The sequence below is a fragment of the Cydia fagiglandana genome, chromosome 8, assembly GCF_963556715.1.
Source record: "Cydia fagiglandana chromosome 8, ilCydFagi1.1, whole genome shotgun sequence".
NCBI classification, from domain to species: domain Eukaryota; kingdom Metazoa; phylum Arthropoda; class Insecta; order Lepidoptera; family Tortricidae; genus Cydia; species Cydia fagiglandana.
Window position 1 is genome coordinate 19,858,939 of NC_085939.1, and position 141,062 is coordinate 20,000,000.

At 37.4% G+C, this 141,062-nt stretch overlaps 5 protein-coding genes across 5 annotated transcripts; 1 reads left to right on the plus strand and 4 right to left on the minus strand.

Moving 5' to 3' along the window:
- Positions 1 to 23,126: 23,126 nt before the first annotated feature.
- On the minus strand, positions 23,127 to 24,701 carry LOC134666807 (esterase B1-like). Its single transcript, XM_063524105.1, has 2 exons — positions 24,616 to 24,701; positions 23,127 to 24,067 (listed from the first exon to the last, which is right to left on the minus strand). The coding sequence occupies exons 1-2, from the start codon at positions 24,664 to 24,666 to the stop codon at positions 23,192 to 23,194; spliced, it is 927 nt and encodes a 308-aa protein (XP_063380175.1). The 5' UTR covers positions 24,667 to 24,701; the 3' UTR covers positions 23,127 to 23,191.
- A 5,255-nt stretch (positions 24,702 to 29,956) lies between these two features.
- LOC134666966 (juvenile hormone esterase-like) lies at positions 29,957 to 40,793 on the plus strand. Its single transcript, XM_063524276.1, has 4 exons — positions 29,957 to 30,042; positions 30,491 to 30,633; positions 31,006 to 32,258; positions 40,568 to 40,793. Exons 1-4 carry the CDS (start codon positions 29,958 to 29,960, stop codon positions 40,791 to 40,793), a joined length of 1,707 nt encoding a protein of 568 aa, XP_063380346.1. The 5' UTR covers position 29,957.
- Positions 40,794 to 48,213: 7,420 nt separating this feature from the next.
- Positions 48,214 to 53,613, minus strand: LOC134666967 (juvenile hormone esterase-like). Its single transcript, XM_063524277.1, has 3 exons — positions 53,479 to 53,613; positions 51,907 to 53,174; positions 48,214 to 48,403 (listed from the first exon to the last, which is right to left on the minus strand). The coding sequence occupies exons 1-3, from the start codon at positions 53,611 to 53,613 to the stop codon at positions 48,214 to 48,216; spliced, it is 1,593 nt and encodes a 530-aa protein (XP_063380347.1).
- A 2,754-nt stretch (positions 53,614 to 56,367) lies between these two features.
- On the minus strand, positions 56,368 to 74,103 carry LOC134666968 (juvenile hormone esterase-like). Its single transcript, XM_063524279.1, has 4 exons — positions 74,088 to 74,103; positions 62,642 to 62,784; positions 60,589 to 61,853; positions 56,368 to 56,548 (listed from the first exon to the last, which is right to left on the minus strand). Exons 1-4 carry the CDS (start codon positions 74,101 to 74,103, stop codon positions 56,368 to 56,370), a joined length of 1,605 nt encoding a protein of 534 aa, XP_063380349.1.
- Positions 74,104 to 79,630: 5,527 nt separating this feature from the next.
- LOC134666969 (esterase B1-like) lies at positions 79,631 to 106,302 on the minus strand. The gene is made up of 4 exons (XM_063524280.1): positions 105,549 to 106,302; positions 83,610 to 83,752; positions 80,714 to 81,984; positions 79,631 to 79,820 (listed from the first exon to the last, which is right to left on the minus strand). The coding sequence occupies exons 1-4, from the start codon at positions 106,300 to 106,302 to the stop codon at positions 79,631 to 79,633; spliced, it is 2,358 nt and encodes a 785-aa protein (XP_063380350.1).
- Positions 106,303 to 141,062: the final 34,760 nt, after the last annotated feature.

Genomic DNA, 141,062 nt, shown 5'->3' on the forward strand with positions numbered 1-141,062 from the left:
TTTAAGAAGTTTTTAGAAGACAAAGGTATCAGCCATGAGTGTACAGCACCCTACACGGCTCAGCAGAATGGTCGGGCTGAGAGAGAATTAAGGACGATCATGGAGTCTGCTAGATCTATGCTTTATGCTAAAGACATACCTATGAACCTATGGGCAGAAGCTGTACATTGTGCAGTATATATCTTGAATAGGACTTCATCCAGCCAGACACCTAACATCTCTCCCTATGAGCTCTGGTTTGGAGATAAGCCAAATCTGAAACATATCAGAGTATTTGGCTCCGTGGGATATGTACATATACCAAAAGAGAAAAGGAAGAAACTAGACAAGAAGTCTGAGAAGATGTTGTTGGTTGGATATGAGCAAGAGAACTACAGGATGTATGATCAAAATACAAGAAAGATTACAGTATCTAGAGATGTCAAATTTGACGAAGGAGGTGTTCCTGAAAAAAGACAACACTTTGCACAGATAAAATTAAGTGGTGATGAGATAATGACAGATGAGAGAGAAGAGACAGAGAATGATCAAGAACAAGGTGTTTCATCTCCACCACAAAGAGAAAGTCAAGACGAGTTGTCTTCTTATGATAGCGTGCAGAGTTCAAACACTGACTCTGACGACTCATATCAGCCTCCTAAGCGAGTCATCATCAATGAAGAGGAACGAAGCAATATAACACTTCGGTCTCATAAAAGAAATGAGAATAATTTAGAAGTAAATTTTACTGAAGTTGAGATACCAAACACATATCAAGAGGCAATCAGTGATGTAAATAGTCTTGAATGGAAGAAAGCTATTAGAGAAGAGCTTCAGTCTCATGAACATAACAATACATGGACTATAACTGACAGGACTGACAAGAAACCTATTACAAGTAAATGGGTATTTTGTGTAAAGCGAAATAAGGAAGGAGAAATAGAAAGATTTAAGGCTAGACTTTGTGCCCGAGGATTTACACAAGTAAAAGATCTGGATTATAAGGAAACTTTCTCGCCTACAACCCGGTATGACTCCATTAGGTTGCTATTGAGTGTGGCAGCCAAAGAAGACCTAGAGTTACAGCAGTTTGACGTGAAGACTGCTTTCTTGTACGGTGAGCTATCAGAAGAAATCTATATGGAGATACCAGAGGGCATTGAAGTTGAGTCGTCCAAAGTATGTAAGTTAAACAAATCTTTGTATGGCCTTAAGCAGAGTTCTAGATGTTGGAATAAAAAGTTTTGTTCGTTTTTAACTACATATGGATTTAAACCATGCCAGTCAGATAGTTGTGTATTTGTGGGATATTTTAATAATATCAGGGTACTGCTAATGATCTACGTTGACGATGGGCTTTTACTGTCAAAAAGTAAGGATGTTATATCCATGATTTTGGATGATCTAAAAAGTAATTTTGAAATAAGAATAGTAGATTGTAATTGTTTTGTTGGCATGGAGATAAATAAACAGAAAGGATGTGTGTCTATATGTCAAAAACGGTATATAGAGAACTTAATAAATAAATTTAATATGACAGATGCTAAAGGCTGTAATACTCCTGCAGATGTAAACGTACAGTTATCAAGAGACATGAATGATGAAATATGCAGTGAATTTCCATACAGAGAAGCAGTGGGAGCATTATTGTTTTTGTCATCTGTGTCGAGACCTGACATTTCCTATGCAGTTAATCTTGTAAGTAGGTATGTCAGCAATCCTGGTACTATACATGTGAATGCTTTGAAGCGAATTATTCGGTATTTGAAAAGCACCAAAGAAATGTCAATTCGCTATCACAATAACAGTGAACTGGTCGGGTATTCGGACTCTGACTTTGCTGGTGATATAGATACGAGGAGATCAAATACTGGTTATTTATTTTTAATGAATGGTGGTCCTGTTACATGGGCTAGCAGGAAACAGAACACCGTGGCTATGTCAACAACTGAGTCAGAATTTATGGCTGCCAGTGATGCAGCTAAGGAAATTTTGTGGTTGAGACAGTTTTTATTTGATATAAATGAACCACAAGAATCTGTAACACTTAACATAGATAACCAGAGTGCAATTAAATTGATTAACAATCCAGTCTTCCATAAGCGAAGCAAACATATAGATGTGAGATACAATTTTATTAGAGAGAAAGTAGAAGGAAAAATTATTAACATTAAGTATGTGGAAAGTTCATCTCAACTGGCAGATTTCCTTACCAAAGCCCTGCCAGTTGGCAAATTTAATTGCATTCGAGATCAGATTTTATTTTAAGTTCTAATTTGTTTTGTTTTAGTATGCTTTATGTATTGGTAGTGGCTATGGCAGAAGTTAGCCTTATTAATTTAAGTGGGAGTATTGGAGTATAAATTAAAAGCTAATATCTGTCTCTGTAAACGTTGTTTTTAGTTCTATCTAGTTTCCGCCGTGTGGCGCCTCTGACAATGCACTGTTCACGTCGCAATGTTGTAACCGATAATGGGAGTTGAATAAAAACAGTATTAAAAGAATTCTCATAGTTTAATTAATAAAAGCCTGGCCTCAACAATTTTGTTATGTTTAAGGCGTGACAAGCAACGTCAATCACAATGATACGGCGTGGCGTTGGCGTCCATTAAAGATAATGTTTATTTTGTATGAAAAATAGGGAGTCTAAATACTTCATAATTTTTAAAAGTTGTTGAATAAAAGTTTCACCGTTTGAGGAGTACAATCTATCTTTTAATTATTTGCTCGTGTTACAGACCACACCCGGTATACTCAAATATTGTCGTCTAAGTAGTATTTTACATCGTCGCCTAGCCGTAGTATCTGCTTTGTTTGGAGCTAGATACATGATTGTGTAAGTAAGATGTCCCATAATAATTATTTATTTACTACGAGGTACTACTATAATTATCTATTCTAGAAATTCCAAAATAGCTACCACCCGATTCTTACTAGCTACGAAACGATAAAGATTAGATTACGTCAGTGTCAAATGTGACGTTTTTTCAAAAAACCGGGCAAGTGCGAGTCGGACTCGCGCACGAAGGGTTCCGTACCATAAAACAAAAAAAAAAACAAAAAATGCAAAACAAAACGGTCACCCATCCAAGTACTGACCACGTCCGACGTTGCTTAACTTTGGTCAAAAATCACGTTTGCTGTATGGGAGCCCCACTTAAATCTTTATTTTATTCGGTTTTTAGTATTTGTTGTTATAGCGGCAACAGAAATACATCATCTGTGAAAATTTCAACTGTCTAGCTATCACGGTTCGTGAGATACAGCCTGGTGACAGACGGACGGACGGACAGCGAAGTCTTAGTAATAGGGTCCCGTTTTACCCTTTGGGTACGGAACCCTAATAAAAACGTCACTTTTGACACTGACACATGAGACACATCTAATCCATATCGTTACTAGATCTATTAATCGACGTATCTTGAAGTTCGAATCGGGCAGTAAGATACACTGCAACTTTTGTAAACAAGAACCGTGTCGTCACCTTGAAGACGAGACAACTTACATATGCAGAGTGATGTTCTGAATTCATTTAAATTCATGAAGACGTTAACAAAGCAATTAGGTTGACGTCTGGGGGTGTGGGGGATGGGGGGGGTGAGTATTGCAAGAACAATTAGGTACATATACTGAGTTATTTTGGTGCCGTCTGAATGTCAATAATGTTTTACGGTAGACTAAACTTTCCCCATGAGACCAACCACAAAATTTGAAGGCTCGAAGCACATCTAAAGGCCGAGCCAAACCGGCTTGCGTGTGTGTGACGTGCGCGTTAAAATGTTGGAGCCGCACACGCACACGTCACGCAAGCGGTGTGCCATCTCTCATAAGGATCTGTATACTACAACTCCGCACACGCACGTGCAAGTTATGCACACGCAGCCGGTGTGCACGGGCCTTTAGACGTAACGTATGGGCCTATTTTTCAAAATATTCATATTGGCCTCTTGTGAAATCTAGTTCAGTATGACCATTTTAATACATTTTTGATATTCGGGATCAGGAACCCAAAATCACCCAGTACAGGGTTTCGTTTTCTGTATGAATCAAACGATGGCTAAATGGTACCTACTCGTACAGGCCTGTGCCTGTGGTAAGTAGAGTGGGCTAATAGAGAGTACGCCATAGTCTATCTTCTCTTCCCAGAGTGACACAAGCCTACGTCACAATAACATGGCCGCTATATATAGCGCTATCGCATATTATCATATAGCGCTGTCGCATGATGACGTAGGCTTGTGTCAGTCAGGTGACCTAGAAAAGACGAGAAGAGAGTACCAGGAGGAGTATATTATTATACCATGGATACGCTCTCCAGGCGGGTGTTGTGCCTGGGGTCCGAAATCCACTGAGAGTTGTTCAGGAGTTGTTGTATGAATAGTATCTGACATTCGGAACTTCGCAAGTATTTTAGATTATTTCTTTACAATTATTCTTTTTCAAACAAAGGCACCGTGAATAATCAGTTTGAAATTGAAATGTTTTGCTCGAAAATGTAGTGATAGTGATAGTGATAAACAATAGAAAGTATATTCAAATGTCACCCCAATTCAAATTTAACAATTAGTTGCGGTTTTGATACGATTTTAACATTGTACAGGTGCATGTGAAAAGAAATAAAAGTCGTGCGTGAGACGCGCCAATCACCAAGACGATGGTCAAGGTCTTATCAAAACAAGTTCAAAAATCAAATCAAATCAAATCAAATCAAATCATCTCATTTATTCGTGATAAACTATAACATACACAAGTAAATAACAACAAAGAAAGTTAAACATAAAATAAATAAATAGTTTACCACGAAATGGTCCCGCCTCAGCATAAAATGCTAACCCAAAAGTCAGCGCTGATCTTCCGGTGAGACCATTTGTGGGTCACGAACGCAGCTGTACGACACGGCCCCATCATAAAACAGAACGCGACTTGGCGGCGGAGAGTGGATGGGCGGACGGGCAATCAGCGCCATCTGCCGGTGAGATGTCAAGATGACATAAGGCCATGTCGTACAACACGTGCTGTTCAATAACAAGTCCATTCATTTTATTATTATCTTCTAAAACACTAGTATCAGTGCATAACACTAAAGAAAATAATCGTGATTACATGATGAATTAAAAGAAAAGTACAATCTTACAACAAAAAACAAAGAATACTACCTATAGGTGATTAAGGTTTACAAATACTAAAAAAAACGACTGACAATGGAATAAAATAAAGCTTGACTTTTCGTTTTTACGAGTTTTTACATGAAGAAGATGAATTATTACTTAAATATAAATATAACGCACAATAGTGATGCAAGAAGAAATGACAAAGAACAACAGTTTTCAGACGCATTGAGTGAAAGTGAGGATAGGACAGAAAAGACAGGTAACCTATATTACATTATTATTGATTTGCCCACAAGTATATAAAAAAAAAAGTAAAAGTAAAACAATTAACAACCACATAATTATAGGAATAAGAAATTACACTAAAAGAAGCTAGTATCATGTCTTAAAGTCTCCTGTTGCCGCTGGTGTTGTAGTGTACATAGTTTAAGCTTGGCTTTAAAACTTATTATGCTTTGTAGGTTCCTGAGGGGTGGAGGAATGTTGTTCCAGCAGCGGCTTGCCGTGTACCTAAAGCTCCCACGAAAAGCTGCCGAAGCATGTTGAGGTGTCACCAACTGCACACTGCAATTACGCGCCTCAAGTGACCTACGGGTGGACATCCATGATAACTTCTCGAAGAGATACGATGGGGACATGTGTTTTACTACGCCAAATAAAAGATAAGCCGGATGAAGCTTGCGACGGTGTAGCATTTTGAGAATACTGTGCTTATTTAGAAAAGGAGTCACGTGGGCTCTTGGTGGAATGTTGAAGCAGAAACGAGCACAAGCATTTTGTACCCGCTGAATAAGTCGCTTTGTTTTTGCCAGAAGACGTGGACCATAAACCAAATCCATATAGTTTAACTTAGACAGAACAAGTGTTTCAATCAACTGAATGCGCATTGTTTCATTAATGAACGGTCGTATGTTATATAAAAGTTTAAGCCTGTAGAAACAGTTTCTCACAGTTTCCGCAACATGCTTTTCAAATCTGAGTTCACTGTCTACAATTAAGCCTAAATTTCTAGCCTCATACACTCTTTCAATGGGTTCACCCGATAACATTACATCTCTAGCAGGTCCTATGTTGCTCAACTGAATTTTGGTGCCGAATATCAGATATTTTGTCTTAGATGGGGGTCAATTTCACCAAACGAGCAATTTTGTCTAATTTCCATGGAATTTTGAAATACCAACATTACACAAAAAAAAATATGCTGAGAATTTGATAAAAAATATAATAAATATTAATTTTCTTATGGGATAAAAATATTCATAAAACTATAAAAGTTATTTAAATTTAAAATTTTGGTCAGGGCACGGGAATTAGTGTGTCCATGGAAATTAGATTTTACTAGGACGGAAATTAGAACACGGCACGGGAATTGTTTTCTTAACTTATTTTGGTACTTAAAACTATTATTTATGTATATTTTAATCTACAATAATATACTGCAACCATACTGAAGTGGCATCGGACATATTTACCTTCTTTAATTTTAGTTTCGAACGACAAATCTACGAAAGTATGTTACACTAAAAACTACGTATTTGACTAATCCTTTCCTTTATTTTAATGGCAACTAATCTCTCTTTCTTAGTAAAATGTACATATTTCAAAACAATACTTTGAGTAGTTTCGTAAACTTGTCCGCCTCTACATACAAAACTATTCATTAAAAAGTGTCATTATGTATCTGCATGTAGATAGGTACAAGGTGTATGATCTGGTATATGGTCTTATAGGAAATGATACTAAGAAATAAATAGGGGCACAGTGAGAAGAAGTTATTGTATAAGTTAATCTAAAGAAATCGAATATGCTGCCTTCATAAATTAATAACCCAAAAAATTGTTTGAACACATATGAGGTAAGGTGGGGTAAGACTATCACCGGGGTAAGACTATCACTTGTATGGAATCCTCATACTGTTAGTCTTGCCCCGATCAAAATAAACTAAGTTAGTCTTACCCCGCCTTACACATAGGTATACGGGGTGTCCCTGCCCTGCGGGAAATTCTTCAAAGTGTAGGTTGGTTAAGTAATTTCTCAAAAATATCATAATCTTCCTAAAAAAACTTGCTTACAAAATACCCCCTGGCACTGACTAAAATAACCGACTTGGTTTCACATTACATCCCAAAACTTTTTTGCGTTGCGAGATTTGCATCTTTTTACATGAATTGAAATGATCCCATCTCTTTTTGTAGGCTGTCCTTCTTTTCGGGTAAACATACCCATACCATACTGATACTATGTATATACATATCATAATACATCTTTATTCATACTCACATCGTCCATCGTAGTGTACCTTTACTTTCCCTACTAATTGTAAGAACTAAAAGGTAACGTTGTTATCGCATATATTTCTATAGGATTACAAACTTAATTATGCAGTTATCTTTAGAACGTGACTTTATATTGCAGTATTATTAGATTTTTATTGGCTTAAAAAGCTAAAACCTAATTACGTTTCAAATTTGGAACTTGTGGGTATGCTAGAAGTACCTTAAAATAATATTGATTGAGAGTGATTGTGCCAGTGACAAAACTAAGGGATTTTAAAGTGTATTAATTCTTAGACTACATGCTCAAATTAAATGTTATTTAGATAGAATGTTATTGAGACTTGATGGTACGGCCGTGCCACTTTGTTTTGCTCGACTTGGCGGCGGCACTGCCGTGCCCCCAGATCCTTTGTCCTTCTTCAGGCCTCAAACTATCTCCATGCCAAATATGTATTATCAAGATGATATTGTTTCAGCGGCTTAAGCGTGACGAGATAACAGACAGACAGACAGAGATACATTCGCATTTATAATATAGTAAGAATAGGATATATTTAATTTTTCTTGTACCTATTAGATAAGCTAATTTATAACAACTAATCTATTAAACGAGCAATTCTTGTATATATTTCGGGGATCTAGGAAACAGCTCTAACGATTTCGATGAAATTTGATCATAACTATATGGGCGTTTTCTGGGATGAAAAATCGATCTAGCTAGGTGTCTCTGGGAAAACGCGCATTTTTGAGTTTTTAGGTAGGTATATGTTTTCCGAGCAAAGCTCGGTCTCCCAGATATTTAAACTTTATACGGCTTACGCTGTCAGCTGTCAAATTTACAAAATAAAACCATTGTAAATTTGATTCATTTTGTTTCATGTAACCTTAGGTACGGGTATTATAATATGTAATAATTCCAAAAATAGTTTTATGTTTATATAATATTTTAATATTATAGTATGATAAATGAATAAGGTAAGGTGGCGCAAGACTAACAGTACGAGGATCCCATACAAGTGATAGTCTTACCCCAGTGTCGTCTTACCCCACCTTAACTTACGTATTAAAATTGCCCGGGTTATTCGGGTCCACCCTGTAAGTATGTACTATAGTACTTATACTAAAAAACCGTTCATAGATTTTTGTGCATTCTCTGAGATTTCCTTAAATGTAAAATAGAAAGATATACGTCATATTATTATTACATATAATATATATTCAATGCCAATATATATATGTAATAATAATATGACGTAAACATTGCCAATTAACTTACAGTGCCCCCAATTAAAAATTTGTTGACAATAAATGTAATACTTTCTAATTCCCATGCCACTTAATCAGCTGTTTTAGGTAAATATTCTATGGGAATTAGGGCACGGAAATTAGAATTCGTAATAAAAAAATTCGCCAAAAATTTAAATCGTGTTTAACCGAACTGTTATGTTATCGCTTACATAAAGATACATAAAGGGCTCCTAAATATGACAATTGTTTTTGAAAAGCTATGTGGGAAATAAAATTTATAAGGGGCATCGAAATTAGAAAAAAAATGTCGCCCACCCGGATTCCGAAATACTTATGCGATTTGCTCGAACACGCCGCGGCTTGACGTACATCCGCTTGCTTTGAGAATCAGCCGAATACTGCCAGTACAGGTGAGGCGGGACACGAGGCGGTTCAGATACAGACGTCGGCTGTGAGAGCCCTTTGAGTTTTGCCGACGAAATTTTACTCGCGCGCTCGGACAAAATTTAAACTTCGATCACGAGTTATTTACCACAATGAAGTTAATAGTGTATGTGCTCAGTGATAGTAAATATCATCTAGTTTAAGTATTTGACACTAAATTAGTGATACTAATGTAGAATTTTTCGTAGGATTTTTCATTATGCTCAAAAGTAGATTCCGGACAGGGCACGGGAGTAGTAATTTGAGCCTTTAGGTATTTTTAAGTGTACTCTAAAAACCAATTAATCAGTGAATTCATATGGAACCCGGTGTGAAAGTGTGGCGTCTTTATGTAAAAAAAAAATGGTAAGTATTATTTGATGCTAACCCGCGATTTTCATCACGGATGGAAAAAAAATCGTGTTCAGAAATTGACCCATGGGTTGAGCATAAGACTATTGTCTAGTGCCCAAGATGCTATGTTTGCAAGATCTATATTAAGTTTTTGTATAGCACTGTCAATTTCAGATGGTTTACAGGAAATGTATATCTGTATGTCATCTGCATAAATATGATATTTGCAGTGTGTAATATGAGTCCCGATGTCTGCTGTATATAAAATGAACAGGATTGGGCCGAGTATCGATCCCTGTGGTACACCTCTGGAAAGGGCCATTTTACCTGAGACTTTAGCTGATCCATCACTTAAGCTCAGTTTAACATACTGCTGCCGCTCACTGAGATAACTATGAAACCAACGCAGTGCACTGTTATCAAAGCCATAATAACTTAGCTTAGACAGCAGCAGGTCTGTATGAATGCAATCAAATGCCCTAGAAAAATCAAGCAGTACAAGTAGTGTGCACATGCCGTTATCTTGTGACCAAAGTATGTTGTCTGTGACATCTAGCAAGGCCGTCACAGTGCTGCGCCCCTTCCTGAAACCCGACTGTACAGTCAGCAGCAGAAGTCGCTATACACTCCAGGTGCTCAAAGAGAGGTAAACGTTCAAACTGTCAAAAAGTTGTTGTCTGTCATGGTAGCATTTACCTGTGAGCGCTCAACATGTCACAAATATCTTAACAGTCGCTATTCATTAATTTCTACACTTACAACAAATCATTGATACCTTAGCTGTCAAAAAACCACTGGTATCTAAGCGGTCAACGTGTCAAATATATCTGAACAATATGGAAAAATAGACGTTTAAAGCATACATGTATGGTCGTATATTGAATGAATAATAGCTATGCTAATTTCAGGTAAAGCGTTTTGACAATCATCGAAAGCAGTACAGTCTTGTCATCACATACATCTATCTCACGTTTTGCCCTTCAACCATTGACAGGGGCCTGTCAGTCAATTTACTGCAAACTATTTCTTTTCTTGAATAGAATCATCAAAACGAATGAGTGACACATAGCGAAAGCTAACTGAAGCCGAATTTAGAGCCAATTGGGTAGGTAAAGTTTTTTGAAGATAGGCAAATTATATTTTTTCCCGATAGTATTCATTATAGCGATCACGGAAATGCAGCTCTTTTATTTTTATATTATTTTATTGATTAAATATAATTTTTTAAATGATCGATATGACGTTTGTGAGGTGAAATGGCAGATTCGAGTAATTAATTCCTTTGCCGTAGTAAATGGGACGAGATAGAAAAAAAATCGATGTCAACTGTCAGTGTCATTCTTGGAAAATAACTTGCAAATAATTGGAAAATAACGATCGGACGAAACATTTGTGTTTTCTTGTAATTGGATGTCGGTGTGATTTCTAGAATAAGTATTTTTAACGTCCCTAGCACGCTCAACACGGATATTTTGATAATGATAACGATTGCTTTCGACTACTTGGCACTGCTTCTTGGAGAACATTTTCATTAACGCCTTCACCACGACTCTTGGACTGCTACACGAGTCATTTTGGATCTCAGTATCAACACAATAGATGGAGACGATCCCGGAAACGTTCGAATGGAAATAGAATATTACAGAGATGAACTCAAAGTGCGTCGTACCGTCTACAAGACAGTACAGACGTTACTTTCCAAATTCAGCGTAAGGTAAACGCGGCTATCAACGCCCCATCGAAAATCTGCAGGTATTACCGATCTATTCAAGTAAATATATATGTTATTGTTGCCAGAACTATTTCAGCGGTAGGTAGGTAAACTTCCACAAGCGTTTGTTCCTTGGGTATCGGGCAGTTTAACGTTATTTTGGGTGGTAGTTCGAAAAAAAGATAAAATCCACAAATAACGGTGCGGGTCGCGTGGACGGAGCTTATTTAATACTGGCGCTTGTACTTTCAAGTAAGAACGTGACTTTTCTGTTTAAGACATTTATTTAAATACTTGACTACTGTACTATATTTTTTATTACTAAATGTATTCATACAATTGTAATTTTTTTTTTTTACATAACAATTTATCAAAACAAAGACATTTAAAATCATATAATTTAAAATTTAAATAGGACGGTGATAGCGTCACCACTTTCAGTTGTAGCAGCTATCAACGATCCGTAAGTCGGTAACGACCACAACGTAATGTTTAGTTTTTCATTCTTTTATATTATTATAACATACCAACACAAGTATTTTTATGGACCGGTTTAAACTCCAACAATTAGTCTTTTTAAAAATCTATTACCGACATACACGTTATTATCTACTTTTCTTATTTTAGCGTTGTAAAATCAACCACAGTTGATAGTTTTGGAGGACCGATGTTGTGTAGTAACAACATGAATGAAAAACTTTTTATTACTTAAAACTGCGTGTATGTGCTTATATTTTTTTATGTTACATAATTACAAACTGGTTTGTAGTCACAAGGTCAATTAAATAAAAAAAATATTTTTTTTATGAGTCGGTAATGCATTTTAAGTTCGCACTTGCATATTTTATTATCGACTCTTAGGAACGGTAATAGCAACCATTATAAGAAGCTATTACTGATCGTAGATATACTATAAGTAATTTCATTTCATACTTACTTTTGTGAAATGATAGGCACTATTATTATAATTACACACACTCAAACTGACACAGATCAATCTCCCCACACTAAACCAAGCGTTAAAGTTCCTAGAAAATTATGGAAAACGTTCGTTCATATATATTGAAAATGTAATTCTCCTTATAAAAATGTTAGAAATTTTCAGAAGTATCCACTGTGGACACTATGTCACCACACCAGACTATACCTATATGTACAGGTATATATGTCGCACTACTGGGCACATACCTTCTCTTATCACGATCGGAAATAGCTGCTTAAAAATCGTTAATAACTTCAGAGCCATTACTATGGGTCGGTGATAGTAACAATCGACTCAGTAACTTTATAAATTATTTTTTACATCATAATCCTTTATGTAGGTACAGGCAACTTAGTAATTACCTTGTATAAACATAATATTAGCATATAAAAATGGAAAAGTATATTTGAGAGCAACATATATACTTAAAAACTATGATCGATTCTAAAATTGCCTTAAGGGGGGCGTTAATACCTGCATTTACCTTATTTGAGCACACCAAAGTCTTTAACAGCGATTCGGTGCCAAGCTTTGAAGATATATTGGCCAAAATGGTAACTTATACGTTTGTGAGGAGTATATAAACGTGATTGTTGTATTATACATACATAATGATTAAGATTGTAATAGTCTTATAACTAGGTCGTTATTGGCTATTATATATGGGCTCGGCAAGGTGTTCACAATATCTGAACACGCACGCCCTGATAATAGAGGCGTGTTCAGATATTTATGAGCATCCTAGCTGCACCAATATATCTGATGGCGACTGTACTTTAGAAAACTTATAATATAAATCCAAAATAATATAATATAAATCCAGTAAATTTCGTTTCGTTTTATTTTATAAATCCACAAATTATTATCCTTAAGCATTAACATTACAACAGTAGAATCACGCTGTGTGGCGTGCCCTTGAAGAGAGTTGAGAGGTTCAAATATGGTCAATATGGATAAGTATGTCTGTAGGGTAAATGTGCTTCACGTTGGGGCCTGTTTACATATTGATTAGTGTTGATTGCGGGTTTAATACATTTGCCATTATACACAAGTAGCAAGTGTATCAACTCGCAAAAATACTATATTTTTGCTTCCATTGAGGTATACATAGTAAGCACTATTCTCAAATTTTGTGAGGAAATAAAACAAATTCAATTTAGTAAAGCGTATTTAATAGGGGTAAAGTGACGCGAATACAATTAAAAAAACAACGCATATTCTTAGTTTATATTAAATGTAGATGGCTTTTTAGTTTTCACTTGGTCACAGAAATACGCTAAAAACCACTTTCAGAGTAGGTGTTTCTTGCGTTTTGGCTGTCCTTCGTGTGTCCTTCCACAGCATGAGCATGTCGTAAGTCCTGTTGTATTTGTCCCTGGACTTAGCAGGAAGCTAGTTATTCATTATTAAGTTTGCTTCTGCTTTCAAATGAGGCGGTGTGCCGTCTATTCCAGGTCGTTTTCGTCACTTGAACTCATTTTGTTTATTACGAGTATTAAAATAACAAGCGGTAACTTATTGAGTATTGCACAACGAATAAACTTTGCCGCCTTTTATTTGCATATTTTTTAAAATTATATTACCATAGATACTAAGCATACGGTACGCGCATGCGTCAATCCGCGCGCACCGCGCAGCGCCCTTTCGCGGTGCTAAAGCGGTATCCAGACGGGACTGATCAAATCGGCTGATTTGATCAGAAATGAAATTGGCGTCAATCTCCAATTTTAGATTTATGGTGATATTAGAGCCATTTAAATTGAAAAAATGCCCCATAACGAAAATACTAGCCTCACAAATTTGTGTTCTTTTGTCCGCACCTCATTTTATCGGTCATTATCGGCGGTTGAATTCGGCGAGCCAAATTGGCGTTTGCGTCCGTACGTCCCGATTCGATCGGGCAATTTAATCAGATTGGCGAAAAATTGACTAATCGGGATACGCCTTAAGCAACATCGAGTTCACGATAATTTGACATATAATAATAATAGATTTTTAGCATAAGTTGCATTTCATAAAACTTAACCCAAATCATTTGTACATTTTCAAGTCAAAGATAAAGACATGTTGGTTTTAAAATTTTAATAAGTATAGACCATAACATTGTCATGTTCTTGTAACATTGTTAAAATAAGAGAGTCTCCCATTTTCATTTTATTGCATTTTTTATAAAATGTCTTTAGATTCTCGGGATATCTTGGTCCTAATTCGATTGCTCTTTTTTATGGAAATAATTATATCCTTCAGATTCACAGGATGCTCGAGGCTTAGCCGAATAACACTGCAAGGAAGTATGTCATGGCTCAATGGTTCTAATTAGCCATCAGTATAATACCGCCAATGAATGTTTACATCCACCTGAAAATAAGAACAACATTCATAAAATGAGGATAACCACACAAAACTAACAGATGGTTGAAATTGTTAGAAAAAATTAGACCGATTTCTTGTTTACGAACTTAACAGCTCATGGCAATTTAATAATAAAAATCAAAACACAAGTGAAGAAAGTTTTATGTACCTATGTATTTCACGGATACGTACTCCTGTACGGCCATTGCTCCTCTAATTCAACGGCATTGTGCTTATCACTGTTATGATAATAATTTCAAATTTGTAGAATCTGCTCGCAATCTCGTATGAACTCGCTTATTTTTCTTGCAAAACTCTGTCCAAGGGTCAGCGTAGGGGCTGTCGTGTAGGGGTGGGGAAGAAAACGTTGTCCAATAATTTTATTATGCAGTGCCAAGTTATCGAAAGTAAATTCAATCTTTGTCCAAATACGCGCAGATGTCGTGGGGAATCAGAAGTCCGTGGGTCGTGCTGAGGTCGTCTTAAATCTCAATGATAACATTAATAGCAATTCGCAAGGTAACATGAGGCTTGTCCGTTATTTTTCGGGAATGAGAGCTAAGTGACACTGACAGTTGACATCGTTTTTTTTTATCTCGTCCCATTTACTACGTGCAAAGGAATTACTCGGATCTGCCATTCCATCTCACAAACGTCATATCGATCATTTAAAAAATTATATTTAATCAATAAAATGAAATAAAAATAAAAGAGCTGCATTTCCGTGATCGCTATAATAAATACTATCGGAAAAAAATATAATTTGCCTATCTTCAAAAAACTTTACCTACCCAATTGTCAAGGCACGTTGTGGTCTTGTTACTAAGGCGTTTGCTTTTCAAAGCAGAGACCGCGGGTTCAAATCTTAGTCGAACGCACCTAGAGATTACTTCTCTTTTTTTTAGTTTCATTTCTATTATTAATTAATTGTAGTTTTATATTAATTTCGCATAACTTTATATGTTTTTTGAAGATTTGTCACATGACTAAAATAAATTGGAAGTTTCATACATTTTGCTGGTCTGATGTTGAAATTTTCTATGGGAGAGTAAATTTTTTTCCGGGGTTTCGGGGTTGGTCCCATAGTAAAAGTTGCTCAGTATGACCTAAACATTAATGGGTCTCTTTCTTGGCCTTTCGTTCTGATACATACTGTATATAATCTCTGATACCGTATACTCTATCCTCTCTGCTAAGTTGTAAAAACAAAATTCGTCATTCCTATGGTCAACAGTTAGCATATTACGTGGGTATATGTATAGCAGTGATGGTTTAATCGCATAGGTACATCTATAGAAGAGGAGGCATGCACCGTTCTTGCGGATCATGAGTCCAACCAACAAAATAAGGGGTCATCCATTAATTACATCACACGTTTAGGGGGAGGGAGGGGGTCAAGAAAATGTGACATATTGTGACATGGGGGAGGGGGGAGACAAACTTTGTGACGTCACATGATGAAGTTAAACTTCATCAGTAACCGAAAATTTATTTAAATTATTTTATTCACTGTACATTTAAATAACAAGTTTTTAAAACGATAATCGTTTTTATTCGTTTAATATTCTTTCCTAAGCAGTTTTGGGTTATAAAATTACTAATATTTATATCGTCAAAAATATTTTGATAAAATATTAATAATACTTAGGTATTTACTTAATTCGATTTGGCGATTTCGTAGAAAAAATGTGACGTCACACTAGGGGGGGAGGGGTTTGCCAAATGTGACCAAGTGTGACAAGGAGGGGGGGAGGGGTCAAAAAACCTAGAAATTCGTGTGACGTAATTAATGGATGACCCCTAAAGAGAGGAGTCATAGTTGGATATGCTTAACACCTTTACTGCCCGTGCTCCTCACGTGGGGTCACGGCTAGCCTCTATTACAAAGCCATAAGGCTTACATGTCAGATTGGGACAGTGAACGTGTTAAGTTTCAATTCTATTATTTTCTCCTTCGTTCTTTGATCGATTCGGAGCATCGTATTTTACTACTATATAGGATATTTTAGTATAATAAGCGATCTAAATAAATATATGAACATATAATATGCTCTACGGTTTGGAAGAACGGCCGCCTATGATAGTTAAAATAAAAAACCGATCATTCTCGTAGAACCTATGCTTATTTATTGTCTAAGTTTGACACTTGACGATAAAATACTTCTTTAAGAAAGGAGGTGTCAATTCGTAGTTGCTACAGTATTTTTTTAAAAGATTAACAGATAAAATGTTGATGCTTAGTTACCATTGAAATAACAACTGCTTAGCAACTGGTGGTACCCTGGCTGCTGACGTACGTGATTGGCAGTGCGTGTAGGTATTAATGACAGCAGCTTGAATTTGAGTGCTTAGTTACCACTGACTTTGTAACCGTTATTGTCATTGTGATTAAATAAGGGTGTATGTGTTAAAGAAAAACTCGGAAGTTAAGATATATGTGACGAACTGAAAGCCTACGCTAAAATGGCAACTTAGATGTCCTTATTTTTGTGACGAATGAAGTGTATATGTTTTCTTGGACACCTTGCCCGCTCAGGTATATCTGCTGCTGACTGTACATCTGGTAAGATACCGTTACTCTCAATGTAGTTATTTAGTTGTTCACACACAATCTTTTCCAGTATCTTAGACATACATGGTAGAATGCTGATAGGCCTAAGGTCCTTTAATTCGGAGGGGTTAGAGGTTTTAGGAAGTGGGCGCACGATGGCCACCTTCCAACTGTCAGGAGAAGTGGATGTTAAAATAGAGGTGTTTATCACATCAGTCAGTAAGCCTATAGTATAAGGAAAAGTCATAAGCAGCATTTTTAAATTAATTAGGTCATGCCCTTCTGCATTTGATTTGAGTTTGGATACAATTTTTAGCAACTTATCTGAGCTAACTGGTTCAATATGAAATTTCGACTTGTTGTAGCTGTTGAACTCAAAGTAAGTTAATTGAGAAATTGTAACATGTGACGCAATTGGTATGTTTAAAAAATGTTTATTTATTATATCAGGGTCGCTGAAAGTAGATGGCAATTCTAAATTATTTTTAGGCAGAATGGTAGATTTTAGATTTTTCCAAAGAGATTTCGGCTCCTTAATTTTATTATTTATGTTGTAGTTAAAGAAAGCTAGTTTTTCATTGTTTTTATTTATATTTATATTTATTTTATTGTATACATGTACAGTACAGTGATGCATAAGAATACATGGTGTTAATTATATATCTTAGGAATAGTACATGCTACCCTGTGAGGGCATTACAATGACTTATTTCTATACTTATGTTATATTTTGTAACATCTTATATGTAGTACTAAAGATTAATGAATAATGGTATTATACAATTTAATTATATATATTTAAATTTATTCTCATTAATTATAATAGTATTTGTCACATCTAATTAAGTGTCTAGTCAATTTAAATCTTTGTCATTAAGGAATTCGTCTATACTATAGTAGCATTTTTTTATCAGTAGGTCTACAAGCTTTTTCTTGAATACGCTATCTCTAATCTCGGTCGTTATACTGTGGGGTAATTTATTATATATTTTAATGGCTCTTACATGGGGGCTGTTTTGATACATTACCAAATTGCACGTCGGGATAGCTAGTAAATTTTTACATCTCGTATTGCCAGTTACTAGGTTTTTGCGCATTTCATATAGGTGTAAGTGTTTTCTTACAAACATGGTTGTTTCCAATATGTATATACATGGTAGTGTTAGTAATTTAAATTTTGAAAAGAATGGGCGGGAGCTTTCTGGTACTCGTATGTTTGCAAGGATGCGAATACACTTTTTTTGCATTTTGAAGAGGTCGTCGACATCTACGCTGGCTCCCCATAGTGGCACACCGTATCGTAGCCATGAGTAGGCATACGCATAATAAACTTGTATATGGCCTTATTTACTGTTGACTTTAGGTCCTTATAATAAAGTCTTTTACTCTCAGTCCCCGTCTTATGATAATCTGCGGCAGCTTGATCACGTATACGCATCATCAGTTTCACTGTGTCTGTGATCCAAGGATGTGAGGGTCCCTTTATTATAGATGTTTTCATGGGTGCATGCATGTCAAATATATTGACTATATGCCTACTCAGTGCTTCCACCTCGTCATTAACGTTCGGCAGCGCAGACATCTGATCCCACAACACACTACGCAAATCATTGTCAAAAAGAATAGAATTGATGTTATTAATAGGCCTGTGCAATATAGTGTAGGGCTTTGGTTTGTCCCGCTTAATCGCGAACTCGCACATAACAATACAGTGCCCAAGGAGTGACCCTACATGCTCAATATTAATTTTTTTGGCAATTAAATCGGTGCAAACCACATCAATAAGTGTTTGGCTTGTATTTGTAAAGTGCGTTGGCCCTGTCACAATTTGTGCTAAATTAAAACTGGAAAGGAAATGGTTAAACTTTGTTGTTTTAATATCATATGCAGTTAACAAATTAATATTAAAGTCACCCAACAGAATTAAATGTTCATAACTAGTCAATGAGCTAATGGTGTCAGATATTGCGTCTAGGAAAAGGTCAACGTCCTGCCAAGGTGGGCGATACGCAGTGCCAATTACTATTTTTTTCCCTTGTACTGTCATGTGTATCCACATTTGTTCTATCGTCTTGTGTTTGGGGTCCACGGGATGTGGTAAGTTACGAGCTGTGACATTACGCTTTATGTAGAACCCGACCCCCCCACCACGTGAGCGTGGGCCCTGTGGTCGCGGAGTGTGGCGCAGCCTACACCCCGGGAGCACAGGGGCCCGACCCTCATCCCCCCCTCTCAGCCAAGTTTCATTAATTGCTAAAACATCCATATCCAATCGAGTGCAGGTTGCTATGAAGTTATCATGGTTTGTGCCCAACGAACCCGCGTTGAACAAACCGATACGTAGCTGATTTCGACTCATTTTACATAGCGTTTAAAGATAAGGATAAGCGGTCGGCTAAACAGAACCGGTTTTGCATTGCAACCAGATGCGGTGATCGTGAGCGAAATGAATTTGAGGTTAATTATGCAAATGTGTTTTTCGGTGTGTATACAACCACACAAAATAAGTAGGTATTCGAGTAAATATAGTGAAAAGTACAAAAATATTTAATATACTAATAAGTGTAAACATTGTATTCTGATTAAAATAACAAGTGTAATGTGTGTATTGATTGTTTACGTGTATGGTGCGTTTTTCAGTAGTGTAATAAGTGTTAGGCGGCAACAGTAACAGTGGTAGACAGACGTTGGTGGCAGACAAAGGCACTAGCAAGCTACATATCAAACTAATATTGTGGACAAACCTATATTGAGCCAAAAACACGACCTAGGTCTAGTTCAGTGCGAATGCGGTGTCGGGGCGAACTCGTGCCTGCCTGCTGCCGTGCGAAGATCTTTCCGTCCCGGGTCCAGACGTACCTCCAAGAGTGCTGCTGCTTCAGCTCCAAAACCAAAACAAACTGTCATATTAGAATCCACCTGACGTGCAATACTATGTCAAAGTTGTAATCCCTTAAACAACAGATAATACAGGCTTTAAACTGCGGGTTATTTAATACATCATTAATGACGTAATCCTGCTTCAAATACCCCTAAGATAAGATAAGATAAGATAATGATTTATTTGCTTAAACATGGTACATAAGTTGACATAATTGGTATAAGTAGGCAGTATCACATGTTTAGCCAAGGGCAGCATGCAAATATTGATCTTAAAATTAAACTATTTACATTATGTACATTAACAATCAATTATTTACATTCAGTACATCCATTTTCTATTATAAATTAAATTGAATATACATTTTATTACCATTTTACATAATTACACATTAAGTATAAATATTTAATGTCCAAATTCATTAATCAAATTATAATACCTACTTACATCATTCGTCCAAAAATTCATTTATTGTATAAAAACATTTATTTATCAGCCATTTCTTTAATTTTGTCATAAATAATGTGTCTTGCAGTTTACGCAATTCTTCTGGTAACTTATTATATACAGTGATGCTCATGCCGTAACAGTTATTTTTAAATAAAGCAGTTGAGCATGATGGCATTACCAATTTACTCTCGTCTTTTTGTCTAAGTCGCTGATTGCGATTTACTATTGTATATGATGAGAGCTCCTTCCGTACGTAACATGCTAATTCAAAAATGTATAGGCCAGTTAGTGTAAGCAGTCCTAGTTTTTGGAATAAGGGTTTACAGGAGTCCCTGGGTCCGTAGCCACAGACTGCTCTTACACATTTTTTCTGTATAAGAAAAGCTTTAATAAAATCTGTTGAGTTGCCCCATATAAGAATACCATATTTTAAGACTGATGTTACATAGCCGTGATATGCGAGGAGTGCTGTCTTTTCTCCTGCGACCAACCTCACTTGTTTAAGAGCAAAAACAAATTTTCCAAGTTTATCACATACAACTTTTATGTGCGCTTTCCAAGAACAGTGTTGGTCTAATGTAATTCCTAGAAATTTCGTTTCATCTACTCGTTGTATTTCTTCACATTGACATAGTATCTTAAGGTCTACTTTTTGTGTTTTGTAGTTATGAAATTGAATGTAACAGGTTTTCGAGACATTGGTTTTTAAATTATTTTTATTTAACCACATGTCAATAGATTTTATTGTGTCATTTATTTTATCCTCATATGAGTTTGTCTTTTCTTCGTCTGGTATGATAACAGCTATGTCGTCAGCAAAGAGTGACATCGGATAAGATGTCTCTCTAGGAAGATCGTTAATATAGATAAGGAATAAGAGGGGCCCTAGCACACTCCCTTGTGGGACTCCATTTTTATTTTGTCTATATGTTGACCGATAAACTGCAATTTCGTTATTTCCGTTGATTTTATCTAGTTCGACACACTGTACTCTATTGTTTAGGTAACTCTCGATCCATTTTAGAGCATTGCCTCCTACCTACCTACGAGTGTTATTCCCTTAAAATGAAGTGGGCATCACTAACCGGACAGATTTCGAAACTTATCTAAAACCTTACCTATATTTCTATTAACACTAAATAAATACACATATTCAAATTTAATTTCTTAAAGATTTAACACAAAATCGGGAGTTTTGGAGAACGAGAGGAGAGGCCTTTGCCCAGCAGTGGGACATTCAAATAAGCTAACAGTTTTCGAGCTCCCGATATTTCGACGCGTTTTCGGGAGCTCGAAAACGATACAAAAGGTAATCACGGTATAAATCCCGGTCGATATAATTCTAGTTCTTAAATATTTTTTTAAGATTGTAAACAGTAAAAGACCTTGGGCCAAATTCGACATGTACAACTGTCAGATTTCGCATCCACGTCAAATCAACAGTTGATTTTATCGCATACTGAGTGTTGATTCCATCAACGGTGGATAATATCATTTGGTACAACCAAAACTCAACTCTAAACTAAGGGTGATTCGGTTTGGTTTGCTTGTCACCCTAACTGTGGATTGTTAATGTCAAATTTTGACATTGTGTACGTATTCGAGAACTTATGATTTTTCCCACATCAACGGGAGATCAACACGATGCGTCAAACGTCGCTTGTCGAATAGGGGTCCTTAATTTTTAAACAAAAAGATGTGAAATAAAACTACGTATTTTCATTTTCAAAAACTCTTATTGCTCAGCCCATAAATGCTCCTTATGATAACGTCCTATAGGAATGTACAGAAGGGCCAGAAAGCTCATCCGCTCGTGCATCGGTCTTGAACCTAGGCGTAGTTCAGTGTTTATCTCCAAATATGGCAGTTTGTCCTGGGTTACGCGTGGCCATTGGAGAGGAATCAACTTTGAAGGTTTCGGTGTTGGATTTCTGGAAATTAGAAATGGAATTAGTTTTTAGGGTTCCGTACCCAAAGGGTAAAACGGGACCCTATTACTAAGACTTCGCTGTCCGTCCGTCCGTCCGTCCGTCTGTCACCAGGCTGTATCTCACGAACCGTGATAGATAGACAGTTGAAATTTTCACAGATGATGTATTTCTGTTGGCGCTATAACAACAAATACTAAAAACAGAATAAAATAAAGATTTAAATGGGGCTCCCATACAACAAACGTGATTTTTGACCAAAGTTAAGCAACGTCGGGAGTGGTCAGTACTTGGATGGGTGACCGTTTTGTTTTTGCTTTTTTTTTGTTTTTTTTTGCATTATGGTACGGAACCCTTCGTGCGCGAGTCCGACTCACACTTGCCCGGTTTTTCAACCTTTTCCTTTAGCGTTTTTAATTCAAAAGTCAATAAAGAACTTAGGTTAGAGTATTAAATTTTGTGAATGATTTTTTGTCTATTTTTAAAGTTAGGATTTAACTAATAAGGATTCTGACAAATGAGATATGAGTTGTGCATGTTGTATTTACTGACAAAAAATACGCACCCATGTTTAGCAAAATTAGTCGAAAGTTCTGTAATCATATCAACAATAAACATATCTTCATCACGCAACCGCTGCTTCATGTAAGAAATGTCAAATAAATATCCCAGCTCATCTGCGTGGGCAGCGCCACCTTCTGTATATGATATATTATATTTGTCCTTGGAAAAAGACCTTTCACCAGAATACGAAAACATATATAAATACATGTTTTCTATACCACTGTCCAAATATTTTCTAATTGTTCTAAATATCGGATTGTACATTATGAAATCGGAAAATATATTAACTCCCGGTCTCTTATTATCTGCGTTATGAAAATTACTACCATAATAAAACAGTCGCACGATTCGTTTTATTTCATCTGAAAGTTTACTTTCATTTTAAAAATCATAATAAGCTTCTAAAATATCAGACACGAAGTCTATACTTTCGAATTCCTCTTTTTTCATCACAGTGACTCCGTCGTAGCCTTCGTCATTAGTAAAACCAATTAAAACATCGACATCTCTGACATTGTTTATATTAGCTGGATGCTTCGTTATATAGTTATAAACATTCTTAAATTTATTTTCGACACACGGTCCAACAAACACACCAGAGTCCCTTGTTGCAGCAATAAGTTCATGTGGCTCAACTTTGTTCAAAAATGATAAAGCGACAGTAATATCATTTGTTGTATAATTCAATTGCTTTGCTAATTTCAAAGGAGCCTCTGGATCAGGGCGTTTAATTACTCCATTCGTTAATGAAACGCCGCTTTGTAAAATCACTCTGTTATATAGTGGTTCTTTTAGAAAGTTCTGATGCAAATCCAGAGACATTGAACCTGCACTGTTTCCCAGAATAGTGATATTGGATTCGTCTCCGCCAAAATATCGTATATTTTCTTTAATCCAGCGTAGCGCTAGCACTTGATCTTTTAAACCCTGATTCCCTGGTACTTTAGAATTGTTTAGACAAAAAAATCCATAAGGGCCAAGGCGATAGTTGAATGTAATGAAAATTACGTCATGTCTGACCAAGAAGCGTGGTCCATATACGTATCTGCCTGCAAATCCGAATTGGAATTCAACTCCAAATATTTGGATCATCACAGGTAAGGGACTATCAATACTGGCCCTGTCCGGTATATAAACGTTGATGTGAAGGCAGTCAAGTTTCCCAGTAATTGTTTTGTTAAATTCTTCTTCTTGAGGACATATTGCGGTGTCGTCGACTGCTTCAAATATGTCTTCAAATCTAACCGGCATAGGAGTCTGAAATGTTAATACGATTTTGTTGTAATAATTTCTAAAACTTAATGTTATAATCGTGAAATTTTGTAAGTTTAGATAATATTTAAATTATTGTTTCTTTATTCTAAAATTCATTCCATAAGGGGTTGAATAAATTAGTATTAGTAGGTACTTTTTATACAAAAATACACATTGGTACAATACATATGGGTTAAATAAATTAGTACCTAGGTAACTTTTATACAAAATTACGAGTTTCTCTTTAATATTAGACGTGAAAAATAAAACTAGTAAACAATAATAAATTGCATGTGAAATTGTAAAAGTTTTTAAAAATATTTATATGCCTTTTTTACTACCAAACCACCAGAAAAAAATGGAATGTAAAATCTGAAAAAAAGGAAATAAAGAATCGATAATAATAAATTAATTTCATCCAATAAAGGAAATTAAAAAAAGCGGTAGTATCGTACCAGGAATAGAAAAATATTCTTACACTATAAAAATAAATAAGAGAAGAGAAAACTGCACAACACCGACAAGAGATTATCTAGTTATTTAGTACTCACACCAAAAACATTGTCCGGATCAACTCTCGCATATGGTATACCCAGGAACATAGAGTAATTCCCGTCTTGGGCCTGGAGACCTCGAAAACTGCACTATAGGTCTAGGCCATTCAGGGGCCAATAGAGTTTCTGAAAGATAAAGCAGTCATAGAAAATACCAGGTCAGACGTCTCGGCCCGGTCTAGAGTGAGTCATCCTTGTCAAAAATGCTCGTGGCATCTTTCATAACAATTTTCGTATTCGGCCTGACGCCCTATTATTCTCAAAGATTTTTCTAATATCAGTTATAGATAGCTGAAAAGAAATATATTACCTGGTACAAAAGCCTGGGATAATTGTTGTACACTTATTAATAGAAGGTAGAATAATAGCACCTGTTTGGTGGCATAGACTCCATTGTACATCGTGATCTTGTGATTTCTGTTAAATATAATTGATTACTACTTCAAATAAAATTTCGTTAAGTAGGTATATCTATGAATTTAAATCTACATCTGAAATATACAGACCGAAAGCAGTTTACCAATACTTTTTAATATTTAAAATTGGGTGAAATGATAGGTGATAGAATAAATTTTTCGATGAATTATACTTTATTACGGCAGTTGAATAAGAAACTTAAACTCAATTATTATAAATTTTTTTACTACAATATTTTGACAACAATCAGTTCCCTTGTTGGCGAGGCCTCAAAACTACACTAAAATAAAGAAATTGAGGTAAGTATTAAAACATATGTACCCAATTATTTACCATGACGACGGTACGTATAGAAAATAATGATGCATTTTAAAGACGAATTTGTTACTGTTTTGCCGAATAACGTGATTTGAGTAAAATTACCATAACTTTAACGCACGTTATTTATTAAGATTTTTTATACCAAGTCGTTGGCAAACCAGCATACGGCCTGCCTGATGTTAAGCACTAAATAGTCATATCGTAGCCTATGGACGCCTGCAACTAAAGAGGTGTTACATCTGCATTGCCGGTCTTTTAAAAACCTACACTCCCACTCCAACCCCTTACTGTAGACCCTCAGGAAAACCTCGGGAAAACTCATTCCAGACGGGAGGAAATTCTGATGGAGTTGCTTAGTGAAGTCGGGCGTGGCTCACTCCGCGATTTCGTCGCTTTGCTACAGGTAGCTAAAAGTACATCCGTTCGGCCCCAATTTTGGGGTTTGCCATAAGCCGCGCGTGGGGCTGTCGCCACCTAGCGGCCGTATCTGTGCTGATCGTAACAGACGCGTTTTGTTAGGGAGTGAGTCTTCTGTACCTAGTACTATTATTTATTCTGTGGTGAAGCTGAATTCCAGTTGCTTAGTGTGAGCGAGGCCGAAGGCCAAGGTCTGCGTAAAGGATGACTCAAAAAAACCGGCCAAGTGCGAGTTGGACTCGCGTTTCTAGGGTAGGGTAGGGTATAAGACCGACTCAAGCTTGACTGCATATTTCTAATAGATTTTCCTGACATATAGGTAAAGAACTATTTTGTGTATTTTTTTCAATTTTAGACCCAGTATTTTCTGAGATAAATGGGGGTGGTAATTTTTTGGCTATTATCTTAAATAACTTCGAACCTATGTATTTTAAAATTATAAATTGGGTCACTACTTTACATATTATGCATACCAAATTTCAACTTAATTGGTCCAGTAGTTTCCGAGAAAATAGCCTGTGACGGACGGCCAGACAGACAGACGCACGAGTGATCCTATAAGGGTTCCGTTTTTTCCTTTTGAGGTACGGAACCCTAAAAAAGACAAAAAGAAGAAAGAAGAAGGATGATTATTAAAGGAACTGTTTGAATTTATACAACATCAGCAATGTCGCGTCGCATACGGCAGCAGTAAAGCCTGTGCGGTCTGAATCCAAATGCTACCTTTAAACGACATATTGCATTACAAGCGGCTGCCAACTTTGGTGATCAATCTTAACCCTTCACACGCTCACAATATTATATTTTGTCACGTGTCATTCACGTTGATCGATGAAACAAGTCAGATTATGTAGGGAAGGGCTTTGGGACTAAATAAGAAGGAAGACATCCTGTGTAGTTAGTGTTTTTATTAAATTCCGGTAATCTTGGGGCTTTTTTTTAAGTAAAATTCAATTATATGTTGCATATAGCATAGCGTTGCTGTAACACTTGCATTACATTTACATACATACATCACTGGCTCAGTGACCCAAAGAGGATCTTGGCCTCCGACACATGAGAGCGCCATTCTGCCCTATTCTGCGCCACTTCACGCCCCGGCCCACATTTAACTCAACCAAACAATTGAAAACTGTGACCAATGTCATTTCGAACATCGATCGTCCGAGATAGTACTTAAGTTTAGTAGCAAATGTATGAACTCATACTATACTATACACTGACCCCCTTATTCATAAACGATTACTAAAGTTGACAAGCCGATATTAATCGTTTGTCCCTTTCCATCATACCAATACGTCGGAAAGGGAGAAACGATTATTATCGGCTTGTCAACTTTAGTAAACGTTTTTGAATAGTAAGTGGGTCAAAAACAAAACTGTGTTCGCGTCTTTCCTGTAGACATACACAAGAGTTAAGGACTATTAAGGTTAATTTTCTTATTTAACCCTTATCCACGTGAAAAGGTCCTCCTTTTATTTAGAGAACTATGATAAAATCATTACTTACATGCCCACAAGCTGTTAACTATTGCCCACAGGAGATAAAACTAGCGTGTTCGCGCGAACTGTACATTTTTCTCTCCTGTGGGCAATAGTTAACAGCTTGTGGGCATGTAAGTAATGATTTTGTCATCCACGTGAAAAGGTCCTCCTTTTATTTAGAGTAAAAGGAGGACCTTTTCACGTGGATAAGGGTTAAATAAGAAAATTAACTTATATATATTAATTAATAGTCCTTAACTCTTGTGTATGTCTACAGGAAAGACGCGAACACAGTTTTGTTTTTGACCCAAGTAATCAATAGGTACATAAACAGGCTCTAAGAAAAGTGTACACGCTCGTAGTGCCCTTACAAGAAAATATTTAAATTATTGATTATCACCGAAATGGAGTTAATTAGAATGTCGGTGTCTCTGAGAAAGTTACTTGATTCAAGCTCAGGAATGCACCCTTGCAATTAACGGAAATAAAAAAAAACACGGTGTATAAATAAGTTTGTCTTTGTACTTTGATTTCTGTAATATTGTATTTTAACCTGGAAAGATTTTTAAATTTTTATTTTTATTTTTAACGTATGAAAGTAAGGACGCTAAGTAAGAAGAATTTTGTATATTGACCCGTGATTTATCTCTATCCCACGCGGATAATTAATTACATTTCTTACTTTAGGTTATTGTGTACAGCTTGACAAAAAGAGTAGAAATTAAAAAGTGGCAACACTGTAGTGTCGTCCCTTTCAAACCAATTTATATAAGAAAACGGGACGACATTACAGTGTTGCCACTTTTTAATTTCTACTCTTTTATGCCAAGCTGTATACGCGTCTTTAGTTTCATACATAGGAGGGGCCCCTGGTTCCAGTGATCTTCGGTCTGTAACTCTCAGGTTCCTCAATTTATGTGGCTTATCGTCGTTATAACATTAAGCTAAAATTCTAAAGGAGGATGGCCAGATTTGTATGAATACTAAGGTTAAAGCTAGATTAGGTCACATAAAAGGTCTTTGATCCGTTGTTCCTTTTGCAAGTCGCTCGTAAGTTTTTACGATGTTCTATCCGCCGGGTATCCGGTTCGATTCCGGACCCGATCGATTTAAGCCGTCAATGTTTACCTAAGTACCGAAAATGTAAATAAATTATTATACGGTATAAACATATAATAATAAATTATCTAAGATATTCCCGTCACTTTACCATTGATAGTAGGTGCAAACTCTTCATAAAAATCTACTACTCTTATTTCTACTCTGCTTATTTCTCGACCTTCAGCGCTACCGCGGCCTGCTTTGGGGCATTCCTAAATATACCAGCGAAATCACTTCATCAAATTTCCTGTCCAAACTTCCATCAAATATTGACAGACTTATTTATATTTTCTTATGTACTATGTTATATGGTCCATTTTTGTCTGCCTCTAGTTCTGTTTAAACTAGTATTCCATGTTCTGAAATTTAGTTTTTGATGTCGGGCGCGATATTTATTTCACTGGCGATATCATGCCGCTGTATCTAATCTGATCGTATTAGCTTTATTACATTCCCTATTTTGTTTTGTTTTTGTTTATCGTTCTCTGAAACTTGATTGATGATTTTACGTTGATTAGATATAGTTTTAAAAGTACTGTATTCAGAATGAATTATATGTGATTGAATACTATCACAATAAGTGTTATTGAAGTTTTAAATAGATAATAATGAACTAAGAAACTAAATAAGTATGCAACTATGTAATATTATGCAAATTTTTGCTTAAAATAAATTTAGCGTAGCGTAACAGTGACAAAATATCTTTGTAATAATTTCTTCTCATTAAGTATTTACCATGACTGATTGTTGTCTTCAGTTATGGTTAATAATTATATGTCAACTTTTTAAATACTGAGATTTCTTCATTTCAGTTTAGGTACTCGTTGAAGTAAGCAGTTTATCATTTTAGAGTAAAGTTATGAATAATATCATAAGATTAAATTAAGTGCTAAGTGTAATGTAAGTATTTAGATGTCAAAAACCGGACAAGTGCGAGTCGGACTCGCCCACCGAGGGTTCCGTACTTTTTAGTATTTGTTGTTATAGCGGCAACAGAAATACATCATCTGAGAAAATTTCAACTGTCTTGCTATCACTGTTCGTGAGAACACAGCCTGGTGACAGACGGACGGACGGACGGACAGCGGAGTCTTAGTAATAGGGTCCTGTTTTACCCTTTGGGTACGCAACCCTAAAAACGAATCAAGTAATTTACTACACAAGTCAAAAATACAGAAATTAAAATGTCAAAATCAATACAACCTTAAAACTAAGAAATATGTAAGCACTTAATAAAAAAGCAATATAAACTACAAACTTCAAAATTAGGTATCAATAAAGATGCCTATTAAAAGTTTAAATCTTGATATCAAGTGTATGATTAATATTCTGACAAAAAAGAGTAGACATTAGAAAGTGGCAATACTGTAGTGTCGTCCCTTTCAAATCAATCTAGGAAAACGGGATGACACTACAGTATTGGCACTTTTTAATTTCTACTCTTTTTCGTGAGACTACAGGATTCTCAGAGCATTTTTCGTCAAGTTTGTAGGTATCATTAATGTTCATATTTAGTAGTAGGTATTTGTTAATCAGGTATGCAAAAAATCAAGATTTATTAGAAATTTCTATATTATTTTCAGAAGCCTCGCGATCACGATGTTCTCTGGGAATCGGGCCAGTCAGGTATTTGTATTCCTTCTGCTAACTATTGCAGAACAATGGACCCAGTCTTCAGCATCAGGTACACTATTGTCTTTTCTGCCTGTACAATCCTAGAATGTTTCTCACACAGGTTGACTAAAGACTGACTGTTGGTTGTCCAAATTTTAGTTCGATTGATAACGCAACGACGGAACGTTCAAACTATGTATCGGTGTATTGAGCGATGACCCATGCAATGTTTGCTACTGTCAGTAAATATTCACAATTCTTGACGCGTAAAAAACTTGTGGTGGTGCACACATATAGACTAAAAACTTATCTAATATTTTTCTTTTTCAACCTTATAGGCATGATAAAACCATCTACTTTCTGAAAATGCGTCTAATGAAAGTCTTAAAATACTGTCTGAAAATCGTTAACTTATAAAAGACGACGGATTACCCGAAAGTTTTGACCCATTATACTTAGACTAAAATGTTTTGATTGCGAACATCATCACACGAAACTAAAACATATATATTTTGCAGACACTCTACTGGGTCTTGAGTGGTTCAGACCCATAGTGCATACCCCAGTAGGCTGTTTTCGAGGTCTTCGGGCCCAGGACGGGAATTACTCCATGTTTCTGGGTATCCCGTATGCAAAAGTTGATCCGGAAAACGTTTTTGGAGTGAGTATCCACTGAATTTTCTCCATTTATGAAATTCTGGAAATTCTTGTCGGGGCAGATCTCTCGTCTTTTTTGCAAGTTTCTTCAACCCCTGGCATAAAAATATGTTCATATAGTGTAATCTTGATACCCCCCCACTTCATGGGGAGTGGCTATGGAGCCCTTTTGGACACGGGCATTAACTCTCCATGTCCAATTAATTGTTTACTTCAAAAGAAAATAATATTTTACTTACAATACAACCTAACTTCATTCTCTTACAGAATTATTTCCGGTATAGAGTAGCAACCATTTATAAATCAAGACAATACATTTATATACAAGGTACTATGTTGGTACTTCACTACTTACAAAGACATGTTAAAATTTCAGCCTCCTATTCCGCACAGATTTAAAGGGATATTTGATGCAGTCGACGATACTTCAAGGTGTCCACAAATTGAAGAGTTTAACCACACAATTACTGGGACTCTGGACTGCCTTCATCTCAACATATACGTACCGAATAGCGCCAGTATTGATAACCCCTTACCTGTGATGGTCCAAATATTCGGAGGAAAATTCCAATTCGGATTTGCAGGCAGATACCTTTACGGACCACGCTTCTTAGTCAGACATGACGTAATTTTCATTACGTTCAACTATCGCCTTGGCCCTTACGGTTTTATGTGTCTAAACACCTATAAAGTACCAAGGAATCAGGGTTTGAAAGACCAAGTACTAGCACTACGCTGGATTAAAGAAAATATACGGTATTTTGGCGGAGACGACTCTAAAATTACTGTAGCGGGAAACAGTGCTGGCTCAATATCTGTGGATTTCCATGTGCGCTTTCTACAAGAACCATTATTTAATAGAGTGATTTTGCAAAGCGGCGTTATATTAACTAAACAACTATTCAAAGATCCTGATCCAGAAGCTCCTTTGAAATTGGCAAAGCAATTGAATTATACAACGAATGACATTAATGATGCTTTGTCGTTTCTGAACAGGGTAGAGCCACATGCCCTTATTGCTGCTAACAGAGATACTGGTTTAGTTGTTGAACTGTGTGTTGAAAAGCAATTTGATAATGCTGATAACTTTATAACAAAACATCCAAATAATATAAACATTGTAAGAGATGTCGATGTTTTAATTGGTTTTAATAACGATGAAGGCTACGTGGCAGTCACTACGATGAAAAAAGAGAAATTTGAAAGTGAGGACTTCGTGTCTTTGCTTTTGGATAGAGACTTTAAATTCGAAAATGAAAGGAAGCTATATGAAATAAAAAAGATAATCAGGAACTTTTATTACGGTGATGATGTTCCACACGCAGATAATAGGAGACCCAATATGAATTTATATGCTGATTTTTCTTTTTACAGTCCGATATTGAGGACTGTTAGAAAATATTTAGACAGTGGCTTAGACAACATGTATTTATATATGTTTTCATATTCCGGTGAAAGGTGTTTTGTCAAAGATAAAGATAATGTATCATATACAGAAGGTGGCGCTTCCCACGCAGATGAGCTGGGATATTTATATGACATTTCTTACATGAAGGAGCGGTTGCGTGATGAAGATATCCTAATTGTTGACAGGATGACGGAACTTTGGACTAATTTTGTTAAATATGGGTAAGTATTTATTTTGCTTCATTAACGTAAATATAACTTGCCACAGCCATCTCATCAAAGCACTTAGTTCAAAGCCGCACTCCACGCAAATCGGTAATTTAATGTACATTCGAGTAATTTTTGAAATACTTCCGAAAGTCGGGTGGTTCGGAGATAATTATGAGTTAAGTTCGGTATTATCCAAAATTATCAGAGTAAACTTTATATGTGTATGTCAAAGGCAACCTGGGGACCACTTCTTTACGACAGGTACATTTTCCTTTATTAAGTAGTTTTAGGTATTTATTATTTTACATATTGTACACTAACATAGATATAGGTAGTTAAATTATATATTTTGTACTAACACTATGGGATCTATGCCTGAAATAAATAATTTCAATTTCAATTTCAATTTTTTCAATTTTATTCTTACTCCAGTGTATTTGTCTGAAATAGATTTTTCATTTAAACTTTTTTTTATTATTGCTTTGTTACAGAAATCCAACCCCAAAACCTTCAAAGCTGATTCCTCTCCATTGGCCGCGCGTGACCCAGGATAAACTGCCATATTTGGAAATAACCACTGAATTACGTTTAGGTTCAAGCCCTATGCATCAACGAATGAGCTTTCTAGACCTTCTGTACAGAGAATTAGACGTTATCGTTGGTCAATACAATGAAACAGGGAATGTGCAATGAATGTGTAAAAATGTATAATATATCTGGGTTAATTTTATTAATGTTAAAATTCGACGAAATTGTCACAATCGGAACTTTAGGACCATGATGCCTAACCTCTAACTAACTTCCTATAACTCTCGAGGCGAATGATGTTGATGGGCCCTGTGACAGTTCAGTTTTATATAGGCAAAGACAATATATATAGAGTATAGAGGACTATTGCCATATATATACCCCGGCTCGTACCAATGAGTTTTTCGGAACTTATGTACGAAATATCATTTGATATTTACCAGTCGCTTTTCGGTGAAGGAAAACATCGTGAGGAAACCGGACTAATCCCAATAAGGCCTAGTTTACCCTCTGGGTTGGAAGGTCAGATGGCAGTCGCTTTCGTAAAAACTAGTGCCTACGTCGAATCATGGGATTAGTTGTCAAGCGGACCCCAGGCTCTCATGAGCCGTGGCGAAATGCCGGGATAACGCGACGAAGAAGAAGAGAGGACTATTGCCATAGTAATATCTGTAGTCACGGAACATTTATGATTTACGGTAGATGTATGATTATTGGTGCAATAAAGAATATTTACTTACTTACTTACATTTACTGCCATCTATCGAAACACGATTAAAACTTAAAATAAAATTGAAAATGTATAAATTAATCAAAGTATGTATACGGATAAATGATTTTTAATTTTTTTTGTTCCATACTGACCCATGTTCTTTCACTGATATGTGTTAAAATTGTTAAATATCAAATGGTGTCAACGAAATCTAGCCGAGAGTAGGCCAAAGTTATATGGCGCCATCTATTCGAGAATGACTTTTTCTTGATTTCCGAGGCACGTTTTTTTCTTAGACTTTATTTATCTTATACGGAGTTACATATATCTTTGATATAGGTATTGTATGGAGTAGCTGTGAAGTAATTTTTTGTAAGCATTTTTGGAAGTGCAGCATATTAATTAATTAGAGATGTGACTTTTAAGTGATGAAAATTCGGTAATACTATTGTTTCGAAAAAAATTTAAACGGCAAAAAAGTCGCATAAATATAAGATTCTGACAACCTTAGGTATCCAATTGAGTCATGTAAAAAATCTTACATGCACACGTATACGCCAGAAAACATTTATCTAAATATTAGATACCCCAAAAATGCCATACAAAATCACTCAAATTTTCATATAAAACGTATCCGAGGAATGATGAGCCGTGTACTTTTCAGGATAATCCTATAGTGGAGAAAAAAATGTAGGAATAGGGTCTTATATTGTATTTAAAATAAATTATTTTACACAATGCATGAAAAAAAGCACCAGATTATTATTAGAAAAACACAGATACGAGTACAAGTTATTTATAAAACACAAGTTTTATAACTGACTAACGGAGGTTTGTGTCCCCATCGGCATCGGATAACTGACTAACGGAGGTTTGTGTCCCCATCGGCATCGGCATACAATACATATTATAGTCTGGTAAATATTATTATAGTCTATATATTTAGGTATTTAAAAAAGAGCAACCAAATGGCTTCTTAAGCCAGTTGAGGGTAGTTAGATGAAAACATTACATGATCAAATAATGTAGGTTAAAATCAGTTCGTTCAGTGACAGATCCACGTGGTTGGTGGGTTAATCAATAATTCTTGTAACTATACTTCGTTTTTTTTAGCATTAGAAATAAGGTAAACAATCTTGATGTGTCTTTTTATTGAAAAACACGTTTAAAAAATAAGTCTCGGCAAATATGTAACAATTATGTATCTACTACGATCATTTATATTCTTCTGCTTTCATAAGTAATAATTACTGATTTTTAAAAAGCGTATTTCAATTAAAAGACATGTCAAGATCGCTTACCTTCTTGCAAGTTTTTTCTAATGCTAAAAAAAACGAACTATATAGGTACTTACCTGAAATAGTTATTTGTTTTACAAGGGCGCAAATTGTTGTTTAACCGCTCGTGCTAATATTGAAACCCGAGCAAGCGAAAGATTCCAAAATTGAACCACGAGCGTAGTGAGTGGTTCGAAAAATGGAATCTTGAGCGTTGCGAGGGTTTCAAAGCACGAGGGTTAAACAAAATTTGCCCCCGAGTGAAACACAAAATTTTTCACCACACCAACCCGAAGCAGATATTAAATGTAAAATATCAAACAAAATCAAATCCAAATGAATGTTATTAAATACTTATCATCCTAAATCATCATTGAAAAGTCAATTCTACCAGCAAACTTAGGAAAACAACTCAAAATTTGCATTTGATTACTTTGCCTCACATGTGAATAAAATACAACTTTGCTATCAGTTTTTGAAGTGCAAAGTAAGCCTTTCCGAGCTGGTGTGGTGAAAATGTACAAGTAATTTGTTTACTTTTATTTATTTAAGTACCTAAAGATACAGAATATAGTGTTATATGTGTTATAAAGTTTATAAGAATTTTGAGTATGCCTCAGTATTAAGTCAACATAATAACGACGCCACAACGAATCTACGTGCTTTTCATAGCCTTATCGTGCATTCATAAGATACTTAAGTGTCCAATGGCCACGACTAACAATAAAAACCGTCCAAGAGTATTCAGACCATAGTCTTCGAGCATTCAGTCTAGTACCGTAGTGAACAGTCCGTCACCATAGGAAGACGTATAAGGGACACTATGAACAGAGCAAGGAGTATCTACCCTGAGGTCCTTAGTGCGGTATTTCTATATTATCTACTAATTGCACAGCAGTGGTCCCAGGCTTTAACAGGTATTTTTTTTTTCTGCTTAACCGCAGACATTCCAAATCATTTATATCAAACAAGAACCTTGGTTATACAATCCGAAATAATTTCTGCCAAAGCTGATACTTAGAAGGCTTTTCTCGTGTGCGGTCAATGATTTGACTGAATACTAAATACTAAAGTTTGCGATTTTCACAGAACTTCCAATAGGCCCTGAGTTGCCTAGGCCTATAGTACATACTCCAGTAGGCAGTTTTCGAGGGCTTCTTGCTCAGGACGGGAATTACTCTATGTTCCTTGGTATTCCGTATGCGAGGGTTGATCCGAAAAACGTTTTTGGTGTGAGTATTGAAATTTCTCAATAAATAAATATTAAGAGAATGTCGTTAGGATGCATTTCGTCAACAGTATTTTCTTCTTAATACACATGATCCCCTCCATTTCTCATGTTACGAAACTACTTTCAATTTTTTCATTATTCTAAATTTAAATTGTTATCGATCGATTCCTTTGCTGTCCTTCCATCGTAACTTCAAAGGACTATCATAAAACTAACCTAACCTAACTATATTCTAAAATCTCTTAAACTGTGGTCATAATAACTTGAGAATATCCTGATTTAGTTTTATATAAACTATAGGTAATGGAGCAAAAACACCCACTGGAGACGAAAGTAGGCACGCACATTATACGGTACTTTTGGTGTTCATGTATATAAAAATAAAGATATATTATCATGATTTGACGTACCATCGATTGTTTCCAGTCTTGTTCTTAATCTATATATATAAATGCAAGTGTCCTGACTGACTGACTAACTGACTGACTGATTTATCAACGCAGAGCCGAAACTACAAAAGCCAGAAAGTTGAAATTTGCACAACAGATTGCATTTATAAAGTGTACAAGAGATAAGAAGCGATTTTGAGAAATTTAATCCCTAAGGGGGTTAAAAAGGGGATGAAAGTTTGTATGGGGTTAGAGTTTTCTTTTAAGCTAGGAATTTGAAACTTTTATTTGAAACGATTACAAAAAATTCATCCCCTAAGGTGGTGAAAAAGGGGTTGAAAGTTTGTATGCAAATCAAAATTTTTTTCGAGTGGTGGACTTGAATCTTTGTATTTAAGGATATTAGTAGAAGACAAGAAAAGTTATTTCAGCGTTTTGTAAAATTCATCCCCTAACAGGGTTAAAAAGGGGTTGAAAATTTTAATCCATTACAAATGCTTTGAAACTTCGTAGAAAGGCATAAGAGCCGATTACAAAAAAAGTGATTGCAACGTTTTTGGAAATTCAACCCCTAAGGGGGTTAAAAAGGGGATGAAAATTCGTCTTCGGGTGCTAATTTTATTTTAAGCTAGGGTCTTGAAACTTTGTAAAAAAGTATCAAATACAAATACAAGAAAACTAATTTCAGCGTTTTAGAAAATTCATCCCTCAAGGTGGTGAAAAAGGGGTTGAAAGTTAGTATGGATATCAAAAAATTTTTCCAGCGCGGGACTTGAATCTTTGTATTTAAAGATATTATTAGAAGACAATAAAAGTAATTTCAGCGTTTTGTAAAATTCATCCCCTAACAGGGTTAAAAAGGGGATGAAAGTTTGTATGGGGTTAAAGTTTTCTTTTGAGCTACGAATTTGAAACTTCGTTAAAAGATATATTATTAAAATAAAAGAAAACTGATTTCAGCGTTTTTGAAAATTCAACCCCTAAGGTGGTGCAAAAGGGGTTGAAAGTTTGTATGGATATCAAACATTTTTTCGAGTGTGGGACTTGAATCTTTGTATTTAGGGATATTATTAGAAGTCAGGAAAAGTAATTTCAGCGTTTTGTAAAATTCATCGTAACAGGGTTAAAAAGGGGTCGAAAGTTTGAATCCATTACAAATGCTTTGAAAATTCTTAGAAAGGCATAATAGCCGATTACAAAAAAAAGTAATTGCAACGTTCTTGGAAATTCAACCCCTAAGGGGGTTAAAAAGGGGATGGAAGTTCGTCTTCAGGTGCAAATTTTATTTGAAGCTAGGAACTTGAAACTTTGTAAAAAGGTCTTTGTAAATTAAAATACAAGAAAACTAATTTCAGCGTTTTTGAAAATTCATCCCTATGGTGGTGAAAACGGGGTTGAAAGTTTGTATGGATATCATGCATTTTTTCGAGCGCGGGATTTGAATCTTTGTATTTGGGGATATTATTAGAAGACAATAAAAGTGATTTCAGTGATTTGTAAAATTCATCCCCTAACAGGGTTAATATGGGGTTCAAAGTTTGAATCCATTACAAATGCTTTGAAACTTCTTAGAAAGACATAATAGCCGATTACAAAAAAAAAGTAATTGCAACGTTTTTGGAAATTCAATCCCTAAGGGGGCTAAAAAGGGGATGAAAATTCGTCTTGGGGTGTAAATTTAATTTTAAGCTAGGAACTTCTAACTTTTTGGAAAAAAAGGTAATAAATTAAAAAACATGAAAACTAATTCAAGCATTTTTGAAAATCATGCCCCAAGGTGGTGAGAAAGGGGTTGAAAGTTTGTATGGAGATCAGATATTTTGTGAGTGCGGAATGCGGAACTTGAATCTTTGTATAAGGGCTTGAATCTTTGTATATAACATAGGTACCTATTATGAGAATACAAGAAAAGTAATTTCAGCAACCAACATCAAAATCCACCTAACTTAAAACTTCATACAACTTGCTAAAAAGAAAAGTACTTAATTTCAACATTGCTTGGATATGAAAATTATAGGTAATGTAAAATGTTGAAGATAAGATTCCACGCGGACGAAGTCGCGGGCAACAGCTAGTGTACAATAAACTCTTCCGATAATAAACTTAAAATATATTAGAATGAGCGATTACCAAACGGTTAAAATGTTAAAATTTCAGACTCCTGTACCACACAAATTCGAAGGGATATTTGAAGCAGTCGATGATACCTCAAGATGTCCTCAAATTGTAGAATTTAACGATACATTTACTGGGACACTGGACTGCCTTCACGTCAACATTTATGCACCGAACAGCGCCAGTTTTCGTAATCCCTTGCCCGTTATGATCTATATATATGGAGGCAAATACAGTTATGGATTTGCAGGCAGATACGTCTTCGGACCACGCTTCTTGGTTAGACATGACGTCATTTTTATTAATTTCAACTATCGCGTTGGCCCTTACGGATTCATGTGTCTAAACACTTCTATAGTGCCAGGAAATCAGGGTTTGAAAGATCAAGTACAGGCACTACGCTGGATTAAAGAAAATATAAGATATTTTGGCGGAGACGACTCCAAAATCACTATCATGGGAAACAGTGCAGGTTCAGAGTCTGTGAATTTGCATTACTACTTTTTACAGGAACCACTTTATAATGGAGTGATTATGCAAAGTGGCGTTGTGTTAACTCGTCAATTTGACCAAGATCCAGATGCTCCTTTAAAATTAACAAAGCAATTAAATTTCACAACTAATGATATATACCAGGCTTTATCGTTTCTAAACACAGTAGAGCCACATAAACTTATTGCTGCTACAAGGGACTCTGGTGTAATTGTTGGACTGTGTGTTGAAAAGCAATTCGAGAATGCTAATAACTATATAACAAAACATCCAGCTGATTTAAACACAGTTTCTCGTAGAGATGTCGATGTCTTGATTGGTATTTCTAACGACGAAGGCTATGCGATTGTAAACATGCAATCCAAAGACGAATTTGAACATAAGAACTTCGTATCTAATATGTTAGAAAGTTATTGTGATTTAGAAAATGAAAATGAGCTTTCAGATGAAATAAAAAAACTTGTCCGGTTTTTTTACTATGGCGATGATGTTCAACGTGCAGATAACAGGAGACCGGAATGTAATTTAGTTGCCGATTTTGCTTTTAATAGTCCGACGGTTAGGACCGTTACAAAATATTTGGACATTGGTGTAGAAAATATGTATTTTTACATGTTTTCGTACTCTGGTGAAAGGTCTTATTTCAAGGATAAAGCAAATATATCGTACACCGAAGGTGGCGCTGCCCACGCAGATGAGCTGGGATATTTATTTGACATTTCTTACATGAAGGACCGGTTGCGTGAAGAAGATATGCTTATTGTAGACAGGATGACCGAACTTTGGACAAATTTTGCTAAATATGGGTTCGTATGTTGGTTTCAACAGGTTTTTTATTAATTTAATTTTAGCTCTTTATTCAAGCAGATAACCTAAAATAACTAAAAATGTCAATGAAACTTTTTCATTGAATATTAATAATTTTCTGAATTTACCTTATAAGCTGTTTTTTCTTAAAAAACCGGGCAAGTGCGAGTCGGACTCGCGCACGAAGGGTTCCGTACCATAAAACAAAAAAAAAACAAAAAAAAGCAAAAAAAAAACGGTCACCCATCCAAGTACTGACCCCTCCCGACGTTGCTTAACTTTGATCAAAAATCACGTTTGTTGTATGGGAGCCCTATTTAAATCTTTATTTTATTTTGTTTTTAGTATTTGTTGTTATAGCGGCAACAGAAATACATCATCTGTGAAAATTTCAACTGTCTAGCTATCACGATTCGTGAGATACAGCCTGGTGACAGACGGACGGACGGACGGACGGACAGCGAAGTCTTAGTAATAGGGTCCCGTTTTACCCTTTGGGTACGGAACCCTAAAAAATTAAAAAAGAAAGTTTAAAGTCTTTTACATAACACCGCACAGTTGTTGCTTAAACACCTGACGTCCGTCCCTTTAAATCCTGAACGACTTTGTTAAAAGTAACACTTAATTGAATTGTATTTCCGTGTCCACAGTGTCTTCTTCTTCTTCTACCTAGCGTTATCCCGGCCTTTGCGAGGGTCCGCTTTCCTACTTGCTTGGCACTTTCCATAGTGTATTTATAAGAAAATACATACCTATCTTTTTTTTTCCAGAAATCCAACACCAAAACCAACTAAATTAATTCCTCTTCAATGGCCACGCGTATCCCAGGACAAACTGCCATATTTGGAGATAAACACTGAACTACGCCTAGGCTCAAGACCGATGCACGAGCGGATGAGCTTTCTGGACCTTCTGTACCGGCACATTGAACATTACCAAAGGGATAAGCAAGGAGTAAACTATGAAACAGGAAATTATATTCGCATTTGGTCCTGAATAATTAACAATGTAGTACATCTCGCTTGCTTGCCATTTGACGCGAGTTTAGAGCCGCCATAAAAGAAAAAATCACCAACTGTCAAGATGACACTCCATATTCTGTTTGCGCGCCGACACGCACCTGTCGCATACTGCTAGTAAATTAAGTTTTATCGAGTAATTACTAGTTTTTCCCATGTAGTTATACCCAAAAAGTAGATATGCAGTGAAATGTGTACATGGAAAGTGAAATTTGTAAATATCGCAACGTAAGTATATCAGCATCACATGTACTGCCTTGTACATCTTTACGGATGATTTAATCAGCATTTGTGTTCAGCTGGTAAACAAAAGTACTCAGTAAGGTTCTTTTTCCAAATTCTTGCAACTATAACGTGCTAAAAGTGGTCCCGTGGGGAAACTTGGAGGTCTAATACAATAGTTGTGTACCTAACCTCACTTTACTATAGAGTACCTATACAAAGTTTTTATCAAGTTTTTATACATTCTCGTGTGACTAGTTTGTCTATGTCCGTGGGATTGTTGGTAATAATTGTTGGAGGTGTTGGCTTAAAGATATTCACAACATATTGTGCTTCATTCTATAGAGAAGATAGACATAGGTCCGTGGGACATTGTTTGAAATATTGGCTTGAAAATATCCACATGTCGCGTGGCGGCATTGTGCTTCGTTCGTGGAACGAAGGTCAGATCTTTTTCAACTCACGTTAACTATAATATAAGGCTTATTGCATAGCAAAATATCCACATGTCGCGTGGCGGCATTGTGCTTCGTTCGTGGAACGAAGGTCAGATCTTGTTCAACTCACTTTAACTATAATATAAGGCTTATAGCATAGCAAAATATCCACATGTCGCGTAGCGGCATTGTGCTTCGTTCGTGGAACGAAGGTCAGATCTTTTTCAACTCACTTTAACTATAATATAAGGTTTTTTGCATAGCACTAAGCCCTTCGTCCCTGGGACGAGCAATAGTAACTACTATTCAATAATAAAATGGATTACATGTGAATGATGTGAAGAAATACTTCATCCGTGGGATGATAAATTGTGAATTGCTTTATATACTTAACCTAATAATTTCTTATAATGACATTAGCACTTGAAGTTCAGTGCAAGAATTTTGTCACAGTCATGGACATGATCCTGTTTCATGGACATACTTTAAATAAATCACACAAGCATATTCTAATATAGACAATGATAATTTATCATTTTCTATCTAAGCCCGCTAGTGGCATTAAACAAAATTGTATGCTAATTAAGTATCTACTTACTGGTTACAAATAATAACAATATTCTGGATTCTGTTGGAATAATGTCTCTGTTTATGCTAAGCATTTATAATATATGCTGAACCCTTTTAAGGCTTTAGAATGGCCTACCATTTTTATTATTGCTTTATTAGTCAAAACTTCTGTAACCTGCACTAATACAATAAAATAAATAAGTGACTTGGCAGTGTACATCATACACATATACTAGTGTACAAAAGAATGCTATATTTAACAGCCTTTATAAGGACTAGATCCAATCCACTGCCTTATTGTGAAGGTCATATCCTGGGGTTTATGGCTTATTAATACTGTTTTCACTAACACTTACAAGTTTACTAGCTTGAGCTTGTTTCATAATATCATACTGTGTGAATATGAATAACTTTTTCCCTTTTCAGGCAGTTTGATAAATTGCCATACAAGTTTACTAATAAATTCTAATATCATTAAGATAACCCTTCAAGGGTTACTATTTTATTTTAGCCACCCTCATAAAAATATAATTGAAAATGTCACAATTATAACATGAACAAAATTATAAAATGTCCCCGGATAGCTCAGTCAGTTGAGCAATGGAATTTTAAGTTCTTGAAGCCCAATTGCCTTCGGTGGAAATGATGAAACATGACACATTTACTTCAAAAAAAAAAAAAGTATTAATATATATTGATTTAAGTCAAGAGTTTATTAATACTCTCAAATGTAAGGTAATGAACAGTATGTTGTATAAAATACATAACTAGTAAATTTTATTTATTTTTTGGAACCCTTTTACAAAATGATAGGGTTCAGTTTAGCACAAGTTCATGCCCATTGAAGCAGACTTGAATACATTTGTGATAAGATAGAAGAAATGGTTAGGTTGATAGGTAATATAATATAAGTAGGTAGGTAGGTAATATAAGTAGGTAGGTAGGTTATATAAGTAGGTAGGTAGGTAGATAATTCGGTTCATAGGTAAGTATGCAGGTAATAGTTATATTTAATATTACATTTCCCAACTTTTGAACATTAGTGTCCCCATTACCTTGTTTAATTTGTTTTTTAAAGGGCCAAGAGAAGGCTTTATCTACCAAATCTATAGCGGAATCCATGAGATTTTAAAATAGTAACGGTCTTAGCTAACTTTAAGGCCAAAACATAAAATGAAATAATATTATTACTTAGGTATTTATTTATACTTGTGTTTGAATGTTTGATACCTTTTTGTACTGTAAAATTACTTTGAACGGTTGGGGGGCTAATGGTAATGATAATGGGTCAGGTCCATCGGAGACGATTATCGATAGCAGAGCTGAAATGTAAGAAGGATTGGGTTCCGAAAGTAAAATTATGCTTTATGCCCATTTTATGCCATAATGAGCAATAGATATTTTTCTTTTATCTCTAATGATGTAATTAATCAATTATAATTGTATAATTAATCAGTAGTGAATTGAAACAATTTCACAAGTATAATAAAATTTACAACAGATCATTTTGTTGCATTTATATGATTTTCTTTATACTCTCTGTACGAATATGATCAGTAAAGATTCAACAGAAAGTGGATAGATAGGGACACCTCTCAGCAGTCTTATGACTGTCCAAACTGATTGTTGAAGATATTTTTGGTCACTTAACAGAGCATTCGAGACAAACTGGATCCATAATGAATAACTCATAACTATGTCATTTCCTGTTATTCTTAGTACCTATTTAGAATTCTCGAGGTGGATGCACATGTTGTAAGTGATTTGTGGTTTTTATTATGGGATAGTGCACGAAACGTCACAGACCGATCCACATATGTATGTGTGGTTATAATTTCACACAGTCCTAAATGAATGTTTTACATTATTTGACCTAATTACATGTTGTTTTGGTTCAAATTGCTTATTTTATTAGATTATGTAGTGGTTGAGAAATACTAGAACAAATAATTGAAAGAATGATACCCAACAGGATCATCTTTATATATAAGTACTTAACTCTAGACTTTTATAATAAATAAATAAAATATTCCCTATGCCTATGTCCAGCAGTGGACGTCCTCTGGTTGATATGATGATGATGATGAAATAAAATATTAAAATATAATACAAAGTGAAACTTGTTGTAGCTAAGAAAGCGATTTATTGTGTTTTAAGTGTAGGCTATATATATGGTAATACCCTTTTAGCATAGTTAGAAAGTGACTACTTAGTTAGCTTAGTTAAGTGGTTACACTTAACAACTTTTTTAAATAAGGGTACTTAAATCCCTTCCAACATAAACTATCTAGTGATAAGTCACCATGTAGTAACAAATTTACTATAATAAGTTGAAACAACTCCATACATGTCTCAAGATACTACAACCGGGGAAAGAAGAGTTGTATCCGGATTTTAGAATATGGACATGCAATAAATTACGCTTAATTGCATACATGAGAAGCAATGCGAATCTATTTAATTTTGAGGGTGTATGACACGAATAAAAAACTTGAGATTTTGAAACTAAGATTACAGGCCTAGATACTTCATATTTCAACAAATAGTACAATTCTCTTTATGTTTATTTGGAATAGCAATAAGTACTCTTTAAAGACCTGAGATAGAAATATGGTATTCAGACACATTTGTTTATGAATAAATAAATTAAAGGAAGGAAATGATATACGTATTGATTGGAATAAACGAATACAATATAAGAAAGAAACATAACAAGAAAGTATTAATGTAAATAGTAACCATTCACATGTCTTCTTTCTTTTATGGAGGTTTTATATTTATATAAGTACCATAATATAGGTACATTACTTAGATGCTGCTTAGTACTAAAAGAGGGAGTAATAATATCTCTATATTTTCTTCTATTCTATTTTTACATATTCTAATTATTTTCTTCTATTTTTACATATTGGAATTATCATGTCTCACATTGGTTAAGGTAAAGATCATAAGGGCAGGTCTCACCAGTGAATATAATGTTTTATAACGAAGGGAGGCTCCAGATAATCAGTCTGCTACTTTTGTTAGATATTTATTAGGTTTCTTTACATGTTCAAAATTTTGTACACAAATGTCTGATTCTCTGAGATTTCTTTGTGAATCTCTGATACACAAAGTATTTACTCACCTATTAAAATAGCATGATTAGTTCAGACTCTAATTTCTTTATTGTTGATAATTCTCATGTTATAGGAGGGAGAATTTTTATTTTAACATTGATCTACTTTAAGATTTCTCATGACAACTTATGTTTAGTATACCTTTGCTGATATATACAGATAGGTATCCGTGATAGATATTTAGAATATATATATATACATTATTGCCAAAAATACAAGTGCTTGTTTTTGGGTAGTTTTTTGAGATATTTGGTTTTTACAAATTATTTAATTCCCTTCTCTAAACATCTACATTGTTAATTATTCAGGACCAAATGCGAATATAATGATAGGATTAAACGAACTTACCTGAAGTGAAGTTCAATCCTGATTATATGAAGCATTTGGTCCTGAATAAGGGGTACCCCCACCCTCCTCAAGTAACCATGAATCCATGGTTACTTCCCAATCAGTGTATGTATGCTCTAAACTATATGAAGTGTCATCTTGACAGTTGGTGATTTTTTCTTTTATGGCGGCTCTAAACTCGCGTCAAATGGCAAGCAAGCGAGATGTACTACATTGTTAATTATTCAGGACCAAATGCTTCATATAATCAGGATTGAACTTCACTTCAGGTAAGTTCGTTTAATCCTATCATTAGCTATAAGGAAATAAAAATTGTATGCAGATAACAGCTGTTATTGTACCCAAGCTATGCAATAATAGTACCTACATTACGAAACAAGTGCGATAAATAGGAAATCCGCAATGAGCGGCGATAAATTAAAACACGACCAAATAAAGTGTTTTAAATCGGCACGAGTTGCGAATAACCTTTTCGCACGTGTATTGTACAACGTTTTACAGGTAGGTTCGAGCAACGTTTTACAGTGAGTTTTGGTTGTCACCTAACGATATGGCCCTTTAAATTTTCAGCATAGGCACGTATTATGCTAATTACCGCACTATACTTCGTTTTTTTTAGCATTAGAAAGAACTTGCAAGATTGACATGTCTTTTAATTGAAAAACGCTTTATAAAAATATAAAACTATTACTTATAAAAGCAGAATAATATGAATGATCGTATTAGATTCATAATTGTTTCATATTTGCCGTAACTTATTTTTAAAATGTGTTTTTCAATTAAAAGACACATCAAGAATTCAAGATTGTTTACCTAATTTCTAATGCTAAAAAAAACGAAGTATAGGTTAAAGTAACACCATATGTATTGTACACTGTAAATACTTTAAGAATATAATAATAATAAAGGTTCTTATGTAAACACGAACGAAAATGTTAGCTGGAAAGAGCGGGGTCTCCTGTCATAGGTATATTGTACTTACTAGGAGACTCCATTAACTGTATTGTTAAAAATAAACGTTTACGTAAATAAATAATTTTTCAATTTTCAAAACAAAGAATAGAGAAGAAAGAAAGTGGTGGAGGTATAGATGGTCAAGGAAGTCTTGTCAGTAGAAAAAGGCGCGAAATTCAAATTTTCTATGAGACGCTATCCCTTCGCGCCTACATTTTTCAAAGCCGCATTTTTCTACTGACAAGATCTGCTTGACCAAGTATAGCATCAAAGTTTGTTTTTATAAAATGATTTTATTTGTTCCCTAGTTGTTAGATGTTTAAAGTTTACAGTTAAATAAACCTCGGACAAATAAAATTCGGAAAACTGGCAGCGGTTCAACGGTGTAGATCAAAGTACTAATCCAGAAAAAGTTGTAAAAGTTATAAAATACTGAAAATAAGCAATAGCGAATATTAGGGAAAGCTCTGCGTAGGTGGCACCACTAGCACATACAGTAAACAAACCTCATTGACATCATCAATGACACATCATGCGTCACTAGGTTAATCACATGGCCTACCGTGAAACACGACAATCCAAAGTTTGGTTTCTGCCTCTCTATCACTCTTGCTTATTCGATCGATAGAGAGGCAGATAAAGAAATTTCGATTTTCGCGTTTCGTGGCTGGCCACCTGTAAACAAACCGCCTTGATGCATCAATGTCATAGTGAAAACTTGTCAAAAAACTGTTAAGGCCTAATATGTATAAGTTACTCTATGGTTTACTGAACAAATTAGTGCTGCACTCTGGCGGCAGAAAATTGCAGTAATACTCACTATTTTGAGATTTTTGACCTTGGCGACGTAATGCTTATATCTTTATATCTGGGAGACCGAGCTTTGCTCGGAAAACATATATAAAAAGACAAAAATGCGCGTTTTTCCAGAGATAAGACCTAAGCTAGATCGATTTTTCGCCCCCATTAACCCAAGCAAATTTCATCGAAATCGTTAGAGCCGTTTCCGAGATCCCCGAAATATATGTATTTATGTACGAGAAGTGCTCGTTTAAAGGATTATGATATAATTTGAATATTCCTAAAAATGCCAGGCGTTTTGAGAAAGGAATGTAGGTGCATTAGGTATACAGGGTGATTCAGGAGACGTGAGCAGGACTAACACTGCGTATTTTGTAAATTATAAGCAACTGTTTCGTATCAGTATTAGTGAGATTAACGTTAATTTTCTACTAGTGTTGAAAAAAAAAATATTTACGACATGCATGGTCACCCTAAAATTAGAATACTAAACTACCGATATTCTGTGTCAAATTGAATGTCAATACTGTCATCACGGTCTGGTTACTTTTGAAAACTCGTATCGCACTCAAGTTTGACAGTTTATTTTCTTCGTAATCAAAATTCTGTCATTACGGTTAAATAGGTTTTATGTTTATTAATTAGGTCTTGTAGGGTAACCATGATTGTAGAGAGTTAAATTTGCCCTTAACAAAAAGTTGAAAAATAGGAAAAAGTGTCGTTGTTTCACCTAAATACGCCGGTGATCGATCAATTATCAGTTACTGAGTGTGCAGGATTAGTCCTGCTCATGTCTCATGAATCACCCTGTATAATATGATTATTATTATGTGTGGTTCATTGCATGAACCAGTAATCTTTTTCCATTAGGTATTTTCAAATAAAACAAAGTAAAAAATAGTTTTTGTCTATATATATATTCCCTTATTTCTCATTCCCTGTTTCATTAATCACTCCTTGCTTTCCTTACATAATGTCCAATATTCTTGTACAGAAGGTCCAGAAAGCTCATCCGCTCGTGCATCGGTCTTGAGCCTAGGCGTAGTTCAGTGTTTATCTCCAAATACGGCAGTTTGTCCTGGGATACGAGTGGCCATTGGAGAGGAATCAACTTAGATGGTTTCGGTGTTGGATTTCTGGAACGAATATGTAAATACATTATGGACGGTTCTCTAAATCATTGACTAAAATTATTTTGACAAATGTCGATTCGAAACTTTACTAATTATTTGTATAGGTGTTTTCATTTCGCCGAATGATCAAGGCGTTAACCTCAACACAATATAATTTTTAATAAAAAAAAACCGACTTCCATGGGGGCCGATGAAAGATTACTGTAGATGGTACATTATATAGAAAAGGAGGTAAAACCACCCACTTTTCTACTAGCATTTCGCTTCTGTATAATGGCTCCTCTACAGGATGGGCCAACGCCGGCCACTCCAAGGGACGCAGCCATGCGGTAGAATGAGATAGCAATATCACTTGCTCCCTCTAACGCATAAATGCGTCCCTTGGAGTGGCCGGCGTTGGCCCATCGTGAAGAGGAGCCATGAGGGTCGTAGTTCTAGCCTAACCTAACCCACTCCTCAGATAGCAGTTCGGTTCTGTGCGGATCGCAGTTCGAACCTAATCAAACCCACTTTTCAAGTAGCATTTCGTTTCTGTAAGGCTCGCAGTTCTAACCTAACCTAATCCTTGTTCGGTTCTGTGAGGATCGCAGATCGCAGTTCAAACCTAACCTGACCCACTTAATGGCGCATGCCGTGCGGTGTACGGGGGTTTAAGCGGGAGGGGCTAGTAAGATTGGCATCATCGTACTTTATACCTACATTAATTTTATGGTAGGTAATCATAGTTGTTTATTTAGTTAAGGTATCATAGTGGTTTTCTGGATCAAGGTCCGGGTCCGAGTCCGGGTCCGAGTCCGGGTCCGAGTCCGGGTCCGAGTCCGGGTCCGGGTCCGAGTCCGGGTCCGAGTCCGGGTCCGTGTCCGGGTCCGAGACCGGGTCCGAGTCCGGGTCCGAGTCCGGTTCCGAGTCCGAGTCCGAATCCGGGTCCGAGTCCAGGTCCGGGTCCAAACCGGATCCGGGTCCGAACCGGATCCGGGTATGAGTCTGAGTCCGGGTCCCAGTCCAAGTCAAAATCGAAATTCGTAATCACCAAACGTGTACCATGCGTCATTGAAGAGTTCTGTTCTGGTCATCATCAGCAGTTCCACTTCATCAAATGTCACTTTTTTGGATGTATATGCTTGATTTGTTGATAAAAACCCAAAAATCACTATATGTATGCAATGCAACAGTTTTTAATGAAAATGCTTGATTTTCTAATGTAAATACAAAAATCTCTATACGCATGCCTTTAAGATTTGAGGAGTTCCCTTGATTCCTCATGGATCCCATCATCAGAACTCGAGCTTGACAAAAATGTGGCTTAAAAACTTAACTTGCTTAACAAACATAACGACGAGGACAAATCGCCAACCGTGAACTATGCGTCGTTGAAGAGTTCTGTTCTGATCATCATCAGCAGTTCCACTTCATCAAATGCAACAGTTTTTAATGAAAATGCTTGATTTTCTGATGTAAATACAAAAATCTCTATACGCATGCCTTTAAGATTTGAGGAGTTCCCTTGATTCCTCATGGATCCCATCATCAGATCTCGAGCTTGACAAAAATGTGGCTTAAAAACTTAACTTGCTTAACAAACAACGAAGAGGACAAATCGCCAACCGTGAACTATGCGTCGTTGAAGAGTTCCGTTCTGATCATCATCAGCAGTTCCACTTCATCAAATGTCACTTTTTTGGGTGTATATGCTTGATTTGTTGATAAAAACCCAAAAATCACTATATATATGCCTTTAAGATTTGAGGAGTTCCCTCGATTCCTCATGGATCCCATCATCAGAACTGGGTTTTGACAAAAACGGGACCAATCTGTATGCATATACATTCAATTAAAAAAAGAATTTTCAAAATCGATCTAGTAATGACGGAGATATGGAGTAACAAACATAAAAAAAAATAAAAAAAAAACATACAACCGAATTGATAACCTCCTTCTTTGAGATTTGGAAGTCAGTTAAAAAGATGACTCTGCTAGACCAGGCCGTGACGGGCTGAGGCGTCCGACATGTCATTTTCTATGACGGCTGATCGGTGATCACGTGGTGCTTTCCGTAGAATATGACGCACCGGAACCTCCGGCCCAGCTCCGGCCCGGTTTAGCGTGAGTCATCCTAAATTCGTATAATTTCTCCACATAACTGTAGTAGTACCAGTTAGCCACTATATTTATTTTATCCATGGACAAGAACGTAGTTTTTTTTTTAATTTAATATCATACAATGCAAAAATGTAGGTATAAACAGCATCACTCTAAACTAGGGTTGCCATACGTCCCGGTACGCCGGGACATGTCCTGGTTTGAAGCATGACATCCCGGTGTCCCGGCCCATAAGCAAATTGTCCCGGTTTATAAATCATAGTTATTTAGTAGGGGGCATTGAGACAGACAGACGGCCGAACGGTCAACAAAATGATCCTATTTGGGCTCCGTTTTTTTCCTTTTGAAGTACGAAATCCTAAAAATCTGCCTACTATTATCTCGAAAAAATTTGGCGCTCGCTTCGCTCGCGTTTTCATTTAGGTACCTACATTATTTGTGACAGTCAACTTGAAATTTGGTACACATATATTATGTCAATCTATAACCCGAAGACGGACATGTAACGTACATAAAATGAATTTTAAACATAGGGGGCACTTATTGGGGGGTAAATGAGACACTTAATAAACAAAGTTTTGCAAACTATATGGTGTTATATATCAAGTGATAGAGCTGTGGGAATCTCAAATATATTTTATTAATAATTTTAAGATTAATAGTTTAGAAGTAATTTAAGTAAATAGACAAAAAATTACCACTTCCCCTCTTTATCTCCGAAACTACTAAAATTAAAAAAATAAAACTAAATAGATCCTTACCTATAGATGACAGAAAAACCTATTAGAAATATGCAGTCCAGCGTGCGTCGGACTTATTACTTAGTTTTTTTAACATTTCACTCACGTTTCACATCAAAATATACATTGTTGAAAATTGTGTAATGTACGGAACCCTTGGAAGGCGAGTCCGACTCGCACTTGGCCGGTTTTCGTTAAATGTCCCGGTCTGAGCCCTCACACTTATGGCAACCCTACTCTAAACTGACTACTGTAGTCAGTTTAGAGTGACTGACTACTGTAGTCAGTTTAGAGTGATGCTGTGTGTGTAACACGTAATTTCAAATGCTTTTACGAATGTTAAAAGAAAAAAGTAAATAGTACATTTTTTCGGAAATAAAATCTTTACGTGATACCTATGATACATAGTGCCTGAAAAAAGTAGGCCATTGATAACAAGATCACCCTATATACCAAACAAACCTTTTATTATAAGGTTTATGGGATAGTTCTGAATCACATCCGAATTGTAAAAAATCCAGAACTCTCATAATATCATCATTATCAAGCTATTTTATCACGAGTACATTTACAACCAATATTCATTTTACTTATATTATAGATTATTTTCTCGAACGAAGTGCTAACATTTAAATTATGAAAATATCTTCGAAGGAAAATACGTACCCATATTTTACAAAATTAGTCCAAAGTTCAGTCATCCTGTCTACGATAAGCATATCTTCATCACTCACCCGTTCTTTCATGTAAGATATGTCAAATAAATAACCCAGCTCATCTGCGTGAGCGGCGCCACCTTCTGTATATGGCAATTTCTTTACATCCTTGAAATAATTCCTTTCACCGGCAAATGAAAACATATAGAAGTACGTGTTGTTCACGCCACTTTCCAAATATTTTCCAACAGTTCTGAATATCGGACTGTGAAAAACAAAATCGGCATATGCATTAATTTCTGTTCTCCTATTATCTGAATGTTGAACATCATCCCCATAATAATACAACCGGACAATCTTTTGTATTTCATCTAAAAGATTAATTTCATTTTTGAAATCAAAAAAAGTTTCTATTATCGCAGACACGAAGTCCGTACTTTCAAATATATCTTTTTCTATTATGGTTACTAACCCAAAGCCTTCGTCGTTAGTAATACCAATTAAGACGTCGGCATCTATACGAGTAACTGTTTTCAAATCAGCTGGATATTTCGTTATATAGTTAAACGCATTCTCGAATTGCTTTTCAACACACGGACCAAATAATACACCAGAATCCCTTGTTGCTGCAATAAGTTCATGTGGCCTTACTTTATTCAGAAAAGATAAAGCTTCGTTATTATCATTAGTTTTATAATTTAATTGCCTCGCTAATTTTATAGGAGCATGTGGATCAGGATCAGGAGCTTCGCTAAATGGACGAGTTAACGAAACGCCGCTTTGCATAATCACTCTATTATAAAGTGGTTCCTGTAAAAAGTACTGATGCAAATCCACAGACTCTCCACCTGAACTGTTTCCCGCTATAGTTATTTTGGAGTCGTCTCCACCAAAATGTCGTATATATTCTTTAATCCAGCGTAGTGCAAGTACTTGATCTTTCAAACCCTGATTCCCTGGCACTATGGAAATGTCTAGACACATAAATCCATACGGGCCAAGGCGATAGTTGAAAGTAATGAAAATAACGTCATGTCTGACCAAGAAGCGTGGTCCATAGACGTATCTGCCTGCAAGTCCAAATTGGTATCTTCCCCCAAATATGTAGATCATAACAGGCAAGGGATTGTGAATACTGGCACTGTTTGGTACGTAAATGTTAACGTGAAGGCAGTCCAATGTTCCAGTAATTGTGTGGTTAAATTCTTCAACTTGTGGACACCTTGAGGTATCATCGACGGCGTCAAATATTCCTTCAAATTTGTGTGGAACAGGAAGCTGAAATTTTGAATATTTCATTTTGGTAATCTTCCTTGATATTATATATTATATAATTTGCAGATGCAGAGGTTGTTGTATGCTGACAACTAGGAGAAAAAACAATGCATTTTACCTACGTGAAATAACGATAAATAGAATTATATTGTTACACTTGCGTACTAAAAGTGTCGTAAACCACTTTTTTCAATACTACAACTATAGTTCACAAATGTATACCGAGGAAATTATTATTTTCTCCGGTATTCCGGTACATAAACAAGTTTCTTTGAATATTTATTAATTGAGAAATTTCCGTACTCACACCAAAAACATTGTCCGGATCGACTCTCGCATACGGGATACCCAAGAACATAGAGTAATTCCCGTCCTGGGCCTGGAGGCCTCGGAAACTGCCTACTGGAGTATGCACTATAGGTCTGGACAACTCACGGACCATTGTGAGTTCTGTAAAAATCAAAAACTTTAGTCACAACAGAAACGCTTTACAGTATGTCTTCAATCAAATCATTAACCGTACGACTGCGAATGCTCGTATTAGCTTGGGCAAAATTGCTTTCACTTGTATAACCATGGTTTTTGCTTGATATAAATGAAATGAGATGACTAAATACAGTTATTCTCCTTTACATCCGCATTTCTCAATCGTAAGTGAGTAGGTTTGATAATAATTAAAGCTGGACCAGCCATTGAAAATTTGAACTTAGAATTGTTCGCGCAAGAATAAGACAAGCAGTTGAATTATTTTTCCAATGTCTGTTGCTGCTGTTACAAGTGATTGGACAGATGAAAAATACCGGTTACTGAAGCTTGGGACAATTGCTGTGCAAGTAGCAAATAGTATAAAAATATTGGCCCGTTAACTGGAACGCCAGGGAATATATTCTTTGCTCTGATCATATTGTCTTATTTGGTGACGGACTCACAACTAGGGTTCGAGACTGAGCATGGTCTGAAATGCTCTTGGACGGTTTTTATAGTCCGTCGTGACTCGTAACGAGCATTTTATAGGAAGCACTTAAGAGATCTGAAATGAAAATGCACGAATGACGCAAAACACGGCTGTCGTATAATAACTCTTAATAATGTATGTCTTACTTTAATCTTAGTTTTAAACGTTCTTAATTCTACTTTTGTGTGTTTATTTAAATTTCTATTATTGTACTAACTTGTGTCTATTTTACCATTTTATTCAATGCTATGTGCCTAATTATTCCTTATAAATTATATTCCCTTTTTCCCTAATTATGTAAACATTTGTAATAGATTAATGTGATTGGTTCAATAAATAAATACTGACTCTGCACGTAACACCCACTCCTTCTGAGCCTCCGAAGTTCGCTTCGGCTCAGACCTTACCTACCTACCTACATTGCCGGCGGACCATGCAGTGTTGTAGGTTTCCCTCCACTCACGTGTTCTGGCAACTTTAGTTACATGTGTCACATGGTGATACCATCATACATACTGCTTTCGAACGCTCTAGGCACTGCATTCAGCCATTGCTGGAGATTCAGTGCACCGAGAGATCCACGCGGAGAAAAGGCATCAGTAGCAACCAGAAAGCTAGTGGTGACATTGAAAATGAGCCAGTACACTCAGACGAGCTTCATGATAGAGTGGTAGTTCGCAGTCGGTCGACAACTTTAGTGCAATCCGTTGTTGCGCCGCCGCCGCGAGCGCCGTCTGTTCGCGAATCAGTTAGGGATCGCGAATCGTTAAATAGGGACCGCGATGATCAGTTAACCGTGCTTTTTGGCGAGCTCGAGGTTCGTAAAGCCGCTCTAGTCGTCGCCAAGGCAGACTCCGATACTGCCAAGTTGAAGCTGCAGATTGCCCAAATTAAGGCGCAGTCTGACGGCGACAGTGTCGTGTCCGAAACCGAGGTACCAACTAAAAGTTGGGGCAAAAAAGCTTCATAACCAGTAAGACTATAGGCTGTGGCGGCGTTGGAACGGGTGCTGTCACTGTCAAAATTATTTGTGCAATGAGTTCGTTGCTAGCTTTTAGCCAGTTCTTATTATCATCGTGACGGTTGAGGACTAACTAGTATTTACATATGTTAATGCATGGATCACGCACATCACGGCAGACAATAAAAAAAAAAGATGTGGATTAACAGTAACGTTAAAATAGTTATTTGTTTTACAAGGGGGCAAAGTTGTTGTTTAACGGCGGTGCTAATATTGATACCCGAGCAAGCGAAAGATTCCAAAATTGAATTGATTCCAAAAGCGAAAGATTCGAAAAATTAATCTTGAGCGTTGTGAGGGTTTTAAAGCACGATGGTTAAACAAAATTTGCCCCCGAGTGAAATACAAAATTTTTCACCACACCAACCCGAAGCAAATATTAAATGTAAAACATCAAACAAAACAAACCAAATCAAATCTAAATGAATGTTATTAAATATTTATCATCCAAAATCATCATATAAGAGTCAATTCTACCAGCAAACATAAGAAAACAACTCAAAATTTGCATTTGATTACTTTGCCTCACATGTGAATAAAATGCAACTTTGCTATCAGTTTTTGAAGTACAAAGTAAGCTTTTCCGAGCTGGTGTGGTGAAAAATATTTGTTCACCACACAACTTGTTGGTAAAGGCTTTCTTGATTGTTCAAATACTGATGTGAAAGTTTCATTTTATCCATGTGTGGGGCAAAGTAGGTAATCAAATGCATATTTTCAGTTGTTTCTTTGTATTAGCTGATAAAATTGTTTTTTAAATGTTAATATTCAATAACATTCAGTACAAATTGATTTGCTTTGTTTTTGTTTGATATTTTACAGTTAGTATTTTCCTTGTGTTGTGTGACGTTTGTTTATATTATACTTAGCAAGTTCTATAGAATGACCCTTTACTTATTGTTATTCTGATCTCCCATAATGAATCTAATCATAATCTAATCTGCATGATGGCTGGATCTAATAAGGATATTATAACAATCTAACTAGAAGCAATGAAACTAGCTCTTATTTTATGTCCCATTTTCACAAGCTAGCTATAACTAGTTCTATATTGTGATTTCAAATGCTTGCGTCATTCGGATATCAATAAATAATTAAGTACCTATAAAACTATCAGCCTCTTTCAAATCAAACTCTTTAAGGATTTCATTACTTTTAAATAAAACTAAGTAAAATATTGTTTTATTTTTATATTTTCTCGTTGCTAATTTACTGTTTTATTATCTAGTTCTTACGTAATGTCCAATGTGCTTGTACAGAAGGTCCAGAAAGCTCATCCGCTCGTGCATCGGTCTTGAGCCTAGGCGTAGTTCAGTGTTTATCTCCAAATATGGCAGTTTGTCCTGGGTTACGCGTGGCCATTGCAGAGGAAACAACTTAGAAGGTTTCGGTGTTGGATTTCTGAAATAAAGATATGATGAATAGTGTTCTTCTAAATACATGGGGGATACCGATAAGAAATATTCTTTCAACCCATTTTTGCCATTCTTAAATACCCGCGTTTGAATAATGGGGTTGGCCGGTCAAAGTATTAAGCAGATGGCGCCATCATAGCTTGCCCCGTCGATCCCTACAATTGTGTAAAATTTTTGTTTACTTAATGCTTTGGATGCCAGCTCTTTACGCCAAATCTCATAGAAAAAGGGGCACGCTATGATGGCGCCATCTATGCAAACTTTTGACAGGAACCAACCCCATTTTATGAAAATGAATCAGGTCTTTTGAGGGGCATTAAATTGTGTAGGTAAACATATTTCTTTATTTCAATCACATGCTTAAACATACACCTAAGGATAACAAAACGTTTATGCGGTAGGGACAATACAATACATACAATCAGAATTAAATATAGTCCAAAAATTAAAACAAAACAAAAACAATCAAATAAGGTTACGTTAAATCAAGAAACATGACACATAAATTAAATTAAATGCAGTAGAAGAGAGGATGCCAAACTTAATCTTACGCATATACAGTGTGTGGCCCGGAACCGGGGAGAAAAAATTAAATGGGGATTCTTTAAGACATACCAAGTAACTTTCACAGGAATCTAATTTTCAAACGTCCTTAATTTTGGAGAAAACAGCCTACAAAGTTAAAAATCGTAGGTAATGTATTTTCGTGTCACGGTATCGTCGCCTAGTCACTTGGTACGGGGTATGTCTTGGTACGGGGTGTGACATTGACAATACGCGGTTGATTTAAACTTTTTGTAACAAGTTCACTGACAAGTTCAGTCTCTTTAAAACGATTTTGAATTAATAAAAAAATAGTTTAGTCAAAGTTAGTTGTCACGGGATTTATTTTGGTTTCAATGAAATGTTTTAATTTATGAAAACGATTCGCTCTTTGAAAATGGCCCTTTTACCATTCGATTCACGCCAGTATGTGGATATGATATTAACTTATGGTGAAACTCGCGGTAATGCGTTACGTGCCCTTGCGTTATATCGTGAGCGATTTCCAAACAGAAGGCATCCGAGGCATGGTCGCGTGATTACAATGGCAATACAACGCTTACGTGATAATCGTCCTCTAGTTCCTGGACAGCATTACGAGGCCAACCAACCTCAAAATGTTCGCCCACAATTAGAAAGAAGAATTCTTCGATATTTTAGACAGCATCCCACTTCCAGTACAAGAAATGCTGCTCGAATCTTTGGAGTCAATAACCGCACCATTAATAAAGTAATGAGAAGAAGGAAGCAACATCCTTTCAAGTTTTTAAAGGTTCATGGTCTTTTACCAAGAGATTTACCTGTTCGTGCTGCATTTTGTAGATGGTTTCTAAACATGCACCGAGAAAATAACAACTTCTTGAATCATATCATCTGGTCTGATGAGGCCACTTTTACTCGCAATGGAATGTGGAATAGGAAAAATATGCACTATTATTCTACAATCGGAAATAATCCACATGTCATGAGAGAATTGGCTCACCAATATCGTTTCTCCCTTAATGTATGGGCAGGAATCCATAATAATACAATAATTGGACCAATTTTTATTGATGGTGCACTTAACGGCGATAAATTCATGGAGCTCATTGATGGGCCGTTAACAGATTATCTTTTTAATTTACCCGAAGATGTCCGCGATGACACTTGGTTTCAGCTTGACGGTGCACCAGCACATTCTGCCGTAAGGATACGTGAAAAACTTAATAACATTTTCGGAAATAAATGGATGGGAAATTTTGGCCCACACCGATGGCCCCCTAGGTCACCTGACCTAACACCCCTTGATTTTTTCTTGTGGGGTGCAGTTAAGAATTATGTTTACGCAGTAGAGAACGATACAGTAGACATCCTCAGAAACAGAATAATCGAGGCTTTTCACATGTTGCAACACAACGTGGACCTCGGAACCGTTCACAATAATATCATCAGGCGGTATGCTACTTGCGATCAGCGGGACGGTAGACACATTGAAAATGTACGTATTTAGAATTGCTACGTCCTTTCAGCTTTGTATTTGTAATGCCTGTAATTGTTATTTGTAAATAAATAATAAACTATTATTGACTTCTAAAGTGGCTTATTTTATCTTGAGTGCAAAATAAACACTTCAGAAAGTGACAATACCTATTGATTTGGTGATAGAAAGATAATAGCATTAATATTAATACCTTTCAATTAGTCAACGCAACCATAAAATGTCAATGAGACGTTCCGAGCAGCTCCGAATAAGTACGACGCAGAACGAACTAATTCAGTCAAGTTGAGTGTTGTTTGCATTACATTGAACGTACGATTAAGTTTGTTAGAAAAAAAGCGAAAGTTAAATTCTGATTTTAATTAAGTGAGACCATTATAATTTAATTACCGGTGATCTATAGAGCCTCTGTTTTTATTATTATCCCCGGTTCCGGGCCACAGGCTGTATACAAAATATATACAAAGTTACGATTATTTAGTCGTCAATTACAAATTAATATAATAAAAGATTTTTCTAGTGAAGATACCGATTCTATCATAGTGTACGTCAGCATCATGTTTGATGTTAAAAAAGTCAAAATGGCCGACGAGTACGAATCGCACCGCGCGCGAACAGAGGGCCTACCGCGAATCACGTTCTACGTGTTGCCTCCGTGTCACACTTACGAACGAATTTACAAGCGCGACAGAGAGGCAACACGTCGAACGTGGTTCACGGCAGGCCTTCAGAGGCCTTCGTCTACGCAACCCACCCTCACCAGTGTCTTCCGCGATCAGTCGCGCCTGCGGTACAAACAAACCGACACGCTCTAAGACAGTTGGATTGTAGACCTTATTATTGAGCAGTTGGTAGTAGTGCACCGCAAGTAGCAGTTAGCACAGTATCTCGAGTGTATCTAAGCCCACCATCCCTGTCACGAAAAGAGAGGGAAACAGAAAGGGATAATACCCATACTGCCTCTTGTAGAGATATCTCGCTTATTAATAACTTTGATTACTAATAATGAAATGAAGATCCAGTATACTAGTATGATATACTACAATTTTTTCAACTATGTTCAATATGTATTTCGTTACAGTAGACGTTTAATTTCTCCTTGTTTGTAATTTTATGTGCCTCAATTTTGCCGTCTTCAATTTTTAAATGATTTTGGCTGTCCTAATTTTATTTGCTTGTTGGTTAAAAATTAGTTGAATACAAGAATAAAGAAAAAAACCGGGCAAGTGCGAGTCGGACTCGCGCACGAAAGGTTCCGTACCATTATGCAAAAAAAAACGGTCACCCATCCAAGTACTGACCTCGCCTGACGTTGCTTAACTTCGGTTAAAAATCACGTTTGTTGTATGGGAGCCCCACTTAAATCTTTATTTTGTTCTGTTTTTAGTATTTGTTGTTATAGCGGCAACAAAATACATCATCTGTTCTTTGTCTATCACGGTTCGTGATCGTCGGTCGTTCGACGGACGGACGGACAGCAGAGTCTTAGTAATAGGGTCCCGTTTTACCCTTTGGGTACGGAACCCTAAAAATCACATCTAGTACCCAGGCCTTGGATTGGTCCAGAGTCTTCTGCGTCTGTGGCACACGCCTTATACTAAATATACACCTGTACTCGCTGTCCAAACAACTATTTAAAGGAGCAAAACTAGAAACTTGGACTGGAGAATGCACAAGGTAGCGTGCCCATCATATGACAAAATGATAAATTATCCAACCATAATTATGTAATTTTCGAAATTCGAGTTATGGTTTCTGTTTGTGTGTTTCTGTGCAGGTGTGTTACAACACAAAATTTGCTATAGTATGTGGCAAATTTTGCTATGCTATGTTTGCTATTTGTAACCATCCACTTTAAGTATAATATTTTTCTCGTCTCGTTAGTAGCCCATTGTCCGTCCGTCCGATTTTCATTGTTTTGTAAATTAATTATAAAACATTCTACTAGAATGAAGTGTTTAAATTTTAATTAAAATACTCTACAATAAAGCAATAAATGCACTCACCCATATTTAGCAAAATTAGTCCAAAGTTCAGTCATCCTTTCTACAATAAGCATATCTTCATCACGCGTCCGATCTTTCATGTAAGAAATGTCAAATAAATATCCCAACTCATCTGCGTGGGAAGCACCACCTTTTGTATATGATACATTATGTCGGTCCTTGTCAAAAGACCTTTCACCAGAATATGAAAACACGTAGAAATACATGTTTTCTACGCGTACATCACTGTCAAAATATTTACTAACAGTTCTGAATATCGGACTATAATGTATAAAATCAGCATATAAATTCATTACCGGTCTCTTATTATCTGCACGTTGAACATTATCGCCATAATAAAACAATCGGACAATGTTTTTCATTTCATCTGAAAGCTTAGTTTCATTTTTGAAGTCAAAACAAAATCCTAATATCTCAGACACAAAGTCCCTTTTTTCATATTCATCTTTTTCTATTATTGTGATTTTCGAATATGCTTCGTCGTTATTAAAACCAATTAAAAAATCGACATCTTTACGAGTAACTGTATTCAAAGAAGCTGGATGTTTCGTTATATAGTTATCAGCACCCTCAAAATACTTTTCAGCACACGGTCCAAAAATTACACCCGAATCCCTTGTTGCAGCAATAAGTTCATGTGGCTCAATTTTGTTCAGAAATGATAAGGCATAGTTAATATCATTCGTTGTATAATTCAATTGCTTTGCTATTTTCAAAGGAGCAACTGAATCAGGATCGTCTAATACTGTATTTAATGAAACGCCGCTTTGTAAAATCACTCTATTAAAAAGTGGTTCTTGTAGAAAATGCCGATGCAAATCGACAGACGTTGCACCTGCACTGTTTCCCTCTAAAGTGATCTTGGAGTCGTCTCCGCCAAAATATCGTATATATTTTTTTATCCAGCGTAGCGCTTGCACTTGATCTTTTAAACCTTGATTCCCTGGCACTTTAGAAGTGTTTAGACAAAAAAATCCGTATGGACCAAGACGATAGTTGCAAGTAATAAAAATGATGTCATGTCTAACTAAGAAGCGTGGTCCATAAATGTATCTTCCTGCAAATCCAAAATTACCTTTCCCCCCAAAAATGTAGATCATAACAGGCAAGGGATTTTCAATAGTAGCGCTGTTCGGTACGTAAATGTTGACGTGAAGACAATCCAGAGTCCCAGTAATTGTGTTATTAAATTCTTCAATTTGAGGACACCTTGAAGTATCGTCGACTGCTTCATATATCCCTTCAAATTTGTGTGGAATAGAAGGCTGAAATTTTAACATGTCTTTTTGGTAATCATTCTTTATAATATGTATTAATTTATTTTCAGAGGTTGTAAAACTAGCAAAAAAGCGCTGGTAGCCTAGCGGTAAGAGTGTGCGACTTTCATTCCGGAGGTCGCGGGCTCAAACCCCGGCTCGTGTTTTTCGGAACTTATGTACGAAATATCATTTGATATTTGCCAGTCGCTTTTTGGTGAAGGAAAACATCGCAAGGAAACCGGACTAATCCCATTAAGGCCTAGTTTCCCTTCATGGTTGCAAGGTCACATTAGTCACATGGCAGTCGCTTTCATAAAAACTAGTACCTACGACAAATTATGAGATTAGTTGTCAAACGGACCCCAGGCTCCCATGAATCATGCCAAAAATGCCGGGATAACGCGAGGAAGAAGAAGAGCAAAACCAGGAAAAAAAAATATGAATCGTACAACATTACAGCTTGCATACCAAAATTAATTGAAATCGTAATCATTTATTCGAAAGCACAAACAAAAAAAAGAATTTTATACAAAACAGAAAACATAGGAAGGAGAAAGTGCCTCGATGGTCTTATCATGTCATGCCTTGCGACTTCCAGGCGTGATCATCCGATGAAACCAAAATTAGACATTTGTATCAAAGGAAACTGATAAGAACGATCGATAGGAATTTAAGTTACAATAAAGAAAAAAAAAGGAAAAGAAACTGTATCAAGAAGAAAATAGCGAAACCGAAACGTCGAACACCCCCACCCCGATCCAGATTTTCATAAATTGAGAAACTCCAAAACTTACACCAAAAACATTTTCCGGATCAACCCTCGCATACGGTATACCCAGAAACATGGAGTAATTCCCGTCTTGGGCCCAAAGCCCCCGGTAGCTGCCTACTGGAGTATGCACCAATGGTCTGGCTAACTCAGGATCTAATGGATTTTCTGCAAAATACACAAAGTTTACTCACAGCGTCGACATGCTATAATGTATTCCTTCAATCAAATAATTCGATAATGTATTCAGTCAAATAATTGATTAAATCGAGTTCATATAAATTAATTGTTAACAATTACAAACCAAATGAACGTTACTTTTCACTCCACTAAAAATCGTCACTTAAGAAGCAATTTTACCAGTAAATATGATTATTATTAAGCTAATTATAATGCTCGTCAGTTTTTGAAGAATAAAAGCCTTTACCAGATTGTGAGGTAAAACATTATTTTACCTGGTACCGAAGTCTGAGATGACTGCTGGGGAATTATTAGTAGATAGCACATAAATACCAAACTAAAACACGAAATCTCAGAGACCAGAATGAGGTTGTGAATTCTAAAAATAATATTGTTTGTCATGGTAAACTACATCTGCTTTACTATTGCCAAAAAGAAAGCGGAGTTGGCACGGATGCTGTCACTGTCAAATGCCTTAGTGCAATTAATTCGTTGTTAGCTTTTGGCCGATTCTTACAGGTTCTTATCATGGTCGTGACTGTTGAGTTCTAACTAGTACCTACTTATGTGAATGCATGGATCACGCGCATCACGGCAGACGATAAAAAAATAATGATGTGGATTATCACAACGTTACAAAATGTTATTTCATCACACTAGTTGGTAAAGGCTCTCTTGATTGTTCAAAAATTGATGAGAAAGTTGCATTTTATCCACATGTGGAGCAAAGTAATCAAATGCAAATTTTAAGTTGTCTGCTTATGTTGGCTGGTAAAATTTACTTTTCACCACCACCAGCTCGGAAAGGCTTACTGGAAGGGCGAACTTCAAAAACGGATAGCAAAGTTGCACTTTGCTATCAGTAATTCACATGTGAGGCAAAGTTATCAAACGCAAATTTTGGAGTTGTTTGCTGGTAGAATTGACTTTTAAATGATGATTTTGGATGATAAATACCTATTTAATAACATTAATTTGGTTCGATTTTGTTTGGTATTTTACATTTAATGTCTTCGGGACGGTATGGTGAAAAATTTTGTGTTACACTGGGGGCAAATTTTGTTTTACCCTCGTGCTTTCTTCTCACAACGGTCAATATTCCATTTTTAGGGTTCCGTACCCAAAGGGTAAAACGGGACCCTATTACTAAGACTCTGCTGTCCGTCCGTCCGTCCGTCCGTCTGTCACCAGGCTGTATCTCACGAACCGTGATATACAGATCATGTATTTCTGTTGCCGCTATAACAGCAAATACTAATAAAAACTTTTTACAAAAAAAAAAGAAAACCGACTTCAAAAAGGATGAAATAAAATATTATCCTTTTTAAGTCTATGCGTTACCAACTGATATGTTTGAAGTCGGTGCCAAGCCAACTTTTGAAGCATACCATGATTTTGGTGCGATTCGATAAGGATGTACGTTGGATTGCCTTACACGACGACAATGAACGTACATTCTGTAGGTACAGTCGACGTTAGAAATATGTTTACACTTTTCGTCTTATTACAAAGGAGTAAGGAGTAAGGTGCAAAAGTGTAAACATATCTTTGACGTCGACTGTACCTAAGAACACACCTCAGAACACACGATCAAACCTTCTTGGTACAGTCCGTACCATGTTTGTCGGCACGCAAGCGTGGGATTGGGACTGAGTTATTTCCCGTCCCTTATTCAGAGGACTACATTTCAAAATATAAAACAATTCAAGGAATTTACGTTCTTGCCAAATTCCACCTAAAGCGGTTCAGTTGTTTAGCCATGAAAAGGCGACAAAGAGGCAGACAGAATTACTTACACATTTATAATAGTTATTAGTACAGTTCTAATGGGATTTATAGTCATGAAGCTGATTATTTTTGACGGGTATTGTTACTACTTGGCTTGGCACCGACTTCAAACATATCAGTTGGTAACGCATAGACTTAAAAAGGATAATATTTTATTTCATCCTTTTTGAAGTCGGTTTTCTTTTTTTTTGTAAAAAGTTTTTATTTTTCCATTTTTAATTTTAACGCATTGTTAAGAGCGTGACGCATGAATGAAAAACAACATCATGATTAACACTAAATTCGTGTAGTACCTACTTTAATAAATATGTAATCAGGAATTTTCTCGAGTCCGTCTGGGAAATTATAATTCCTGTCACTACATTAAATCCATCCTCCGCCCCGCCACTGACCCAATCCCTCAAGCCCCCCGATCACTCTACCTCACAGCGCATCAACCCCTGATCCATGAAACCCTTGACCCTGAACCAGCAGCCCTTCAACCGCCATTCCCCGACCCCTTAACTCCTAACCCTAACCCCCGATCAGTAGCCTTACCAGCTTACCAAGAGTTTGACATTGATTTATTCGCTAGCGTGTGTGTAACTAACTTTCTTTGCATCTCGCTCGTACTGGCATATTAGTGCGAGCGAGATGCATAAAAAGTAAGTTACGAAGACGTTAGCGTCGCTAACTTAGAGAATATGCCAATGTCAAACTCGTGATAAGGCTACACTTGCATTACATCCAACTGGCGGTTTTCGGAAGCAAATGCTCGAGTTACTTTAGAAAACACCGAAATCACTTTACACGTGCCTTTAAAGACTGAGGAGTTCCCTCAATTCCTCATGGATTCCATCATCAGGCCAGAACCAAAAATAATAGGTACGGAGACACCTTGGAGGCAACTCCTTCCAAACAAAAAAAGAATTACTCAAATCGGATCACAGGTGCCGGAGTAATCGCTAAACATACTACATTTAAAAAATCATCATCATTTTCATCAAAACAATCATCATCATCAGGTCTACTCCATCAAAGTGGTGGTTTTCGGGACAAAATGCTCGAGTTGCTTAAGAAACAACCCAAATCACCATGTATGTGCCTTTAAAAATTGAGGAGTTCCCTCAATTCCTCATGGATTCCATCATCAGACCAGAACCAAAAATAATATGGAGACACCTTGGAGGTAACTCCTACCAAACAAAAAAAGAATTACTCAAATCGGATCACAGGTGCCGAAGTAATCGCTGAACATACTACATTTAAAAAATCATCATCATTTTCATCAAAACAATCATCATCATCAGGTCTACTCCATCAAAGTGGTGGTTTTCGGGAGAAAATGCTCGAGTTGCTTAAGAAAACACCCAAATCACCATGTATATGCCTTTAAAAATTGAGGAGTTCCCTCAATTCCTCATGGATCCCATCATCAGAACAGAACCAAATTAAAATGGGACCAACTCGGAGGTAGCTTCTTTCAAACAAAAAAAGAATTACTTAAATCGGACTACGGATGTCGGAGTAATCGGTGAACGTACATAGAAAAAAAAAAAAATAGCCACAACCGAATACAGAACCTCCTCCTTCTATGAAATGGAAGTCGGTTAAAAACAGAATAAAATAAAGATTTAAGTGGGGCTCCCATACAACAAACGTGATTTTTGACCGAAGTTAAGCAACGTCGGGCGGGGTCAGTACTGGTGACCTTTTTTTTTGCCTTTTTTGCATTATGGTAAGTGCGCGTCCTTTCGTGCGCGAGTCCGACTTGTACTTGCCCTGTTTTTTGACGTGAAACGTAGGTAAACGTCTTTAAAAACCCGTAGAGGGGCTCGGATCAAAAACCGATGTAACGAAAAAGTGTTATGGCGCGGCGGCTTATATCTCCGAAACTATAATACCTACAAACATAGTTTTGATATAGATGTGTAGAAGAAAGTAGCCATTACTCGGAACAGCACGTGCCGCTGACATAAGTGGCGCTGATTCAGCGCTAGACACGACATATTCGGTGCAAAAATTACCCCTATTTTCAGTGTTCATTTAGTAATGACTCATCAGCCCATTAACCGATTTCGGTAAAATTCATGCCATTTGATAGATCTTACTTTATTTTAATGAATTTTAATAATTTTACTCATAAAATAAAGTACGTAGAATTATAATAAGCTGTGAAAAAATAAAAATGTGACAGTTTTTACAGAATTTTTATCATTGCTCTTGTTTGAGGCCACCGTGTGCGAAAAAAGGGCGCAAAACTGACAAAATATACCTGAAATAGTAAGATAAAGCAATACATGCTCATCTCCTCAAATAATGCATTAGCATCTATGGCGGCGCGACGGCGCGAGTTACTTTGATAGAACACATATAACGTATGACGGCTGCTTGACAATCCCGAGTTCCTATCTAGTAAGTATATAGTAATCTTAGTTAGGTACTTTCTGATGTACCTATGCGTAAAAGATATTTTAGAAAAGGTCACTTCTGTGGACAATATTATAAAAGGTGACGACTGCGGTACACATTACATATCCCGTTTTTCTCATTTGAGTCTCAAGTACTGAATAAAATATTCCGCCTGTAAAGGTGCTGCGTAAAAAATTGCTTTTCAATTCCCTTAAATTTGCGATAGCTACAGGAAAGACACGAACGAGTTTGCTATAAAACGTGTATTAAGGATGACTCACGCTAGACCGGGCCGTGCCCGGACCGGGGCGGGCCGGAGCGAGCCGACGCAGGAGCTGTCAGGAGCGCCACCGTGACCGGGCCGTTCCGGGGCCGGGGCGTCAAGGCCACCCGTTTATTACATTAACACTAGTGCTGTCCGAGCAATGTCCGAGCCTCTAGTGTTTACATGTAGGAACTCGAGTCCTTTGAGTCTGAATTTGATGTAGGCACAGCTCGTTTTTACAAGACTCTGCGCTTAAAAAACTTCTCCCGACTTCTGTCCTTTGTAGTCCTTTTTAAGAGCAACTCAAAAGGACTCGAGCCTCCAAATAAAGACTCCGTGAAAAAATTTATAGATTTTTCCTATATAACAGTAACGAAATTAAGCGTTATTTTATGATTTATGTACGTATCTAATCTACAAATTATACATAAAGACAATGCATTTCGATTTTTTTTTTGTAAAAAAACGAGAGTTCTCTGAAAAGTACTCAAGTCTCTACAAGAGACTTTGGTTTAAACTTACTCGAGTTTAAACTTAATTATAAGAGTCAGAAAATTGAGTAGTCTTCAAGCAGAGGATTCAAAGGATTCGAGTCCTACCCAGCCCTACCCGAGCCGACCGGGACGTCCGAGCTGACTGTTCATGACAAATGTCATAATAAATGTCAATCAGATTGAAAACAATGGTTCGATCGGAAGCAAGCGGATATGGAAGGAAATAATATAATCAAAATATTGGCCCTAGCTGCCTTAATGACTGATTAAGAGGCTACTGCATACTCTAGGGCGTACATCCACGTCGACACGTTCGGAAAAATAAGAATAGGTACATACAACATGATGTAAAGAGCTTTATTTACATATGACTCAAGATTCTTTCGAAGCCGTCCACACGGCAGAATTAAACAACGTTTGGTAAAACAAAAACAAGATTTCAGAAACCAATATCCAGCATTCACCGTCTGGCTCTCTGCTTAAGGTAAGATATGGAAATACAGTGCATGTACCTATTAATAAATATGTATAATCATGTGCCGAAGTATATTAAGCTATTAAGAGGAAAGGGAATGACCGGTTCTCCATACAAACATAGTTCCCGTTTTCCTCACTGGATATTGATATTATGGAATATTTAGGTAGTCGTCAGCAAACTGTAGTGGTACCCAATGCATTTAGTTACATTCTACAAATGTAGATTTTTCAGCTTATCTGGTTTTGACATTATTTTCTCCCATCAATGCCACGTTCTTCAGTGTCCATGTGTTCAGTTCAGATACGTTCAATTTCAGGAACCCATGCATGAAAAACGAGTTTAAAAGAGGAGAAATTTCCAATGGCTGCGACAAAGTAACAAAAATTTAAAAAGTATCGGTATAAGATAATTATCTACAAGCTGTTTTCGGCCACAGCGAATACAGTACCACCACTAAGAATGTCGGTGGTGCGTTCTCAATAAAATAAGTAAGTAAATAAAAACTATTAAGCTCGTTACACTAAGATAGAATTGTGTCGGTTACAAAAAATAAACTATCTACTTACTTACTTTCCTCTGGTGAAAAAGAAGCCAAGATGGCAAAAACGGAACCCTTACAGTTTCGTCATGTCCGTCCGTCTGTCTGCCTGTCTGTCTGTCTCTGTCTGTCTGTCCATATGTCACAGCTATTTTACTCAAAAAGTATAAGATAACGATTTGGAAATTAGGTATATTTTGTAAGTCGTGCAGAAGAAGATAACAATATCATTGATTTTAAATATGGTATTTATTCATTAGCTTGCATTGCAATGGCACTTTAGGCTTAGCCTTAAGTACTAAGATTCTAATGCTTAGATCTAATATTAAAAAAAGTCCTTCTTTGGTCCGACTCTTAAATAATATGTTTGGACTCTTTTCTTATGCCTTTTTACATTTTACGACTTTTAAATATTTGACGCTGTCATGTTTTTCGAATAATATAATAAACATGTCAAAAGAAAAAATAGTGATATTAAATTTGTAGAAAGATACTAAATGTATTTGAATATGCAAGAACACGTTGAATGCAGGTAATGTATCGTGTTACCCCGCGCGTCAAGGTATTGGCAAAAATAGGTATGATTATGGTGTAGTGCCGTTTGAATCTGCATAGGAACCCGCTTTCGCCTTTGTAATACCTATATATTAGTATGCATTGATGCTGTGCTCTCCCCCAGGGTGTTTGTCTGTCTGTATTTTAGGATTTCATTAGCTATCCAAAACATCATCATCATCATCATTAACTACTTAAGAGTTATTCTCTTGTCGGTGGAGTATCTTCCAGCTTTTCCTATCTTGCGCCAAAACATACGAACCCAAATTATTTCTGTGTTTTAAGGGTGAAACCCTGGTCGTGTGAAGAGATTTTATTTTCTTTGACAAATACAGCATTTGCATTAACCACACATAGATGAGGTGTTCCACGATTATGTGGCTTTCGAAATGCTTTTGTCTTGTAGGTATGACAACTTCCTGAATTAACTGCGTAAAGCTCGAGAAAATACTACCAATAGGCTAGGCTAGATGATAAGTTTTTTGTAAAGGATCAAATGTCTATATCATATGGGGCCATGCAGGCATGCACCCATGATATTAAAGTAGGAGGATTGTTTTTAAAATATTTGTAAGTATATTGTATGTACGTAGGTTCGTCTAAAAGTATATTTTTTGGTTCTAGAAGTAATACCTAGTAACCTTAACAGTGATGTCTTTCACGTTTTTTTTTCAAGTAGGTACGTACTACTTGCATACGTGAGAAATAAGAAGAGGACTAAAATACATTTAATATTACTGTACACATACGTATGTCCAAAGAAAGAGCGCTATGATAAGCAAAAGTTATTTTTTAGGGTTCCGTATCTCAAAAGGAAAACACGGAACCCTTAAAGGATCACTTCCGTCCATCTGTCTGCCCGTCTGCCCGTCTGTCCGTCCGTCCGTCCGTCCGTCTGTCCGTCTGTCCGTCCGTCCGTCTGTCCGTCTGCCCGTCCGGCCGTCTGTCTGTCGATACCCTTTATTTCGGGAACGGGTCCGTATTGAGTTGAAACCTTTTATATACTCCTAGACTTCGTAGCGTAGACCTACGGTCCTGTGAAGATAAATCAAATAGTAATAATTATTATATATGTATGTATGTAATGTACCTACAGTATTTCCAAAAAACAGCGCTATGTAAGGTTTCGGTGCTTAGGTACAGTCGCCATCAGATATATCGGAGCGGCCAAGGTGTTCACAATATCTGAACACGCACTCTAACGCCTTGACAATAAAGGCGTGCTCAGATGTTTGTGAGCACCTTGGCCGCTCCGATATATCTGATGGGGACTGTATTATAATTTTATTGTTATGACATGAAGTATGGTAAATAATTTTGATGGTATATGGTTTGATTATTTTTTATTAATAAAAATATTACTTATAGAGAGGAAGGAAGAGAAACTGCCCAAATTCCACACGGGCTAAGCCTTGGCCACAGCGAGTATAATCACTAGGTACACCTAGCTTATAAAACAAAGTACCAAAGAGTATATATATTATATGCTCGCGATAGAATCAAAATAGGTATTGTGATACAATTAATTGTATTATAAACGATTTTTTTTTCATGTATGTACCATGGACATTCCTCGATGGCACCAAGTTGCAACCGGAAAGCGATGATCACTCGGCAAATCAAGACTATAGCAGCCACATTTAAGGAGATCATGAATACCTATTCAATAAATTTTTATTCTTTGCTGTTTGATATGTAATAATAAGTTTTTGGCAAAAATTTCATTTTTGGTACAAGCTTTTATCGTCGACTGTACTTTTTTCCACAGGCAACTAATACTCATCGAGACAATTCTAAAAACCCCAAACACAATTAGGTTTCGTTGTTTTATCACAGAGTTTCTATGGCCACCTCCGGTCTCCATCATCAGATCAGCTCGATGACACCATAATATTGCATAGTCACCCGACTTACAATCGGAAACCGGGAAGTGGATCAAATTTAACTTGCAAGATTTGATTACAGACAGACAGACAACGGTCAGGTGAAACTAAATAAAAGCTTGTAAAAATGCGGTATAATCCAAGATTTCACAGGTCCACCCGCCATCCTGACATCAGAATAGCGGGTGGACCTTTTTTGTCACATATCTCGTTTCCGGAAGAAGTACACTGGTTTCTATTCATAGTTTACGCAAGTACACTGTAGGTACAATACTAGTATAAAAACATACATTTTGCGTGAAATAATGCAATATTTCACAGATCCACCCGCCATCCTGACGTCAGAATGGCGAGTGGACCTTTTTCGATAAATATTTCGTTTCTGCAAGAAGTACACTGATTTCTATTCATAGTTTCCGCAAGTGCACTAAAAGTACACTATAACTACATACTTGGAGTGCGGTATAATCCAAGATTTCACAAGTCCACCCGCCATCCTGACGTCAGAATGGCGGGTGGGCCTTTTTTGTTAAATATCTCGTTTCCGGGAGAAGTACACTGGATTCTATTAAAAGTACACTAAAGTACACCGAAGGTACAATATGTTTATAAATATTTCGTTCAAATTCGCTGAGGTCCACCCGCCATCCTGACGCTCACGGAATGGCCGTCCCTAGCAGAATTGTAATTTAAATTGTTGCACACGCAGTATACCCTGGTTTGATTCTTATACAGTCAGGGTTATAACCGCGAACCACTTCATTAATTAATATATTTGCCTCTCTATCACTCTTATGATTATTTGCGCGAAAGAGAGGCACTTATATGATTATTTGGCATGGTTAGCGGTCCCCCTGACGCGTTCCACGTCTTTTAGGATGGTATTCCTTCTATCCAATTTCTTTGCCCAATGTGTAAAGTCGGACCAAAAAAAGTCTACAGCGGATTTGATAGCCCACGCAGTGCAAGTGTCATTTATACGGCATAATTTCAAAGAAGTTTGACGTTTAAAATAACACTTTAAGGCACTGGTCCCACCGCGAGCTAGTAAGCTATGAGCTATCGGCTATAAATACGAATAAAAGATAAGCACTCCCGTGTAAATAAAAGAGACACGGCGATATTTATAGTTACTCGCCCAGCGGTGAGCTATAAATATCGCCGTGTCTCTCGCGGTGGGACCAGTGCCTCACTGCGTGGGCTATCAAATATGCTGCAGACTATTCTTGGTTTGACTTTCTATTAAGTCTCACATCAGAGAGTGAGACGCAATGACATTGGACAAATAAATTGGATAGGACGGTGGAATACCACCCTTAGTCATTCTCATTTATATAAGAACAATAAAATATACGAAGAGTTCTATTGTATTATTTCAGTAGTTAGTGCCTTTGGGTAATTTTAGGCAGGAAATAAGGAATATTACGGAACATTCTGCGTATGGGGCGTTACTCTCACTAACCCCAGGACCTACTGCGAAACACGAAAACCAACATTTCGGTTTCTGCCTCTCTATCACTCGATATCTGCTTCTCTGCATATCGACAGAGGCAATCACTCGATATCTGCTTCCCTGCATATCGACAGAGGCAATCACTCGATACCTGCTTCTCTTATCGACAGAGGCAGATAACGAAATTTTGATTATTGCGTTTTGCGGTAAGCCATTTGTAAACAAGTCACCTGGATGCAAAGAGTAAAGTAAGTATGCATCAATATCATGGTGAAAAGTTGACATAAAACTGTTTAGCCCGCTCCACACTCGTGTGCGAATCGCAGCGCGAAGCCAAGATTCGCGCACGAGTGTGGAGTGGGCTTTTAAGGCATAGTTATGATGTAAATTTGTACTCTGTGCAGGCAGAGAAGATCAGTTGAACTCTAAATGAATGAATAAAAATGGTTATTATAGTTTGTCAAAGGACTGTCTCATTTCAAACATAGATAGAGAGAATCATGCTATCTTGGTCTTACACTAGTACTAACACCCAAAAGAAAAGGATGAGTATAGTTTTTTTGTTCTTATTTACTGACAAATTTGGTTTGACCAACTATAGATACGGTATTGTCATATATGTTTCTATGAACTTCGTACGAAATAAAAAAGTATCTAAGTAATAAGTTACTTCTACACTCCATATAATAAGTGGTAATGTGAGAAAAAACTATATATGTAGTATCTTAATATTCATTATAAACCTACATGCTCATTATTGAATCATTTTTACAAGCAGTAACATCAATAGATGTCTCATTTAATATAATCCGACTAAATTACATTTCAGCAACACTTCCATATTTTACAAAATAAATCAAGACATTATCCAACCTATATAATCTTGACGTATATTATATCAAAGACGGCTGTACCTAATATAAACCGACCAAGTAACGAATTAGCTATACCATCATATTTAACAAACAAATTTATGACGTTTTGCAACCTTCTTATTTTGGCAAATATATTCCGACACAGGGGTGGTATTCCATCTGTCCAATCTTGGTCCAATGTGTATTTGCGTCTCACATTTTGCTTAATGAGAGAGTCAGACGCAATGCATATTGGACAAAGATCTTAAACAAGTAGAATACCACCCGAAGAGAAAAATAGGTTGTCAGGAGGCTCCGGGACGTGACCGGGCCGGGCCCGCACCGTGCCACGCCCGAGCCCCGGTGATCACGTGATGCTTTCCATAGAAAACGACGCTCCGGAAGCTCCGGCCCGGACACGGCCCGGTCTAGCGTGAGTCATCCTTTACCCTTTAAAATATCTATTCTCGTAATTTTGGTGAGTTATTTAGAAAATAATTGTACCTGATCGTTACATTCATTACTCCAAAATGAATTGATCGTTTAATTATTTAAATAGGTGTGACGCTGTAATTAATTATTTTAAAATTACCCATCATCATCATCATCCTGGCGTCAATCCCGGCTGTGCCCCCGCGCGGGGCGCGAGGACCCGGGGTCCGCCTTCCGACTCCTTCGTGACCACTTTGCCCGATCTTCGGCATCCCTGGTGGTGAGTCCGTTGGCACGCATGTTTTCCTTGATGACATCAAGCCATCGCTTCTTGGGCCGGCCTCTTCTTCCCGTACCGGGAGGAGGCGGCATGGCCAGGCATTTGTTACCCACGTAACTTGCCGGTCTGCGCGAGACGTGGCCATACCAACGAAGGCGACACTCTTGCAGTTTGTCTACGATGTCACGGACGCCAAGAATACCCCGAATGTGGGCGTTTCGGACGCGATCCTTGCGTGAAACTCCGCACATCCACCGAAGCATCTTCATTTCCGTGACATGCAGTTCTTGCTTGTGCCGCTCTAGTAAAGGCCAAGTCTCGCTGCCGTACAGAAGGGCAGGTCTAATGATGGTCTTATAGACCTGTCCCTTCAACTTAATCGGCATTTTGGGGTCACAAATAACCCCAGTCATCTCCCGCCATTTGAGCCAAGCAGCGGATATTGGGGCTTTGACGTCGCTGTCGATGTCCCCGGTAGTGCTAAGTACAGATCCTAGGTACTTAACTTGATCCGTGCGCATGACCATGTCCACGCCTATGCGGACGGGTAGAGGATCTGTACAATTGCAGGCCATGTACTCTGTCTTCGCCACATTTAGTTTAAGACCGCCGTTCTCCAGCGACCCCCTCCATCTGTTCACACGCTGGACAAGTCGGCCCTTATCAGAGTCTGTCAGCGCGATATCATCAGCATATATGAATAGCCACGGTGGCTGCTCATGGTAGTCTCGGATGCTGGCTGACAGGGCGTCTAATATCACGCTAAACAGAAACGGGCTGAGCACAGAGCCCTGATGTACTCCAACGGTGACAGAGAAGGGGTTGGTGTCACCAACAGCGGTCCTGACTATTGAATCAGAATCGTGGTACATGTCCCGGATAGTGTCAATATAGGCCTCAGGTACAGCCTTGGACCGCAGCGCCCACCAGATCATCTCACGAGGGACACAGTCAAAGGCCTTTTCCTTGTCCAGAAACAGGAAATGTAGAGGCGTGTTCTTTGCTCTGTATCCCTCCATGAGGGTCCTCAGGGCAAATACAGGGTCCATCGTTCCGCACCCTGGCCGAAACCCATATTGACACTCCGACACTGTACACTCCTGTCGGAGCCGAGCATCGATTATGCGCTCAAAGAGCTTCACGGTGTGAGACATAACCTTTATACCGCGATACTTGCTACACTCCCGCACCGAGCCCTTACCTTTGAATACTGGAGTAATGATACTCAGCCTCCACTGGTTGGGTATCTTCCCGGTGAGGAGCATGCGGTTATAAATATCAGTGAGTATGCTCACACCCTGAGAGCCCATCGACTTCCACGCCTCTATAGCAATTCCGTCGGCTCCGACAGCTTTCCGATTCTTCATGCGGCGAAGAGCCACCTCGACTTCCTCCGGCGTTATCGGTGGCACTAGTCCTTGATTCGGAGGGAGATCCGGAGGTTGCACCTCTTTGTGCTGGTTATTCAGCAGGTTGTGGAAGTAAGATCGCCATCTCTCCTTTACCGCGCGATCCTCGCATAGCAGGTTACCGTGAGGGTCATTTACGCAGCGGCACTTGGAGATGTCCTGCGCCGCTTTGACCCTCGATCGTGCCAACTTATAAATGAACTTCTGCCCCTCAGACGTCTCCAACTTATCGTACAGTATCGTTAAAATTACCCATCAAATGTATTCAAGTTCATCTAGATAAAGTGAATCATTATGACCCCAAATAATCTTTACAGATAAAATTTAGATATTAATCAAAATTATTATAATACATCACGCATTCGCGAGATGCGCGGCTTCGGTATTCAAACACAAAGCAATAGTACAAGAGTCTAACTAAATGCGAAGGTCGAAGGCTGCGCTCTACGTAAGGCCGAAGGCCCGAAGCGTCCAGGATGTTAGTGCTGTAACACAGAACAATAGTACAAGTGTCTAAATGCGAAGGCCGAAGGCCGAACTCCGCGTAGGGCTGAAGGACCGAAGCGTCCAGTATTTAAGGGCTTTGACACAGAACAATAATACACGTGTCTAAATGCGAAGGTCGAAGGCCGAGCTCCGCGTAGGACCGAAGGCCCGAAGCGTCCAGGACATTAATGCTTTAGCAGAGAACAATAGTAGAAGTGTCTAAATGCGAAGGCCGAGCTCCGCGTAGGGCCGAAGGCCCGATGCGTCCAGGATGTTAGTGCTTTAAAACAGAACAATAGTATAAATGTCTAAGTGCGAAGGCCGAAGGCCAAGCACCGCATAGGGCCGAAGGCCCGAAATGTCCAGGATGTCAATGCTTTATCACAGAACAATAGTACAAGTGTCAATGCGAAGGCCAAAGGCTGAGCTCCGCGTAGGGCCGAAGGCCCGAAGCGTCCAGGATGTCAGTGGTTAAATTTAAATTCTAAATTTAATCTTTGGTATTTAGACAACGGCTCCCTCGGCGGAGACGCCGCTACAGTCCTACAGGATTTAAAATTTATAATTGACAAGTTTTCAGACATAGACCTCTCCTTAAATTTTTCAAAATGTGAAATTTTCATACCTAATCACCTTCCAACAGAAAGAAAATCCGAAATACTTACAAACTGTAACGCCATCCTGCCCAACCTCTCTGTTTATTCCAATTCATCTCTTACACTTCTAGGTTCGCCAATTTTCGACGAAGCCATCAACCCTGTTATTAATTGCAAATTAAATCTGTTTAACTGCACATCCAATCTGTTATTCGAAATTAATCCCCACATGGCCCTTTACATCATCCGTTTTTGCCTTGTCACTCCAAAATTTATGTATTTACTTCGATCCTGTCCGATATGGAAATACCCCGCCATACTTTCATCAATTGACAACAGTCTCCAAATCACTCTATCTAACTCTAACTCACTCTATCTAAGATTTTAAATGTTAATTTTGACCTCAGATCATGGACCCAGGCGGTTCTCCCTGTTCGATTTGGTGGCCTGGGTGTTCGCTCCTCGACCAGCGTCGCCTTGCCTGCCTTCTTGTCTTCCGCTTACTGTTCGCTGTCTCTCGTCGGTAAAATCTTAAATCTCCCTCAGATTTCCGGCGCTGAGATAGCGAGCTTGGCGGAGGCTGAGACCGCTTGGTGTGACAAGTGCCCAGGGGTGACCGTCCCGGCCACAAAACATGTCCAGAGAGCCTGGGATATCCCCGGCCTTAAAGCCACTCACGCGTCTCTCATACAAAATAGTCTGGACGACTCAGATCGCGCCCGCCTATTAGCTGTCTCTAGTTACGAATCGGGTCACTGGCTGAACGCCTTACCGTCACGCAATATTGGAACTGTTTTAGAAAAAAACACGCTGAGAATATCAGTTTGCCTGCGAATTGGGGCTAAAATATGCTCCGCCCATACCTGTGCTTGCGGCAAGGACGTGGACCAGCTGGGTCGACATGGCCTCCCTTGCATTAAAAGCGCCGGCCGCTTATATCGCCACGGCACCATTAATGATTTGGTTCGGCGGTCGCTTGCTACCGTCTCTGTGCCTGCTACTTTAGAACCCTCAGGTATGGCGAGAGACGATGGTAAGCGACCGGACGGAGCCACACTGGTGCCGTGGAGACTGGGTAGGCCTTTGGTGTGGGACGCGACATGCGTAGACACCTTTGCGCAGTCCCACATCCAGGCTACCCGGGCACAAGCTGGCGCTGCTGCCGACCAGGCCCAACTACTCAAGCGCCGCAAATACTCATCCTTACTGCAGGATTATGAGTTTGCGGCGCTTGCAGTGGAAACAATGGATCCTTGGTCGGCGGACATGAAAACTTTCATGGGGGACCTGTCGACACGGCTGGTCGACGCCTCGGGGGACCGTAGGGCTGGTGCTTACCTCTCCCAGCGCATATCGCTGGCAATACAGAGAGGTAACGCAGCCAGCGTTATGGGCTCAATGCCGCAGGCAGAGATTTTAGAAGGTGTATTCTCTTTATAACTTCTTTTTGTTTTCATATATTTTATATTAGTATATTTTAGTTTTTATATAATATTATAAGTATTAGTTTAATTTTTAAGTAGTTATATTTTAATTTTAGTTTAGTTTTTAAATCTTTAATTTATAGTTAGTTTTAATGATATTGTAAAGTATTAGTTTTTAATCTGCAATAAATTGAATGTTTAGACACTTGTACTATTGTTCTGTGTTATAGCACTTAAATCCTGGACGCTTCGGGCCTTCGGCCCTACGCGGAGCTCGGCCTTCGGCCTTCGCATTAAGACACTTGGACTATTGTTCTATGTTAAAGCACTTAAATCCTGGACGCTTCGGGCCTTCGGGCCTTCGCATTGGATGTCCACACCACGTTTCACGTCAGCCATAGCGGCTATGTCCCTGATACAGCCTCTCTCATTTAGTTCAGAAATGTTCGAAATTTGAAATGCATTACCAAATCGATTTTGATATAGTAATGAAGCTATTACCACATTTTCACAGATAAGAAATTTGCTGTAACAAAACAGTTTATCGTAATGTGGGCGATTATTTACGAATTTTGAAGGTATCATATACAGTTTATGATATGTGTGTAGATAAAATATTTAATGAAACAGTCGTCTGCAGTTGAGTAAGTAATAATCCCTAATCTGAACGGGCATTTTCTAAGTGGAAACTTGCATGAGAATATTCTCATGAATGTTTCCAGTAATTATAGTAAATTTTAAGGTGATTTTAAGCATATTCTTTACGCTCTGCAATCTGCGCATTGCTACTTGTATATAACTTCACTAATGCTTATTAAAAATTGTACACGATTTTTTGTCGGATTTGAGATTTTTATATTTTTTCTACTTAGTTACTCAAAATTACGAGATCGTTCGATCCTTGAGGAACAATACAAAATTATTTTATGAAAAATTATGATTTGTGTTTGTGAAGTCACATTAATATCCTATAGCATTTAGTATGTTTTGCGTTTGCTTACGAATTTATTTTCTTTAATTTTGTTTTATATTTTCCAGTTAGAATTTTCCTTGTGTTAGCACTTTTAACATATTGCTGGCATTACTTTTTACTTACTAACTGTTATTCTGACCTCCTAATGAACATTTGCGTGATGGCTGGATCTATTAATAATGATTTTATAAAAATCTAACTAGAAGCAACGAAATTAGCTCTCGTATTTATGTTCCATTTTCAGAAGCTATGAATAACAAACAAAATTCGATATCGCGATTTCAACTGCTTGCGTCATTCGAATATTTATAAATAATTTACTAGGTACAGTCAACTAAGAAAGTGGTCTACCACTTTTCGACTCTATCAATCAGATGATAGAGCCGAAAAGCGGTAGACCACTTTCTTGGCTGACCGTACCTATAAAACTACCAGCCATTTGCAATTCAAACTCTTTTAGGATTTCATTAATTTCAAATAAAATTAAGTAAAACCTTGTTTTTATGTATTTATTGCTAATTCCCTGTTTAATTGTTCAGTCCTTGCTGGACCACCTTTGGTAATGTCCAATGTCCTTGTACAGAAGGTCCAGAAAGCTCATCCGCTCATGCATCGGTCTTGAGCCTAGGCGTAGTTCAGTATTTATCTCCAAATATGGCAGTTTGTCCTGGGTTACGCGTGGCCATTGAAGAGGAATCAACTTTGACGGTTTCGGTGTTGGATTACTGAAATAAGGATATTAATTAGTTTCTTATATATATATTATGAACACGGACAGGCTGTTGCCTATACAAGCAAAATATTTTTGTCTACCCGTTTTCGCTAATTTAGATCACTATTTTATTTAATTTTACGGGACGTTGGTTGACATAGATACAGACGTAACTATCTTATTTATTGGTCATGGAATATTATAGATCGCAACTCACAACTGTGTAACATATTAATAATATTCAATTATCTATTGCCTTTCTTAATATTCAATAGATTCAACTTTTAAAACATTTTTCTACTAGCCATTTTAATTTAATATGCCCCTCTCTCCCTTGCCTACATTGTCATCCCTTTCTCTGTAGAAACGGAGGGTTGCTGGTTTGCCGACGCGAAACGCTTCACTCGTGATTTGGGACGTCGACTCAGACAGAAAAGGGAGGGTCCCCGCTCCGAGTCGTTCCTTGTGCAAAGGCTGTCCGTGGTGATCCAGCGTGAAAATGTTGCGAGCATCATGGGTACCTTTGCACCGGGAACGGCAGGGAGCGGATTGTTTTCTTAAATTTATAGTTTTAATTTTTATTTGTAAGCCTTAGTTGTATGTAGTATGTTATTTGTATTAATATAATAAATTTTTAATTTTTATTTAAAGCTTGGAGGTCTTATTACAGCCTGTATTACAAAGTTTTGGGAATTTAAGTAAACCACAAACTACCGGCGGTGGATCTTTGTACCTACCTCGGTGGGTTGTGTACCTAAACGTGTTTTTATTAATGCAGTGTTAAGTATATTATACAATGCTATAAGTATACCAAAGAAAACCTTACTCGCTTTCTAAACAACTATATAAAGATCCTACAAAAATGGACTTAAGATTTTTTCATATATAAAAAAACGTAACACGTACCCATATTTTACAAAATTAGTCCAAAGTTCGGTCATTCTGTCTACAATTAGCATATCTTCATCACGCAAACGCTCTTTCATGTAGGATATGTCAAATAGATATCCCAACTCATCTCCGTGAAAAGCACCATCTATTGTAAATGGTAGATTCATTTTATCCTTGAAATAATTCCTTTCACCAGCAAATGAAAATATGTAGAAGTAGGTATTGTCCACGCCACTCTCCAAATATTTTCTAACAGTTCTTAGTACCGGACTGTGTAATGTAAAATCAGCATGGACATTCATTTCCGGTCTCTTGTTTTCTGCACACTGAACGTCATCACCATAATAAAATAACCGGACAATCTTATTCATTTCGTTTGAAAGTTTACTTTCATTATTAAATTCAAAATGAGTATCTAAAATCAAAGACACGAAGTCTTCACATACAAAATTACCATTTTCTATGTACCTAGTTATAAGCGGATAGCTTTCGTCGTTAGTAATACCAATCAAGACATCGACATCTCTACGAGAGACTGAGTTCAAATCAGCTGGGTATTTCGTTATATAGTTATCAGCATCCGCAAACTGCTTTTCAACACATGGTCTAAAAGTTAGACCAGAATCCCTTGTTAAAGCAATAAGATCATGTGGCTCCACTTTGTTTAGAAACGATAAAGCATCATTAATATCATGTGTTGAATAATTTAATTGTTTTGCTAATTTTATAGGAGCGTCTCGATCAGGATAAAAATCTTCATTAAGATCATGAGATAATGCAACACCACTTTGCAAAATCACTCTATTATAAAGCTGTTCCTGTAGAAAGTACTGATGATAATCTAACGTCACTGAACCTGAACTGTGTCCCACTACACTGATTTTGGAGTTATCTCCGCCAAAATATCGTATATTTTCTTTAATCCACCGCAGTGCTTGTACTTGATCTTTCAAACCCTGATTTCCTGGTACTTTAGAAGTATTTAGACAAAAAAATCCGTATGGGCCAACGCGATAGTTGAACGTAATGAGAATAACGTCATGCCTTACTAAGAATCGTGGTCCATACACGTATCTGCCTGCTTTTCCAAATGCAAAATTTCCCCCAAATATGTAGTTTATAACAGGCAAGGGATTATCAATAGTAGCGCTGTTCGGTACGTAAATGTTGACGTGAAGACAGTTCAGTGTCCCAGAGATTGTGTGGTTATACTCTTCAAGCTGCGGACACCTTGAAGTATCGTCGACTGCTTCATATATCCCTTTAAATTTGTGTGGAATAGGATGCTGAAATTTTAACATGTATTTTTGATAATCGCTCTTAATATTATATTAATACTGGCAGTTTTTAGACATTGTAAATAAAACTAGAATAAAACATTCAATGGTACCATCACGCTCCGCGATTATTACGCCATTTATGGTCCAAGCTAAATTGGATTTTCCATACTTTCTCTATGGAGTGTCCAATTTAGCTAGAACCCGAAATGGCGTAACATTCCCGTGTGGTGACTGTACATGAAATCACGATAGCTTTATGTTTATTCATATCCATACTTACATACCATAAAAGCTATGCATGTGTTGCTGCTTTGATAGTAAAAACGAACAATGAATAAGGTCCAAGAGTATGGAAATGCATTGTACCGCGTATATTGAATAGGTAAGTCGATGGAGGAACTCAGCATGATGCTCGATGACCTCAACCGAGTTTCACAACGGGTGGGCTTGAAAATGAACATGGACAAGACGAAACTTATGTCAAATGCCAATGTTGTGCCCATCCCAGTCTCTGTTGGGAACTCGGTACTCGAAGTTGTTGACTCTTACATCTACCTAGGACAAGTAGTCCAATTAGGTAGGTCCAACTTCGAGAAGGAGGTCAACCGCCGAATCCAACTCGGTTGGGTAGCGTTCGGGAAACTACGTAATGTCTTTTCGTCCGACATACCTCAGTGCCTCAAGACGAAAGTCTTTAATCAATGTGTGTTACCAGTGATGACTTACGGCTCCGACACGTGGTCTTTCACTATCGGCCTCATCTCAAAACTCAAAGTCGCTCAACGAGCTATGGAGAGGGCTATGCTCGGAGTTTGTCTGCGTGATCGAATCAGAAATGAGGAGATCCGTAGACGAACTAAAGTCAACGACATAGCCCACCGGATTAGCAAGCTGAAGTGGCAATGGGCAGGCCACATTGCGCGCAGAGAAGATGGCCGATGGGGTCGAAAAGTGCTCGAGTGGAGACCACGGACTAGGACTAGCGAGCGCAGCGTAGGACGTCCACCCACAATATGGACGGACGACCTTGTTAAGGCCGCCGGAAGACGCTGAATGCGGATCGCTTCCAACCGGTACGAGTGGAGGTCCAAGGGGGAGGCCTATGTTCAGCAGTGGACGTCTTATGGCTGAGATGATGATGATGATGATGATATTGAATAGATTTCCAAACGAATTAAGAAGTTCGTTAGAAGATCGAACATGTGGGCAAGCCAGACACGTAAGAAAACAGTCGAATCCCTATCTTGTAACAATATAACAAAACTGTAATAGCTGTGTATAATTAGTTATATATGACTATACAGACTCCTTAACTCAAAAAATCTTTTTAATTTAAGATTAGTAGATAAGTTTGAAAATATGCATACTTTTTTAGGAAATAAACAGATTATATATACTAGTTTATATATATTTAAATGTATAATGATTATTTTTACCAAATTAGTCATTTGAAATTACGATCAAAGGAAAATATTGATAAGAATCCAGGTTACAATAAAGGAAAACATGAAAGTGATTTCGTACCAGAAGGATACACATGAAGCATATTCTTAATGCCCTAAGGAGAAAATCCCTACCGAAGACAAAATACACCCAAACGAGACTAGAAGATAATTTTAGTATTTACTCACACCAAATACGTTGTCCGGGTCCACTATCGCATACGGAATACCGAGGAACATAGAGTAATTCCCGTCTTGGGCCCGAAGCCCCCGATAGCTCCCTACTGGAGTATGCACTATGGGTCTGGGCAACTCAAAGTCTTTTGTAAGTTCTGTAAAAGCACAAAGTTTAATTACCGGGTGGATATGCTATTAGTATGTATTGTCTTCTGTCTTGTGTACATCATTATGCACTCGGCCACCACCGTGTTGTATATATATAGAGCTGGCAACTCAACAGCAGTCTCCCGCCATTATGAGGATCTGTCAATGTCATGTTCCGTTCGTGTCTTCTAAAATAAAGCGTTTGCTTATCGAATATTATCTGGTCGTATTAATTAATTACACCAAGTTAATTAGCGATATAACATTGGCGACGAGCGCGAAACGATCCACATTTGAGAAATGCAACTGTGTGAAAGTTGTAAATAAAAAGTGTATTTCGTTATACCATAATACATATGTCGGCTTAACCTCAAAATAATTCAATGTTGAAATCGGTTGAAAATCTGATTAAAGGTGGAAAGAAATCTTGGATTCAAGAAAAAACTAAGCCAGAATTAGTAGAAATAGCTAATAATTTAGCTCAAGCATCGATATTTTCGGTTGAAAACTCGAAGATTGATGAAGTTCGGCAGTACTTGCGCGATTACGTGGATAAGGTTAAAATTGTAGAAAATCAACATCCCAGTATGACTTCAATAACTACGTTAGACGCCTTTAATGGAGATAACTGGATTGCATACCAGCAGCAGTTTGAATGTTTCGTGCTTATGAATGATATACCGGATACAAAAAAGGTACCACTACTAATAACAAAACTGAGCACGACCGTGTACGACCTGCTAATTACCTTATGTACGCCAACTTCTCCAGTTAATGAGACTTATACAAACATATGTGATAAGTTAAAAAAACATTATCATCCCGTAAAGAACCAGGCCTTACATCAAGCAGAATTTAGAAACAGATGTCAAAAAGCAGATGAAACTATAGACTCTGTCTAAAAACTGTAACTTCACTAAATTAGATGACGAGATCAAAGAAAGGTTGTTAAATGGAACATATCGTGATACTATAAGATTTGAACTATTAAAGCAAGCCGATCAGTCATTGGAAATGTTGACAAGCATTGGTAAGACAGCGGAAACAGCATACAAGTTGGCATTTACTAAGGAAAAGGAAACCCAAATGTTCAAACTTCAAGACGCATCAAGGAAAAAAGGACCTGGTCAAAGAGTAATACCCACAAACAAGCAAAATTCTGGAATGATATGTTATTGCTGCGGTAAGGGTGGACATATGAAGGCACAATGTTCACTGCGTCAGAAATTTTGTAGTGAGTGTGGTGTTAAGGGACATATTTTTAAAATGTGTGGTAGTAATAGGCAAATAAAGGTAAAAAATGTGAATATAGTTGAGTCTGATCAACAAAGTGATTGTTGTAATGTTGTTAAAGAAAACTTCTCAGAAGATACTGATTATTTTGATGTGTTTTATTTTAGCAATAACAGAAAAATTTCACCGGCTATGTTAAATATTTCTGTAAATGGAATCACCATGGACTTTGAAGTTGACACAGGGGCAGATGTGAGTACAATAACTTTAGCAGAAAAACAGAAACATTTTCCAAATTTAGAGATCATCAAGAGAAATGTTATATTTACCAACTTTGACCAGTCAACTTCAATGCCCTTAGGTGTTATTGAAAACCTATGTGTGGAGTATGGATCTGTAAAGGCAAATAACCAAAAACTATTTGTTGTAAAAGATGAAATGCCTAAAATTATTGGAAAGGATTGGCTATCCTTACTACAACTATGGCCCCCAAAATTTGAGCAAAATTCATATCAGGAAACAAAACAAAATGTGTGTGAAAATACATCTAAGGATAAATTAATTACAAAAATAAAAAATGAGTTTGCTACCATTTTTGAGCCTGGCATGGGTGTATATAAAGGTGAGCCAATCCATTTGTCAATGAAACCTGATGCTAAGCCAGTGTTTATGCCGGTGAGATCTGTCCCATATGCTTTAAAAGATAAAGTTAGAGACGAAATTAAAAGATTAGTTGATCAAAAGCGTATTGAGCCAGTGGAATACTCTGAGTGGGGTACACCGGTGGTCCCAGTCTTGAAACCAGATGGGTCAGTGCGATTATGTGGGGACTATCGGATAACAATAAATAAATATTTGCAGATTGATCATTATCCATTGCCAACTATTGATCATATTTTAATGAAAATGCAGGGAAATAATTATTTTTGTGAACTTGATTTACAGGAAGCCTATCTGCAGGCTCCATTAGATAAAGAATCTCAGAAATTAGCAACCATTGTCACAGAGGAGGGCATATACAAATACTTATACTTACCTTTTGGGGTCAGTACCGGCCCAGGGTCATTCCAAAGGCTAATAACACAAAAATTAAATGGCTTAGACATAATAGTCTATATTGATAACATATATGTATATGGAAAAACCTTATCAGAAACTAATCAGAAGTTGAGGGAGGTATTAAAAAGACTAAAGGATTCAGGGTTAAAACTAAAACTTAATAAATGCAAATTTTTTGAAGAATCTCTAAATATTTTTGGTTTTGAAGTAAACAAAAGTGGGGTAAAAATTATTAAAAGTAACATTGAACCTTTATTATCATTACCACGCCCTGACTCTGTAAAAATGTTAAAATCTTTTCTGGGAAAAGTAAATTACTTTAACAGATTCTTGCAAAACATGGCAATAGTACTGAAGCCACTGTATGACTGTTTAAGAAAGGATAAATTTGTGTGGACTGAAGAATGTGACAGTGCATTTCAAAATATAAAAAGAGCTCTTGCTAACACATCCTCGCTCTCACATTTTGATCCAAATGCAACAATAATACTGACATGTGATTCATCAGATTGTGGAGTAGGTGCCGTGTTATCTATAAAAGACCAAAATAATGTTATAAAACCAGTGGCATTTGCCAGTAAAAAATTAAATGATACGCAAATTAAATATCCCATTCTTGAAAAAGAAGCTTATGCTGTGATTTTTGGTGTGAACAAATTCTATGACTACCTATTTGGGAAAAAATTTATACTTCAAACGGATAATGAGGCATTAACAAAAATACTGGGTCCAAAGTATGGCATACCAAGAATGGCAGCACGGCGTTTGCAATACTGGTCAATATTTTTGAGTGCATTTGATTATGAAATTCAACATGTAAAGTCACAAAATAATCCTGCAGATTATTTATCCCGAGTTACAAATTGTCAGGATGAAAGTTTTAAAAATTTTGATTTAATTCAAAAAGATTACCAGTGTAACACTATTAATTACATAAATAATGCAAATATCAACGCTCTAAATTGGAAAAATGTTCAAAGTGAAACAAAAAAGGATAAAATGTTGTGTGATGTGTTGAGATTTTGTAGGGATGGCTGGCCACAAAAAAATGATCTAGGGGAAGAACATGAACCTTACTTTAAAAAGAAAGATGAGATTTCTATGGAAAAAGATTGTTTACTTTGGGGTTACCGAGTAATTATACCACAGACCATTAGAAATTGTTTACTGCAGGAGTTACATGCAAGTCACTTAGGAACAACAAGGATGAAAGAGATATCTAGATCCTATTTTTGGTGGCCAGACATGGATGTAGATGTAGAAAATATAACAAAAAGTTGCTTGATATGTTTACAAAACCATAAAAATCCAGAAAAAGCCAAGTTATCAGTATGGCCACAGCCACCGGCAGTCTGGCATAGGTTGCATGCTGACTTTTTGGGTCCTTTGTTTTCAAAAATGTTTTTGGTTGTCATCGATGCACATTCCAAATGGCCGGAGGCTGTAGCAATGACAAAGATAACTGCGCAAAAGACTATTGATGTGTTTAAAAATATTTTTGTACGTTATGGCTATCCTTTGACACTTGTGACTGATAATGGCCCGACATGGACCAGTGGGGAATTTAAACAATTTTGTAATTTAGTAGGAGTTAAACAATTATTCACTCCGCCATATCACCCAGCTACGAATGGGTTGGCAGAACGTTTTGTAGAGTCATTCAAATCTCATGTTGTAAAAATCGTAGAAAGTGGACACAGTGTAGAGTATGCATGTAATCTGTTCCTATTCGATTATAGGTCCACGGTACATAAGAGCACAGGTCAAAGTCTATGGAAGGAAAGGAAAGAAAATTAATGTATGGAAGGGAATTGAGAAGTCGTTTTTCCTTGATTAGACCTAACCCTGTTAGTGATAAAATAGATTTAGAACAAGTAAAACAAACTATGAACAGTAAGGATGTTATAAAACATTTTTCAATTGGTGAAAAGGTGATGGTACGAGACCACAGAAAGAACCAAAAAAAATTGGTCTCTAGGTAAAATAACTGAAGTTTTAGTTCCAGGGGTAACTTATAATGTAGAAGTAGATGGTCTAATATGGAAAAGACACGTGAATCAAATACTCGAATGTTCTCAGAGCATAGAGTAGTCATTTAGATAAGTATAAGAGATTTACAACTATTTTTTGTAAGTGGAGGGAGAGTGTTGTATATATATAGAGCTGGCTACTCAACAGCAGTCTCCCGCCATTATGAGGATCTGTCAATGTCATGTTCCGTTCGTGTCTTCTAAATTAAGCGTTTGCTTATCGAATATTATCTGGTCGTATTAATCAATTACACCAAGTTAATTAGCGATATAACACACCGGTTCATAGGAAACAAGTCTGAAATTAAAATTTGTTGCGTGACAATACGGCAAACCGGCAAACAGTTGAATTACACAGAAAGACAGTTTGACAGAAAAAAATGTATTACCTGGTGGTGAAGCCTGGGATAATTTCTGAGAAATTGTTATTAGATAGCATAAAAATACTGGATTAATAAACGAAATTTCAGTTAACATCAACATGGGAATTCTAAGAAAAGAGTATAAATAGATATTGTTTGTCATGGTCGACTGGATTTCTGTTCAAGATACTTCTTCTGCGATGTTGCCACGGGTGCCGCCAATTTCCTTCCTTGATGAAATGAGTTCGTTGCTGGCTCTTGGCTAGTTTTTATCTTCACCGTGAACGTCACAATGCAGCTGGTACCTACTTATAGCCCCCGAGCCATGAACAGGTTTCCATCACCTATAACATCCGGGGAGATAACTCGTATTTAAAGTATTTAATGGAGATGTAATGAACACGTGTGGCTGTCAGTTGCCGCTCCGTTGGTAAGTTGAGGAACGGCAGCTACATAAACTAGTGAAAAAAATATGTGTCAGCTCCGACGACCGGGATGCGGTGACCGACAAAATTTGCGCCTGACCCGCGTTATATTATGCATGGATGACGCACATAGACGATTACCTAGTATTCAGACATTGGGGACGATTTGGAAACATGCCCTGTATTGAACTCGCAACTCCGGGATACTAGCCCTCCGCTCCGCTGAGCTACCGAGACTTGTCCGTTGTCAGCGAATATTTTCGCAAAGCACTTCTTTTTCCTTTAATTCTAGGCAGTGTAACGTTTGCAGACATTTTCTGCGTAATAAGACTAATTTTGATATTCCACTTTAATATTGTTTATTTCATAACTGAGTACATGCTATTACTGCTTCAACTGATCGTTCTTGGTAACTTTGTCTTTCGTACTCGCTTCGGGCGTTTCAAACTAGTTATTTGCTTACTAGTTCTAGTTTCTCTAATACACAGAGAGCTGGACCCGGAAAATGGCAGATGAAATAAACTAGGCAGTTTGCGTAAAGCCAGGAAATTAGAAAGGAACAAATAATGCGGCACGGCGCATGAAATTGGTTAATGCAATTTCAATAACTCTGAAAATATACTTATGTTTAAAAGGCCCCTCGTCTATATCTCTAGCTAATTTATACTGGCCTTAGTTTTAACTAGGGTTCTGTTGACCAGAGGGCTGGCCACTATTTCGCCCAGCGTATTAGCATCGCTATACAGCGGGGAAATACGGCCAGCCTTCTGGGCACCTTGCCCGTTGACGGCGATCTGGGGCAAATTTTTTACCTATAGTTTTGTAAGTTTTATTATGTTTGTTTATTTATTTCTTTGTTTTTATCAATAAAGAATATTTATACTACAATAATAATATACTGCCATGATATGCAGGTAAAGGATATACAACTGAAAGCAAACACTGAAAAAAAAACCTGGTACTGGTAACCAGAATCTGGTTAGCTGTACTATATTGTCTTGTTGTATATGTGACGACAGGACACTTTGTAAACATAACCAGACCATTCTGGTTAAATTAAATTTGTTAATTCTACGAAGCGTATAGTAGTAGGTATAAGACTTTTAGTAAACCCAACTAGCCGGTCTGTTAATGGTTACTAAATAATACAGTAACATATACGTTCCTGTCCTGTTGTTATAACAAGGTATTTAGTATATGTAACTGAACGATTTGTGCGGTGTACTGGTTTTATATTGTTCACGTTACCAGAACGCACTGTGCTAATGGGGCTTCTAAACGGGCCATATGTTCACTGCAATATGTAGCCGGCAACTATTGGTGTCCTCTTACTCACATGTTAGAGAGGGACACTAATAGTTGCCGGCCACATATTGCAGTGAACATATGGCCCGTTTAGAAGTCCCTTCAGCACAGTGGGTTCTGGTTACGTGAGACCTTTATAAGCGTGTGGTTCCACGTTATTAGAAGGTTTCTTAGGTCTTCGTCCATATTCACAAAACAAACAAGTTTTTAAGCACACTTATTTTTTTAAATTTTATTGACCAAATAAGTAACACAATATTACAGTAAAACCAAGGCACTATGAAACTTCAAATTAAAAAAACATTTTGTCTCCACATAGAAAACAATAAACAATCCCTCCTTATCCATATCGGTGCGGGAGGACTTTTCTTTAATCGGAGCCCGTGCTTCATACACCTTAGTAGGTGACCCGTTTAACTGCGACAGGCTGACCGGCGACGTCAGCATATGCACGCTGACGTGATCCAGGCACAGAACACCGCGGCACATTTCACTGTGTCAGCAACACGCACTTATACTATACACTTGTACTAGTTTACAATAAAATTATGGACAGGATCTACGTAAATAAAAAACATCGACCGGTCGCAACGAAAGACGCTGGCGCAATGGCTGGGCCCGCCCCCCGCGCATACACCGTGGTGTTGGCACAACTGTTTGATTCGTTCAGAATACAATGCATTATAGTAACCACAACATAATAACTTGTAACGTGTACACTCGTATCTTTATTTTTACATATCGATAGTTAGTGTTACGATGCATATATTAAACGAGACAAACGTTTAATATTTACAACACTTGCATCTTTACATTTACAACGAAATTGTAAGCAGTACTAAATTGCGTTTAACTAGAATTAAACAGTGATGTTTAAAAAACAAGATTTACACGATACGACATTTTTTGTTATTACTACCGGATTTAAGTAGGTATAACTATATTTTTAATTACTATGCGTTCTGGTAGTATTGTAGTAAAATATTTTTTTCGGTGAATTTAAAATAAACATTTTCGTGGTTCTTTTTTTCTATCACGTCACCTTTAACCTAGTAAAGTTTAGTGTACTCGTATTTTCCATGTGAATGTTTCTCATGTTTTTGCCTTTGTAAAAACGTTTAAAATTTAATATAAATTTTAATGGGTACCTAAAGACCGTCACAATACCGTCATACTAACTACAGTAGCTTCTCAGCTCTCATTAACATGTAAAACCATTTTCCGAAGCCAGCTCTTAGTCTAGTTCTAGTTCGTGTTTTCAACTACGTGCATCATTCAGATATTGATAAAAAATTAACTGCATATTAAATAAACCAAGAAACAAAATCACGACTTGAGGATTCTTTGTATTCACGATTTAAATACATATAAATTAAGGGTTCTCTAGCCAAAATGTCCAAAAAACATATTAGGGCCCCCCCACATCTGGCGTCTTTCGAGCGTCGGCGTCTGTCGGCGTCGGTCCAGCGCTATGGAAAATGACGTCGCTGCGCAGTTGCGTCGACGCTGCGTCGACGTTGCGTCGACGTCGGCCATAGAATTGTAGACGCCGACGCTCGAAAGACGCCAGATGTGGGGGGGCCCTTATTACTGCGATCGTCAAGATCGTATCAAAATCAGTTCAAAACGGGAAAATCAGAATAAGCCCCCAAGAAAGTGCCATTTTCCTCACTTAACTTTAAGTGTTGTAAAGTCTTATATCTTTTGTTTCAATTTTAAACACTCGTGTTTTATCTTTTGAAACTTTAAAGTTATACCGTCGTTGTTTTACATATTTTTTTAGCAACAAAGTAAATGCTACAACTAGAGACCAGCGGCCTGATTCGAACTTAAAGATACGTCAAAAATTTGCTACAGATACGACATATCCGATCCATGTCGTATCTTAAAGTTTCGAATTAGGCCGATAAAAAAATTTCCAGGACAACGCGAGAAAGATAAGGGATATAAGTTACTTAAATGTGTCGTTCCACGAAAAAAGGTACCTTATGGCGGCTGGCACCTACGTCGCATAGCGCCGCAATAATATTAGAGCGACGTTAATAATAGCGTAAGCGCCAACTGCCATAAGGTACCTTTACCTGTGGGACGTCACATTAATGTTCATGTAAAATTTCATGTTACTTCAGAATGTCATTTAGAATGAGAGCGTAATTTCGATTGTATGGAGGCAAGGTTCAGACATATCCGGATATCTTGATTCAGATTTCCCACAGAGCAATATCACATCATTCAAAATGGACACCATATTAAGCGGAGACAACTGTAAATTACAGAGCAATTAATATTGGACACGTAGGCCACAGTTAAAATTTTTGTAAACAGTACTTCAACTGCATGAATAGCAATGGCTAAAGAGAATTTTCATAAATTGCAAAGTTCTCGGTATTTTCATCAAGAACAATACAACATTATTTTATCAAATTGTTTGATTTGTGTTTTTTTATCTAAGTTTCCACACTAATATATACCTAGAAATTATAAACTGAAATTGATGTACTTAATAAAGAAAATGTGACGAAGTCCAGTGGCGGAGGTCGGATTCGAACTGGCGCCTTCTGTTATCGCGGCTGACGCCATGGACCGCTAGGCCACACCGTCACGACCCGTCCCAATTTATCGAATATATGCCATCTTAGAAGGACTTTGATCAACACTAAGGGCGAGCAGTCCGGTGCTTGCGCCTTCTAATACCTCTGGCGGGATTACGACATTGCAGAGTGATGGTGCTGCCATCTATATAACTTTGGAGACAAGTCAAATTTCTTTCGATCCAGATAAAAGAGAAAAAGTGTTTATGCAACAGCAATGCACTCAGGGGTAATATCGTGCCACTTTAAGGTTGACTCACGCTAGACCGGGCCGGGGCCGGGCTTCCGGCGTTTCGTTTTTATAGAAAGCACCATGTGATCACCGATCAGCCGTTATACAAAATTGAAATGTGGGGCGTTCGGGTAGTAATGAACACTTAGAAAGTCTGCTGAATACTGAACATGTGGCTGCTTCCTTGTCCATTTTGCTGTTCTTGTTGGCTGTCCTTCAGTATTTAATATTATTGTTACTGTGATTGTATTGCCGCACTGGTCTGAAACTGTGCTCGGTTCCATAGTTGTTCAAGGTCGTAGCGGTCTAGGTGCTGTGCTTAGTGGTGCTGGCTCGCTGGCTTGCTGGGTGATTGGGTGGCTGGCTGTCTTGCTGGATGGGCGGCTGGGTGGCTGGCCGGCTGGCGGTGGGCGGCATCTAAGCCGGGGCTGCCTCAAGCAGCCCGACTGGCAGGGTCGCCATGAAATGTGGGGCGTTCGGGTGGTAATGAACACTAAGAAAGTCTGCTGAACACTGAACATCTTTATTATATAAAATCGGGCTTATATACTATTGGTCTACGTGAGTGGCGTTTAGATGACCTTTACATAAATGTAATTAGAATTATTGATCATTTTAATAAATATATTTTCTATTTCTTAAATGTCACATGACGTGTTGACCCTAATACTCAACACGTCATGTGCCTACTCACAGTACAAAATGACATGTCGGACGCCTCGGCTCGGGCCCGGCCCGGTCTAGCGTGAGTCATCCTTTACTGCAGCACTAATGCTGGTGGAGTCTGAATCCGGACAATACTTTAATTGTGACGTATCCCAAGCTCATGGAGGGTAGATTAATGCACATGTCTCACTTCTCGATGTGAACATGTTGCGCTTTAGACACACCCATTAAATGTAACTAAAATAAACCTTGTTGCGTACGAGATACGGCTCATTATTCAGTCCTAGGCGCGACGTTTGTTGTGGTCGGGTCATAGTTTATGTAATGTTATACGGAAGTAATATAGTCACATTGCAGTGTTAGGCATTTGGGTGCACTACGTTTGATATAATTATTGTATTGTTGTTTGAAATGAATGAATGAATGTTTGGAACAGTAGGTAATTTTACATGTAATGCAATCTGTTGACAGCTTGTTTGGCTTAGTATAGAAAATAGGCTGTGACAGACAGACGCACGAGGGATCCCTAAGGGTTCCGTTTTTTCCTTTGAGGTACGGAACCCTAAAAATCAGGTAGGCTGTAATATGCAATAATATTTGTAGAGTCGCGCACCAAGAAAAGTCTGCAGCGGATTTGATAGCCCACGCAGTGTAAGTGTTATTAATACGTCATAAGGACTGTTCATTTTATTAAGCGGACACACAAAAAAGTATAAATTACATTTTTCTAATGCTGGAATCGCTTTATTTAGATAAATATAATAAAAACGGAAACCAACGCAAAACATTTTAATGTAAATATAGTATAATATAATAACATCGGTAAGATTTTCGTACTTTTACACGGTTGCGCCATTCAAGTGCCTGCACATAAATTTTTGACACTTTTTGACAAGTTGTAAACAACATTCGTTTGAATTCTTTCAATGTTTTAGCTTCTCATCTACCCTTTTTTAAGTGCATCATCACATTGGTCTAGTGCCACTCGATGGAGTGGAGCTCCGGGCAATTAGATGAGTTGACTTGTTTTTGAACGAAATCAATGTTTTTCAAATTCAGTAGCTTTACTTTCTGACCAGCATAGTGGGCACTTGCCAAATCAGGCCGAAATGAAGAGGTGACATTATGCGTCTGATAGACGGAAAGTACTCGTTATTAGATGCATTATTTTCTGTAAATGTCGCAACCAAAGTTCATGTCGCAAAATAGAACAAACTTTTTAAGGCCACAGGAACCAATTGCCTGCCAGACAAGGACTTTCTTCATGAATTGGTCAATTTTGATGTTACTCTCCTCGTCGAATATATGATCTTCTACATCTTCTTCAGCTGTACGTCAATTGATTTTAAATTCGCCGATTAAAAGAGGTGTAAGAGTGTCCGCTTAGTAAACTGAACAGTCCTTAATTTCATAGAAAGTTGACGTTTAAAATGACACTTGCACTGCGTCAACTGCGTGGGCTATCAAAATCGCTGCAGACTTTTCACGGTCTCACTCTAACGCAATAGTTTTCTTGACATATGCTGTGGACAGCCATTGCGAAGGCTGAAGGCCCGGAGCGTCCGATGGGTGCTGAATCCCCGCAACTTTCCTAAGTTTGTTAATTGCAAAGGCCGAGGATCCGAAGTGTCCGAGGCCGAAGGCTGAGCTGCGGGAGCTTAGTGGTCAAACACCGAAAAATAGTACAAGTGCCTGTCTATTTTGGAGTTATGAACTTTGTTTGAGCAGTAAACCCACGCGGGAGGCGCAGGTCTCTCGTAGGCCTCCGGCCTTCAACTTTACGCAAAGCTCAGCCTTTGGCCTTCATAAATGGATACATGGGAAAGTTGCTTGTAATGAAACGAATGTGGCTCTTAGCTCTTGAATATGACTGAATAATTGCAAAATGGCGACGATGAACGGAGAGAGGGCTCGAGGGAGTACTATTTTTTAAATGTTGTCCTCTGTACATCTTTCTTGTACCATGAACCTACAACCTACTATTGGCATAGACTAGGAATCCTCTAGACGTAGTTTAGAGCAATTGTTTCATGCAACCGATGCTGCCAAAAATGCGGGGGTGCGCGGGACGAGGTGAGCGAAGTCCCGTGCCGTGATTGGTCCGTTCAAACGACGAACGAGTTCACGGACGACACACAAAGACACTTTCGACTCGAACATGGAGTAAAATTACCGTATGCGTGGTAGCGGGGGTAGCGCGACTATGTTCAGTCTAGTGGATGTTTTGTCTGTGACTATTGGTCATGCCAAATAATAAAATAAATGATTAAGGCTCTTTCGAGATTGGTCTCTAAGTACAAACTAGTAGAAATCTTGGAGGTTTGGTACATTGTCATAGCTCTTATTTAGTTCTCGAATTAACAATTGGAAGAGATCCCTTACAGGGATAAGTTCGCCTTTGTACCTTTATTTCTGGAAATATTATGTAAACCTGTGTTGTGTGCAATAAAGTGATTACTACTACTACTACAACTTCTGTTTTTTCTAGTATCTTAATGCTCTGTAGTTTCTTTTTTAATTTTAACTGTGGTTCGTTGGCCTTTTTTTATAAAATAATGGTATATTTAATTAAATATTGTTCGCTACACCTCTACTCTACGAAACAGTGTGATTAACAAACCTCTTCTTTCGAAGTCTTTAATCTGTAGTCTATGTCACGCGCGTTATAAAAACGAATACATACACATACCCAAATATATATGTAAATACATATAGAATGTTTAAATCACAATTCTTTCCAATAGTTGGGTAAAAATAGTATGAAGAAACGTCACTTTTGACACTGACATATCTAATCCATATCGTATCTACGGGCCCGATTCGGATTTTGAAATAGACATCTATTAGATAGGTATCTTTTAGACATCACCAAGATACGATAACGATATGTTTAAGATCTAACCTGTCTGACATTTGCGCGATTCTGGAGATAGATACTCTTGGATATGACTTAGAGATCCAATTCACATCTAATATATATCTTACGCTATCTAACGTGTAAAAGTGACATTGGTTGCCCGAATTGCGCCGCAAAAGAGAACTAGTTGATATCTAAACTATAACGTATCTAGAATGGATCTAGTACGTGTCGTCTCTTGTGAATATCTTAAAGTTCGAATCGTGCTGGCTCTCTCAGTTTCTCTCAATCAGGATTTTCATTAGCGGAGACTTTTAGTAGATTAAGACGGAGCATTGTCGCCGCACACAAAGCCGAACTTTTATCTTCCTTCCCTGTCTTGTTCATTAGGCTACGAGTGTGTTAGAGCGAGAAGGAAACTTGTGAATGTCGGTAAGACTAAGTAATTGAACAAGTTTTTTCGCTGACAGAGGAAGTTTCAAGATGATATTACTTGAACAGACTTATTATCTGTTTGTGTTACTTAACGTATGGTAATAAGGTTGCATATTGCATACCTACTTAAATATTTAGTACAGACGCCATCAGATATATTGGAGCGGCCAAAGTGCTCACAAATATCTGACCACGCCTCTATTGCCGAGGCGCTAGAATGCGAGTTTAGGTATTTTTGAGCACCTCTGCCGCTGCGATATTATGTGATTCCGAATGTTGACGTTTAAAGTGACATTTTTGGTGTGAGTGAGCAGCAATGTCGCGCCGCTATACTGCAGCAATCATAATGGTGTAGTCTAAATCCGAACGGTACCTTAATGTATACATTTGTGTAGGGGGGGGGGGTTCAGAGAAAATGTTACCATTTACATGTTTTTTCGAAATACCATCAAATTTTGGGTTATTTAGACTCAAAATGACGAGTACCTACTATTGAATGAGACAAAGAAAAAAGTGTCCCCAGTTTTTCATACAAATCATGGGTGTCAGTTTTGTAACGGTCCATACACGGTTCATACGGTGAAAATGCGTTACAAAACTGTAATTTTTTTATGGAAACAGGTATTTTCTTTTTAAATCGATAGTCCCCGTGAGTCCAAGTAGAAATAACCCAAAAGTTGATGGATTATAATTAATAAAAAAAAGTAAATGGTACATTTAAAGTGAAAATGCCTGTATATCCTTAGTACTTATTCTGTATAAACTCCAGTCAATTGTTCTGTTTCTTTCTCTAAGCCCCTGGAGGGCTATTATCATAATAAGTCGATAGCACTAATTGATCCAAGCCGCGTTTGCGTTAGTCTAGCCAGACTCAAAGCAAAGTTAAGCCTTCATAAGACAGAGGGAATATATTTTCCACCTGATTTTCAAATTTATTTCAAAGTGACTGGGTTCAATTTTGCTTAATCTCTGACAATGAAGTCAATGCCTTATAAAAATCATTTATTTCGGATGATTTAATCCATAAATCAATCCATCTTATAAAGTAAATCTGGCAACTATAAAATTAAATAAATAAAAAATATTTTACTAGACAATATCTACCACTTTTACAGTAATAACATTAATATACATAGCGATAACATTATAGGTATATATTGTAAAAACCCGGTAAGATAAGAGTTTACAGTCTCTATGGTTATATATTAAATGTGGGTTATTTATTTGCTACTTACTCTTATATAAGCAAATAATATCACCGAAAATAATTGGGAATAAAGTCATACTCATAACCCAAACATTGGGCACTATAACTATTTTTAGGCTTAATTTTATTTTCGAAGGAAAAACACCAGATTTAATCGTTAATATACTAAGTCCCAGAAATAAACAAACACCCAAAATAAATAAGGAAGCTTTGAAGATAAAAAAAATATTATGTAATACGAGATTTTGCCGCTGGCGGTCGCGAAGAGGTATCTGTTTTCCTTTTTATGGTCAAACAGCAAAAAATTATTGTTTGGATACAATTAGTTATAACTGAAATTTTAGTTTCGGTTTCGACATAAAAATAATGTCTCGGCCAAAAAACTGATGAATCCTTCGGCCGTGTCCAATCAAAACTGTATTTTCGGTAGTGTCAGGTCAAAGTTATTGTTTCAGCTTCGGCAGTTAACTTATACACACTCTATACCCCTTGCGTCAATTGATGGACCCTATGATATATATTTTATTAATATTAAAAATATAAAGTAATATTTTTACCGTATTATTAATGTGATAAACTGTCATGATTCATGACATGACGAGAGAGGTATAGTCTATAAAAGTTCCAAGCCGTGCCAGGCTGACGCTAACCAATAGAATGAGGGTGGCGTAGGCTCAATATTCATTAAGCCCATTGAGAAAAACTGAGATTAAACCGTTTTCCCCGGTTACAGTACCTACCTAATCAGAAAACGCCACTTATCTAGATTTTCTAGACAGTTACGCGGAAGATTTGAAAAGATAATTAGTGAGGAAAAATTAAAAAAATATCGACTTGTCTCAAACTTGCAATTTGGAAAATCGGTCCTACTTATTGCTTTAAACATTTTAAACCAACTGAGCTACCAAAGCTTATCGAAAGCATGTTTTCATTATACCTTCATTTTACTTACAGTCCTTAGGGGGGGGTGCAATCATAAATTTAACTAGTAAACAATTATGAAACGTAACAATAATAATTATAATTATAGTTGACCACCGGCAGCTTGGGCCCTGCCCCGCTGCCGGCGGCACCCTAGGTTAGGTTTTTTATAATGTGTTTATATGTATTTTTTATTGTTTTGTAAGTGTTTTTATATTTTACTTTTATATTCATATTATAAATGACTTAGCCTAAGAAGAGCGATAAATAAAATAAAAATATAATTACCAGTACCTAGACTTAGCTCATGAGATTACCGCCATGTGGGATGTTGACTCGACGATCATTGTTCCGATAGTCGTGTCAGCGAACGGTCTCATAGCGAAGAGTCTCGACCAACACCTAGACTCTCGCTGGGTGGTTGGATCAAGGGTCAGATGCAGAAGGCGGTAATTTTGGACACGCGGCGCGTATAGTACGTCGGTTCCTCACTCTGCGTCCCTGACCACCGGCAGCTTGGGCCCTGCCCTGCTGCCGGCGGCACCCTAGGTTAGGTTTTTTATAATGTGTTTATATGTATTTTTTATTGTTTTGTAATTGTTTTTATATTTTACTTTTATATTCATATTATAAAAACCCCAGCCTAAGAAGAATGATGAATAAAGAGAATTATAATTATAATTAACCTACAAACACTAACAGGTTCTCCGAAACATGTTCCGCCAGTGACTAAAAACATGAGTTCAAACCGTAAAATTAGTTTAACATAATTCTCAGTTTCGTTAGAAAGTTACGCTTTCCGGTTTACCTCATACAACAAGTTTCACTCATTGAAACTCACGTTTTAGTTGTAAATGTAATATAACAACGAACACCAAAATATAATTCGCAACTCAAAACCAAATTCGTAATTAGGTACCTCCATTAAATTAATATTCACATACGGCTGCGGTTAACCATCTACTCCGAAGTTACAGTTTCAAACTAAATAGGAGGGTAGATGTAAGGAGAAAACTCTTATGGCTCCTCTACACGATGGGCCAACGCCGGCCACTCCAAGGGACGCAGCCACGCGGTAGAATGAGATAGCAATATCACTTGTTCCCTCTAATGCATAAATGCGTCCCTTGGAGTGGCCGGCGTTGGCCCATCGTGTAGAGGAGCCATTATGGGAGAACATTGGGAAAAGTGTCGAGCTGTCAGCTATAACAGTTCCAAATCTCTCCAGAGTGGCGCTAGATCAGTTAGCTAAGAACGTTGCCGTTATTGACGGAGTGAAGTGCGCTGTCGATGATCTGAATTTTTTCATCAATTATTCTAGTTATAGTGGCGCCATCTATTTAATGTTTTTTGACGGACACTTTTTTAATACGTGGAGATTTCCCTACCCTACCCTCCATACTAAACAGTTACGGTGATGACTGATGACATAAAAAAAATAGTATTTATAAGTTGGCAGCAATGAAACTTAGAAAAACGAATTAATTTTGTTAGGTTGGTAGTTGGTAGGTGTTAATAGCAGTACCTATCGTTGTAGCGATTTTAAAGTACACGTGCTGTTATATGAGAAATAGACAATATAGACTTTTCTTCAAACCAATTATGTATGTTCTTATATTTATTGATCATGAATACCTATAAATAACACTAAAGGAGTAGAAAATAGTACAGTACGATACAAGTGCGAAAAATAGGAAATTCGAAAGGAGTGTCGACACGAGTTGCGAATTACCTTTTCGCACATGTATCGTACAACGATTTATAGTACATGACCATTTAAATTTTCGAAACAATTCCGTAATGAGCTTATTATCCCACTAATGCGGTAAAGTAGCACCATATATGTACTGTAAAGTTTATATGAATACTCAAGATATAGTCTAACAATGTGAAAAATGCTACTTAACCCTAAAATATAACCAAAGTTTTTGTGATGCGGAACACAAATTTGCATTTCCTTTCAAAGGCGGCTCCGTGTCAAATAAATTGGATTTTCTCGAAGAGTTTTCTTTTCTTTTTTTTTTTGATTCGTCTCGGAACAGACGGGGTCACGGCCCGTGTTTGTGTTGTTGGGTGTCATATGATATGTTTTATTGGATTTGTTGAAGTGCTGTTATGCCGTCTGCTTTTCTGGAGTATCGTGGGTTGGGTTTTGAAAAATACTTTTTCACAAACATGTGAAAATTTACATTGCTAATAATAGTAGTTGTCATAAGATATGTTTTATTGGATTTGTTGAAGTAGGTACTCGTATTGTTAGGTTGGGTTTTAAAAATACCTGTTCTCATGGCTCCTCTACACGATGGACCAACGCCGGCCACTCCAAGGGACGCATTTATGCCTTAGAGCGAGCAAGTGATATTGCTATCTCATTCTACCGCATGGCTGCGTCCCGTGGAGTGGCCGGCGCTGGCCCATCGTGTAGAGGAGCCATCAAACATGATTGTGTAAAATTTACGTTGCTAATAATAGGTACTTAAGTTGTCATGCAACGGATATTTGTTTGGCCGGATACCGGATACCGGATGTTCGGCCTGACCATCGGCCGAATATACTTAGTAACCGCTGAATTAGGCCGAATATAGGATAGACCACGAAGAGACTGCAGCGATTTTGATAACCCACGCAGTGCAAGTGTTATTTATACGTCATAATTATACCAATGTCACTTTTACGTTAGATAGAATAAAATATCTATTAGATGTGAATTGGATCTCTAGGTCATAATGTCATATCCTTTGGAAATCGTTCAAGAGTATCTCCATGTATGTCAAATTTGACAGGTTAGATCTTTAACATCGTTATCGTATCTTGGTGATGTCTGAGAGATGTCTAATAGATGTTTATTTCATAATCCGAATCGGGCCCATAGTGAACAAAACAAATTAATAGTTATTTGTTTTACAAGGGGGCAAAGTTGTTGTTTAACCGCTCGTGCTAATATTGATACCCGAGCAAGCGAAAGATTCCAAAATTGAACCACGAGCGTAGCGAGTGGTTCGAAAAATGGAATCTTGAGCGTTGTGAGGGTTTCAAAGCACGAGGGTTAAACAAAATTTGCCCCCGAGTGAAACACAAAACCCGCCACACCAACCCGAAGCAAATATTAAATGCAAAATATCAAACAAAAATAAACCAATCAAATCCAAATGAATGTTATTAAATACTTATCATCCAAAATCATCATTTAAAAGTCAATTTTACCAGCAAACATAAGAAAACAACTCAAAATTTGCATTTGATTACTTTGCCTCACGTGTGAATAAAATGCAACTTTGCTATCAGTTTTTGAAGTGCAAAGTAAGTCTTTCCGAGCTGGTTTGGTGAAAAACAAATTAAAGATGAACACTGCTACAGTTTTTATTTTTTTTATGTTTATAAAGATTATTGCGAAGTTTACAGCTCACGAGCCATGATGGTGTATAATTATATTCCACAGCTAGACCGATATTTGGTTAGTTAGTCAGTTCCAGTTAGTTTCAGAACCTAGTTGCCGACATCGTTAGTCATTTAACTTGACACTGAGTTACTAAAGTAGAGGATGCCGAGGCAACATGGCAGCGCAGGGCAAAATGTGCCATTTTTACAAGTTTTTATGAATGGGTCAAATTTTATCGAGCTAAATTAGACTTACGGCACGATTCGTACTTTAAAATTCATCAATTAATAGATCTAGAAACGATATGGATTAGATATGACGGTATCAAATGTGACGTTTCGTCAAACAAAAACGTCACTTTTGACATGGCACATCTAATCCATATCATTTCTAGAGCTATTAATTGACATATCTTAGAGTTCGAATTGGGCAGTTACTTCCCAATTATTCGGTTGAGTTGAAACTTCACTTCACACAGGCGTCCATAGGCTACGGTGACTGCTTATCATCAGGCGGGCCGTATGCTTGTTTACCACCGATGTGGTATAAAAAAGATCTGTTACTGTCAGAAGAGACATTTTTTCAACAAAAAACGTCAGTTTGTAATCTGACAGATGAGTATCGTATCGCTGTGACGACTTGTAAGCATTGTTCGAACCGGGTCCTAAGTAACTTCAACTTCACGTTATATCCTCGTCCTGCCCAATGTGATTCCTAAAGGACATATTCCATTTTTAAAACGTTATGAATGAAAAGCTTGCATAAGTTGAAGTTACATTGAAAAAAAAGACTTAAAACGTGAAACAAAGGAAAATCACCTCTACTTTCCAAATAATTTGGTTTAAATTTCAATGGCTTTAACATGATGGGACGAGGGTATAAGCGGTTCCTATGTACTTATGCAGTGTACGGTTCTGTGTCATGTTTGGTTAGGCGCCGGCAATGTCGCTAAGAAAACATTCAGTAAGTACATCAAACGTATTTGAATAAGTGTTCGTATTTTGAGAAGGAATATTTCTTGTTTTTCTATCATTTCGTCGAGGGTCAGAGGCGAGCCGTTCGTATAAGACGGTGTTGTCTTAGGATTTTTCCAAAAATAGGTAAACACTACTCAATCATCGACAAGTTGATGGTCAATATACCTACGTAACTAATAATATTTATTAGATTTTTTGTTTTGGCACAGTACCTATATCTTTTTGTAAAATTATGTTTTGTCCAAGGAAAGTTAACTAGGTAGGTATCTATTTATTTTCTGAGGATACATTTAATGTTTTTAGGGTAAACATAGAATGAAAGCAACTTAAGTAGGTGCATAAATTTAAAAAAATGAGCGCTTTCTCGCCAACATTATGCATTTTAAGCAATTTGGCGAGTAACTTTATAATTAAAAAAAAGCAAAAATAGTTATTAGAAAAAAAATACACATCGATTTATTTTAGCCATACTGACAACATTATACAAAAGTGAATAAATACAAGATGCAACATGTAGGCAAGATGGAAAGTACAATTAAGATAAAAAAAACTTATATCGACCGGGATATGAACATGAACAGTGATTACCTTTTTTATTCGTGATTACATTCAGAACTGTTAAAACAGCATATAGTTAAGATAAAAAAGCGTAATTGCTAAAAGTAAAAACGTAATAATTTTCATCGCTTTAGACTAAACTAACTAACACTTTAAGTATTAAGTAATGTCGGTATGCGGACTCGATACAATACATTATATACTCAAGAAAATAAGTTTGAATGAATGTTTGTAACTGTTCTATTGTTTCAAAAACATGCTACGAGTATTTAACTAGAAAGTCACCATACATAATTGAAATATACAAAAAATTAACTCGATACAATACAATTTTTACTCAAGAAAATAAGTTCGAGTGAATTTTAACTGTAGTTTCAAAAACATGCTACGAGTATTTAACTAGAAAGTCAACCATACATAATTGAAATATACAAAAACTTAAATATGAATCTGAATCTGAATCTCGATACAATACAATGTATACTCAAGACATAAGAAAAAATAAGTTCAAGTGAATTTTTAACTATAGTTTCAAAAACATGCTACGAGTATTTAACTAGAAAGTCAACAATACATAATTCAAATATACAAAAACTTAACTCGATACAACACAATGTATACTCAAGAAAATAAGTTCGAGTGAATTTTTAACTATAGTTTCAAAAACATGCTACGAGTATTTAACTAGAAAGTCAACAATACATAATTCAAATATACAAAAACTTAACTCGATACAACACAATGTATACTCAAGAAAATAAGTTCGAGTGAATTTTTAACTATAGTTTCAAAAACATGCTACGAGTATTTAACTAGAAAGTCAACAATACATAATTCAAATATACAAAAACTTAACTCGATACAACACAATGTATACTCAAGAAAATAAGTTCGAGTGAATTTTTAACTATAGTTTCAAAAACATGCTACGAGTATTTAACTAGAAAGTCAACCATAATTGAAATTTACAAAAACTTAAATATATTTCACTAGAAATTGGTACAATATATACCCACAACCATGCTTCACCAAATTGGCAATAAATACCACACGCACTCCGAGTACTAACCTTAAGGGTCTCTTTATTTGCACATTAGGCTTGAGAGAGAACATTAAAATTAATTAGAGAGAGGCTTGGGCCGCGTGTGGATTAGATCGGGTCGTGTAAAATTTGATTTGATTGAAAAGTTGGAAATGGGTTAGTGATTAATTTAAATTGGATAAGGTGGGCTGTATTTAGGTATTCATTAGAACATGAAATGGCCGCCGGCCTTGAGTACTGAAATCATACTTACTTACTTACTTGGTTGGCGCGATGACCCAAAATGAGTCTTGGCCTCCAACACAAGAGCACGCCACTTTGATCGATCTAGAGCGGTATCCCGCCAGCTTTCGCCGACTCCGAGCTCACGGAGATCTGCCTCCACTCTATCTGCCCAACGGTATTTAGGACGACCAACAGGACGGCGTCCATTTGGTCGACCCAAGTAGGCCTTTTTGGCTGCCCGATCTTCACCCATCCTTTCGAGATGGCCAAGCCAGCGGAGACGATGCGCTTTGGTCTCACCTATTATGTTCGGCTCGGCTATCAGATGTTCTATCTCGGCATTCTTTCGGATCGTCCAACTGCCATCGTCTCTTTTAACGGGTCCCAGAATCTTCCTTAACACCTTACGTTCTGTGACTAAAAGGCTGTTCTCCTCCTTGAGTGTTAGTGTCCAAGCCTCACACCCATACATCAGAATGGGGCGGATCACGGTCTTGTAGATCCGTAGCTTAGTATGTCTACTGAGAAGCTTGGACACCAAAACCTTATGGAGCGCAGCACTGCAGCGTAAGGCGTTTTGAGTTCGGATGTTGGTTTCGTCCTCCCTTGTATGTGTGTGAGTAACAGTGCACCCAAGGTATTTAAACTTAGACACTCCTTTGTAAGTGTTTTCACCCACAAGTAGGTTCTGTCTTTGGGTGCGACTGTCCCTGTACCGCTTCATGTGGAGGTATTCCGATTTATCATGGTTGATTCTGAGACCCACTTTTGCTGCTTCTTGCTCCAAGACACTTGCCGATATTTCTACCTCTTCACGGTTTTCCCCTAGCAAGGCTAGATCATCCGCGTACCCTATCAGTCTATGCCTTCCATTCAGTTCGACTCCAATGTCAAGCGTGAGTAGTTTTCGAACAACATGTTCCAGAACCAAATTGAAAAGCATAGGGGACAGGGCATCGCCTTGCTTCAGACCGGTACTCACCGTGAAAGCAGCCGTCAACTCGTTACCAACTCTAACGCGCATTTGGCTTTTACTAGTGGCTACTTGGATCATATCTACAAGTTTCTTGGGAATATGGAACTTTCTCAAAATGGAATACAGGGCGCCCCGGTCAATGCTGTCGTATGCTCACTGTATGTATGCTGAAATCATGGCCAATTTTTTTTACCTATGTTTCTTTTACAACGATTTAGGATAATACATGAAGAAGTTTGACATGAGATCAAAAATGACTGAATCTTTGAGCATTAGCATTAGCATAATTGAAACATTTGGTGCAATTAAAAAAAATATTATAAAGTTGACATTATGAATGTTATATCCAAAATATCTGGGATACAAATAAAAACCCAGAAATGCGCGTTTTCACAGAGATAAGACCTAGCTAAATCTATTATATCGCCACCGAATTTTACATATAGAGATATATCTATTTTTGACAATTTATTATATAATGAGTAGATAAATTTGACGCGTAGTCTGATCCATTGCCTTCGATGCTGATTGTACTTACATTGGCCACTTTTTAGAATTGTGTTTTAGAAGAAGGATAAAACTGAGCAAAAATATAACATTTAAATTTATCACTTATCACAAATTTCATTCAATTGGTCATCAAACCTTAATGCCCCATCTTACCCCACCCTCGCCTACTTAGCCTACTATATTTTTTTACATCCATTTCACACACCGCGGCCAACGCCCGTCTGTTTGTCTGTACAATAAATAACTATGTAGAAGCTAAACTGACAGCCCATTTGTCCGTTTTTGTTTGGGTCGTCCATCACATGGAAACCTATTAAGTAGGTCTCAGTCTCGAAAAACTCGGCCATTCGTGTGTTAGGACTACCAAAGCAAAGACAATGGGCCCGATTTGGATTTTGAAATAGACATCTATTAGATATCTTTTAGACATCACCAAGATACGATAACGATATGTTTAAGATCTAACCTGTCATTTAACATTTGCGCGATTCTGGAGATACTCTTGAACGATTTCCACAGGATATGACTTAGAGATCTAATTCACATCTAATAGATATCTTACTCTATCTAACGTAAAAGTGACATTGGTTGCCCGAATCACGCTGCAAAAGAGAACTAGCTGATATATAAACTATAACGTATCTAGAATGGATCTAGTACGTGTCGTTTCTTGTGAATATCTTGAAGTTCGAATACGGCAAAATACTACTCAATTGTCTTTGACCAAAGTATATATAGCTAAATTTTGATTTGAATGTTTTACGGACTGATGAAATCTTTATAATTAAGATACTTCAAAATTTTGCTAAGGATAGGGGAGACCGAGGTGAGTTATCACATCGTCGATTTTTTGGAATCTCTTAACTAGAAACTAGGTCGCAACAGTGTGCGTTTGCGCGCGCTATTGCGACCTTGTTTCTAGTTAATAGAACCCAAAAAATCGACGATGTTCCAGCTCTCCTCTCTCACAACTTACCTCGGTCTCCCGTACGATATGGATCGGATATGTTTTGTCAATGTCAAAAGTGACGTTTCTTCAAACAGCACAAGCCTTCTTGAGCTTACCGTGGGGCTGAGTCAATCTGTATAACAATGTCCTATGATATTTATTTGTTGTTATTATTATTTATTATGTTTTACCAGTATTATAGAAGATTTAAAGGCTGCATGTCCACTGAGGCGGAGCGGAGCGGAGCGGAGCGGAGCGGAGCAATGGCATTGGTTGACTCACATCTCCCTTCCGTCCGCTTCAGTTCGGACACTTACATACCAACATAACAGTAAGTACAGCGTAGGCAAAGGCAATCAATAATCAAAGCAGGCAATATTATAGCGTGATAAACATTTCATATAAAAAAGCTTCATTAAGTTGTTCAAAAGAATCCGCCCTAAACTGTCAATATTATTGTTATTGTTGCCACAATCAAACACTTTATTGAAGCGCTCAGTATCAATATTTACATCTGAAGTTACCTTACAACCTGCCTGTTATTATATTTGACTTAGCGAATGCAGGCGATGCCAGTACAAATAGGGTTTTGTGTGTTTTGAACAACACGCTAAGCGGTATGTTATGAAAACTCAAAGTCCCACACAAAATAAGACGCAAACGCTATTGAACGAAATTAACACTTGCGTAATTTTTGTGGTACAATTGTTTTTAATTACGAAATCTTCTTTTTTTACATCGATGACATACGATGATTTTCAACGTCTGTTGTCAAAGAGATATAATTAGTAGGCATAGTCTGTGAAACCATTTGTGTCGTTAGAAAAAAGTGGAAAATTATAAAAATGCAGGCGCGAAGGGTTAGGTATCGTTCCATAGAAAATTTGAATTTTCTACTGAAAAAGTTTTTTGAGAGACTAGAGGTAACATTGAAAATCCGGATTATAGCGAGAACCAAAAAAAATCAGGATATAAAAAAATCCTCGGCTGCTCGAAGCCAGTCACGAAATACTATTACGTTACCTAAACGAGATTCGGTTATCGACGAGAATATCACCCTTTTATTGTAAAATAAACTCGAGCCTGGCACGTCTCCAAGTTTCGCCACTTTTCTCCATTCCAAGGTTGTAGGCCAACAATGTTATTGTTGCCAATCATTTATTCAAAGCTTTCGTATTGCTGGCGTTAAAGAAAATGGAAGAAATCGAAAACTTTGAGATCCGACTGAGATATCTTATCATCCGTGTTTGGGAAAGTTACATAATACAAAGCCCTCGCCAGACAAAGAATGAAGGACTTTGGAGCAGGATATCTGGAACCAAAGGACTTTAAAACGCTACCCATGAGCTCCATCATCCGACACATGGATATGGTGGGAAAAGCTCTTGAATAGCTGACGGATCTTCTCTAGGGGGTAACTGCACAAAAGATCCCTATGGGTCGAAGTGTATCCAAGCAAGGGCCCCCGAAAACAATAAGATAAGATAAGATACATATTCCGTAAGAGCTACGATTGGCTTTGGCAGTTCTTCCACAGGAGGGACACGCCAGTAGAATGTAATTCAAATTAAAAGTGGAAATATACACTGTTTTGGATGGGACTTGAACCCACGACCACCGGATTGCTAGCCTGGTGCTCTTCCATGTGAGCTACCAAGGCCTTGACCCAATACAGCGAATATTTCCACCGTATACATGAACCTTAGGGAGGCCCTGAAAGAGATTTTTGTCGTGGGATCAAACATTTCAGTAAAACTGAAGTAAATGTCAAATACTAAGAAAAAGTGACAAATGCTTCCAGTGCCCCAGGCTGGAATCGAACCAGCGTCCTCTGCTATCGCGGCAGGTGCCTGTGCCATTTGGCCACCGGGCCCGGTAAAGTATTTTATATGAAAATGAAATTTTGGCCCAATTTTGTCAAATGTTTTATGATAATCTGCCGTATTCGAAGTTCAAGATATTCACAAGAGACGACACGTACTAGATCCATTCTAGATACGTTATAGTTTAGATATCAACTAGTTCTCTTTTGCACCGCAATTCGGGCAACCAATGTCACTTTTACGTTAGATAGAGTAAGATATCTATTAGATGTGAATTGGCTCTCTAAGTCATATCCTGTGGAAATCGTTCAAGAGTATCTCCAGAATCGCGTAAATGTCAAATTTGACAGGTTAGATCTAAACATATCGTTATCGTATCTTGGTGATGTCTAAAAGATATCTAATATATGTCTATTTCAAAATCCGATTCGGGCCCAATGCCTTCAAATTCGTTTCACAGAAAGGAAAATCTAAAGGTAACATTTTCTTTTTCCCTAACCAGGTAATCGAAGGTTCCTTATCTCAGGATGATCTGGCAACAATGAGGCCTGTCGATAAAATTCTTTTTGTGAATGCGGGCTTCAATTAGCCCACAACGGGCCGAAAACAGCCCTCCGCCCTTGTTGGCTAGTGATGTCCTGTTTTCAGGAATATTCCTAATAATATACCCGAGAATATTCATTGTTCGAGGTATTTTTCCTTGTAAAAATACTTGTGTCAACGTGGGATATGTAGGCAGGTTTTATATGCATGTTGCAGACCATTAAATAACTTGTACTTACACATTTTTTCAAGAAATTAATACAAAATAATGAAAGCGTTACCTTTCCATACTACAACCATGTCTATTAATAACATATATCCTCGTGCCGCCCACCATACAAAATTATAGCCAAGGAAATTAGAATCTTGTTGTATTTTCAATTGGGTTCATTTTCATTTGTTCGAAAATTTTACGAGACAGATGAAATGCTACCTACTTTCTTTTTAATTAAGGTTGACATTCCATCGAAACTGAGTGTACATCCTAATGTACATTGGGCGGCACGAGGATATAGTAAGAAACAAACTAGCTGACAAATCGTCCGACGCTAAGTAATGTCCGTTGCCTATGGCCACTTGCTACACCAGAGGGGATGCAAAGTGCGTTACCGATCTTTAGATGAGAGTATCTACGCTATTTTCATGAAGGCTTGAAGGTCGTATTAGGTCCTGAAATACCGCAGGCGACAGTTCGTTCAGTTCAGTTCAAGTTACTGAAAGTTTATATTTTCGCAAACGTCCGTCGCTAGTTTTAGTCCGACTGACACTTCGTCGGTTTTATATCGGGTGTTGCCTGTAACACGAGCAAATAATTAAAGCATATATTATACTCCTCAAACTATAAAACTTTTGTTCAACAACTTTTAAAAGTGATGAATCCTTTAGACTTCCTCATTTTCATACAAAATAAATATTGCCTTCAATGTACCTTGACATCAGTGTGTTTGACATTGCTTGTCACGCTTTAAACTTGACAAAATTTGCAATACATTGCGTCTTAGAATAAACTTTAAAGAGTAATAAAAATCAAAACATAACTTATTTTTAAAAGTTGCTGAACAACTGTTGTTCAGTTTGAGGAGTACAGACTACTGTTTAATTTAATGCTCCTGTAACAGGAAACACCCGGTATAAATCTTTGTTACTGAATTTAATAATCTCATATATTTGAGAAACATTCCCGAGTTTGGGTTTATTTTCACGTCACATCACTATCTTCTATACTTCAGAACAAAAGGTCTTATCCTCTACTAAACTCATATCGACTTACGCCCTTTTCATTATAAACCCGCCAAATTTAAAATGGCTTATCTACAGAAGTTCTCATATGGACATACGCTTTTTTGAAATAGAACGTTTATATAATAGACCCTTTGTGACCGCCTGAGTTATTAAAAATAAAATTGGCAAACAAATTGAGGGTAACGCGTATTCATAATAGGAGGTCAGAGATGAACGGGTACTGTGTGATTTTGTTATGCTGATTATATCCTAAAGAAGAATTTGAACAGAAAAAACCACAAGTGCGAGTATGACTCGCCCACCGAGGGTTCCGTACTTTTTAGTGCCGTGCATGCCGCTCGTACTTGGGCCCATTTCTCGAACGGTATTTGGCTAATCTTATTACTCCAAAAACTGTCAATTCATATGGGTTTCCATGACAACACACTAATAATATTAGCCTAATATTGTCTGAAATAAGTTTTGGCAAAAATTTCATTTTTGGTACAAGCTTTTATCGCTGACTGTACTTTTCTTACGACAGACAACTAATACTCATCGAGACAATTCTAAAAACCCCTAACACAATTAGGTTACGTTGTTTCATCACAGAGTTCCTATGGCCACCTCCTGTCTCCATCATCAGACCAGCTCGATGGTACCATAATATTGCATTGTCATCCGATTTATACATGAATGCAAAATTTCAGCTCAATCGGAAACCGGGAAGTGGATCAAATTCAACTTGCAAGATTTGATTATTACAGACAGACAGGCAGACAACGGGCAGGTGAAAACTAAATAAAAGCTTGTAAAAAAGGGCCCCTTCTCTCTACAATATATTTGGCGAGTCGCACAGTAACTAAATGACATGATTCTGATATCATTCTGACGTCACGTCAGTGTACGTCCGAATTGGCCTGTGGGTGTAGTGATTATTATGGGATCGCAACTACCGAGGTAGGCAGTTAAATACTCTACGGTTTAAGGGCTATTAAACAGAGTCTATTATGAGAGATGGCTGTTATATGGCAGAACTTAAGTTTATATTGAGGAGGTAGTAAAATTAAGGCTTTTACGTGTAGCTGCTCCGCTCTGAGTAAGCTCCCTTATCTTTCTGAGGCCCTAGTGAAAACGGGTACAAGTCTCACGCATCGCAGGTGTAAAAGGGTGTACCTAAGTTCCACGTAACACTTATGCAGTTATACACCTTAGCTATAAATTAATAACTAGCTTATAGATCTAAAATAGGCCCTTGAGGCATTGTACCAAGGATGCTGGCGGCATTTCCTCGCTGTATCGCAATGCTGATACGTTGTGCGAGGTAGCCGCCAGCTCTTCGGTCACCAGTTGCGTCAACGCTTCGCGATTTCTGCGAACAACTTCGCGCTGGGACCCCATAAACGGATTATCAATAATAACTCATCAAGAGAACAAAATTCAATTAGTTGCCGCTATAGCGTAATCCTTTGATGCGATCGTGACACAATCACTGAGCTCACTGAGCTGCGATCTTCACGCGATTTCACGGGCCGGTGAGTCGTCGCCGTGTTTTAACGTTTTATCTTTTTTAATTGGTAGGTGAGTTACAAGTAACCGTCAAAAAAATAATCAAAATATGTTTTTGATCTTCTTCTTCAGTGGGTCCCTCAATACTGAGGATCGTGACATCATATCCTTCTGTTGAAGACCAGGTTCCTCCATAGGGTTCTATGTAACGGTGCGTGTAACGAAGCGTTACACTATCGACCTTCATACTATTTCTGGCACCATACAAATTCTAAATTCCTTTTTGAAATTCAAATCCTATTCCAAATTCCATTCAATGATTTTTATTTTCAGTTCGATCACATACTTTGATCGATAAACATCATTTTATCTAACAGACTGTACTTCCCAAGTTTCTAAACACGACCGTTTAAGTGTGATTTTTATTAGTAAACGTAATAATTCATAAGTGCGTGCAGTTCAGTTTAGTGCTCGTTTTGTGGCCCTGCACACCTTCCAGATATATATCTACATCATCACCAAGGCACATATTGTAAGTTATTTGATTTCTAACCTTCTGAATTACGAAAGTGTTTTTATACATACCTTTCTGTTAACACGTAACCTGTATTGTTACAGGTGCCTTTTTATATAATTAATAAATACCCATCATCGCCCTGGTTCCCGACTTTGATTACCTTCCATCATCCTGGTGAGGCTCCCATCTGCCCCCTCACACTGGCGCTACCAACGTGATCGAATCCAGAACACCCCTACGACGAACCTACCCACCCACCCTACGACGCAGAGCAGCCCTTCTCTTCGTGCCTCCTCCGCTACGCTCGTGCTCCTACACCACGCCGACGCCTACTACTTTTGACGACATTTTTTTTTTTTTATCAATTTTATATATCTTGTAATAGTTAGCATAAGATCTTTTCAAAATTCTAAAAGGTTATAGTCGACCCAACCCAAATTTTCGCAATATCTCTCGGCCTAACATCATTTTATTTAATTTTCTATTTTACAACCAACCTTTTATCTAATCCTCAACCGTTTAACCAAAATTTCCCCCTTAAATAACCAATTACATATACATCTATCATCATTCATCATCTTATACCAATTTACCTATATCTATTTTCTAATCCCTATTATGCCAGCGTCCTACGCTTTTTGTCGCGCCACGTAACAAAACTCTTAACATAGTGATTACACAAAACATCTATCACATACAATTACACAATCCAAGATTTCCACTGAAATCTCACAAATTGGTTTCAATCCTAAGTGTTTTTAAAACTCCTTGGAGTCACTGAAGTGCGAACCAATCCTGACTTACGGCAGTACTGTCGGAGATAATCCGATAGCTTATCCTTCACCCGATTAAATAAATATACACAACTAAGCCTAATATCAATAAACTTCTCCTTTCGATTCAATAAAAAATAAAATTTAATAACTACATATTTTATTTATATTGATAACATCAATTATTCTCTTCGTAATAGGTATCCACTTTAATAAACAATGAATCCAGCACTATTAAATAAACCTGAACTCATCTATGAGCTCAAACTCAGGAACATTCAGTTCCCAGCCACCGCGCAGGCTGATGATTTAAGACAGCTCCTCACTCCAAATTTATTCGCGGACCCGTGTTCGAATCTCTCCAGCCCATATGATCTTGAACAGGATATCACCGAAATTAGCAGATGCCTCACAATAGTTTCTTCTCAGCTACAGCTTGCGACCACCAACCAAGCGAAGCACGATAGAATAGCGGTTTTCTTATTTCATTTATATAACAGAATAGAACGTCTCTCTATTACCACTGAATTATCTCCAGAAATTATTGACAACTATTCGAAAATATGCGAATTATTGTCAAAATGTCAAACAAAATTTAACATGTCACAACCGTCAACAACAACGTCAACTTACGCGTCAGCAACCTCTTTGATAGATGATTCCACAAATTTAGACCTACTTGCTCGAAAATTAACCAACCTCTCTGAAGCAAAACCAAGCGATTTTAAAAAATTCAACTATAAAGGCGATAGTTGCCCTTATGATTTTATTCGAAACATCGAAGAGTTTGCAACTGCGCGTAACATTGACGACAAACGCTTACACAAATATATATACGATTTTTTATCAGGCACTCCTTTAGATTGGTATAGGTCAAAGAAAACAACCCTTACAGATTGGAAATCATTTAAAACCCACTTCTTAAAAGATTTCGAATTGCATGACCATGACCACAACTTACTACAAAATATACATTCCCGTAAACAAAAACAACATGAACGAATAATAATGTATTTTTCAGCCATGGAAGCCCTCTTTTCCAAATTACATGAACCCCTTTCTGAAAAACAAAAAATAGATATCCTCCGTAGAAACATGAGCCCTTATTACAGTTCCAGATTAGTTCCTACAGATGTTACGTCTATAGACACATTATTCCAATCGTGCAAATGGTACGAAAGCTGTAATACTACCTCTACTTATAGCTCTAGCAACTATACCAACATTCAACAAGATTCTAACCATACCCCCCCTTCCCAACCGTACATACCACCATTCCCATTTAATAAACCGGTCCATACTGTAACAGCACCACCTTCTACGTTACGTTACTCCTGTCCGCGTTGCAGAACAAACGATCATTCTTTAGATATTTGTACAAGTAAAAATATAGTATGCTTCCGCTGTGGCAAACAAAATGTCACTTTTGCAAAATGTACAGTTTGCCATAAATTTCCAAAAAACGCATAAAGGAGAAAAGTAACTTAAATAAAACTACTGCTACAGAATGGAACCAATGGTTAGATACCATTAAATTATTTATGTCATCATACAATACTACATCAGCACTTTTCACTCAAGATCCATACGATGAACGACCTTATGTCAACATCCAGACAAATAATTTAACTTTATGTGGCCTCTTAGACAGTGGCAGTGCTTTAACTATTTTCGGAAATAATTCCCATAAAATTCTCTCATCCCACAATTTTACCATAAATTACGACCATAAAGTCGTAGGCTCTGTAGCCGACGGCTACCCTATATACTCTATTGGTACAATTCAACTACCAATTTCGTACAAAAATATTGTGGCTATTATTACCGCTCATGTTATCCCTACTGTAAAGCAACCCTTGATTCTAGGCACAAATTTTTGGAGAAAATTCAATATAGCTCCCCACATATTACCTGACATAACGTCATATTCTGATAAACATATAGATACCCTAGTTATTTCCACCTGCGACCAACACATCACTAATTATGACAACCTTTCTGAAACTCAACAGTTAATTTCAGATACTATTATTGAAAAATTTAAAAATATTTCAACAGAAACCAAACCCTTAGGACGAACCCACCTCATTGAACATCACATAGATACCGGTGACCATCCACCAATCAAACAGCGATGCTATAGGCTTTCTCCAGAGAAACAAAAAGCTTTATGCAAAGAAGTTGATGAAATGCTAAAGCTTAATGTTATCGAACCCTGTGAAAGCCCATGGCTAAACCCTGTCATAATAACTCCTAAAAAAGATGGAACGTGGCGTTTTTGCATCGACAGCCGTAAACTAAATTCGATTACGCGCAAAGATGCCTACAAACTCCCACTCATTTCTGACATTCTAGATAATCTAAAAAATGCTAAATATCTATCATCGATAGACATAGCAAAAGCATTTTGGGAAATACCCCTACGCCCTTCTGATAGACCTAAAACTAGTTTCCATGTACCCTCAAAAGGCATGTACATGTTTCGCGTAATGCCTTTTGGATTGACTAATGCCCCTGCTACCCAACAACGCTTTATGGATGCGTTATTCCCTTCTGAAAACCTTGATAACTCAGTATTTACCTACTTAGATGATATTATCATCATAAGTAATACTTTCGATGAACACATCACTTTACTTAATAAAGTTTACCAAAGGCTAGTACAAGCCAACATTACTATAAACTTCCCCAAGTGTTCATTTTTCAAAAAAGAACTTAAATATCTTGGTTACATAGTTAATGAACACGGCTTTCAAACAGATCCTGACAAGGTTAAGGCAATACTTAACATCCCACCTCCCACAACTCCTCGAGAAGTTAAAAAGTTCCTAGGTACAGCAAGTTGGTATAGACGCTTTATCCCCGATTTCAGCACAAAGGTTGCACCACTAACTAAACTTACCTCCACTTCCAAAAAAGCACCACCATTTAAATGGACATCACTAGAAGACAATGCCTTTAAATCTATTAAAGAAGCTCTAGTCTCTACCCCTGTTCTTGCCTGCCCAGACTTCTCAAAACCCTTCGCAGTCCACTGTGATGCATCCAGCTTCGGCATCGGTGCCATGCTGACCCAAGAATTTGATGGCGTTGAGAAACCCATTGCTTATATGAGCAAATCCCTAACTGGTCCCCAAAGAAATTACTCAATTACAGAAAGAGAACTCTTAAGTGTCTTACTAGCCCTAGAACATTGGCGTTGCTATCTTGACAACGGCTTAAAGTTCACAATCTACACAGACCATTCCGCATTACAATGGTTTCTCCATCTAGATAATCCAACCGGACGTCTAGCCCGCTGGAGTATTCGTCTATCTACATTTAACTTCGAAATTAAACATAAACGTGGTAAAGATCATCTAATCCCTGACGCTTTATCACGCTTACCTTCAGTAGACGTTATTAACTACAATAGTTCTAATACCAATGACGACTGGTATAATAATATCTACGCTAAATGCAGTTCTAACCCCAACACCACTCCAGATTACATAATACATAATAATAAATTATACCGATACTCAAAAACCCCTTCGTTACTCCAATCTGAGTATAATTGGAAAGAAGTTATCCCACTAGAGTACAGAATACCCATTATCACAGAAAATCATTCCACCCCAACTTGCGCTCATTTCGGAACATTTAAAACATACAATAAAGTTAAATTGAAATATTTTTGGCCAGGAATGTACAAAGATATTTCAAATTTTATTGCCAAATGCGAGACTTGCTTAGCTTGCAAACACCAAACCCAACTAAAACTTGGCCTAATGGGTAAACCTAAGCAATGCTCTCGACCCTTTCAATGCATTTCAATAGATTTGATCGGCCCCTTGCCTACTACACTAAAACACAACAGATTCATCTTTGTCGTTACTTGCTGTTTTTCAAAATACTGCCTCCTCTTTGCGATTAAACGTGCTACGTCATCAGTAATCGTTCATATTCTAGAAAACCTAGTTTTCCTAGTGTACGGAATCCCACAGACCATAATTCTTGACCATGGTCCTCAATTCGTTAGTCAAGAGACAACGGATTTATTCCACTCCTATCAGATCCCAAAAATACACTATTGCGCAATTAAATGCGCCCAACCAAATCCCGTGGAGAGATATAATAAAGTTGTTACCAAAGCAATATCCTCATTCATACAGGATGACCACAGGAATTGGGATATCAACCTACATAAGATACAATTTGCTATTAATACTTCCGTAAATGAAACAACAAATTATACTCCTTCTTTCCTTGTATTTGGTCGCGAATTAGTCACATGTGGATCAGCATACGATAAATCTGATCTCACAGATGATATTATATTCGCGCCCAGAGACGAATACGCTGATAATCTTGGTCTTCTCCAGCCTGTCTTCTCCGAAGTACAAGCCCGTCTTTGGAGAGCGCACCAAACCAATTCTTCATCGTATAATAAACATCACCAACATTTCGAATTCAACGAAAATGACATCGTCTGGAAACGAAATTACGCAATTAGTAATTCTCCTAAACACTATTCTGCTAAACTTGCACCCAAGTTTATTAAATGTTCTATCCTAAAAAAAATATCACCCTTAGTATATGTCCTACAAGACATGTCCGGCAAAATGCTCGGACGATGGCATATTAGAGACCTTAAACCTCTCCCCAAAATTCTAAAATAAATAATATACTGTTTTTCCTTAATTAGATTCTTATTTGGCTCAAACTTAGCTACTTTTCTCCTAAGCTCCTAACTTGTAAAATATTGTATATAATGTTATACATTTATAATTATATCTCATCCCCATTATACATTTCGGACTCATTACATTTCGTACATACCTACTTAGTACGAATTTATACGTTCATTTATACTATTTAATTTATATAACGTTATATTACGTTCATATAACGTTATTCAAAGCTAACTCTACCAGAGTTAGAACAATACTTATTTATATATTTCTTCCCTTGACATACCGTTCATATTTACGTACTTAGGTACATACGTACCGTACAGTACATTTACTAATTCCATTAAGGAATTATCTTATGATATTTTGTAGTAATCCTACATTCCATACGGCATTATTTTGTTGAATAAATTTCAACAATCGTACTCTTTGTAGGTACACATTATTGTAGATATTATATTTAGATTCATTAATATTCAGCGGGTGGTTACTGATTAATAAGCCTTAATACTAATGGAGAGCGATTTAATGAGTACGTCCTCTACTTAAGAGGGCGTAGAGGAGGGTAAATTTTCAGATTCTGTCAAATTACCCCATTTCACACACAAACGCAGCTCACGCACACTACCTCAATTTACTGGGACAGGTCAGTGACCCCTAATGTTTTTTTAAAGGTGCTGTTTCGAGTTTAGTGTTAACTACTGACCTTCTTTGAGGAATTTAAACTGTCAAAGCTTTCCTTTGTGAGAAGACAGAGAAAAAACATTTTTTATATATAGCTTTCCTTGTTTGTTCATGCCATGTCATAGGTATGTGACGTATTAGGTAATTATTTATTTTCGTTGTTGACTTTTGTATTAAGATTGGTACAAACGGCGGCGCTTTTAACTGTCCATCGGTGGACCTTATGCCTTTTTTAATAAGGTTTACGAACTGTCAGTTAACAGTGTGGTGGTGGGCGATGGTATGCGGTTTGTAAACATAGACCGAATTAAACCTAGGAGTTTTTTTATTAAAGATATAATAAATCGTCTATTTTACCTACTCGAAAAAAGTGGACTATATCTAAAATTATCCCTTCATTAGTTATAGGTCTTGTAACATATTTTTTACAACTAAAGACGCTTATTATATTTAACTTATAAATTAATTTTTAAAGCTCTATTGATAATAAGACTTTAAAAACATCTAATAAAATTCAGGTACTACGCTTATACTTTTGTAAATCAGTAAGTGATGCTTACTTAAAACTTATTGGGAAATCAAAGAACTCATAACTACCTATATTAAAATAATAAATTTACTATTCCATCTCATGCGTTCAATAAGGCCCGGGACCGGGCTTTGTCACCTGCACTGACAGAGGGCCTTTTTAGCCCTACATAATATTAAAGAACTGTGTCCCGGATAGTATGGGTTCTGGGCCATGACCATGACGGGTCCCGTAGTAACTTATACAGGGTATAATCGTTAAGTGTAGCCAGGCTATAATTCCGTAAATATAACTGATATCAGAAAACTTCAAATTGATATCGAAAGTGCGTTACCCAATGAGTAAAATTACATTAATAACTTTTTTAAATAAAAGCGATGATAAACTGTAATAAAATAATAAAACTACCGTTTATGAAATAATAAATCTAACATTTATTTTTTAAGGAAGTTTATTTCTGTGGCCCTAGTGAATAAGGGTACAAGTATCGGACAGCGCAGTTGTAAAAGGACGTAAGTTCCAAGTAACACTTATGCCCTTTTACACCTAAGCTGCGCGAGACTTGTACCCTTTTTCACTAGGGCCACAGATTTTTTGTTTAGAGTAGTTTCTCGAAATGACACCCTTCTTGTGCGATACATTGACGGGCCCTCTTAAATATTTCTAAATGAACTTTGCGGTGTAATTAAAAAATATATGTTAGATTTATTATTTCATAAACGGTAGTTTTATTATTTTATTACAGTTTATCATCGCAAATAATGAATCTCAAGCAGTTTTATCTCTTACGACACCAACGTTCTTTGAAGGGTGAGTCGTCGTACTAAATGTATGGGAGGGTTTGAAGTTAATGTCTGGGATATTTCTGTTGTTATTTAAAAAAGTTATTACTGTAATTTTACTCATTGGGTAACGCACTTTCGATATCAATTTGAAGTTTTCTGATATCTGTTATATTTAAGGAATTATAGCCTGGCTACACTTAACGATTACACCCTGTATATCATTAGATAGTTCATAGCCTATATCGATAGAATATATCGTTCTTATGAGCGTATTTGGTGGGCATACCTTGTTAGCAAAAAAATATACCGCTTTATAATAGGCTGGCACTGGTGGCAGAAACCCATTTCATTTGTAAAATTATCGCCTGTAATTTATCTGTAAAATATTAAAACATTATATTCACACTTTTCAAATGCCAGATTAAATTTTTTTTCAACATTTTTAATGTTTGACTTTGCCCATAATTCAATTTAAATAGAAATCATCACATTCATCAACGCCACGCGCTATTAATTATTATTCACAAAAAATATATGAGTGCCTATTTTTAAGTGATACTTTTTAGAATGAGAAATAAATGAGCAACTTTTTACAATTTTTTATTTAGTACTAATCGCCACACTGTGATTGTAAAGACCAAAATTGTCCTAAAAAGATACATTTAATTTTCATTTATTGTGCAAAAATCAGTTTGTTTGTATGAAAAGGTATAATGATTATTTAAAAACTGGATTCCCCGTCCCTAAATTATACAAAAATAATATACAACTTGCCCTAGTTGCTAAGAGCATGAAGAAATATAGCATAGATTGGACCTGGGGAGCCGACCATTTCCCCTCTTCCCTTCTTTTTGGTACACGGTACGATCACGTTGCTACCGGGCCAAATCAGCCCATTATTTGGTAATAAAGACACGCAAGGCATCTAACACAACTAATAAAACCTCCATGAACGGCCTCATTTAACGGCCTCCTAGCCTAGTCGGTAGTGACCCTGCCTACGAAGCAGGAGGTCCCGGGTTCGAATCCTCGTAAGGGCATTTATTTGTGTGTTTATCACAAATATTTGTTCCTGAGTTATGGATGTTTTCTATGTATATAAGTATTTATATAGCATTATATATTATATATATCGTCGTCTAGTACCCACAACACAAGCTTGTTGAGCTTACCGTGGGACTAGATTGATTTGTGTAAAAATTGTCCTATAATATATATATTTTTTAAATATTTATTTTATTTTATGAACAGAAATGGGAGACATATTTATATATTTTATAAGATTTGATAGTATCTATATGGTATCTATATGGAAGCAGTGGTGGCCGAGTGGATATGACGCCCGACTTTCAATCCGGAGGTCGCGGGTTCAAATCCTGGCTCGTACCAATGAGTTTTTCGGAACTTATGTACGAAATATCATTTGATATTTACCACTAGCTTTTCGGTGAAGGAAAACATCGTGAGGAAACCTGCATACATCTGCGAAGAAATTCGTAGGTGTGTGTGAAGTCCCCAATCCGCATTGGGCTAGCGTGGTGACTATAGCCTAAGCCCTCTCGCGCATGAGAGGAGGCCTGTGCTCAGCAGTGGGACGTACATAGGCTGAAATGATGATGATGATGATATGGTATCCATGAAGAATCTTCAGATTTATAAACGGCAATTAAGCCACCAGTATTGAGTTGCATATAAATCATATGCCCACTTCAATTAATAATGAAACTATTTTTCCGTGAATATACTCGTAAACCTCTATCCGTTAGTATGCAATTCATTAATGGACGCACCATGGCCCAAATCGGGACTCGGTTCTTTAACACGTAATGTTAATAATCAGTGAACATCATTAATTACGCTCAAATGCTTAAGTTTCAGTACAGGAAAAAGTACATATGAGCTGTACTTTTAATTGTTAGTACAATCGGCATCAAATAGATAGTGACGGCCAAAGTGATCAAATATAGCTATAGGCACAGATTATATAATAGTTCTTACGAACAGATACTTATCTCTCAAAGAAAACGCAAATACCTACTGGTTTGATACCTACACAAAAATACAATGGAGTGACCTTCAGCGCGCCGCTCCCCGCACCGCGCGCACCGGCACAACGCTAGGGTTGCGACGCTTAGAAATTTTTATACGTTTGAAGACCGGTCTCTAATTCTATTGATCAAACTATCAAACTAGGTAACATTAGAACTTGCCATAAAGTATATAACAGCATAGCGTTAAATAACTACATTAAAGCAAGTTAAGTTGCAATCATTTATAGTATTCCGTTTATGCGTTAGGTTAGGGTAGTGTTTGCGAAATACTCATGTTAAAAGGTCATATGTTCCTGCAGTGACCGCAGTGTTTACGCCGTCTTATAAACCACGCAATGAACCCAGAATTAATTAGTTTTTTAACTTCGTGTAATTTAAAATCAGATATAGATTAATGTAACACAATATAGAAAAATAACAGAGAACCCATGATTACAGGCAATTCATTATAAGATAACCCGAGCATAAAAAATGAGTACCTACCTATTTTCCGGTGTAAAATTAAGATCTTACTGTCGATAAAAGTAACATTTACCAAGTTAGCTACCTATTTCAAATAGATATCTAACTATAAGTACATTTGTCGTAATAAACACTACATGTTTAATTAAAGTAATTCAATAGTACCTACGTAGCTTGTAACTATCGTAAAAATTATCAGTGCGGCGCGCGGTGACGTGCGTGCGTGATCGCGTGTGGCAACCAACTGGCTCGCTTTTCTACCGTGAACGGGAGCAGAATCGTAGGTATAAATCCGAGCTCGCGCGGAGAGTTCCATAGGCCTGCTATAGGATCTAAATGTGAACGAATAAGGTCAGGTGAGGCATATAAGGGCCACCTTTATTTTAACTAAAATAAAATCAGGATATTATTACCAATTCAATTCAATATAGATTTCTCATTTGTTCATGTTTCTTCATATACCAAAATAGTTATAAAAATATTCCGTCGCTTTTGAAAAAAAACGTTTTATAAATAAACCATACCATGTTGGTTCGGAACCGGGCATTGTTACTTACACTGTCAGTGGGCCTTCTTAGTCATAGTACAAGTTCAAGAATAACAGAAAATATTACCGGGCCTTATTACCTTTTATCATGAATTAATTCAATTAAAAATGGTCTATAGTAAAATTAGGCCTACATGAGTCATGGAAAAACAAATTGTATTTTATTTAGAAAGTACCTATATGTTGTTCATAATCTTCAGTAAGCTTACCTCTAAGAGTCTATCTATTATAATTAATGTAGATTGACAGTTTACTTAGCAAATTGTACTTTTACCTTTAGGTTTTATGTCGGAAATATCTCACCCAATTTGTACTGAATAACGGCTCGATTCGGGAAATGAATTAGAAACTCACTAGATATGAAATAGTAAAGATATGTGACGTTCCACTGCAAAAGGTACCTTATGGTGGCTGGCGCCGCGATTCGAGAAATGAATTAGAGATTCACTAGATATGAAATAGTGAAGGTATGTGACGTTCCACGGGAAAAGGTACCTTATGGCGGTTGGCGCTTACGCATAGCGCACCAATAATATTGGAGCGGCGTTAATAATAGCGTAAGCGCCAACCACCATAAGGTACCTTTTTCCGTGGGACGTCACATATCTTTACTATATCGTATCTAGTTAGTCTCTAATTCATTTTCCGAATCGCGCCGTAAGACAAGACCTCATACATTTAAACGTTTACTGAAAAAAACCAAAGGCATTTCTGATAATTTTAACTGAGTTATCGTTTTGCAACGAATATCAATGAAATAAAAGCACGTTGTTATTTGATAGATACATTTATATAAACATCGTCACATGAAACCAATATAGGTACTCGTAAACCAGACCATTGCGATGGAAATATCGTTCTTTCAACTGATAATATAGCCACAAAAACTCGCTGAGACTGCAGGTCGAGTCTTCATTTCAATTTCTTGATGATATATCATTGAATTAACTTTCAAAGCACGTGATAGCTCTCAGAATAGCAACAAAACTGGTTGAAACTAAGAATTTTATTGCTGATATTATGTGAACAACATTGCTTCGTCTTCATAAATAAAATTTTAATAATTTATATTGTTTAAGTTAAAATGTGAAGAAATTTGTTGATAAATTGTCTATCTAGTATATTGACATTATGTCATATATGTTTTTAAAATGACGTAATATGAATGCCAGCACAATGAAAATTTATTCCAATAAGATAAAACAAATCTTCAAACTTTTTTAATTTTTAGTGAATTAGGAAGAAACTAATTACACTGATTTGGTTGTGTTCGTATATGTTTTAAATAATTTGTTATATTTTTAAAGTAATGACTTATGAATAAAAACAAATCAAAATTTTAATGACTCTGGATCTCCGTGTGACATTATTCATTTACCCTATTTATTTTGAACACAGTTTTTCACTGGTATCATCATTCGTATACGGACATGAATTTCTGTCAATATATATGACAAATTGAAATGTCAGTTTGGGAGAAACAAGTACGCGTCCGCTTCGATCGGCCCACAGCGGGCATCTGAGGAGAATGAGAATTTGACAGATATGGCGGATGTATGAAAATTTTACGAAAGTTTACGTTTACGATTGAATTTCTCTGTAGCCTTTAAGAGGAAAAATAGGAAAAGCCTGATTCGTTGTAGTCTAGTTATCTGGCTTTCGAAATCACTCGATTTTGTAGCATGAGCATCAATTTTTTTATACAAATTTTACTAAACGCTGACACTCGTTCATCACGTTTTAGGTACAACTTTGCATGAGTGTATTTATTATATTGTAAAAGATTTCAAATTTTCAAGGGTGATTCGTTGTAAACACACTCTTTGGGATAATAATGATATTTATTATAAATTTTTTTATCAAGAGATGTGGACGCTAGCGACTAAACGGTGACTGCCTTTTTCGCTGATTTTGCTCGATGCAGTCTTAAAGGAGTACTCTATTGAAACTTATTTTGGTTAAACAATTAACCAAAATTTTATAAGATGATGTATGAATGACCTTTGGTATGCATGTTTAAATCGCCTCTCTTGTATGATAAACATTGTATATAACATCCCCACCTTCTAAATTTATCACTCATACCCATATTCATTACATTATATTTACATTACGGAAAAATCCTTTGGCCATAAGCCCCAGGATTTTCCCTTCCAGGGCGACCCCGGTAGTGTAACGGTGCGTGTAACGAAGCGTTACACTATCGACCTTCATACTATTTCTGGCACCATACAAATTCTAAATTCCTTTTTGAAATTCAAATCCTATTCCAAATTCCATTCAATGATTTTTATTTTCAGTTCGATCACATACTTTGATCGATAAACATCATTTTATCTAACAGACTGTACTTCCCAAGTTTCTAAACACGACCGTTTAAGTGTGATTTTTATTAGTAAACGTAATAATTCATAAGTGCGTGCAGTTCAGTTTAGTGCTCGTTTTGTGGCCCTGCACACCTTCCAGATATATATCTACATCATCACCAAGGCACATATTGTAAGTTATTTGATTTCTAACCTTCTGAATTACGAAAGTGTTTTTATACATACCTTTCTGTTAACACGTAACCTGTATTGTTACAGGTGCCTTTTTATATAATTAATAAATACCCATCATCGCCCTGGTTCCCGACTTTGATTACCTTCCATCATCCTGGTGAGGCTCCCATCTGCCCCCTCACACTATTCCCCGCCATGCGCATGGCCTCGTGCAGTTTTAATTGCATAGGTGCCGTAATTTGAGCACACCATCTAGCAGGAGGAGGGCCCTGAGTTTTGATACACACTACTTAGTCCGATGCGCAGCGTAGGACGTCCACCCATAAGATGGACAGACGACCATGTTAAGGTCGCCGGAAGACGCTGGATGCGGGTCGCTTCCAACCGGCACGTATGGAGCTCCAAGGGGGAGGCCTATGTTTAGCAGTGGACGTCTTAGGTCTGAGATGATGATGATGATGACACACTACTTTTATTGCCAACTATACTTTTTCTCCTTTGCATGTCTATCAAGCAAGTATCTATACTTCTCGAGACCTTTTAAATGAGTCCAAACTCAATGTCTATGTTTTTCCATCAAAGAGTTGCTTTGGCTACCTTCCGACTGCATCATCAGATCAGCTCCAAGTTAGCATATTATTGCATTGTCATCGGAAATATGTGAAATTTCAGATCAATCAGACACCCGGAAGTGGTTCAAAGTTACAAGATTTGAAGCACCACATATACAAAGAGATATTAGGTATATATACAGTGAAGCTAAATAAAAGTGTGTAAAAGCAGAAGTAGGTTGAAAAAAACTGGGCAAGTGCGAGTCGGACTCGCGCACGAAGGGTTCCGTACCATAATGCAAAAAAAAAACAAAAAAGAGCAAAAAAAAAAAACGGTCACCCATCCAAGTACTGACCACTCCCGACGTTGCTTAACTTTGGTCAAAAATCACGTTTGTTGTATGGGAGCCCCATTTAAATCTTTATTTTATTCTGTTTTTAGTATTTGTTGTTATAGCGGCAACAGAAATACATCATCTGTGAAAATTTCAACTGTCTAGCTATCACGGTTCGTGAGATACAGCCTGGTGACAGACGGAAGGACGGACGGACAGCGAAGTCTTAGTAATAGGGTCCCGTTTTACCCTTTGGGTACGGAACCCTAAAAAGGTCAATTTTGAGACATCTAACTCTATAACTGATATTGACCTGAAAAATAATAATTATGGTGTTTAGCCACTTCCCACCGTCCGCTGGTCTCTCAATATGCGTCCTTACCTCAAGACGGTTGACGTTATTTCAACTTACCTTTGTGTTAACTTACCTCGGTCTCCCCTAAGTGAGTGGATGTTCGACACTTCACGCTAAAGTTAGTAACGTCTTCTTAATTTTGCGTTTGTAGATCAAAATAGCCTGAGCTTAAAAATGTATAAGCTGTTTACAACGTACCTACTCATCCGTTGGCGAAAAACAAGCGTAAATCTTTAAAGTTTAAACTCTAATTCCTTGTAATAAAGCTGAAAATTGTATACATGTCTTTGGTATAAAGGAGTTGTTTGTAAAAACAATGGCGTTTGAGTTGGATTAATTAAATTTTCGCTTTAAGCCCGATGTAGCATAAATTTAATGTTTGCTGGTTACAAGAAAAATATTATTTGGAACCGCCTTTAAAACAAAAGGAATTAACCTGCATTGAAGTGGATTTTGTGCCCACAAAAGCAATAGGTAAATAAGTGAATTATGAATTATTTTTATAAACACGCTATTCGGCCCTGTACCCTTTTTTACCCCAAAAAATATAGGTAGGTATCTTAAAACGAAATGCTACAAGATATAATGGATGGCTCAACCCATAGTCTAATAAAACATGGTCTTCTCTTCCCAGACTGCCTACGGCACAATAACATGGCCGCTATATATAGCGCTATCGCATATTATCATATAGCGCTGTCGCATGACTACGTCATCATGCGTCATTCAGGTGCATTGTGTCAGTCAGGTGACCTAGAAAAGACGGGAAGAGAGTACCAGGCGGAGTATATTATTATACCATGGCTCAACCCCGCCGTGTAAGTGAGCTGGCCGCGAAACCATGGGAACTTCTCCCAAAACTCTTCCTAGGCTTGACTTGCGGCTCGATTCGGAAAATGAACTAGATTTCTACTAGACTTCAGAAGTTACGATACGGTTAATTTAAAGATAGAGTCTGTGCGGAAAGAGAAGAGTCGTGAAATGTATGGGATCCAATACATTCTACGACTCTTCTCTTTCCGCACAGACTATATTTGTAAGATAGATATGTCAAATTTGACGTTTCCGCGATTCTGGAGGTCCTCTTGAACGATTTCGACAAGTTATGACTTAGATATCCAAGTCACATCTAGTCGACATCTACTGTAGATCTAGTTGATCTCTAAATCGTCTCTAGATCTTGTTATTATCTCGAAATCCGAATAGGCCTGATTGTTGGCTTTATGGCAAAAAATATATACATATATTTGTGATGTTTTCAACCAAAAGATACTTAGGTACCACATTGTCGGTTGTCGATAAGGTTGATTTTTAAATTGAAGCTATAGGTATGGATATAGAGCCTTATTGACAAACGACAAGAAGTAAGTACCTAAATTATACCTACCTACCTTTTTGGTTGATTTGAGAATGGCATATTTATATAGTTGGTTAAACCAATTTGTCAGTTAGTAAGAACCAGGAAAACTATACTCATCCTTTTCTTTTGGGTGCTAGTACTAGTGTAAGACAAAGATATTATGATTTTCTGTCTATGTTTGAAATGAGACAGTCCTTTGACAAACTGGGTATAAATCCGTTACTCTATCACAATAAAATGCTAATATTTCATCCACGTCGGTACGCGACAAACAATCATAATAATATGTGGCTTTCGATCACAGAAGGGTGCCTAAGACACACACACACACACACACACACACACACACACACACACACACACACACACACACACAGCACAGAGAGCCATGGAGCGCGCCATGCTCGGTATCAAGCTTCAAGATCGAGTAAGGAATGTCGAGATCCGTCGCCGCACCAAGGTGCATGACGTGGGTTTCGTCATTACCAAACTAAAATGGAATTGGGCAGGACATGTTGCTAGGCAGAGTGATGGCAGGTGGACTAAAATGTTAAAAACAGAATGGTGGCCGCTTTCAAATGAAAGAAGCGCCTGGCGTTCGTTGGGTGGACGACATCCGGAAAATTGCGGGTCACTTCTGGATGAGATTAGCTCAGGACCGGGACAAGTGGCGTACTAGAAGAGAGGCCTGCTCAGCAGTGGGCGATAAAGGGCTGATATGATGATGATGATGATGAAGAGTGCCTAAGTGTGCTTAACAGTAATTCTAGGATCGTCCTTATTGCAGATGAAGCATAGGAACCCTTCTCTGTTGGAAAGCCACATATATCAATGTAGCGGATTTCTAAAGTTCTCAGCTATACTTGAAAACTAGTGAAGAACATTTGTGACTGAAGAACGTCCCGACTTTGCGTCTTATTGAAAAAGTTGCAACTTACGAGTGTAACGGCAGGCAAAAAGGGCGTATGTACCACGATAACTCATGACATTTACGACGTTTTATTTTCGCTTAAGACGAAAGGGGACGCAGTGACTTTGAACGCGTTCCATACAAACGTAGTCTCCATTTTCCTCTCTGGATAATAACATTATGTAAAATGTATTTACGCAATTTGTTGTAGGTACCTATTATATATTAACCACATCTATGCCTTTTTGTTTGATTTTTTAGATTTATTTTTATTTTTACAGGAGTTTGGAGCTTTTAAAAATGTGTATGGAAATGTTTATGGATCCATCTTATCAATCAATCTAAAAACGCGAAACGTAGCATAGCAATGGTTACGAGTAATAATGTATACATAGGTACGGTCGAAAGTTTTAATTTATGACCCATTTCGTATGAAAGTCGCTAGAGACCTCATATATATATGTATATATATATATATATACTATTGTCACTGTGACAAGGTACAAAATAACTTACAGTAAATTATGTAAAAATATTTACCATAATATCAATATCCAGGGAAGAAAATGCGGACTACGTTTGTATGGAGACGCAGTCGCCCACTATCCTGTTAAGTTTGTCGCTAAGAACATACTTTTATACTTAAAGGGCGTAAGCGACATGTAGGCAAATGGCGTTTACGACGTTCGAGTGTCACGTGGTGTGTCGTGTCGCGGTTATTGCGTTTGCAACAAAGCTGTTTGCATAAGAAACTTGCAGAGCGTTTCCGTTGGGTAGAGGCCGATTTTAACATAGGATTTTACCTTAATATTTGAAACATTAGCATACCCCGCAATCGAGCCGGCAAAACTGTAGCAAATGACAGTTGAATGTAAAGGTTCATGTAAGCGTTCATATGCCATGAGCCATGAATGATTTTTTTGCCAAAAACTTATTCACAATGTTCTTAAATGTTGACGACTGTTTCATTTAACCGTTACTTCACTAATTGGCATCTACTTATTTCAAGCGTCTCTTTGGACGGTCCCTCATGTCTGGGGATCGTGGTCAGTATCAGGTTTGCATCTGGAGCGGATGATCTGCCTCCACCGGTTTCTGTCCAACGCGTCTCTAACGACCGTGTAGAAAGCAGAGGATGACGAGACGAGAGTTTAACTTGATCGGTACATCTTATTGGTGAACGACCGCGTGATCTTCTGCCTTCGGTGCTTCCAATCACAATCAGTTTTTAGGGTTCCGTACCCAAAGGGTAAAACGGGACCCTATTACTAAGACTCCGCTGTCCGTCCGTCCGTCTGTCACCAGGCTGTATCTCAAGAACCGTGATAGCTAGACAGTTTCATAGATGATGTATTTCTGTTGCCGCTATAACAACAAACACTAAAAAGTACGGAACCCTCGGTGGGCGATCGCACTTGTCCGGTTTTTTTCAAACTTTTGTCGCTTCTGCGCACTGTGTGTCCGAAAAATGAGAGTATGCGCTGTTGGCATGTGGTGGATAGACGAGTTTTCACTCGGAGCTGGGTTAGAATTGATGCATTAGTACGCTTTGCTGTCCAAGGTATTAGCAACATTCGTCTCCAGCACTACATCTCAAATGCATCAATCCTGTTTCTCTCTCTGGCCAGGATAGTCCACGTTTCTACTCCATAGGTACAGGAAGATAGGGAATACCAATCCAGTGCTCGTATCAATCTGATATTGGTTTTGATACCAATTCTCCTTTTCTTCCAAATGTTATTTGAACGGGTCAAATATTCCTTTGCCATCCCGATTCGCCTTCTTATCTCGGACTTACATTTGCCTACCATCATTGCAGAATCATTTGAAGCGTCAATAGCGTCATAGAAATCGAAACTGTAAGAAAGTTTGTCATGATAAACGTGCAAAAAAGTACCGAGATCATTTCATGGGAACTTTGCAATTTTGGTGATCCTCTTTGGCACATTGCTTGGTTCATGTGAATCTTAAAGGATGACTCACGCTAGACCGGGTCGGGGCCGGGACCGAGGCGTCCGAAACGTCATTTTCTATGACTGCTGATCACGTGGTGCTTTAGAAAACTAAGCGCCGGAAGCTCCGGCCCGGTCCCGGCTCGGTCTAGCGTGAATCATCTTTAACAGTAACAGTCAAGCGAAATGGATGTTTTAATTTGGGACAAGATTCCAGTCCCGAGCTGACTCAGTGGAGGAAAAAGCACGTCACGACCACAGTCACTACTTAAACAGTACGTAAAAGTAAAATGCTTTGTATGGGTCAATCTTTTTGTCGATTTTTTTCGTTACACTTGGATAACTCGGTTTGAAGATTTGAAGAGCTCCTCCTCATCATCATCATCATCATCACCATCATCATCTCAGCCTTAAGACGTCCACTGCTGAACATAGGCCTCCCCCTTATGGGGGGTGAATGCCATAATCGCCACGCTTGGCAGGCGGGTTGGCGATTGCAGTCGAGTACACCGAACTTGAGGGACGCTGCTGCCCGTCCACCGGTGGTCTTGGATGTAGTTTAAGGACATACCCGGGTCCGAGAGAAGAGCTCCTCAGTCTGGGTGTAATAAATACGAAATATCAATAAATACGAGTATATGTCGTTTTCCGTTATGTTAACAAAAATTGTAGGTACGCTTTCGTAACTCAGTGGAACATTTTTTAGGACAAACGGTGAAATTGAGTTAATTATGTGCAGAATAGGGAACTCGAATCTATCCAAAACATTTACAAATTGCCAAAAAAAACAACAGCAAATTAACAATTCTATTTCCAAAAGTTAAGGACATAACAATTACGTAATTTTCTGTTACCTAAAATGCAAAAATACCAATTATATAGTCGTAACTGAGTGGAAGATTTTTTACAACAAAGTTTAACTATGTAATTGTTTAACTTACAGCCCGTTCACACAGAGTCTCCGTATTTACGGTACCCGTTTTAACGGATACAACAAAAAAATATGCTTTGTTCACACATAGGCACCGTATAACGTTCAACGTATCCGGCATTAACTGAGAGCCCGTTCACACATAGTCTCCGTAATTACGGTACACGTAAATTCGCAGTATACCACCGCTAGTCTACCAGGATGGTTTATATCGGTATAGGCATGCGGCGACCTTGGGGGCCCAAAATTACCAAGGCCCGGAGCGTCCCTTACGATTTCCCAAGCACGCGAGGCCGAAGGCCGAGCTGCGGCAATGAAGTGCTCGCATGCGGACCTTTTTTTCCTAGCAAAAGTACAACTTTATTTCTTTTTCCCTTTGGAAAATAAACTACTACACAATTACAACAGCACAAACAACAGCAACAACACTCGCACCGCGGGGCCCTCGGGCAGTTTATATCCAGTAAAAACGTACGGATACATGACGGATACGTATTCCGTTCATCCAGTATTCGATGACAAAACGGAATGTCATAATTTAACGGACCGACATTTTTTACTGTATACTGAATACTGTGTCATATGTGAAGTCGCTCATACAACTCCATACGCCATCAATGAAAAAAAACGTATACGATAAAACGGAACAGTAAAACGGAGACCCTGTGTGAACGGGCTGTTATGTACAGAACAGAAAACTCTATATATCCAGCATTTTTATAAAATTCTGACGAAAAGAAACAGTATAAAAATTGGCCCATAGCAAGCGTGGCTCACTCCGCGAATTCGTCGCTTTGCAACAGGTAGCTATAAGTACATCCGTTCCATACCAATTTTGGTGGCTAGCCATAAGCCGCGCGTGGCACTGCTGTCGCCACCTAGCGGCCATATCTATCCTGATTGTAAAACAGACGCGTTTTGTTAGAGAGTGAGTCCCAGTACCCAGTACCCAGTACTATAATTTATTTTGTGCCCATAGGTACTGTCATTATTTTACTATGTCACTAAAAATGTTACACGGACATGTACTGCAAAAGAACAAGCGAGATTTCGGCCTAATGCCACCATTAACACGTCCATACCATCCCTCATACTAGCCAACGTATCTACAACTAAAAATAAACTTTATCCCTTTAGTATACAGTTCAAATTTCAATGGGGTTAATGGCCATAGTATCTCTCAATCCTGGTCTAACCAAAATCAACCCTCCGCACCAACAATAAGGTTTGAATTACAATGGTTGTAACGATCCTTGCAATTATGAGTTAGGAACACGTAGTTTTGGACATGGTGCTGAGATGTTTTCTTATTTGTCTTATGGCTCCTCTACACGATGGCCAACGCCGGCCACTCCAAGAGACGCATTTATGCGTTAGAGGGAGCAAGTGATATTGCTATCTCATTCTACCGCATGGAGTGGTCGGCGTTGGCCAATCGTGTAGAGGAGCCATTAAGGTGTATTGACATGGTGGGATTTCTTGTACGATTTTGCCAGAGATCTTGTGTCAATAGAGTGAAAAACGCAAGGCAGTTAGGTTGTTCAACGCCAGTAACATTTATGCAGGAAATGTAGATTTTCTTAATTCTAATTGTAAAGGTGACGTTCGGATTTAGGCTGCACCAGCGTTACTGCATTGCTGCCGCAAAGTCAAATTACTAGGAAAGGAGACGGTATGTAGGTATTAACTCACATTAATAGACGGATCTAACGCGAATTTTATTCAATTAACTTTGTTTACCGACGTTTCGACACTGGTTTCACTGGTCGTGGTCGCGGCTGACTGATGTCCCAGCAAAATGTCAAAACAGAGATTTGTGCAACTACCCGACGAAAAGTGTATGGAAAAGTTGGGGGTAGACATCACATTTTCAAACCACCCACCACCCACTACACATAATATCAATTGAATGATTTTACGTCATCGTTTTTTTTTTAATTATTCAATGTTAGTATTGTCCGAAGATAGATCCTTTGGCTTTAACTTCAGAATAAAATTCGCGTTAGACCCGTCTATAAATGCGAGTTAATATGTGTTCAAAACGCGAAAGTTTTAAATATTGTATGTAGGTATGTTCCTAAAGTAGTATATTCCTATAGTAATCTCCATTTAAATTTTAAAGTCATTAAAAGTCACCAAGCCAATTATCAACGGGACGCAGGCTGGCCACATTAAATTAAAAATGTAAATTCTGTTTGCTTTGATTTTAAATAATTTAATAGTGCGGTCAGTATATTGCGGTGTGCCAGATTTTATCTAGTACAGAGATCAATATAAACAGCCCGATTCAGACTTGAAACCTTGTTACGGTTTTGATCTTATTTTGATACGACCTTGAAAATTGCTCGTGCTGATTGGTGCATGCGAATTCGAGTGACGGCGCGATTCGGGAAATGAATTAGAGATTAACTAGAAACGATATAGTAAAGATATGTGACGTCCCACGGGTAAAGGTACCTTATGTATGGCGGTTGGCGCTTACGCTATCATTAACGCCGCTCCTTTATTATTGCGGCGCTATGCGACGTAAGCGCCGGCCGCCATAAGGTACCTTTTTCTGTGGAACGTCACATATCTTCACTATTTCATATCTAGTGAATATCTAATTCATTTCCCGATTCGCGGCGTGAAAGTCATGCGTGAGATGCGCGAATGACCAAGGCGATCGTTAAGGGTCTCAAAATGTATCATAGTCATAACAAGTTATTAAATCTGAATTGAGTTTTTTTATCTAGTGTGCAGTGGTCAATATAAACCGCAAGAGCGGTGTTTACTGTTGGAATAATCATCACCGCTTACCACTAGATGGTGCATTATGTACCGTATAACAATCAGGGTGGTTCAAAAAACTTTTTTTTCCGACGGGGCACCTCCTTATTTTGTTACACTTATTATGATGATAAAATACACCAAGTTTCATAATTTTATCTCAACTACAAGGGGGTGCTTAACCACTTTGAAAATTTTGTATGTTGTATAAAAACCAAAGAAAGTAATTGAGATAAAATTACAAAACTTGGCATATTTAGTCAACATAAGAAGTGTAACAAAATGAGAGGCTGCCGCTTCTTCTAGCTAGAGTTTGAATTTTTCCCATACAAACGTGAACCACCCTGATGACCATCCAACTTATATTCATGTTACCTGTCGTGATTGTTTCTGTAATGTATGTGGGTAGACTCATGTTTTCCACAATAGAGGGTAGATTGCGCACCATATCTGTCGATCGATTAAATGCAATACCGAACGTACGTGTTTTAGTGCTCTCCTCATATCCTGGATTCCCTGGGCCCTAGGCAGATATTTCTCAGTTTCACTGGATGGTCTCATCGGAAGGCCAGCACTGGAAGTCGCCAGCAACATGCTGAGGTGAGACCATCTCGTGGCACTTTCTCCTTTTTATGTTTCTCTGCTTGTATAATTTTCTTTTTTGTGTTTGGGCTCACGAATAAAAATATTTCTATCAGATTCTATTCTACTCAACTATAGTCGAGTACTACAAATTATGGTCAACAAGTTCGACACTTAGGTAATTACCGATCTTATACGTAAACGTAGTTCGTGGCAGTGGTGGTTAGCCGCGACCACGACCAGTGAAATCTGTATCGAAACGTCGGAAATATAAGTAATAAAATAAAATCGCGATAGACCCGGTTATAAATTTCCCGGCGAATATAACGCGCGGCGGCGCGGCGGGGATATTTTCCCGGGCGAGAGAGAGGTATGAAAGAAAAAGAGACGCTGCGCCGACCCCAAATGAATGGGACAAGGGCAAGCGAATGATGACAAGGTAAAAATAATGAAATTATATCGCGGTAGACCCGCTTGTGTAATTAAATATGTGTACAAAACGCGAGAGTTTAAAGTGTTATGATGAGACCCAGTTATAAATATGATTTAATATGTGCTTCTCTGCGTGATCGAATCAGAAATGAGGAGATCCGTAGACGAACTAAAGTCACCGACATAGCCCACCGGATTAAAAAAGCTGAAGTGGCAATGGGCAGGCCACATTGCACGCAAAGAAGATGGCCAATGGGGTCGAAAAGTGCTCGAGTGGAGACCACGGACTAGCAAGCGCAGCGTAGGACGTCCACCCACAAGATGGACGGACAACCTTGTTAAGGCCGCCGGAAGACGCTGGATGCGGGTCGCATCCATCCGGTACAAATGGAGATCCAAGGGGGAGGCATATGTTAAGCAGTGGACGTCTTATGGCTGAGATGATGATGATGATGTGTTCAAAACGCGAAAGTTTTAAATGTTTTATCCCATTTTAATTGCTCGATAATGCGGTATCTACTAGGAGCTCACACAGTAATCGAAATCAAACTGGTTTCATGCAATGCAAATAACACTTGTTTATTACTGGTGGTGGTGGCTAATGATTGAAATTACCTACATAGTAACAATTATTGGAATTTTCTAACGCGATCGGGCGTGTAATGAAATCATTACGGCAGTGGTATTTTAAAGCGTTAATTAACTTTATATTAAGACCTGGAAGGTACCTACTGAGGTAGGTACCTATTCATTAAGTGTTAACACCCAAGGTGGAAATAATTTTGCTGCCATGTGACAGATACTTCTTTTCACATCACATATTAGGAAATCATGTTAATTTTCATTCATAAATATATATGCAAATAAAAAACAGAAAAATGGCACTTAGCAGAGAAGAAAAAGTCATATTTCGATGTGCAAAGATTAATTTAAATGCTTATATTACTAATGGTGTTACTCCCAGAGGGTATGCCAAAAGTTTTGCGACAAAAAGACGGCATTATCCGAGCCAGTGTATAAGGAATGGCCTCATTAGTCGGAGGAAAGTTCCCGACTTGTTGTTCCGAATAGTCGGAAGGTCAGCTGAGTTAGCGGTCAACATAATTATCTAGATAGGTCAGGGATTTAGAATACAAGTTATTGTGAGCACCTAAACTTGTGCTATTTATAGGTTGACGGTTGACCTTACAAAACAAAGTCCGCCGCGGCGTCTGTCCGTTTGTGTGTTTGTATGTTTGTTCGAGATTTACTGCCGTATTCGAACTTCAAGATATTCACAAGAGACGACACGTACGTACGTATGTACGTCCATTGTAGATACGTTATAGTTTAGATATCAACTAATTCTCTTTTACAGCGCAATTCGGGCAACCAATGTCACTTTTACGTTAGATAGAGTAAGATATCTATTAGATGTGAATTGGATCTCTAAGTCATATCCTGTGGAAATCGTTCAAGAGTATCTCTAGAATAACGCAAATGTCAAATTTGACAGGTTAGATCTTAAACATATCGTTATCGTATCTTGGTGATGACTAAAATATATCTAATAGATGTCTATTTCAAAATCCGAATCGGGCCCAAACTCAAAAACTACTGAACGGATTTTCATGCAGTTTTCACCAATCGATAGAGTGATTTTTCGGAAAGGTTTGTGTATAATTTGTTAACCCGTACGGAGCCGGGCGGGTCGCTAGTCTATAATAAGGTCATGTGGATGTGTGTGTGGATTACATTTGTGTGTAATGGCGAGGCCAGCATGATGCGCATTATGCTTTTGTTTGATTATGAATAAAATAAATTAAATTAGAATGAAAACTATGATATATCATTGCCAATTTTCACATCGATAATTTGATAAAAAAATAATTTGGCCAAGCCCGAGTTAGCTCGAGGCATTTAGTGTTCCGTTCGCATCGTTATATTTTACAGAGGTTGTTTGCCTGTTTTTAGGATTCCGTATTCAACTACCCTATAGGAAGCCTTATAGTTTCGCAACCCTTGTAGTTTTTACTTCATATTTAATATATCATTAATTTTGAGACAAATTTGTTTGTGGTGGCTGAAAAAACTTTCAACAACATATATAAATATAGAATTCGGAATATTCCTAAAAACATTATCAATCAAAGTTCAGTTCTGTCTGAAGTCGTATACTCGTACGTGTTATTTATCATTTGAGTAAAACCAATCTTATTAAAATAATTTGTTAGGTACAATTTTTTTTTATAAATAAATAAGTTGTAATATTATTATTTTTTTTTTTGTTAGGTTACTAATATGTCCAGCAGTGAACTAATATGATGATGATGATGATGATGATGATTATTTTCCTTTGTGATACACAAACGCAAAAGTTTACAGTAAACGTCTTTCTCATCGTAATTTTGGGTCAATGGATGAATTAGAAAGTAAATAAAAGAAATAAACTGATAATAGAGCTTAGTATCCTGTCAATTGTGATTAAAAACTCAAGTAGGTACCTAAAGGGACCCACTGATTGACAGTCCGCCGGACAGTATCGGCCTGTCAGTTAGAACAAAATTTTGACAGTTCCGAACAACTGACAGACCGATACCGTCCGGCGGACTGTTAATCAGTGGGCCCCTTAAGTAACAACGGGCTCAATGACCCGAGAAATAATCGAGATATAACGAGTGCTTAGTATTTTATAATTGAATTTCAGTGCAAAACGCTTCAGTTCACTCCCGGTGGATTAAGAACACAGACAAACATCCTCTAGACTGAGCATAGTCGCGCTACCCCCTCTGCCACGCATACGGTACTCCATGTTCGAGTCGAACGTGTGTTTGTGTGACCTCCGTGTCTTTGAACGGACCAATCACGGCACGGGACTTCGCTCACCTCGTCCCGCGCACCCCCGCATTTTTGGCATCATCGGTTGCATGAAATAATTGCTCTAAACTCGGTCTAGAGGATTCATAGTCTATTATTAAGACACAGACTATTTAATATAGACTCAGGGCCGTCTTAAACTATGCTGGGGCCCCTGGGCACATAAGATTTTGGGGCCCTTTTGGAAAGTAAAGAAAGCTGATTATAATTACATTTTTCTACTATGATCTTCTATTTAGGTATTATGGGTAATCATAATCAAATATATTGTTACTATCTGTCCTTCGGGGCCCCCGGAGAATCCCCGGCCCTGGGCACGGGCCCCGTGTGCCCTTATGGTAAAGACAGTACTGTATAGACTCCGTTTTGTATAGAGTTTACCTAGGTAGGGTAGGGTGGTAGGTACCTGCTTAACCCTTAATCAAGTATCGCTTGCTGCCTGCTTAACCCTTAATATTCTAATTTACGAAATATTTTTTATCTTTTTAAAGGCAGCACTCAGAGATACCAACCATACAGATTAAAACACTCAGTAACATTTTGAATTTTAAAAATGGCAAAACTTTTCTAATGGCCGCCATTTGTGACCATACGTCAAAGTCAATGTCAGTTGATGTGATTTTTTTTGCAATAACGATAATTTTTTTAGTGTTTCGAGGTTAAGTGCGAAAAAAAATCTTGTAAGTGCATACACTGAATACTCTCATAAACTAGACTTATTTTCCCTGTGTTTTGCTTGAAAATAATTGTGATAACGATATGATTTAGCCAAGATTTTAAGGTTTTAGTAAGTGGGTAATTATTTCCCATTGTTTGTTCCTAAACGTACGATTTACAAAAAAATTGGTAGGTTTTATCAAGTGGGAAATTATTTCCCAGTGTTTGTTCTCCACCTAAATTTTAATTGGTTTCCATAAATAAAAATATATGCCCGTTTGCCTGTTACACAAAAAAATCTGTGGCTGTTTTTGTTTTCTTTTTTCTTTTATTTATTTCTTTGATTTTTGAAGATAACGTTAAAGGATCATATTTAAATTCCAAGCAAAGCCGGGGGGAGCTACTAACTAGTAAAAAGTTCGTAACCGTATCGGACAATGGGAAAATATTTCCCACTTCATTCAAAATTTTGCTATTCCGTAACGGATAACGGGAAATTATTTCCCACCGCAAAACCCCCCTTTCCCCCCACTAAAATTCTTTTTATATATTTTTTCGTAATCTACGCACCCAAATTACCTGAAAACCAATCTTAGTTTTCAAAAATATCATAAAAAGTGTTCCGTTTGATTAAGGGTTAAAAACACAAATCTTTTTTTAATAGTTATTTGTTTTACAAGGGGGCAAAGTTGTTGTTTAACCGCTCGTGCTAATATTGATACCCGAGCCAGCGAAAGATTCCAAAATTGAACCACGAGCGTAGCGAGTGGTTCGAAAAATGGAATCTTCAGCGTTGCGAGGGTTTCAAAGCACAAGGGTTAAACAAAATTTGCCCCCGAGTGAAACACAAAATTTTTCACCACACCAACCCGAAGCAAATATTAAATGTAAAATATGAAACAAAATCAAATCAAATCAAATCCAAATTAATGTTTTTAAATATTTATCATCCAAAATCATCATTTAAAAGTCAATTCTACCAGCAAACATACGAAAACCACTCAAAATTTGCATTTGATTACTTTGCCTCACATGTGAATAAAATGCAACTTTGCTATCAGTGTTTGAAGT

Bases quoted from the DNA above. Each gene is read 5' to 3' on its own strand.
- LOC134666807 (XM_063524105.1), bottom strand. From the start codon at position 24,666: ATGTTCCTGGGTATACCATATGCGAGAGTTGATCCGGACAATGTTTTT. The intron at 24,068-24,615 runs GTGAGTACTAAA...TTAACATTTCAG, and splicing joins ATCCGGACAATGTTTTTGGT to ACTCCTATGCCGGTTAGATT.
- LOC134666966 (XM_063524276.1), top strand. From the start codon at position 29,958: ATGTTCTCTGGGAATCGGGCCAGTCAGGTATTTGTATTCCTTCTGCTA. The intron at 30,043-30,490 runs GTACACTATTGT...TATATTTTGCAG, and splicing joins GACCCAGTCTTCAGCATCAG to ACACTCTACTGGGTCTTGAG. The intron at 32,259-40,567 runs GTAAGTATTTAT...TTTTTTTTCCAG, and splicing joins ACTAATTTTGTTAAATATGG to AAATCCAACACCAAAACCAA.
- LOC134666967 (XM_063524277.1), bottom strand. From the start codon at position 53,613: ATGGTCCGTGAGTTGTCCAGACCTATAGTGCATACTCCAGTAGGCAGT. The intron at 53,175-53,478 runs GTGAGTACGGAA...TCAAAATTTCAG, and splicing joins ATCCGGACAATGTTTTTGGT to CTTCCTGTTCCACACAAATT. The intron at 48,404-51,906 runs GTACGTATTTTC...TATTCGTTCCAG, and splicing joins ACTAATTTTGTAAAATATGG to AAATCCAACACCGAAACCAT.
- LOC134666968 (XM_063524279.1), bottom strand. The intron at 61,854-62,641 runs GTAAGTTTTGGA...TTAAAATTTCAG, and splicing joins ATCCGGAAAATGTTTTTGGT to CCTTCTATTCCACACAAATT. The intron at 56,549-60,588 runs GTGAGTGCATTT...TCTTTATTTCAG, and splicing joins ACTAATTTTGCTAAATATGG to AAATCCAACACCGAAACCTT.
- LOC134666969 (XM_063524280.1), bottom strand. From the start codon at position 106,302: ATGATCCAAGTAGCCACTAGTAAAAGCCAAATGCGCGTTAGAGTTGGT. The intron at 81,985-83,609 runs GTGAGTAAATAC...TTAAAATTTCAG, and splicing joins ACCCGGACAACGTATTTGGT to CATCCTATTCCACACAAATT. The intron at 79,821-80,713 runs GTACGTGTTACG...TCCTTATTTCAG, and splicing joins ACTAATTTTGTAAAATATGG to TAATCCAACACCGAAACCGT.